General features: G+C 45.2%; 2 protein-coding genes and 1 long non-coding RNA gene across 7 annotated transcripts; 1 reads left to right on the plus strand and 2 right to left on the minus strand.

Moving 5' to 3' along the window:
• The first annotated feature begins 21314 nt into the window (after positions 1 to 21314).
• On the plus strand, positions 21315 to 121606 carry LOC110353216 (uncharacterized). 5 transcript variants are annotated; one of them, XR_011804017.1, is made up of 7 exons: positions 21315 to 21413; positions 22332 to 22449; positions 93555 to 93777; positions 93953 to 94044; positions 94625 to 94686; positions 103031 to 103161; positions 111453 to 121606. It is a non-coding gene; the product is annotated as an uncharacterized lncRNA (long non-coding RNA). The 5 variants fall into 5 exon arrangements; XR_011804018.1 differs by lacking the exons at positions 103031 to 103161; positions 111453 to 121606 and adding an exon at positions 100432 to 101176; XR_002403453.4 differs by lacking the exons at positions 103031 to 103161; positions 111453 to 121606 and adding an exon at positions 98202 to 99068.
• Positions 33712 to 47198, minus strand: TNFSF15 (TNF superfamily member 15). The gene is made up of 4 exons (XM_038165037.2): positions 47001 to 47198; positions 40550 to 40601; positions 40129 to 40176; positions 33712 to 34922 (listed from the first exon to the last, which is right to left on the minus strand). Exons 1-4 carry the CDS (start codon positions 47196 to 47198, stop codon positions 34495 to 34497), a joined length of 726 nt encoding a protein of 241 aa, XP_038020965.2. The 3' UTR covers positions 33712 to 34494.
• TNFSF8 (TNF superfamily member 8) lies at positions 73871 to 93618 on the minus strand. Its single transcript, XM_013102263.5, has 4 exons — positions 93314 to 93618; positions 87922 to 87967; positions 80174 to 80245; positions 73871 to 79802 (listed from the first exon to the last, which is right to left on the minus strand). Exons 1-4 carry the CDS (start codon positions 93506 to 93508, stop codon positions 79405 to 79407), a joined length of 711 nt encoding a protein of 236 aa, XP_012957717.1. The 5' UTR covers positions 93509 to 93618; the 3' UTR covers positions 73871 to 79404.
• Positions 121607 to 121896: the final 290 nt, after the last annotated feature.

Consider the following 121896-nt stretch of genomic DNA (forward strand, 5'->3'; position numbering starts at 1 on the left):
CAGACTCTGTGAACAAATCCACAGCCCCAGGGTTGGCAGCAGTGACATTCCCAGCTGCTGCAGTGGAGCCAGTTCCCTCCGTTTTGAACAGACATGTGGCTTACTTGGGTTTAGCTGAGGTTTAATTTAATTTACTTAAACTAAAGCAGCATAAGGCTGATTAAATTGCAGCAGGGAGCATCCAGGCCAGCTGCTGTGGCTACTTCATTCAGCTGAGCACTGCAGAGCTGGGTGGCCTGGGGCTCCGCGCCTCGTGCCGCCTGCACCCTGCTCCTGGATAACCCCGATAAAGCCCAGCGATGGCTTCCCACTCCCATCTGCACTTTCACAGATGTTAAAAGCAGACTCCCAGAACTTGTGTCACCTCTTGCTTCTTTATCAGGTCTGAAGGGGCCTTAAAAAATTCCTGTTCTCCCTCTCTGTTGCAGCCTCCTCCTTTACTCGGGAAATGCGTAGACTGGTGGAGAATTAATTAAGATGTCCTGGCAAGGAGACTTCTGCTGGGCTGTTTAAAGCTGTTTGCGTTAGCATTTATTTCACTTGAAGCATTTTGCAATCATCTCGAAGCTCAAGACCACGATTATTTCACCTGACCGATGGTAACACTCATTGCTAATTAGAACCAGGCATGATTTTTTTTTTTTTTAAATTCAGTGTTGTTTGAAATGTCAAATTTAGGTCAAACAAAACAATTTATTGAAATCTGCATTTTTGTCTTCTTTTTAAGCCAAATTGTTACATTTTAACATTTTTCAGTATAAAATTTTTCAATGTTACATTTAAAAATGAGGCTTCAGTGTTAAATTCAGATACTATTTCATTAAAAAAATGTGATATAGTTTAATTCCCATGAAAACACACAATCAGCCTTCCTCTCCCAACTTGTATTCTGTGTGTAGGAAGAAAAAATATTCATAGTGGATCTGACCTTAATTTTATATTAGATAAAAAAAATAATAAATGTGTTATTTCTGAATCACACACACAGCTTTTGGAGGCTGCAGCACTGGTGTCCATCCCAGCCTGCATCCAGCATCAGCCTCACAAGGTAGGATGCAGAGCTAGAGGGAGGAAAAGAGAGAAGAGCAATGGGATCCCCTTCTTCTTGGTAAAGAGATCTGGGAAACCATCTCAGCTGCTCCTCAGTAAGCAGCGTGTACACGCAGCCTGCAGCCCAGCTTCAAGCACAACTTGCCCAAGTTTGCTGCAGTCTCCCACTGCTTTCCACAAACTCCTTGCAATTTATGCTGTGAAATCATTGAGCATCTTTGATGTGTTTGCAGCACGCACCATGCATATGGTCTGCCAAAGCCCAGTTCTTCTAAAAGCCTTCATGGAGGCCATCCCACCGTCAAGAGACCAGAGGAAACCCCACCAGCTCTGCAGGCTAAAACATGAGAATGTGTTGGGGGAACCAGGGAGGGTTGGGTGTCCATTTGTGCCTTTACAGAGTGAATCTAGGGCAGAGACACGGGGATATCTCCAGCGTAGGTCATCTCCAACAGATACCTAGCTCTTATCAAGAGCCTTCGGAAAGAAGCCATCCAGGTGGATCCCCATCAACTGCAGAAGTTAAAAGCAGAGCAAAGCCCCGTGTGTGCTGCACCACCTGAGCTGGGAACGACAGTGGCACCAGGGACCCTGCAGGGTCTGCGCGCCTGCAGCAAGGCAGGAGCTGCTGTCCTGGCAGCTAGGAGAGGACAGGGACAGGCTGCAGGGGTGGCCTTTGCAGGGTGTGATCCAGCATATTTCCGAAGGAACTTTGTAAGTCTCAGAGCCTGCCCCAAGGAGACTTCACCCTGCCCAGGCAGTCAGTACCAACACATCCCTGTCCCCACCACCAGGATGTTTGTTAATGCCCAACAGTACTTTCTTGTTACAGTTTAACCCTGATCCTCTCTGGCATGTCCCAAGAAGCTGTGATAAACAAGGACAGAGTGCCACGGGACAGGTTTTCACTTGGTATTAATTGGCAAAATTCCCCAGAACAAGAGCAAAACATCCTCAGACCGGGGAATCACACCATAAGATCAATGGCGTGACATAGCGGAGGAGTCAGACCTGAAGGCAACTCCCATGCTTGCTGTTGTGATCTGAGCAGAATTGGGAATGAATCAAGACTGCAAAACTTGGCTTTATCTGCTGTCTCTCCCAAAGGGCGGGAAGATTTCTAGTCTGGTCCCATGCTGCTGCACTGGCAGATACCTGGCCTGGAGCTATTAGGAAAGACTTAACATTTACATGCAAATTATGGGCCAAAATAAGAGCCAACTTTCAAACTCTGCAGCTGCTCTTCATTAACTCAGTCCCTTTCCAGGTGCCTGATGAGGGGCTGAATCCCAGATCAGTGTCCTACTAAATCCTCCAGCTCAGTTTCTTCCTTCCCTTCCCTTCCCTTCCCTTCCCTTCCCTTCCCTTCCCTTTCCCCCTGCAGAGCCACAGAGCTACTCTTCCCCCTCCTTTTCCCCATCTTTCCCCACTCCTTGAATGAGTCTGGCAGTTTGATTTCCGTTGTTATTAATGTCTATAGGTTCCTTTATTCTCAGGCCTGGAACTTTGCTTTTACCAACCAAATTTATCTCCATCAGAAATATCGACAGATCAGGGGATTCATCCAGGCATCTCTTATAATTGCTTTTTCCTTTTTGCTCAGCGGCAAGCAGGAGGTCTGTTGCTCAGCAAAACAACATTGGGATCGATGGCCCAGTTGTATTTTCATTTTTTGATTATTATTAAAATCTTTTTGAAGCTATTGTATAAACATCAGGAGCAGGAGAAGGAGCTGCAGCAGCCCTCTGTTTTTCTTTGTCTACCTAAGCTATTTCAAAGATCTATGCTGGTGTAAATCAGCGAAGACACGAAATGGAGCATTGCACCAGCTGAGAGGGACGTGCCCCACGCTGAGCTGTGGGGTTGCTGGAGCATCACAGATGCCTGTGAAAAGAGTGGGATAGATGAAGACCTCCTGGTCTGCTGGGGTTCTGTGTGCTTCAGCGTTTACATCTGAGGCCAGACGGTGCCTGGGCCCTGAGAGGTGACGGAGATGACAGCCGGTACCTCCATGGCAGGTAGGGTGATGTGTGTCCTCCTCGGCCTGCCCAGCCAGCCTGCTTCTCCTGAAAGAGAAACAGGCGATTGCTCATCAAAATCTGATTCCTGAGTCTACAAGGAGCCAAAGGAGGGCTGCCAGCTGCTTGGTTTGATGTTTCCAGCCCCCAGCACCCCCTCTCTCTGCCAGGGCCATGCTGTCAGTGCTTCAGCTGCTCTGCTTGGCCTCTACTCCTCTTCCCTTTTGCAGTCCATCGAGCTGCCACGAGATCCCAGGTGAAATGAGGGTCTCCCCTGTGCGTGCACCTCTGCTGTGGGGGACATGCTGTGAGGGGAGCTGCTACTGTTCAATTCCCTTGTGCCGTGAAGAAGCTCCCAAGGAAAAAGCTGTAAGGAGATTTCAGGTTAAAGTGACTCAATCAATATGGCACAATTTGATCCTCAAGAAAAAAAGAGCAGCATTCATTCCTCTTCCTTCCCTTCCTATGTAAGTCATCTGTGGTACTGCTGCCTGGAGGGTCCAAAATGGACACATCAGTTAAACCAAGTTTTTTGTAACTACCCCACCAGGTAACTGCCCCAAACCAGCAGGATTTGCATTGCTGGTCCTTAAGAAGTTTGTTTTATAACATCTCTTCACCTAAGCAGAGGGAGCTTCTTTGAGAAGGTTTCTCAGGAACATCCCAAGGCTGTGCCTTGGGGTGGCCCCAGTGCAAGAGGGCTGCAGGGCAGCATTGCCTGCTAGGTGTGATGGGTAGCAAGGGCATTGAGACACACTTCTGACATCAACATTACACATTTTTCGTAGCTCAGCTGCAAAACCACTGTCTCAAAATACCAGACCTGTGGTTGAGCTGTGGAGCTGGGTTTACTCTGCCTTTTCCTGGCAGTTTCCTCTTGCTAGCATTGCCTCTAAGATTCAGGCCCGAACTGCTGTAACACCCAGCCTGTCCCACAGGGTTGAGGAAGTCATTTCATGTGCAGCCAAGATGACTAAAGCTATTTTTAGTAGTCTGCAGAGCATCCAGATCCATCAGCTTTTTCTTAGCCCTCGAGCAGATGGACAACCATGTCGCACCTCCTGCCTTACTTCCCCTCTGTACCAGCTCCATCCCCTTGCTGTCAGTAACAGCGAGGGCACTGCATTTCCCACACCTCGAGCACAGGCTGGATGAATCCAGCAAAACCAAGACACCTTCTGGCCTGAAAACCCCTTCAGACCCCTGGCTGCCAAGCCTTCCGGGCTGTGCTGCTCTTCATCCAAGCACCTAGCAGCATGCAGTCAATTACAGTAAGGACGTCAGCGTTCAGCTTTTCTTCTTCCTCCTCGTTCTTTGCAGCCCCTCTGAGCTTGCCCAGCGTCTGTGCTGCGGCTGGGTTCCCCTTTCCATGCCAGCTGCCTGGCAGATGCGTTCAGGAAGCGAGCAGTTCTGCTTACGAGGTTTTGCAACGCTGACTCCTGCTCCTTGCTGCCCTTTCAGTTACTTCTCCTCTTCCCTTCCTGCGGGCTGGGACAAGGTGTAGCTGCTGCAGGAGCACCAGCTGCATGCGTAGCTGGCACCAGCGGTGTCCCAGCCTTGTCCATGAATAGTGTCTAGCCCTGGAAGTTTCCCAGGCAGGATGCTGAAGGGATGGGTGCTGAAGGGACAGATGCTGAAGGGACCAATCCCTTCAAAAAAAGGGCTGCGTGAAGTCATCGTGACACATATTTGTGATGACAGGCACCGATACCCACAGTGCTACCCGCACAGCAAGCCCAGGGGTACCTCCTGGCCTCCAGCTAGCAGCCATTCCTGGTGTGACATTCCTTCTGTCACCACAAGAGGAAAGCTGTGTGACTATGTGCCTTAAGCAGCCCGGGACACTGCCAGCTCCGCTGTGAATGGAGCATGGAGCTGCCCAGGGCACCGGGCTCCTCCCAGTGTCCCCATGCTGTGAGCTGCCAGGCCAGTTACAGGGAGCAGGCTGGCAAAGCAAAGGATAAGTTGGAAACCTGGGACCTTCAAAGGTGACAGGAAAGGCATCTGGGCTCCCTAAGCACCTCTTTTTTTTTTTTTTTTATTATTCTTTTTTTTTTTTCCAGAGTTCTTTGATTTGCTTAGTCACACTGCAGCATGTGCTGCACGCTAGAGTCTTGGCCTTAAAATGCCTGGGCTTTTCTTTTGCTTTTGCAGTGGGAGCTGTCTTTGTCTTCAGCAGCAGAAAAGCAGACAACTACTCATTTGTACATACTTCATACAATGCTTTTTTTTTGTTGTGTTCTCATCTCCTGGAAGATGTCGCAATTGGGTTCGGCTAAGCAGGCGATATTGTTTCCAGCAGTAGGGACTTCACTCCTCAGTTTCCTTGAAACTCTCTGGACGTATGTAACCAAATGGTCAGGGAAGTCACTGCTTCAGAGGGCTTAAAGCAGTGGAAATGTCAGAGATGTTGTTGACATCTCAGGCAAAGCTTTGTAAACATGGCAGAGCCGTGCCTCACGAGGCCCATACCCAAGTTCAGGATGGTTCTGGAAGAGGGGAACCAAGCCTCTGCTTGTGAATGTTGAAAGAGGCCTGAGCTGCCAATGCCTCTTGGAGACGCCCATGACGGGGTCAGTGTCGCTGTCACGGGGTTCCCCAGAGCCCAGGGTGACAGGGCAGCCTCCGTGCCTGTGTGCTGTCCTTCGTGCCTCAGCAGGCCTGGGAAATTCAGCCCTTGCTTGTCCGTGGAAGCAGGCCAGATTAGATATTTTACAGATTTGCAGACTTGGGTGTCTGCTGAACGCACTCGAGTTTTTCCGGTCTGGCACTAGTTGCATGGCCTGGGTTTGCCATGCATGCAAAAACAACACCTGGAAACCTCAGCATGCTTCTGAGTCTTTTGATCTGATGCTTCCAAGGCAAGGCAAGGCAAGGTGGTGTCTCCGGTCTGAGAATGAATCACTGGAGACCTTTCTGGTCTCCTCCTGTCCCCATCCCCATGATGAAAGAGGTGACAGCCACCTGCAGCACCAAACCAGTGTTGTGTCAGGCCATAGCAATTCACCCTCTGCTTGCCCCAGGGCGTGTCATGGGCTGGATACTGCTCTGGGAACACATGTGCTGTGCAAGAACCGAGCTTGGCCAGCACAGCATCTTCTGGCACGTCTCTTCCCAGAGAGCAGGGCCTTAGCACAGACCCTGGACTTGCACAGCTGTGGACAGACATCACGGTCTGGTTTTCTCCTTCAGCTGAGGTTAAAGGTCAAGAAGCAGATGGGTAGTTTTGTAATCTTGTTACAGTAATGACCCTTTTATATAAATGATCACTTCTATTATACTGTGCTGCTTCCTTTCCAGCAATTCTTCAAGGAAACCTCTGTCATATCCAGATGCTCTGCTTGGGACATTTTGTTACTGCAGCTTCTATTACTCAGAGACGGTGCAGCAGCTGGATGCCTGTTAAACTCATCCCACCTCAACTCCAAAACCAGCCCATGGCTGGAAGGATTAACAGGAGAGCAAACAGGATCATGCCGTGACCCAGATCCACATCACAAATTCCCAACTTTGCCTCACTCTGTGGTCAGCATGGACGGATGACCTGAATGTGTCAGGAGCACAGCTACGTCTCCCAGGACTGTCCTTTTCTCTTGATAGTTCATTGGAAACCTTAGGAGTCTTTGAAAACCATACTCACACATGCATTCTGTTGCCACCAATTATTTATTCAAAGGGCTGGAGACTACGCAGTTACTTTAAGAGAAGGGGAAAGGAAGCTGGTAATATTTATTGGGATGTGCTGATTCATTGGTAGTTTACTGAAAGCTCCTCGATGGCATTTTCTTTGAGGATCACACCCAATTCACTGCTCTGGGGATCAACTGGGGAGCCTGCCTCAGACTCAGCCAGGTCTTCCCACCCCGCACAGAAATCTGACGTCCTTGTCCCTGAGGTAGGAAGGGGTTATTCTAGAGAGATGGGCCCCTCTGGACCAGCGCCACGCTGTCCTTAATCATTGTGGTTAGAAAGGCACCAATTCTGCATCATCTGTGTTTCTGTATCTCTACATCTTTGATAAGGGAACCTGGCAACAAACGGAGGCAAAGACCCTGATGACTACTGTTATCTCACCATTTCTCCATGGCAAAAACAACAAAACATACAATTTCTGACTTAATCAGATCACTTCAGAAGATATTCCATAGTGCATTACACATTGTGTGAAAAAAAAAACAACAAACAAAAACAATTAATCGGCACAGTAGAAAGCTTTCTCACTCTAAAGATTTATTTTTCCTTCAGATTTTTTCCCTGGTTGTCATATTTGGAAAGCTCAGAATATTTGTCATTGTTTATTCTCCTTATTAGTTATTCCTTTGGGCATGTCTGTTTGGTTGCCACCATCCCTTCTTAAGCAAGTCTGTTTTCCCTTATGAGCAAAAGCCTAAATACTTCCAAGAGCTTTCTCCTGCAAGCTCAACCCCAGGGATTTAAGTCACTGCTTGATTTGAAAGGAATGTGGAAATTACACTGATGGTAGGGATGTCACGGGGCAAGGTGAGGGAACTTTGGTTACAACATAGTCAGCTCTCTCACCAGCGCAGGCTTCTCAGTTCACCCTTTATGTCTTTCTTTCCTCCCTGGCCCTGTCTCCCCTTCCCCTCTGTGCCCATGTCTGGAAGGCATTTCTCGGAAGGTGGACGGGCTTCCCATCAGCCCAGGGGCACATCCTCCCTTCCTTCCCTTATCTTCTCACTGCTGGGGAAGAGCCTTGGGGGTTCAACTGATAAGGGGATTCCTGGTGCAGCTGAGCTCACGGCTCAGTTCCTCCCACAGGAGGGGACTCCAAGGAAGGATCTGTAAAGCCTTTCATCAACATCTGCTTGCACTGTAAAAAATCTTAGAGAATAATATCCGGGTAGAGCTTGGTTTCCTTTTTATTGCAGGACTAAAACAGGAACATCTGTCTTAATGACAAGTGAACTGACACAAGACACGTGCTTGGTTACTCGGGGCTTCTTTACGTTTCATTGCTGCTAAGTTCCTCAAGGAGCAATTTGACATTCTGCCCTCACCCCAAAGCAGAACTGACCTCAGGCCCATGCAGCACAGGGGCAAAGCCCTGAGGAATTGAGTCTAGGACCAGCAGTCCTCTGCCTGCTCCATCCTGGCGTGGGTGGCAGACTTCTTTTGAGTGCACTTATTTCTGTATGCAGAATTTGCTGTTGGTTGTTAAACACACTGCCTCTGTGCAAATTGCCAACGAAGAAAACCAAATTTTTTGAATTGTCTTGTAGGATCGAATTAATAAGTGTAAGATTTATAAGTAACAGAAATACATTGAAGAAAACACTTACAAATAAGCAGTTAATCTATTAGGTTTTCAAAGTCCAATAGCTTTGTAAGAGAGCATAGGCTTGGATCATCCATCTGCCATTGGAAGTCTTTATCCATTTAAAAGCACAATGCATGTCTTTAATAATGTTGGAACAAGTGAGGCTATAACATAATGCTGTGTATTTTAATGTCTCATATGTTGTAGTCCACCAAGGAGGTTATATCATATTTTAAATGTATTCAATTATAATAAACAACTTCACGAACCAAGGAAAGGCTTGAAAATCAAGCCTGGCTTTGGCACTGAGTTTAAAATCCCAAGTGTTTACAATGGAGTTTTAGATGTTAGACCCAAAGGCATACATAAATTAGAAATCCTCTGTTCCCAGAAATTGGCATTCTTTTTTGGCAATTACATTTGTAAAAAGAAAAACAAACAAAAAGAAGCCACAAAACTAGTTACTGGTGATATTGTTAACATTAAAACAAAACAAAACAACAACAATCAAACAAACAAACAAAAACACAAACAAACCAACCAGATCCTTTTGGTTTGGTTTGGAAAACCACACGTACTATTCTTCTCATGAATCTAGATGAAGACTAGATGGAAATTCTGCTGAAATGTGCACTGCTGAACTGTTGACCTATGCTGTCAAAAGTTTTTATTTCTTCAGAATGGGATTATCTGACATGTTCTGGAGTAGAATGCAAGCAGTTTTCTATGCTTGGTAAAATATATCTGAGTTGATAGAAAGTGTCTTCTACCCATCCCTCTCCCTTCTCTGGGTTTTAGTAAAGAACTTCAAGAAGGTATATTTAGGCTAGAACTAAAACCTTTGCTTCAGTGTTGCTAGAAATTTAATTATACAGAGCTTTCTGTAATTTCATCTGGAAGTCATTCAAGCTGCTGCCTCGCACATAACAGCAGTAGTGCAAGAGCCAGACCATTACTTAGTGCAGTGAACACAAGCGATGAGTAGGCACAAACTTGCTGTGAGAAATTCTTGCTTGTACAATGTAGTTTACAAATCACCACCTTGCTTAGAAATTCAAAATGGCACCAGCAAGAGCTTTCTTTATGATAGACCCTGATTTAGGATATAAGCATGAACAGAATTTGCCATTGGATCCTTGATTTGAGTCCCTGTTTCTGGTTTTCATGCCTTTGGTTTTCTTTCACAAATGAACCACTGACGAAGCTTCACTGAGAACAGCATTCAAATTTATATTCTAAGCTCAACTTCAATTTCGCAGACACTCTTGATCCAATTTCAACTGCACAGTTGCCTTTACTTTACCTTTATGGAAATGTTCTGTGTGCCTTTTTCAGTGCAGCTGGCCTGGAGGGCATTTAGGTTGCTGCAAAAAGCTGCTGGAAATATCTTCCTTGTATAAAGTTGGGGTCTAAGTTACTGAGCTAAGGTGCGTCCATCAGCCCTTCCCCCCCTTATTTTTTGAACAGGATACATAGAGCTGAGTGATATTTCAATTCAGGTTTGGTTTAGACCTCAGTCCCTGGTGTGATTCTGCACAGCAGAGTGTTGTTAGCAATCAGGCGTTTAAGGACAGGAGGCTCAGTGCAGTGGTGGAACCTTTTTCACTCCCATTACTCCCTTTCATTTGATTGCAGTTTGCTTTCTTTTGTACGAAGCCAAATCTTACTGGGACACAAGTAAAAATGCAATTTTGCATCTAGAAAAAGAAATAGGCAGTTAAGTAATACCCTTTCTATTGTAAATGCGTTGTTTTTAAAGACTTCTGGTTATGAACTGCCTTGCCTGAGAAGCATGGCATGCAGCTCCTGGCCAGGTATATCAGGATGGTGCTGCTACTTCAGCTGTGGCGTTTTGCTACTGGCCTCCTTCTAAGTCTGTATCCAAAATGGATGGATGGGCCAGAAAGTGATTTTATTTAGTGGGTAGGTTGCCATAAGGGAGACTTTTTTCTAAAAATGAATGTCAGTTCACCAATGATCTGATCGTTGTTTGTTCAGTTTCTCTTTTTCATATTATTACTCTTAAATGCTAAAAGGTCTTGCTAAATGCAAGTCAAGATGAAAATAAATCACATCGGCTTTTAAGGCAAGCCAAGGCAAATCAATCTCTTTTTGTTGTGCTCTGATCAGCTCTGCTGATTGGAGTGGGGTCAGGCTCACATTAAATTACAGCCAGCTATTTTCACCCTCTTTAGGCTGTTTGTTTTGGCCCAAACTGGAGAGGTCAAAGTCACATTAGCTGAAAACCGTAAGTCTGGTTGCTTGCAAGCTGATGAGTGTAGGCTTGAAAAGACCTACTAGGAAGATGACTCAAACTATGTCAAGAGTTCCTTGTTTGTGATGAGATGGGTAGATGCCAATAGCTCTGCCATTGGTTGTACTATTTCTGAGGTATGAGTAATTCCTATGTGGGATGCTTCTTGCAACAGGAAGGGAGAGGCTATGTAGTCTATTGACTCCAGATATTCTACTGTTGAATATTTAATTTTAAAATTTCTGTATGTAATTTGTCTGAAATTGTATATACTGACCCACAGGGCAAGGTGTACTTGCTGCTACCTACACAGCAGTATTTATAGTGGGCTCATTTGACTAAGCACTACAAATGGCACTCCAATCCTGTTTGTTTCTGAAGCAGGTAAGCATGTCTGAAATCATACATTGGTTATTTGGGACAATACTCAGTGGCAGGCAGTGCAGGCTGGCAGTTTTGAAGACACATGAGTTCTTTGAATCAGAGGGAAAGTGATAGATTTTCCTGGCATTTTAATTGGAAGTTGCATTAGGATTCTTAGTGATTACAGCCTACTATAATTCTAATGAATCAGGTATCCTATTCCCATCCAATTTTAACAGAACACTTGGGAGAAAAACAGTCTTTTCCTGGAAGTCAAGGAAGTGAAACTGGACAACATCCATCAGTCTGGCCTCTGACCAAAGATAAGAACAAACTTTACTGATCTCTTGATAGCCTCTATATGAAATGAAAAACAATTTTATATCTAAGAGGCTTTTTCTCTTTGTGTCACAGAAGACAAACTTATTTTGGTTAGCTTTCTCATGCAACCTGAACCCCATGGCCAGGAGATTCAACTCTGTCCAACCTTCATAAGACTCAGGCAGTACTGATCCAGCACTTGGCTCCTTGTAACGATTGTTCTGTCTGACATGAAGCCTCGCAAGAGAAATGGAATGACAACGGGCACATGGGCTTGTTGTACCCCTGTGCATCCCCGGGTCCCATCTGGGGCTGATTTAGGGAATTCTCGCTGCTCCTCAAGAGCAGGCACAGTGGAGTCATCTGGTTCTGGTCTGGCATCCTTCGGTTGCCTCGGTCAAAGGCTCAACCACTGCGATGTTGGGAGGCACTTCCTGGCCTCCTGGTAGGCTCAGTTTTGTTCTGGGAAGATTTTGAACTCAGCTGATGTTCAAAAGAGATAATAGGGAGTGAACCTTTCCCTTTGTTCTCTAAAGCATGGTGAGAATCCACCCTGTTTACTGCTGATCCCTGCCAAGGTAATTGCAGGCCTGCTTCATGAATTTAATGTGGTGCTATTAATTCTTCTGGAAGGGCCTTTGGAGAGATATTTTGGCCTCTCCTAGCCAAGAAAACATCTGTGCTTGTTTTCTACAGTCCTGCAGGAGAGATGTTGGTTTTGGGGTTTGTCATGTTTCCATGTGTACATTTGGTTTCCTTATTCTCTGCCTCTTTGCTCCAGGCCAGTTACTTATATTTCGCAATATTCCTGAAGTAATAAAGCTTCACAAAGCTGTTCAAAGCTGCTTGCCCTCGCTTCTCTACCAGATATTCTTGGGAGGTTTTTGCGCTGCTGTTTCATGATGGCCATCAGCTTTGGGATCAGCCTCATTGCTGAGGCTGGTGGAGTTCAGGACCAGCTGCAGAAAGGCCACACAAGGGATATTATAAAGGTTGAAGAACTGGAAAATGGCACTGGGAACTCTCCTGAAAGTTAGCAGCCCTCATTGCTAGTCCAGCTTTGATGTAGATGAATTCTGTGACCTTCTACTTCACCTCTGGTTCTCTGCTTTTTACCTTTTTGACTACTTAAGCCATGAACAAGTCACTAGAGGTTAGTGAAGGCGCTCACCAGGTTGTCTCCAGTGGTGTCTATGAGGTGTCGTGGGTCTAGCATGCAGCACTGGCAGCATCTTAAGTCCCAGGTTGGTTTTCCAAGGTCTTAAGGGCACCCTTCTCCCTGGTTTTCATTGTAGTGTGCCATGACAGTGTGTTCCTTCACCTGCCACCTGCAAGGTCTCTGCCCATGCAGGGCTAACATCCTTCTCTGCTTCCAGCCTTGGCCCTAACTTCAGCTCCCCCCGATGCAGGACTTCCCAGGTGAGTCCTGACTTCACGGCCACCCATCAGTGACTGCAGCCGTCTGCCAGGCTCCTGGCAGATGGGCACTCAGGGATGAAAACCAGCAGGGAGATGTGACAGCCCTATGCAGGGGGTGAGACCCCAGCAGCCCAGCATGCCCATCTGAGCCCAGGCTGTGGTTTGGGGTGCTTGGCTCCTTGCCTCTGTGTCATGCATGGTGACCTGAGAGCTGTCCCCGGTCTCCTCAGCACACTTTGAATCACAGAATCACAGAATTTCTAGGTTGGAAGAGACCTCAAGATCATCGAGTCCAAGCTCTGACCTAACGCTAACAGTCCCCACTAAACCATATCCCTAAGCTCTACATCTAAACGTCTTTTGAAGACTTCCAGGGATGGTGACTCCACCACCTCCCTGGGCAGCCTGTTCCAGTGCCTAACAACCCTTTCAGTAAAGAAGTTCTTCCTAACATCTAACCTAAAACTCCCCTGGCGTAACTTTAGCCCATTCCCCCTCGTCCTGTCACCAGGCACATGGGAGAACAGGCCAACCCCCACCTCGCTACAGCCTCCTTTAAGGTATCTGTAAAGAGCGATAAGGTCACCCCTGAGCCTCCTTTTCTCCAGGCTGAACAATCCCAGCTCCTTCAGCCGCTCCTCGTAGGACTCGTTCTCCAGGCCCCTCACCAGCTTCGTCGCCCTTCTCTGGACCCGCTCAAGCACCTCGATGTCCTTCTTGTAGCGAGGGGCCCAAAACTGAACACAGTACTCGAGGTGCGGCCTCACCAGAGCCAAGTACGGGGGGACGATCACCTCCCTAGCCCTGCTGGTCACGCTGTTTCTGATACAAGCCAGGATGCCGTTGGCCTTCTTGGCCACCTGAGCACACTGCTGGCTCATATTCAGCCGACTGACATACGAGCAGCTGTTGTGTCTACACCATGTCAAAATAAATTAAAAACCAACACTCCTATTTTCCTTATCTTTATGCTTTATAAATACAACATCCTGTTCCATTTCATTAATGTAATAAGCCAAGGACGGGAGTAAATAGCAAAAAACCCCAGAGTTCCCTAGTTTCCCCTACTGTCCCTCTTCCTACAGCAGTATTTCCACAGAAACCTCTCACAGCAGCAAACCAAGCAGAAAAAAGGCAGCCAGGAATAACGAAACAAGGAAAGTATCCCTTGCAAGCCAAGGGCAATGGGATTTGGTAACTTCAACATGAGCTGCGGAAAGTATTTATGTCTGCGCAGAGGTTTCAGTGCCGGGAGCAGCTTTGTCTTGCAACCTTCAGACAAAGACAGGAAGAGTCCGAGCTGGAGGTGGCATCGGGTGCTCGCTGCAGGTCAGAGGGCTGCTTTGTGGCTGGAGATGTTATTTGCTAAAGGTCGGAGAGGATAATTTGTAACGATGTTCAAAAAGTGGGGAAATGCTGTCCTGATTTTCTAGACAGGGTCAGTAAATTGCTGAGGCTGGAATCGATCCAAATGTCATCTTTGTGCATGTCTTGCTAATGCATGCCTGAGTGCTGTTATCAAAATTGTTAACTGTGATGTATTTAGAGTTGGTGGTTGGCATGTTAATGCAAAATAAGCAGAAAGAGAAAACTGGGCTGGCTTTGGGGGGGGGGGGGGCTCTCCTCTCTGCCAATTCACCAGGGCGTTTTTCCAATGTTTTGTCACACTTTTTTTTTTTTTTAAATAATCTTTTTGATGACCTTGAAGAAAAAGCTACCTTGTAAAATTCAAAAGCAACTTTGATTTTTATTTTTTATTTCCTGGTCTATTTCCCTTTTTTATTTTTCCTGCATGTCTCATTTCATTTGTATGTTAAAAGGCTCTTGGTTGTAAGCTTCTTCCTCTGAAAAATAATGTGAGTCATTTTCTGGCTTCTTGTCAGTGGCAAAAGTATGCGTAGAACTAACAAATACATACTCCAAGTGTAATGGCATTTTCTTCAAGGTCTGCAATGTTTGTTCATTGTAATTTAGTATGAAATGAGTGGCATGGTACTGAAATACCTGAAGTATATATATAAATAAATATATATATACTCTCTCTATATATATATACACTGAAATACTCCTTTTCAGAGCAATAAATCCACTATCATTCTAAACTTTATTTTTCTGTGTCATGTTAGGTGTTTCTGTGTGGTGGTTTGAAAATGTTTTTTGAAAGAAAGCCATTAAATAGGGTTCAAGACCTAAACTTGAAATTTAATTTGAATAAAGGTTGAGTATAACTAAAACAATAATCCCAATGAGACATCATGATACACCAAATTGGGTATTTTTCATGGGAATATCATGTTCTAAAGCAAAACTTCTGGTTTTAAGATAAGGAAACTTCAATGAAAAATGTCTGTAGGGGAGATGTTTTGAAACACCAACATTGGAAATGAAATGTATTTCTTTAGAAATTACAGAAGTTTTTGTTTCAGCTTCTTCAAAGAAAAAAATTCTTGGGTGGCTATATTCAGTGAACTTTTACATTTTTACTTTTCGTCCCCCTTTAAGGTAGAAAAAGCAAATGTCAGAAATTGCCCTGGGATGGAAGTTCTGGTTTCGAGTGTGGTAGACTGAGGCTTCAAGGCCACAAGTCCCTCCGTGTTCCCATCATTTAACTTGCTTAGAAAAAATCATTGTTTGTATGAATTCAACTTGTTCTTCCCTCTTTGCTTTGCTAGTTTTGCATATTTGAAGGTTAAATATTTCAAAGCTGTTAGATGTAGAGCTTAGGGATATGGTTTAGTGGGGACTGTTAGTGTTAGGTCAGAGGTTGGACTCGATGATCTTGAGGTCTCTTCCAACCTAGAAATTCTGTGATTCTGTGTGACTTTTAACTGAGGAGTAAATGCAGAAATAAGTCTTTCTTTCTTTCTTTCTTTCTTTCTTTCTTTCTTTCTTTCTTTCTTTCTTTCTTTCTTTCTTTCTTTCTTTCTTTCTTTCTTTCTTTCTTTCTTTCTTTCTTTCTTTCTTTCTTTCTTTCTTTCTTTCTTTCTTTCTTTCTTTCTTTCTTTCTTTCTTTCTTTCTTTCTTTCTTTCTTTCTTTCTTTCTTTCTTTCTTTCTTTCTTTCTTTTTCCTTTTTTCCTTTTTTTTCCCTTTTTCCTTTTTTTCCTTTTTCTTTCTTCTTTTTTCTTTTTACTTTTTTTTTCTTTTTTTCCCTCCATATCTTTCACAGTAGGGCTTGAAGGAAGGCAAGCAAACCATTCACTACAGATCGTATGGCATGGAGATGACCCCTCACATTTTCCTTTGGGGAAAGGATGTAAGATTCCCATGCTTGCCCACTGGCACAGTTAGTTTCCTGTTACCTATGGACGGCCATCACATTTTTCCAGACCTCAGCCTCTGAAATGTCAGGTTTGATCTAAAACCACCCCTGGGTATGTCAGGGAGATTCAGAGGTGACTTCCCCAGAGGAAAAGCTGTTCTGCAGCCCCCGTGGCAGAGTTCACTGGCGTCCAGCAGCTCCTGCCATTGGGGATGGGGAAACCAGAGCGAGTGATGCTCGCGTGGCTGCTCGGGGGCTCACAGGTGAGCGCAGCTCTCAGCAGCTCCCCTCGTAGGGTTTGGTCAATGGGAGATCGTGGGGCTGGGGCGTTGAACCTCTCGTGCAAGTCAGTCACAGGAAAAGAGGCGTTGAAGACATCGGGCTGCGTTTTGGAGGTCGAATGCCACGACCAGCCCCCTGCTCTTGGCAGAGCGAAGCTGTCTGTCTCAAGGCACTGAAAAGAACCAACAAAACCAACATGCCCTAAAGCAAGTATACCAAAATGAAAATCCCAGTTTGCTCAGTGGAGTTGAAGAAGTGTGAGCTCAGATCCACCTCCTGGCTGTGCTGTGGAATTTTGGAAAGTGGAATTATGTTTAATTTCCCCATGCTATGGTCTTCAAGTTTTGCTAGTCTCCTGCCCTCTGGGTGCTCTGTTGCTTTGCTCCTGGACATTTCCATGCATTTCTGTGCTGTGCTCCTCCTTCCACGTCTCCTCTTTTGCCATTGTCAACATATCACAGAATCACAGAATTTCTAGGTTAGAAGAGACCTCAAGATCATTGAATCCAACCTCTGACCTAACGCTAACAGTCCCCACTAAACCATATCCCTAAGCTCTACATCTAAACGTCTTTTGAAGACTTCCAGGGATGGTGACGCCACCACCTCCCTGGGCAGCCCGTTCCAGTGCCTAACAACACTTTCGGTAAAGAAGTTCTTCCTAACATCTAACCTAAAACTCCCCTGGCGCAACTTTAGCCCATTCCCCCTCGTCCTGTCACCAGGCACGTGGGAGAACAGGCCAACCCCCACCTCGCTACAGCCTCCTTTAAGGTATCTGTAAAGCGCAATAAGGCCGCCCCTGAGCCTCCTCTTCTCCAGGCTGAACAAGCCCAGCTCCCTCAGCCGCTCCTCGTAGGAACATATCCCTTTGCATGTTTATCTTGGCTCCAGCTTTAACAGACAAGTCCTTAATTTTGCTTAAGTAAATTTGGGAAAGGGAGAGCACTTGGTGAGGTCCTGGGTGAGAAGCCCTGGTGGCATCTACAGTGCTCAGTCCCTGGGGTAACTGCAGGGAGGCTGTCTGTCTGTCTGTGCACAGGAGACAAACAGTCAAGGTCCCAAAGTATTTTTTTTTTTTTTTGTGAGTTTGCTCAGCATACTTTGTTTATTCAGTGAGTCTAGTTGAGTAAGGGAAGAAACACCCTAGGGAGGGATCCCTAGAAATAGTGAATCCGTTCTAAAAAAATACTTGAAGGATAAAGTTGATAGTGACTAGCCATTCAAGGAGAGGGCTTGTCCAAGAACCTTGGTGCATGAACACTTGCTCAGTTCAAGTTAAAGCTCAGATGCAGCTCAGCTGTGCAGGCAGATGTTGTGCATGTGGTTTTTGGCATGGTGCAGAACAACATTTGTGCTGCGGTGCAGCCAGGCCCCTGCATTCATCCAACCTTTACTCACAGCATCTGGCAGTCTGCTCTGGTGCAACTCTTGCCAGAAAGACCTTCAGTCCAACACCCCAAACTCTCGAAAGTGCAGCGATCTACAAATCACGCACAGCATGCAGGATTTATGGCTCTGTTAAATGTTGTTCAGGAAGTCTCTGATTTCAGAGAGATTAGTCAAATAAAAGGTTATCTCCAGGGGAAAACGAGATTAGTCAAATAAAAGGTTATCTCCAAGGGAAAAAAATATTTGGACACCTAATCCCAAAGATTCCTATAGAAAAATGTACTTGGAAAATTCAGAGTCTGCGTAGAAGTCTACGTAAAAGCTTGTATACAGCTCCCTGGGGAGAGGAGGTGACTGTCCTGCTGCCAGTCAGCCTCCTCTGCGGTGATTTACCTCCTCCTCTTGCTGATGCTGCTCCAAGGAGGCCAATGCTTTCCCTGGCTGTGGAGTATGAGGAGCAGAGATGCTCCAGGGTCTCTGCGGGAGCACTGTATTTGTCAGCCAGCACAATTAAACTCGTATTTTTCTGCTTGCTTTGGCAGACTGCAGAAGTTGGGGTGCTAATTCAGTTGTCCTCTGGGATCTCTGGAGTGCAGAGTGTGACTTCACTCAGCTGGAAACATCTGCGGGAGATGATGTCTTGCTTTATGACAGCATGTTTTCTCATGAGCTGTGTCTATTTAACAGGTCCAAGGGTGCATCTCAGCCATGACTTGAGATCACACCCAGGTGTGTATCAGCAACCACTGCCCCCAAACCACAGCAATTTCCATGGGGGGGGAGAGCTGGATGCTCAGGACAGGCAGCAGCAGCTGGAGCTTGCATTTCCCACTGAGCTGGGTGAGGGGGGCTCTGGCCTCATGTGAAATTGTTTGCATTCAGTGTGGAAAAAACTTCCTCTGATGCTGGTGGGGATTGGACAGGCTCTGGGAGAGGACAGGGGCTCCTCTGCTGGGCATCAGCCTCTCCTATCGAGGTGAGGATGGCTGACATGCAGCCGCTGATGCTGCTCATGGGAATGTTATTTAGGGGACTTCACAACATTTGGTGAACAGCCCCTGGTAATTATTCTCTGGCACCTCCTTCTCCTGCTTGTTGCAGCGGTTGGTGAAGGTGTTTCATGCCAGCAGATTTCCCCTTGGAGGCCCTGCCACGGGGATCTCCTTGGCTCTGCATTACCCCTGGAAACTGGTGAGGGGTGGCCAGGAGGAAACATGGGGTGCTAACAGCAAAGCAAGCCACTTGGCTGGATAGTAAATGCTTCACAAAAGTTTATTACTTCACCACAAATCTGGAAGATGGGACAGATGTTTGTTACCCAAAGGAGCTGTGTGTTGGACCTCTCGCTGCCCCTGTGACTTCAGCAGTTTTGTGGGAGGCCGGGGAAACATCAGGGAACTGCTGAGCTCTGAAAGCTCCACACAGGCTTTGGGCAGCTGCCGGGCTGCAGGTGTGCCTGCCTGCAGCTCCTGAGCAGCACTTGTCCCTGTTGTCCCCAGCTGTCCCCAGGGCTTGGCAGGCTGCTGGCTTCCTGGCTGGTGACTCTCTGGAGTGAGACCAGGAACTGCAGTTGCTAATTAGAGGCTCTCATCTTGCAAAGGTGATAATAAGTCTGGGAATGAAAGTGGATGACCATAATCAAGGACTGGATCAATAGCTTTAGTTCAGGAGCAGAGACAGCCCTTATTAATTCAAAGTAAAACCCTCCAGGCTGGGATTAATCTGTCTTCCTTTTTTTTTTTTTTTTTTTTTTTTTTTTGGTGTCTCCAGCAGAGGTGGATGAGGACAGGAATGTTGCGTCGACATTGGCTGTGGTTTCCCGTTAAGACAGCAACAGACTGGACATGAGTGTGGGGAGACACATTGCGGGGCAAGAGGAGAGAAGCCAGCAGGCAGGGATGGATGAGGACACAGAGGTGAGCCCTTTGCCAGCCCCATAGCTGCTGAACCTGGCTGTGGGTGTTTGCATCTGTTGCAGCAGAGGTCAGAAACCTCTGCTCTGCTGCTTGCTAAGGAGCCTGATGGACACATCCAGTGTGTGCTCTGCTAGCCCGTAATAACTGTTGGCAGCTGCGTGGCTGTGGACCTTCAGCAGTTTCCTGAGTGCAGGGTATTCCCCTTGGCTGTGAGGGTTTTCCCAAGGGTATCCAGTCCAAGGCACATGTACGCTGCAGAGCCAGCCTGCCCTGGGGCCATCCTGGAGATTTTCTTCTCTGGCCCCACTGTGATTTGAGCTCTGCTCACTAAATCCTGACTTCCCTCCCCTTTCCCAGTGGGTCACCACAATGGGGGTCATCCTCTTTGTAGCCCAAGCTCCTCAGACAGGACACATCCCATAAAAATGTCACGGGGAACACAGGAACAACCCCTTTTTTTACCCAAAGAGGGTTGCATTTCCACTGTATTTCCACTCTGTATCTCCAAATATATTTCCACCCCTGACGACTGACCATCGGGGGCTCTGCACTGCCCCATGGGGAGTCTGAGCGTGGTGTTCCTGGGATCCATCACCCACCTGCTCCTGCACTCATCCAAGCCATCTCCTCGGTGGCTGCAGGCAGTGGCGGGCAGGCACAGCCCATGTCACAGCTCAGGGGACAGCAGTGGCCACCGCTGGCTCAGCCCGTGCAGGAGGGGGAGGTCTGCACCATCCCTGCCTGCCCGGCTCCACACATGGGGGCTCTCGCTGTCTCCTGACCAGCAGCTCCCACATCCAGAGCTGGGGAATGGCAAAGAGGTGAGAGGACAAGCGGCGACCTTGGGGGACCTGTCTGATTCCCTTTTCTTCCTCCCACTGCAGATTTCCTGTGTGACTGTGGACGAGTCATTTAGTGTCTCCGCAGTTCCCCATTTGCAAAAACGGACTTTCCCTATCTCACAGGAATGATATATGGATAAATACGCTAATGAGCCTCAGATACCGTCCCAATGTAGGCCAACCGAATCCTGCTAAGTGAATACCTCCGCTGAGTAAAAAACCACAAAACATCCTGATTTTCTGAGAATGCATTAGTTATTCCTAAGAAAACAAGCAATATATTTTATGACGGCATCAGAGCACACGGTGGTCTTTGGGAGACATTCTTGATAACTAATTTCATTTGGTATTTATTGAATACTGTAGTTCAGTTTCATTACAGGATGCTGCTTTCGGTTGTTGAATACAAGAAGGAAAGGCTGTAAAGACAGAGGAAACAGAGAGTATGGAGAACATAACATGTTCTCCAATGTAGACAGTAAATATTCTTGTTGAGAACATCAACAAGGAGCTTACTAGTGAAGGGAGCCATCTGTGGATGGGGATCAGGGCATCACTTGCAAGTGGGGTGCACAAGTCAGAAGAGTGGTGATGGGAACCTTGGCTTGGAGGCCAGACCCATGCAGCAGGGGAGAAGGATCCTAGAGATCTCAGAGGGCTGGAAAGCACCAAGGCAGTGCTAGAGGGTTTTGATCTGGTTTTGTCGGTTGCTGTATTTTCCTGAAGAGGGAGGTGCAGCACAGAGGGACTCACACAGAGCTTGCACTGGGTTGGAGAAGTCCTCCCAGGGCAGGTGGACTGATGGGGTGGCACTGGCTTGGGTCAAGAAGGTGTTAATGATGGCTAATTGGCTCCATTAGCCCCAACTTGCTTTGTTCCTGCAGCTGTGTGCTTGGGGAAGATGATAAATGGGTGAGTGTGAGAAGCAGGTGGTTGTGTTGTGCTGGGGTTCCTTATGCAGGGGGAGGTCTGCAGTGTGTGCCAGGGCCCAGGTGTCTGTATGCCCTCATCCCTGAAGGTATGGGGGAAAGTGAGGCGTTTATGTCTTGTCTGGGGAGGCTGGCTTCTTACGTTGTTTATTTAGCTATTTAGTCAACTCTGAAAAATAGTCTCTTTAAGAACATGAGTGGAAACTGCTCAAATAATGCAATAGTTTAGGCTAATGCTTATGTTATGTTTCCTGTTCCATGTGACTCTGAGTTAGTGCTCAGCTTCTTCAGCCGAAGGCTTTCTCTGCTCCCTATCCACAGAAGCAGTTGATAGGGATGACTACTGGGTGAGTGAGGAGATGTTATCCTGCTGTCTGAGACTGTTGGCTTGACTTTTGAAATTCCTTGTAAATCCCTGCTGTGTGAGAAGGCAGTGTTGTGGCAGATAGCAACCTTATGCTCCTCCTTAATCCCTGGAGCATGGCTCCCAAGAAGCGTGGGGTGGGCTCCTGGCTCTGTGACCATGTGCTCTGGAATCAATTGGGAAAGAAGAGGAGAAGTACTTGGGGTTTGTTGAGGAGCCATATGGGAAAGCCTAACAAGCCAGCTGATCTGTTTTCTTTCTGTCTCCCACATCAAAGACTAAGGGCATGTAAAGATGAGGGAAGGAAGGCAGGACAAAAAGGTTTATCTTCTCAGTGGTGTTTCTTATCAGAGATGGGAAGCTAGCTGGGCCTATCACCTAGTCCTGGCCTCTTTGACTAAGTTGGTCCTTACAGCTCCCTTTGACACAGGGCCCTAGTAAGGATCTCTCTGCTCAATGGAGAATGCTCTCTAATGTTGCTGTAAGCTGACTGCCCTCTGGGTTATTAGCATCTGTGCTGATTCCTGTGGCTTCACATCAGACTTGGTAGAGAGGAATGCCTACAGCTCAGATGCTGTATCCCTATGGGAGGGAAAGACTATGTGGTTGTGGCTTCTGATGAGGTTCCTCTAATGTGCTACAGGTTCCTGGATGACAATCAACAGGAAATGTGGATGTTGACACAACTGTCGTGTTCCAAAGCCTCAGCCAAGAAGGAGAGTGTCCCGGATGAGACTAATCTCATAGCTCCTGTGCTCCAGGTGAGAGGTGCTGCCCTGGCTCAAGGGCTTTTCTAATCTTCAGGCTGAAACTGATAGGAGTGTTCTGGCACAGCAGGCATGGAATTTAAGGAATCCCTCAGAGGAAACTAAGGCACAAATAATTATTACCAACTTGTTTACGGAATGACTAATCTGTTCACAAGTCTTTCTTTTAGTCATGAGTTCAATATTAAAAGGAATAGGCATGAATGTACTTTCTGAAATTATTGTTACAGTGAATGGTGATGCAATAGTACAGGAGGGAAATGCAACAAAGACAGTGATCAGACCCATGTGTTTTCCCTAAAAAGCATCTTCTACCACTGTTGTTAAAGGTCTAGCCTGATATCTTGCGATGTTTCTTGTGCTTCTATGGTCTTCAGTCTTTGCTTTAGTGGGAGAATGCTCTTGCTGCTGGGTTATTGACTGGCAGTGTGTCTCGTACACCCCAAGAGGCCTCCTGGGAGGTATGGGCTGTGTGTAGAGCACTTGGCGAGGGGAGTAAAGGTACATTCAGGGCACTGTATGAGAGCCTGGACAAGAGGAACCTGCGGCTTCTATCTTCTCCTGGTGTGTGTAATTCCTTCCATGGAAAGCAGGGGAAGGGGTGAGATGGCATTTTCCTGGGTCTGTGTGGTTTCTGGTTCTTGCCAGGTCTCTTTAGACTTGGCAATACTCTTGGGTATTGTAGCTTCTGTCATGTGAAATGCTCCAGCTGAGAAGAATCACTTTTTAGTGGCACAATCCTTGGAAGATGGGTCAAGGGCTCTGAGAGCCTTTGTGGAGCACGGCAGGGCCTTGCAGCAGGGGACCACTGGAGGACCTGCACTGTGAGGACCCTCAAGGTCTCCAAGGTTGTTAGAAATCTCATTTCTGACGTTTTTTTTTCAAGAACTTCTGTTAAAGCTGTTGTCTCCTCACAAAAACCTGTTGTGTTACCAAGTGGTGTTCTGGGAGGTGAAGGGGTGACCTTCAGACTCATACCAACAGCTTGTCCTGAGGCAGAGCTGTTTGCTCCCGTGACTTCCGAGAAGAAGGGAGTGGCAGTGTGAGTGTGATGTTAGCCTGACTGCCGGATTGATAATAAGTGTAAGAGAGGTCAAAGATGCCACTTGGATTTCTTCCCCTCCTCCTGCAGCTGCAGTATGGGACTACTCTGAAGTAGTGTAAGAGAAGCAATGAACTGACTGAAGTGTGCTGCATGCAGCTGGTACTGTATGTGTAATGGGGTAAAAGTCTGGTTTCCTTCCTCTGAGTGCTGGTAGGTTGCTTATCCAAGGCTTGGAGGAAAGCCACTGAAGGCAGAGTGTTCTCAGAAGCTGGGGGTAGTGATTCCTGAGGTCAATAAACGATGCTGGAGCCCTTCAGTGAGGACCAGGAGTGTGTTTTGTGAAGCACGAGATGAAGTTGCTGTTTGTTTGACTTCTAAGCTGTAAAAATATAAAACTAAATGTGTAACCAGGATGTGTACTGAACTGGCACTAGAGAAGTCTTAATGTAAAATAGTCTAAGCTGTATTGTCTACTGTGGGAGCAGAGGGACCTGGGAGCTTTTAGGGTTGGGGGATGAGTTTCCTTCTGAAGGGGTGGCAGGGGTGGGTAGAGACAAGCTATGTTGGGGCTGTGCACATTAAGGAAGCTATCAGTTACCTTCTTAGGCTACCAGAAGGTGGGTATAAACCCATAACTTAGGAAATAAGGATAGCTGGCTTTAGCACATGGAGTTTTTATCCTGGCAATGTATATACTAAAGGGTGGGTGACACAGCTCAGAACCGCTGGGCTTGGGAGTGTCCCAGAAACCTGCCTGGTGTCCCTTGGTGTCCCTTTTCTTCTGGCCTGGGCCTGGCTTGGGTCACAGAAGATGCAGGCAGGTAGACCACAGGCACTGCTTTGACCTTCTCTCTGCCTGCAGGAGGTCAGCCCTGAGGTCACAGCTGACTCACTGCAGCCATGCTCATAGCATGTGTGCCTTCCTCTGGGATTTTCCACAAAGTAGAGATCAGGTGCTGGTGTAGCATGATAGTCAGCTTTATCACTTAGGAGATCCACCCTGTGACACAGTGGGGCATTTCTGGGAAGAAATTTCGTGAAAATTTCTTGTGGCAACTGTGCCAGTGTGCTGCTTTGCCCAGGATCACTGCAGTAAAAATAGTGGGCTTTCCTCAGCTACCTCTTGGGAGCTGTCTATGAGAATAAACAAACTAAAACCTCCTTAAAGAACTATGGCGTCCTTGTTGCACTTACAACCTTAAAGCACAATCCCTACGGTGCCCCCCTGAAGCAAGAAAGGACTCCCACAGAAAACTATGCTTGCCAAAAAAATGGTTTGTGGTTATGTGCTTTGCTTTGATTTGTTGCATAAGCACTTTCCTGAAACTTGGACTGTAATTGAGGAGCTGGGGTAAGGAATAGCAAATGTATTCAACAGGACGTGCCAAATGAATCAGCATCCAAGTCTGGTTTACGACTGTAGAGGGGCAGCAGTAATGGGATACACAGGAGATCAGTCCCATGCTTCTAGCCAGAAATGACAACTAGATGCAGACAATGGGTAAAGAAAAAGCCTTCTTCAGTCCTCTTTGTCTCACCTCTTCTTTTAACCTCCTCCTTTAAAGTACGAAGGGATGACCTCTGAAGGAAAACTAATGAGATGTCACCATGATTAAGGTGGTGGTAACAGCCCAAGGAACTGTCTAGTTTCAGAGGACCTAGATATTTGTACAGACAGCAGTTCTCCACGCATTAATACCTACTTGCCAGATAATTCAGTAGTGAAGAGGAACAGTCCCACTGCTATAGGAAAAAAGTTGTTTCATATCTCCTTGTTTTTGTTCTAGAGATTCCCCTGATTTACATGCAGAAAAGGAAGTGGGACATCTGCAAAGAGTGAAGTCATCCAGCTGAAGGGCTGGGACATGAGCAGCACTTTCTGCTAGCCGTCTCTTTGAGAGGATGCCGTTTTCCCACCTATGCTTTTAGGAACTTATGAGAGAGGGGAAGTGTAGTGAACAAAACTATTTTGCATGATTTGACAGATAATCCTGCTCTGGCAGCTGTTTGCTTGATTAAGTTCTCTTCCACTTTCACCTTTGCATGCACAACTGCCTCTGTATCCTGCCTGCAGAGGGGAGATGGCTGCGTGCCTCTGTGGTAATCCCCTGGCTGGACCATCAGCAGGGAGCAATGGACCTCTTCCCCTCCTGTGGTACAGTGTAGGGCTCTCCTACTTTAATGAATTTATATCAGATAAAGGGGTGGAATACAAGGGAAAAGCCAGATGCCTTGCTGTAGTGTTGGTTGTTGGAGGGGAACAGCCACAGGGGCTGGTGCAGTAGCCAGCTTCAGGTCCCAGTTCTGGCAGCTGCTGAGAGGCCGCAGACCAAATGGTCGTTTTCTCAACCCAGAAATGAAGCTCAGTGTGTGATTCCTACTGCTTAACCTCAGCTGTGCTGGAATTTCTAGCTGTATGCAATTAATAGAGAAAGGGATATGTACCCAGAGCACAAGTCACCCAATCTCCCTCTGGCTGCTGAGTAAGTCAGACTAATGACAGGCTTCCGGACTGCAGGTAGGAATCACCACTAACTTTATTTGTCAGCCATGAACAAAATGTATTAATGCTTTTTTTTTTTTTTTTTTAAGATTTTTCATTGCAATTCTGGCAGAAATATTAGTTTATAAGGTTGGTCAAATGGATCGTGTTGTGAGACTTAAGAATTCAGTTCGCCCGCATAAAGTTCTTTTCTGGACTGCAGATGTAGTCCTGCTCAAATGTTATGAAATTCTATATGAATCTCAGAACATAATGAGTTTTTACTAAATATTACTGGTATTGAACAGAAAGCAGTTAAATAGGGATTTTTTTTCATACTGAAGCATGGTAGATGGTTTTCTGGATGTACTGACTCTTTGGTGTTTTTTTTTTTTTCTTTTTTGTTGCCACAGAGTTAAGCACCTTAAATGATGGTGAGATTCAGCTAGCTTTGTCTGGGGGAAGGGAAGGGGGAAGAGTAACAAGACTATAACTTTCAGTTCCCTGATATGATTGTACACTACTGGACCAAAATATTCTAATTGCAGGCGTTAAAGGCTGAAGAAAATGTCTGAAACTGGTCCTCAGATGAAGACCAGTTCCATGCTCCTGAAATACTAGGATTTATAACTTGCTGAGTGTATATTCTGTATGCAAATGTATTAATAGCTTGCATACAAAAAAATCTACACATCTGTGAAGTCATGTATTATGTGAAAAATATAGCACACTTAACCATGTTGTTATGGGTAAACAAATGTCTGCCTTTCCCAGCTGTAAATATGAGCACTTGGTAGATATTAGAATACAGACAGACTCAGGAATCAAGGTGAGTAGAAGTGCTTTTATTTTTTATTTTAAGGCATGTATTTAAAAAAAAAATTTATAAACTTGCTTGTCAAAAGACATCAAAGCCATCTGCTAAAGTAAATAGTTAAGTTTAATAGATCTCAACTTTATACCTTGTCTTTTACAATTTCTTACATATAACTGACATCTATATATACAGTACCAATAAATATGCAGTAAACATTTTCAGTGCCTTTTTGGCATTCTGATAAAACTCTACAATCAATGAAAACATAGCTTGATTTTTACAAGAATGAGAGCATCTGGAAGCTAGTTTAGTTCATAATTCAGCAAAACCACCCAAACCTTCCTATTTACGGCACTTAATAATATAGTATTTAATAATTTAAGACAATGTAATATTAAATAACTTAATGACGTACTATTTACAGTAACCTGGTGTTTATGGGTACTAGGCTCTAACTTGTGAGGCGCTCTCTTGCATGCTATTCCAAAGGACTTGCAGTAATACTTCTAAGGCAAAATGAATTTGGAACTGCTGCTATTGATAAACTTGGCTTGTTGCTTCACTTTTGAAGAGATTCCTGTCTAGCTTTGGCACCAGGTGTCAAAAAACCTGAATCAATGGATTCTTAGCTTTGAGAACATGTCTGACAGCTGCTGAGTGTGTTGGAGAAAATGGGCCCTTATTCAGCTGCCTGTCGATGAGCAGGGACTCTTGAAATAAAGTCTCTTCCTATGAGTGTTCCTTCCATTCACCCGCTTTGTCTCCTAAGCATCTTGCAGGATGGAGCACCAACTGAGACAGTCTTCTAGCCCTGCCAGAGTGAACTCAAAGCCTCTCCCAAAAGCTGGGTGTATTATAAGTGACTTTTGAACTTTTTCCCAGCCTGGAAAAGGGGTCTTCATGCAAGAACAAAGCTGGTGTGAGCAGATCTAGCTGTGGTTGGGCACCTCAAGAAGCTAAACTTCCCTACTGTCCAGGGTAAATTTAATGGAATAACAAATGCATCACATGAAAGATTCTCCCTTCAATACCCATGTCCATGGATGTAGTTGTTAACACCAAACCCTGTGAAGATTCTGCTCGGGCAGTAACTGTCTGGGCAGCTTTATCCAGCCTTCTTGGGAAGGGAGTGCAGTGTTGTGTGGGGGCTGGGGATAGCTGTCCCTTGCTGAGTGCTGCTATTGTAATCTCACTTGCATTTAGCTAGTAAAAATTTCTTTTCATACATTCTGTTGCAGCTTTGGGAGAGAAGAAGGTCTCATCTCCACCCATTCCAGGGGATGTAGCCTTTTAGAAATCTCTACCCTTGCTAGAAAGAGAACATAAAAATTCATTAAGAATATCCAACTTTTGGATGAGAAAGGTAGGGAAAATGAAGTAAAATCTTCATGTGGAGAGAAGGTACATGCCAGTGTATTTAGACCACAAAGATAGTAACTCAAGCTATTACTGCTATGCTACTGCCATTTCACTCTAAACAGAGTAAGTACAATAAACGGAGGGAATTCTGCTTAGCTCATGCTAAAGCGGGAAGTTTTTCTTAAAAAAGGAAAAAAACACTTTTTATAGTCTTCAAATCTGAGGTAGCTATTGAATTCAAAAGAAATGCCCCGTTTTGTTGTGGAATTCTTATGGGGGAAAGCCTGTTTCCTACTAATTAACTCCTGGCTGCCACCTGCCTAACAAAATATCTCAGGTATGTGAGTGGATGAAAGCCAAGGTAAACATGCTTCCTCCATCAGAGTTTCCAAGTGAAAACCTTACTTGAGTCAGAGCACGTAGCCATTAATCAGAAATCACTTCTGAATTAACTTAGAAATGCTACTTTGTGTTCAAGCCAGGAAAATGACAAGTTGTGGAGATAAGAAATATGCCTACTGGGACAATGTTTCTGAATTTTTCTAGTGGAAAAGGAAGAGTTTGTGCTCTTGGCAGCAGAGGATTGAAGCTAAAACCATCTGGGATGAGAAGTAGATATCCAATGGGTACTGCTACTACACTGAGAGTGTAAGGACAGCAAAGCTCAGTGCAGAACAGGACCAAGGGTGCCCAGAGCTCTGTTGCCTTCACTCAAGACTTGAACCCTCACTTGTCCAATGCTTCCCAGCTGTGTTACCTCTGACAGTCAATAGCAGAGAAATTGGAAATGCTGAGTTTCTAAGCTGCTAAGGCGCTCTCATGTATAGCTCTAGTCAGGGCAAACTTTTTTTTTTTGTTCGGGTGACGATTTAAAAAGCTGGCTGGAATAATGTGGTTCCCATCTCCCTTGTGTGCTCAGCTTTGGGCCCTGACTCAGGATTGACAGTATGACTGTGATGCAGTTTCTGATGAGCATTGTTTTTCCACAGGGCTTTCTTCAAAATATACTAAGAAATGGCAAGGAAAAAAAAAAAAGGAACCAGCTGTTTCCCACACTGCAAAGGGGAAAAATGAATGAAAAAGAAAATCTGGTCAGCTTTTGTTTTGCCTTTCGAAAGGGAAGCCCTATTACCTCCTGGGGCAAAGAAAAGCGTTTGAGTTTACTCAACGTGGGTGCAGGATTGCTGACTGCAATAACAATGACTAACACACAGCAGCATGGGTGTTTGGCTGTATTAGCTGATCACCCTTATGTGTGCAGTTGGGTTAGTGTCTTTGGAAGGGGACCAGGATCAGAAGCTCTCACATTAGTTAACTTGCATTTTTATTATCATAAAACTTAGAAACAAGAAACTAAGTCTGTTCTACTGGTAAAAGTGAACATCAGTACTGAAGCATAAGACAATATGCAATCACTTAATGAAAATACATTACAATAGCAAAATGCTATACTGGTGCTTAATACCCAGATTTGGGCAAAAATTCTTGACGCTGTCTGATTCTTCTAAAGAACGAATTTTTTTCCTCATTTCTCATCTGAAATGATGGGCCACCCAGGAGATTAATAAACTCAGAGCACAGTGTGGTCAGTTATACAGAGTTCAAAAAGACAATCTTTCAAAATATGGTTTATCTGTATTGAAAATCACAAGTAACACCTTAATCCATCCCACTTGGTCTGTGCTGCACTTTGATACAGACTGGTTGCATCCCTTCCTTCTGGGGGTCTGCTCAAGCTGACATCTGCTAAACTGCGATGTCCAAAATCATCTCGGCAGCCTACTGTTTGTTATTTGGGTCATGTTTTACTAAGGAACATGACTTTTAACTTTCCACCTCTAGACCCTAATCCTGCCAACATACATGTGCTGACGATGGTCTGTGAGTGCTCCTATGTTTAGGGGGTTACTCCTATAATAGTGTAGTTCACGGTAAACACAGTTAAAACATTTACATCACTTTTAATTTGATTTTACTCCTCCCATACACCAGATAGGAAAACTGAGCTCACTTTTACAATGTCACTCATCTTAAGCACATGCTTAAGACTAAGTAAAGCGTATGTTGGTAAGATTGGAGCTGTAATCCTCTGTAGCTTGATTTAAATTTACTTGGATATCTATATAGAGAGAGTTAATGCTTATTAGTTTTTAAGGCGAAAGGAAGCAGTAAGTAAGTGAACCATTATATGGATTTCGGTTATATTTAGTGTTAGCTTTTTGGAGATCAAAGAGATTGGGGAAGAACAAAAATCCAAAGAACAAAAATATTTTGACCATGCTTCATACTAAAAAATAAAATAAACATTGGAAGAAAAATGATTTTTTTTCTGTATAGTGCTTAAATATCTCTTTTACTGGAAAATGGAAGGGTCAAAATCCGAAATCACGTAATTGTTTTAGTTCACGTAGCACGAGCTGCCTACTTAAACCCTATTCCTCCAGCTTGGAGTTTTTCTTATAACTTCTAGTTTCACATCCACCCAAAACAAAACATTTTCAGTCTGACCACAAACTGAAAGGTCACTTGTTCACAAGGCCTGATTTCATCATCTTCTCATTCAAGTGAAAATGCTGATGTATATGCATTTTCACATCTCCAGAAATGATTTACATTAAAGAAATGTTCTAATTCAATAAATGTGATTTTCTGAGAACACTTCTATCCTTATTTAGCTCTGGGAAAATCAGATCACTTGCAACTTGGATTCAGTCTACTTATGATATTTCTCTTGGAGCCTGAATTGTCTTAAGCAGCTTTACCCTGAGGTTGTGCCACTGGTTTCTGTGGAATCGGAATCCCTGGGTCAGAAGCAGCCCGTGTACTTGCTATTATACTTGCTAGTCACTGTTACAGAAGCATTAGCACTGTATGTGAGGGAAGAGAAGTGAAGGGGAGAAAGGGGGAATTTCCACTGGGGTAGATGTGTGCATGTTAATATGCCTGCACCACTTTAAAACAAGTAATGCCAGATAAATTATTTTATGATATATACAAAGTGTGCTACTGTGCTAAACGTGCTAGAAGCTGGTGTAAATAATGGGGTAGGAGAGCTTGCTATGGACTAAAATAAATATTTTTGTGGTATGGCTAATGGAACAAGAGTCATATCTGCATTGTTAGAACAGCAGGTAAGTTTTTGCTTGAGAAGATTATCATCAGTGTACAGTGGACAAAAATGATGTACTTTGTTAGAGAAAGGGCTCGTTATTGCCAAAGCACTTCCTAAAACTTGTACGGAATATGCATTAACACACAAGCATGGCTATATCTGTATGTATTCCCTAGAAGTTTCTTTTGTTATATATACTGCATGCACAATCCTGTCCTCTGGAACTCATATTTATCATATTCAGTGCAACAGTCATTAAGTGATGATGACTTCAGATTCAGTTTTTATGGAAATCTGCTCTACAAACCTATCAGGATTGCCCTATGGCCTCAGAAGAATGCTACGTTATCTCACTTGTAGAAGTAAAGAGCTTTCTGAATTTCTGTAACTTAGTACAGCTAGAATTTGCATTCCAATTTTCTCCAAGGATACATCAAATTCATCCTCTATAACTTCATAAAAGCTTTCCCACGTAGTTGCTGAGAATCACCTGTCCTGGAGAGGTTGCTTAAGTCTCCTCTTTATGACATATGCCATGTTCTTTGCTATGCTAGTCACATTAAGTGCCTCCATATGGTGGTCTGCAAGACCTGCAAATATCATGTTTTCATGAATTTGGATCATATTTTGGGCACACAACGAAGGGATCAGCAGCTCAGAAGGACTTGGTGTGGGGTACTGAGAGAATGTTTGAGAAAATCTAAGAAATGGCAAGTCTTAGGGTTTCCCTAAGAACATCCTTTTCCTGAACTTGCGATCTCACCACATTTTTTGATGGTACGAAGGGAAAAAATGGGATTTCTGAGCAGTAGGAACAGCCCTGCCAAGGTGGTGAATGATGAGTTGCCCTTTCTGAGAAATAACAACTAGATTGTATGCTAGGTGCTGAGTAGATACATATGGAGTAACTCCTCTTGTCTCCAAGAGGTAGTTTTAGCATAAGAAACTGAACAGATGAAGGAAACATAGCAATAAGGGTTTAAAAATGGAAGTGAATCTAGCTAATAAAAGAATTACAGGATATTTTGGCCAAGAGCATTTGCAGCTACTAGCAGGTACACCACCTTCTCTTTCTGATGTCTTGATCTATTTTCAAATAGCAGTTTTCTGACATGATTATAAGAGAGAAGCGTGTAGAAATTTAGATTTGGGCAAAGGGGTGTATTTATACTTAATGGAGAGGGCCAAGAAAGAAGGAAGGTGCCTGAGGGAGACACGGATCAAGAGGACAGCTGGGATGTGGGTGTGGGGAAAGTGAAGACTTTGACAAGTCAAAGAAAGGATGAGAAGCTGAACTCTAAGGAAGTTTTGATGCAGCAGCAATGTCAAGGTGTCCTAGGTGGGCTATACTGCAGAGTGGACCAACATCTGATGCCTAGGCTTGAGGAGCAGGAAGCAAGAAAGACATCTGCTGAGGAAAGAAGAGCAAGGCAAGATGCCAACATCCTAGCTTTTAATACTGTGTATTTCAGTACTGTGCTTAATACTGCCTCAGTGTAGATAAAACAGTGAAGGGTGACTGAGAACCTACTATGGGACCAAGGCAAAGATCTCAAACAGATCTTTATATAGCAATAAATTGTCTCTGCTTGGAAGAGGCTTGCTGTGGCCAAAGCAGCCCACTGCTGGTCAGGCTGCAATGTCGCACGTGGTCTTTTGTAGCTGGGCTGTCTCTGCCAGAGAGCTCCTCTGCCCACTCAAGCTGTTCAGCTGCAAACCCCTGTCCCCAGTCCTGTGGGTCCCCTGGCCTTGGTGCCTGTGTGGCACTAAGAGCGTGCTTTTGGGCCCCGCCATGGCTTTGGGTGGAAACAATAGCTAGGGAATCACGCCTTGCTCTCACTTCCGCCCAAGAAGTAGAAAACAGAGGGAGCCTGATGAGGTAAGGAGAAAAAAAAAAAAAAAAAAAATAGAGCTGCAGTGAGCAAAGCCTGGCCACTGGCCAGCCCCTGCAGAACAGCTGCATGGTAGGTGCTTAGGTGTGAGACCTCCGGGCAGGTAAGAGTGTGAAGCCTGCATCTACTGGAATATGACCTGAGTCATTGTCAGTGATGTATTTATTGTGGGAGGAGAAGGAAAGCTGCGGAATTTCCCTGAGAGACAGCAAGGCCCATGAAAAACAGTAAGTGTGAGATGGGAAGTGAGTGCTCCTGAGCTCTGCACCTGGCTGTGGCTCACCATGACCTTGTCTTTAGATCCGAGAACCTTTTTTATGGGTGGCTGGTTGGCAGCCCTCGCCCAGGCAAAGGCTGGGGAGTCCTTTGAGTTTTGCAGACTGCTGTAGCAGTGGTTGCAAGGGGGAGAGCACCAAAGCAGTGATTTTTTTTTTAGTTGCACTTGCTTTCAATTAAACGGATAGGAAAACCAGCTATTGCAGAATGTTTCTCTTGAAATTTCAGTGGTTGATTTTCAATAGTACAGAAAATTTTGTTGCGTGCCTCTGCTTTGTTTTTTTTTTTTCTATTTTCCTAATGTTAGGATCTGACAGGGGGATTCCACTGTCATGCTGAAACAGAAAGCATTTCTGCGTTTTCCCTAGAAGTTTTACATAAAGGCCTAAACCTACATATTGACTTACATAACTGTAAACAATTTACTGGAAAAAAAAATAATCAGGTAGCTTCTGCAAAACGCGATATAATTTTAATCTACTTTACAGGGAAGTTGGAAGGGATTAATTAAGCAGTTAATGATTACTGTGGGTTTTATATTAGTGCAAAGTACTGATCAAATCTATTTGTAAGGAAATGATAAAAAATAATTACCTTTTAGAGCTGAGAGTCTAAAGTGAGGTAATGGAAAACTATACTGGAAGTGCCCGGGAAAGTTTAAAGTGCTTTTTTTTTTTTTTGAGATGTGGAAATTATATATTAGAAGAGGAGTTAGTAATGCAGCCTAGCTGTAGTATTCAGGATAAATAGGCCTGTCCCACACATATAACAGGTCCCTCCCAAGCAATCAAAGTTTTGAAGAGCTCTTAGCTTTTGCTTTCAAAACCTTCTATTTTCCTCTAGCCTGACTTGCATTTTTTTCTGGAGTTTTTTGCTTTGTTTCAATTCAGCCTGTGGCTTCAGCTTTCCCTACCCCATAATTTAAGGCTGCAGAGAGTGCTGCAGGTGAGTGACAGTACAAAAGGAGAACAGCACAGAGACCAGCACCCCGACGTGCCCTCACCAAACCAGAGTCCTGCAGGGCCATGTCAACCCCCACCAGCTGCTGCCAGAGACCTACAGTAAAAAGGCACCGAAGAAGGTTTTGTGCTCCTTAGTGTAATCCACCAGCTTAATGTCGCTAACGTTGACCATCAGCTTGTCTCCCACTTCTAAGGAGACCACAGCTCCCAGATAAATGGGCTGGAACCAGCTGTTCCCTTCTTCACGGAGGGTCTTGGTGCTGGTCAGCAGCTGGGTGGGCTCGGGGTAGCTGTCAGTGACTTTGGTGATGATGGCCGTGACAGAATTTGCTTTCCCTGAACTTTCAATGTGCCCTCGGAAAGTGACCTGAGCATAGACATAGTAGTCCCCAGACACAGGTATCACCAGTGAGTTGCTGAAATAGCTCAGGTTGTTCTTGGTAAAGGCCAAGCCTCGCTTGTCTTCCCACTGCAGGATTGGCAGGTGGTTTCCCACGGTGCTGGCAAAATCTTGTTTCTTCACTGTGGGACAAAGAGAGAGGGAGAAGAGATGGGTTACTTTGCATCCTGCTGAATGTGCTAACGGATCTCTACTCCAAAGGGGAATTAAAACACCAGGAGAGAAACCTTCTTATTTTACAGCTAGAAAGCTGAGACAAAGTTGGCTGCAGGCTAACTGGCAAGTGGCATTTTTGGAGCATGCCTAGCAGTGTCCAGATCTGAGCCATCAGGGGCCAAAACTGGAAAACCTCGGCCAGAGCAGGTTGCAGCAGGGCTGGGCTACAACTGGACACCCTAGGTGGTGTGACAAGGCCATCCCTCCCTAAGGCTGAATCTCACAGCACCATGGGGAAGTACAGATGGCTGAGTATAAACCTTGTCCTGAAGTGAAAGCAGTGCTGGGGAGTTGTACAGACCTGTGCTGCAATGGTTCACACCTGTACATCTTGGTTCAGGGCACTAGTAAGAGGCATTAGAGCAACGTTTTCTTGAGTTGCAGTGGGCTGAAGTTATGTTTATGCCACCATAGTGCTAATGCAGGATAACAGATGCTATTTGCTTGCAAAAGTTTCACAACAGTCAGCACGATCTGTCATCGAGCACTGAGACCCTTGAACTTTTCCTGCCAAGTTGCTTTTGGTTAGTCCTTGCACCCAGCTTTCCCTGTGGGTGTTCACGGCAAGATCTTTTGCTGTACAACTGCCTTTCATTTACTGGTGCCCTGTGATTTTACCATAAAACTAGAATACCCCAATGTGCTTTAAAAAGACCAGTTTCAAAGTAACACTTTGTATTAAAGCCCAGTTTTATCTCAGTGTTTTGAAAATGTTTTGACGGAGCAAAACACTAAGCTTGATGTTACCTTCAGCTTTATTTTGTGCTTAACTGCCAGACCATTTGTTTGTTTTTTTAACAGAACTCTAATCCAGGCCCTAGCATTGGTCTGATCCAAGCAGAGGCTGAGGATGCTCCTCAGGTTGCAGAGGCTTTTGGGAAGAATCAGGGAGCTGCTGCCCTCTTCCCTTCACCTCTCCTCTGCTGCTCTGACTTTATTCACATGACAGTCAGCAAAACAAGCCTTAGGACTTATTCCTTCTGCACAGCAGCAAAAGAGTTTTCTCTGCCCTTCACCAACTGCCACATAAAATTGTTGTGCTAAAACAGCAGCTGAGGTGGTGAAGAGCATACATACTGAGGAGATTCTGCTAGGTGCTAGAGCAAACCTGGAAAGTTGATGTTAAACAGCGAGAAAGACTGAGTCAACTGATTTCCAGGAAACCAATCCTTTTTCTTTTTCGTGAACTTAGGTTAATGTTTAAACTTGATTTTGATTCAGTGTTTGGGGAAGAGGTGTGTGCATGGGCAGGGAGGCAAGCTGAATGCAGGTAAGGGAGAGCTTTGAAGTGCTTGGCAATGACCTTTAGGTTTACCCTGGGTGACATGAGATTCAGGAAAATGAATATGCTCAGTCCCATGGCATCCTTTTTTTCTGGCAATAGATAACCAATGAGGAGACAAGCAGATGTTAGAAGTGCAATTTCTTGCATATTCTTCAAGTAGACCAACAAAATAATGGCATTTTTTTTTCTCAGCCTGCCTGTCAGCGCTGCTGAAGAATTATATCTGTCTATTTTTACCCAGGAGGCAAAGCACATGCAGAGAGTATTTCTGTATGGGAAGGCAATAGACAGGGATTGTGACAGCAAGCCAAGCCAAAATATAGAAGTATTATAAGGACTATGAGGCTTACAGCCAACAAAGCGTTGCCTGATACACAAAGAGGAGTAAAAGAAAGTGAAAGTATTTGTGGTCTGCCTTCATCCTCCTCTACCTTCATCTCATCTGCCTCGGGTGCCTGTGCAGGGACTGGGCTGCATCCTGGCAAAAACTAAAGTAGCAGCTGGGTCACGCTGATTACAACAGCTTGGGGTAAGACCTCTCAGAGTTGAGGTGGTAACAGAGGGAAGCTTGTTTGAGGTAGAGGATCAGAAAATTTCCCAAAAATGTCCTGGGCTCTTTTCCATCTTGTGAAGTTTGTGGGAAAATTGAGGAGAAGCTTCATGAGAATTTTTTTTTTGTTGTGTACAATGACGCACTTAAAATGTCAGTGACACTCAATTCTTCAATGTTTTTAAATAACTAAAAGGCATCTCGAAGTACATGATTTCATAACTTCTAGAATTAGGCAACTCTAAGTTTTGTAGCTATAACCTTCCTTTCAGGCTAGTGCTCACTGCAATGATGCTCTGTTTCCATGTTGGTTATTTTTTTTCAATGCTTTAGAGATATGCCAAGAGGAAAAAATGCATGTTCAAATGCCTTTGAATATGGTATAGCTTCTTTTCTAGCAGTATTTGTACTTCTCATTGATTTATTTCTTAAATATATGGAGCTGCACTTTCAGCAAATATACATATTATACTAATCCTCAAAGTAAATAATCTGCTTTTAGTAAGGGATTCATTGCTACAGCTCCTTCAAGTTTCCACTGCATTTTTAATTTCTGGTATCACGTGCCAGATTTCTTCTATTTTCCAAAGATCCCTTTCAGTTTAGTTTCTTGTTGGGGAATCCCCATTGCTTAGCAGCTCTTTGGTGCATTAATGGCATGTTGGTGAACTTGTGGGGTTTCTGCAATTCATGGCCCTCACTGGTGTGATGGCCGATTACTGTCAGCTGTATTATAAGAAAGATGAGGGACTGAGTCTCCTGTGGAGTACAGCTTTGTGTGGCATGTATTGCAAAGCGCAATGGCTGCAGAGTCACTGTTGCTCAAGATCATGCCCTGGGAGTTTAATTACTATTCTTAGAAGGTTCGACAACCAAGTTGAATCAGAAAGTGCTTTTCTACCCAGATTTAGTGGAGTGCTTATTATAATTAGCATCATGATAAATGCCACCCAGGTACTTGATGGGGTTTCTGCAACATGCTGCATCCAGCTGTGCTCCAGGCTGGTGACAAGGAGGAGTAGGCATCGGTCTGCATCTTTCCCTTTATGCTGATTGTGCCATTCTTTACTAGCTACAGACACCAGGGAGATGAGATGTCAGTGTCATGATAGGTTCAACATGCTTGATATGTGTTAAAAAGGCCAAGAGCAGGTGGAGAATTTTTCATAAAGGAACAGAGACCAAAACATTGAGTCATCCTGCTACTGTTAATTCAGTGGTGCATTCCCATACTAACTCCAGCTAGTTCTCATTCCCCTCACTCCTCTGTTCTCACCTTCATAATATATGTTCCTAAATCTAGAAGGAGACAGAGAGGAGCAGATAGGGATCTGGAAGAGATTTCCTGTGAGGGAGAGTACCTAGTCTACTATTTTCACTGTGCAGATGGTGCCTGATTTGGTGGAATGTAGGAAATATCTAAAGAATAATTATTCCTTTTTTGCTTTCTATGCACAAGTCAGTCACAGTTCCTCAGAAGCAAAGAGCAGGATGACACCCAAGAAGTTATTATTTAACCAGTTTAGAATAGCACAGCTTTCTGACTATGGTGCACCACTAAGTTTGGGAAGTCATTGCTTACAGGGTGTGGAGAAGCCCCAAAATATGCCAGGGCTCAACAGGCTGCCCAGAGGAGCTGTGGGTGCCCCATCCCTGGCAGTGCCCTAGGCCGGGATGGATGGAGCTGGGGGCAGCTTGGGCTGGTGGGAGGAGTTGGGTGGGTTTGGGCTTAGATGGGCTTTAAAGGTTCCTTCTAACACAAACCATTCTGAGATTCAAAAAAAAAAAAAAAAGCTTAAAGACAAGTTCATGGAAGTCTGGTTTCCTGATGGCTATGTAGCACAGCAGCCTAGGTCCCGGACCCCATTTTGCACAGAAAAGGAGTGAGAAAAACATCTCAGCTTTTTCCTTCTCATGGCTAACACTGATGGGGCTGAAACAGCAGGCTGGGGAGGACAGGCAGCGTCCCGGGGGCACTGCTTGGGAATGATGGTGAAGGAGTTCTTGCAAACGGGAGGCCTGAGGAAATTTGTAGTAAACTGTTGGGTGCTTCCCTGCGACAAGAGGACTTTTGTGCAACCCAGGGAAGTTCCTGTCAGCAGCGCAGCGCTTCGGCTGCAGCTCTGAGTCAGCCACCCCGGGAGCTTTTGGGTCTCAGTCATGTGGCAACTTGGGAAACGGGGGAACCTCTGTTAGCAGATGTGGTCCTTCTGCTCCTGCCAGCTTGCATTTACGCAAGGATGTGCTTTGAGCAAGGACAGGCCCATTTGGATGTTCTATCAACCTGCGTGAGGAAGGAGATGGGACCGAGGGTGTGCATTAGGAAGGAATTTGTGGATTAGTGAAAGTAAACAATGCCAGGGAAAAACTGAGCCCTGAAGCACTAGTTGCTTCAACCCCGTATGTAAATTTGTGTGAAGCTTCATGCAGCTTCTTGCGTGGTTCAGGTTACTATGGTGCTCCCCTGGGACAGCAGCACACAGGGTGCTGAGGAAGCCTCTGCAATGCAAATTGCCTTAGTGGACAGATGGGAGAAGCTCAGAGCAGCTGGGGGGCCCTTCAGCACTCCGTCCCATCCAGATGGGAACCTGCCGTGAACCTGTTCCCCTTCTTGTAATCCCTACATTTTCCAGGAAGGTGGAACTGGTGGGAGGGGGGAGGGCTCAGGACAGCAGCCTTGGTGTGATGAGAGCCCCAGCTCCGTGGTGAGATCACCCCCCCCTCCCATGGCAGCGCTTTGCGAGGGCGTTTTCCTGTCACGTACGGGCTCCGAGGGGTTCAGCTGGGCACAGCTCTTCCCTTGCTTGCTCCAACGTGTTAGAGATGATCACACCAAAAACAGGCAGCTATTTCATAGGAACGTAGTATGTGTGGCTTCAGTCAGGGCTTGCAAAAATAGGGGCCCTAAAACTGGACTTATTGACCTCATTTGGCTTCGAAACTGGTAGTTCTTCCTAAATCACAGCTCACTTGGGCTCCTTTCCTAAGAAAGTGGGCACTCATGCTTGGTTTCAGGGGCCTGGGTACTCACTCGGTGGCAGCAACCACCAGGAGAAGTGGCACTGGTCCCAGAGGCACTGGATGCCTCTCCTCTATGGGCCCTTTCCTACAGACACCGCTGTGTTAAATCTGCAGTGCTGAGCGAGGCAAAGCCGATGACTATTTCTCCTCTGCTTCTTACAACACCTGATCCTATCAGAGCCATATAAACTGAGGTTTTTGCACTGCAGCAGCTGTAAGGCCCGAGGGGAACGCTTTGGTATTGAACAAGCATTACCTGTCAGGTGCGCTCTTGGCTTCTCTGCACTGGGAATTGTATCTGTAACTGAAGGGAAAAGAGAAAAAAAAAGAAAAAAAGGGTTAAGTGAGTGGAGGGGGAGTGCTCCTCTGCTTGGCTGGGCACAGGGTGTCCATGGGCTCCAAATCTGCACTTTTACTCTTTGGGGGAGTTGTACTGGTCCCAGTGAGCTGCTGGGGAGGTGTGGACCCATGCTGGGATGGGGACAGAAATGCTTGTCCCTCACTACAGCCCCAGCTGTCCCCCATCTCCCTGCCTCCTGTGGCTTACTCTGCCCTGCCTTGTGTGGATCTGGGCCATGAGCGTGGGTGAGGAGGTGTCGGCACTGGGCGCAGAGGCAGCAATTGCAAAACCTCAGTAAACAAAGGTGCCGGGGATGGGAAATGGACAGCAAACTTACCAGTGGCTACTGCCCGCTGCTTCAGAAAGTGAGAGCTCCGCTCGTCTGCGACCTACGGGAGAGAAGTGCAAATGGTTACCTCCAGGGCTCCTCCACGAGGGTCCGGTTTATGTTATCCCAGAAAACGTGGGATGGTACACTGATATCTTCCACCTCAGCTACAACTTTTAAGTAAAAGGACAAGTCCCAACAGAGCTTTGCCTCATTGCAAGAGTTTTTTCTTTTTTTCTTTTTTTTTTTTTTACTGTTTGTTTGAAACCACCCACATCTTAGAAAAGGTGCCAGGGACAGGCTCCTGTGATGGCTGGGTTTCGCTCCAGCCTTGTTCATGGGCTGGATGAGCCCATGGCAGTGCTGGGGCAGAGGCCATTGCTAACTCTCCTGTGCGACCATGTGTCCACCCAGCCCTGCTGCTTGGTGACTCCCGTCTCCATGCATGCAGCAAAACCGAGCAAGCAGAGCAATGTGAGACATTCTTCCCTTCTTCCCTGCTTCACATCTCAGCAGGGCTGAGTAAATTGCATCCAAAACGCCAGCAAAGAAAGTGAGAGGTGTACTAGTGTACTAGCTACAGACCTGCTGCTTCCCCTGCATCCCTTTCTGAGTTATTTCAGCCTGTAAGTCTATCGCTTAGGTCTGCCTTGAATTCTTGGGAGCCCCAGGGCAAGGCAGGCTGTTTCATGTTCGCTTGCATCTTACATGTAAATGTTCCTCTAGCACTGAGCACCAGCATATTTATGACCCATCCCTGTGGTAACAGGGCCTGTACCAAGTGGTGCTGACATTTGGGTCAAGCAGCAAAAAAGGGGCACCCACTGGCTTCATGCCACGCGCCTCCGGGTGGCTCCCGACTAATCCTGCATGGCCCGTGGCTCCTTGCCAGGAGCAAGCCCTGCTATAGCAGCCTGAACCCAGCATGCTGCAGGGGGAAGGAAGGAGCTGCGGGATGCTGACACTGGATGTGGCCTCCCCGTGGCATGGGGAGCATCTTCCCTTGTGCTTGTGCCAGGCACAGTGCTTGGTAGGATGATGCTGGCAGTGTGGCTGCAGGTGGCTGGGGATATGCAGCCAGCTCGGGGCTGCCTGGTGAGGTGTGGTGTGTGTCAGGGATGGCTGCAATGAATTTAATGGGTACTGCAAGCTGCCACTGACTGGCTTGCAACAGACGGTGTGATGCGCACTGGTCAAAAACCAGGCTGAAATAATATCAGCATGTAGGTGCTGAAGTTGTCACCTAGTGGCTGCATCTCACACAGCTCCACGTATTGCAGGAGAAGTTGAAAATGCATAATTTACACAGGTTATGGCAAGGAGAGTATGTGAGGGGAAGAATCAGGTCATATGGGACTGCTGGCTGCTCTGGTGAGCCCGAAGATGTTTCACCAGCAGTGAGCAGCCATGTGCTGCTGCAGAAAAACATCATTTCTGAAATAATGGCTCCAGTGTGTTGGAAAAGAAATGGAGAAGGAAAAATATCTTTTTTTTTTTTTTCTTTTTCCCCTCCCTTTCTGCTGTGAACACACATACACAGAGCCCAGGCACAGGCTGCCCTGCAGGAAAGGTCATCTAGGAGAGAGGCTGGGAGAAAGATGGGTGATGGCTGAGAGCAGAATGGTGTTGAGGTGTCTGTGCCTCTCATTATCACCAATGACTTTCTCTGAGGTCCTGCCTGCTTGCTGTGGTGTCTGAATGCAACTGATGGGACACAGTCAGAGCAAGGTGACTGTCCTTCCCCTGGTGAGAAGCACAAGGTCGTGTCGAGGATTTCCCTCAAACATCCCCCTTGCTTTCTGCCGGATGTGTATATTTGCAATATTTGCAGCTTTATTTATGTGGCCCTTTCTATATATTTACCAAGTTACATATTTCCTAACAATGCTAAGTACCACAAAGAGCTATAAAACAATCACAAACCGATGTTTAATCATCTAACTTCACTGGGACTGGTTATTTAAAGCCCAACTTCTGCCGAAGTAGTTTATATACGCACAGCGTTGCAATACAAGCAGAAATGATGGGGAAGTGGGAAGGATCTCAAGAAGAATCCTGCTGCTGTATCAAAAATGCTCAATTTACTTGTTTCCAAAGAACAACGAGTGGATAGTCCTCACAGAGTGGCTGCTTTTCTACATGCTAAGGGACAGCGCATTGCATTAGATAAGCAGGGCATTACAGGGTGTGAATTATTCTTTTATGTGGCAAAGGTAGTTTTTTTTTTTTTTTCTTTTCCTGATTGTGCTGTTTGATTGGGATACAAGTCTTCTAAAGATAAACGTTCTAAACGTTCAAAGAATACTTCAGTACCAGAAAATGCTACATAATGGTATTAACAATATTTGTCCTAAAGATGTACATTGATGGTGTAGTTGAGGTGCATAAAGAGTTTTCAGGATGAAGGAAATGAGGGAGAGCCAAGCAGCATGAGACAGTACAGAAATCATTTACACAATTAGATTTTTTTCTCTGTTTTCCCTTATTGCTTAGCTGTGATTCTGAAAAGTTCAGACCATGGCCTCAGTTTTCCCTTCAGTTACTCCAGAGAGATTGTAGCCAGTGCCAAGTGACTTTGAAAATCCTACCCTACAGCTGACGTGGGGACAAAGGATTTCTCCAACAGCTCTGCTTACACTGAAGACTGCAGTATACAACACACTGCTCTATTGCTTTGATACCAAGGATGTCCAAAAGCCCCAGTGCATCTACATCCATGTCTCGCTAAAGCCAAGGAGAAGGACCGAACATCCCCTGAGCACGTGCTTTGCCTCTCGTACCTCAAGGACAGGCTGGGGTTGTCCAGGGGAACTGCCTGGGAAAAGCAGCTTGGTGCTGGAGGCAGGGGGATTAATAAGCAAAATCCCCCCCTGCCTCCCCAGGCTCCTCCACCGCTCTGTTTTTAGCACAAGATGCTAATTTACAGGCAGGTCTCTGCAGGGCATGCACGGTACCTGCACCCCCAATTTTGTTTGCTCCAGGGGTGCTGCATGGCCTGGACAAGATATGTCTGGTCCCCTGCTGCTGAAAGCTGCCCTTGGTGGGAGCTTTTTGGCTGGGCCATGGCATGTGCTGACAGCTCTGCCATCAAGCAGCACTTTCCTGATATTTGGAAGGGCAGTCCCACACACGTAGGACTGGATGCAGTGCTCCCTGCTGCTCCCCAAACACCTCCCCATCCCTAAGGATCAGGAAGCCATTTGGGGGTCTCATTCCCATTTGGACAGGCCACGAGGGCTTCTGGCTCTGCACAGGTTATAGCTCTGCCTGTCTCATCTAAGCATTGCTGCTGTATCCTTTTGTACTGCAGGAGGGACATCCAGGTGGAGCTGCTAAGACTTTAAAGTCCCTCCCATCCTGTGGCACCTCCCGTCTCCATTGCAAGGCTGGCATGGCACACGCATTCATGTGCAACCCGTAGGACTGTTTCTGGATTGAGTTTCCCATTTCACTGCTTGTGGCCCTGCCACGCGAAGGATGCCACCAACAGAAGCCCAAATACCAACATCTGCAGGTCAGGACTTGACTCTCTGCGTTATGGGGCTAGCAGAGTGAGTTGCTAAGACAGATGGAGATACTTTCCTGGCTGCTGTGTTCTTCCCCTTGGTGGATCTGTGCACTCAGGCTGAAATTCGACTTCCCTTTTACAGATTTCCTGCTAATAGCCCAAGCCATGTGTCATTGCTTAAAGATCTCTCTTTCCTCACCTCGCACTGTCTCGAAGCACGAAAGAAAGTGATTTGTACTTCCAAAAGGGAAGCTGTGTAGTGAGCCTGGAAGGTGTCCAGGGAAGCCAGCATCAAGGCATCAATTATTCATGCAAGACGCAACATACCACAAGAAAGAGAGAGCCGGTGGTTCACACATGTTGCTGTAATGACATAATTTGCCCTGCTCTTTCCTGAAAGGGGCATTTCCAGAGGAAAAAGTGAGTTTATGCCCCTTCTGAGGAGTATGTGACAGCATGTGCACCCACACAGAAGCTGAGATGAGCAAACCGTCGTACCCCACAGGCAAACTGAAGAGGCACACCCCTGTTGCACAACCCTTCTCATCCTCCTTGCTCCAGGAAGGACGGGTTCAGGGATTTACTACGTTTGCTGCTCACCTGCCTGGCTGCACCAGTGCCTCCCAGGAGGTGCTGGGGCCAAGTCCCTCCTGCTGCCCTGGGCTGGCCCAAGTGCAGGAGGAGGGGACAATCCGGCGGGTGCAGGCTGAGCTCTGGGCCTGGGGCAACAAGAGAGCTCCTCCTGTGAGCTCAATGCTGCAAGGGACAGGGAGTCAACTCGCATCTGGTGCAAACTGGGATCGGTCCACCTGCTCCCAGTATGTCCAGGACACCCACACCCAAGAGCTGTGTGCAGAGAGCTCCAACATGTATGCCTGGTCCCAGACAAGTTCTTCTGGCCCAGGATATCAAGGGTGTGTGTGAAGAAGGCATCCTTTAACCATGTGGTTCGCACTCTTCAAATGCAGATGGAAACGCAAAAAGATGTGATCCTGAGAGCCTGTACACCCAGAAACTCTCCCCTGGACTGAGCTGGGCTGTGCTGAGCTGCAAGACTGAGCGCCTGCACTCAGCCCACAGCATGGCTCTTAGGGGGATTAACAGCAAACTCCGCAGGCAGACAAATCCACCCAGCTGCGCTCTGTTGCTGGACAACACCGGTGACGCTGTCAGTGATCCTTGGAGTGAATGAAATAGGCAGCAAAGGCAGGATCCTATGGAATTGCAGCTAGGCACTCCACCCACTTGGCTTGGCACAAGCGCCGTGGGCAGGCAGCCAGCCCTGATGATTTTCCCTCCCTCAGTAGGACACGCGGCTATAACTCATCTGATCACCTCGTTACATCACTGTGGGAATACTATGCACTAACAAGTCAGTGTAGATGCACGGAAGTACATGCTCGTGTAATCCAGGCTAGAGCAAATCTAATGGTTTATATTGCGTTTTTCCTCTAAAGAAGCCAAACCTGGTCACAAGTATTTTTCTCCACTAACTCTGCCAGCAAGGTTAACAGCCAGGAACACTTTAGTCCTATCAAACAGCTAGCGTTATATTATTTCTTTTTACAATTGTTTCAAGAATGGAACTTTCTGCTTGGTGCTGGAGAACCTCAGAGGATGGGAACAGAAAGAGCAATGAGACCATCCAAAATGCCTTTTCACTCTGTGTGCACCCGCTCCAACTGGCCTAAATAATAGCGAGGACAGCGCAGCAGCATGTACTTGTGCAAGAAATCAGTAAGATTAGCAGTCTGATGTACTATGCAGGGCTGTCACACTTCCTTTCATCTGTGCCTGAAGTTACAACCGGGTAATGTGGATGGACTCAGGAGCTGGCTCTGTTTGGGTGCGAGATGCCAGCCATACAGACTTGGGGTCAAAGCAGGGCTAGTGCTGCTCTGTGCAGCCAAGCACGCACATGCGTGCAGCTACAGACACAGCTGACAGACTGTCCAAACATCTGCAGGCAAAATGTTTCCTACATCTGAAGTTTGCTCTTAAGGCCGCTTACTAACACTGTTTTCTTTTGCTGTTCCATAAGTATACATACATGACAAGCAGGCTAATTAGGTGGGGAAATTCAGACCTGAAGCTAAAATTCCTTTAAACCTTAATTCTTCAGACCCAAATGCACAACTCTTCCTCCTGGCATGGGGCAGTCCTGCTGGATTCATAGTCTGCAGTGGGTATAGACACTTGCAGGCTAACTTAAGCAGGAGTGGGGCAGCACAGGAGAGCATTAGAAGTGACCACACCAGCCAGCCTGTATTGCTAGGAGCAGAGTTTAGCTGTCTGTCAAAGAAAAAGAGCTCAGAAGTTCCCTGGATATAGAGAAAGCTTTGATGGGGAGTAAAAAAGCGGGATGCAAGCTTTAGGATCAGACTGTAGTTGTCCCAGATCTTATCTCTGCAGGAGTTTGCATTGATAGTACAGGACAGCCCCAGCTGTCTGCCCGATCATGTACACATGCACTGACCCACTGACATCAGCAGCACGCTCAGCAGATGTTTGCTGGAACAGGACATGGTAGGGGAAGTCTCAGAGCTAATCCAAAAGAAAGGTGGAAAATGAGCCGTAGTATCAAAATCTGGCTGAAATCAGTGGAGACACACAAATTTCCATCAACTAGAGCTTTCTCTTAAGCATTTTCTGCAGCACGCCAGGAAAAGTTTTAAAGGTGTACGCTGTGCTGTGACCTTAGTGAAATTACGACAAGAGGAACAGAAACCGTTAGTTAAAAAGACCGAACAATCGTAAGAGTTGTCCCTGGCAGACTGTCTCTGAGTAAGGAAGGTGGAAGGTAACGGTGAACTTCTTGCCTTCCCTTAAACACGAGAAACTCATAAAGAGAGAAGAAGAACCAGAAAAACAAATAAGCAAACGACGGGGGAAGGGGAACGCCACGCTCCCCTCCTCGCAGGGCAGCAGGTCCGATGCACGGCAGAGCCTTACCTGGCCAGAGCAGGAGGTGGGGGCTCGCAGGTTTCCAACCAGCAGGTAGGCGGTGGGCAATGCCAGCAGCAGCACAGCCAACAGGCACAGCAGCACGGCGCATCGTATCCTCCTCAAGTCCTCCTTGAGGTGCATCCTGGAGGCTTGGCCGATCACTGGAGCCTCCTCCTCCAGGGTTATCTCAGCCCCGCGGTCCATGCCGGCGCTTGACGTGTGAGCTGCCGCTGAGCCTGGCTGGGAGCTGGCAACGGCAAAATCTCCTCTGGCTTCTGCCCTGCATGGAGACCCCCATTAAATAAGAGCTGCCCCGAGTGTGGGAAGGCACCGACACACGCACACCCTCCCTCCCGAGGAATGCACCGCCTACAATAGAAACCTAGCTCAGGGAAGGGAGCACCGCGGCTCATCGAGCTCCCCGAGGTGCCTGCTGCCTGCCTCCCTCTGCCTTTTTTTCCCCTCGCGTGTAGGAGGAAGCTAGGAAAGTCCCAGTGGGTGGAACCAGGATAAACTCTGCTGCTGGGCTGGATGAGCTTGAAAGCTTTTCCGTGTGGCAAAGGGAACGTGAAACCAATGGGAGTGAAAGTGAGAAGCAAAGGGGGGGCGCGAGGGCGAGTGGCCGCAGCGCCACAGTTTCAGCGTGGCCTGAGGACAAAAGGGACTTTTAGGGAAGGTGAGCAGGCTGCAAGTGACACCCAGGAGTCTGTTTCTCTGAGATGTCACTTTGTTCCTGCATAATAGCAGGACGTGAGGCAGGCTGCACGATGAATGCCTTTTGCACCAAGCAGCCCGGGCTCAGGCCCCAGCCCGGTGTTTGGCTCCCTGGCCGATGGGGGCTTGCTCTCTGAACTCGTCATCGCCGTGCTTTCACAGGAGCCTGTTGTCATTACTTGGAAAGGGAAAAGCTGTGACTTTATTGCACTTGGAAAATTGTGAGGTCATTTTGCTTTATTGATAGCTGCTATCTGAGATTAAAAAGGGCAGCTGCCTATCAGCACCCCAGGTGCTGCAGGGCAGCAAGATTTGGGGGCGCCAGCTCGGCTGCAGCGCTTCCTGGCTGTTTGCTACAAGGGCTGCCTGTGTGCTTGCCCCATGCCACCTTGTCCCCATCCATGTACTGGCCTCAGGAGGGCCTTGCTAACAGCCTTTGATGGAGATGAGGCATTTGGAGTGATCCAGGTTTTTGAAATTGGAAGGTTTTTCCTGTGAAAACATGGTCTCATCAAAAATGAAGCTTTGATTTACACACACACACGCTGATGCATAGAAACTTCTTTTTTTTCCCTCTGTGTGGAAATGTATTTTTTTTTTTTTTAGTGAGAGAGCAACAAGTTTTGGTTCCCCCCACCTCCCACATTAGAAAAAAAAGACATTTTTGTTATTACAAAATTATACGTAAGGAGGAAAAATTTTTGTTCATATCCTAATGTCTGCCACTCCCAACCCCCCACCCCTAACCCCTCAGGGAGGACGAATAGTCAATCAAAATTCATCCAGCTGTTATCACTTGCACTTTGATAGAACTGTTAGAAATCTCCCTATTGCAATAGTCCTGTGCAGCTGGGTATATGCCAGGAAGCCAAAAGCCATGCTGTGAGCAGAAGGTGTCTTGTCGTGGGTATGGCTGGGACCACCAATACCTAGGCTGGGATCCTTACTGGGGCACAGTGTTACAGGTCAGGGAAAGTGTGAAGGTAAAGCAGGAATTATTGAAGAATGGTTTGGTTTAGGGAGGTGAGATGAAAGCTGCTAAAACACCAAAGGATGTGTGCTCTAATCTATGTGAAGCCACATAAACCGTTTGTGACCTTAGACAGGTCTCTGACTTTGTGTCCTTCTCTAGGTATTCTTCTTTCTTCATTGTTTGTGTTCATTTAGGCTGTTAAATCTCGAGGACAAACACTGTCCTCTGTTTCTTTTTCCCAGCATCTGGAACTGATTTGAGGGCATGTGTGACTCCATTTGTCTTTTTTTTTTTTTTTTTAAGAAAGGGCAGGAATGTGCTCCTAAGAGTAGTAGCAGAAAGAAAACTCATATTTCTGTGGAAGGACTGTGGGGAGATGTGATTTTCTGTTTGCTAGAATTCCAGATGTTAATTCTAGGGCACAGTGTTACAAAACGAGTACTTGTATTGTGAAGATGAGCATCAGAGTTCATTTTCTCTTCACTGTGAGTACCTCCAACTACTTAATGTATCTTCATGTTATGTGACGTAAAAGCAGGCAGCCACTGCTATCTCCACCTCCAGGCCAGCAGACCCTCTGGAGTTGATTTTTTAAAAAAATTATTTTCTAAGGAATTTGAACAGAGCCAGTTCTGAGCTAAGGCAGCTCGCACCAGTTTGTATTGGCCTGAGAGCCCATGCACTGGTATGTGACCTGTGGACCCCGGGCTGTAAGGGGATGAGCTGCTGGAGCCTTTGGGATGAGATGGGGGCAAGTTCACACCCTGCCCTTGGCATGTTAAACCAGGCTCTGTGCTCACAAAAATCTCTAGAAAGGAAGGAGATTTTTTTTTTTTTCTTGTGAGAGCTCAAGTGCACCTTTTGTTTGCCAGAGGGCAGCTCAGCAGGAGCGTCCCAAACCAAAGGCACAACTGCAGACCTCCTGCAGCCCAGCTGTGCTGCTAGGCACAGGGAGCACCAGGTTTCGCTGCCATCCCCTTGCTGCCCGGGCAGGACCAGTGACCCAGGGTACTCACGAAGTTCCCATCACTCCCTCCCGCAGTGCTGGGCTTGTGCAGGCATACTGCAAGCAGGGTCGGTCCTGCTCGGCTGTCTGTCTTTTTCTGTCAGTCCTGGTGCTCTCCAAATGCCTCATGCTGCTCCCCCTCTGCCCCCAGCTCAGCCCAGAGTTGGGTAATTTCCCCTGCTCATGTCAGGCATGTCCCCGCCTGCAATCCCTGACAAGTTTGTACTAATTAGAGAAAGTCTGCAGTGATTACCAGCCAGCTCACTTCCATGGTTTAGTGATCTAAAGCGGGGGGGGGGGGGGAAGAGATATTTTACTGTAGAGTTAGATAGGACTTAGAGATGTTTTTGAGAAGGAAAAGTACCAACGGAGTGAGGCATCCTCAAGAGGAGGAAGAACAGCTTGCCATCGGGGCTTGCCGCATGCATGCTGCTGCCTTGTGTCTTCTTTCCGCAGTGCTTTTTGTTCTTTCTGCAAGCTTGTGCATGATATGCATGAGGACATCTTGTCTGAAGTCAAATATGCTGAATCACGTATATTGTGAAATCAAGTACTACACACACAGGTGGTACTTCAGGTGCTGTTTGTCCTCTGTTTGGCAGATACTCAGCACGCAGCATCTTCATTCATTTCTTGTCTACATCAGGTAGTGGCTGCAGTTTTAGAGTTTAAACTTGCAGCAACTTTGGAGAAATATTAATTGAGCATTCAAAGATTATGTCACATATGTTCTGAGAGTGCTCTTTTTTTTTTTTTTTCACCATGTTGAGCATGGTTAATGTTTTAGCCGTGGGATTTAATCCTGTGAGGTTCCCTTTAGAAAGGCAGAGCATCCTTCAGCTGCGAGGAGAGGACCTGCATGTGATATCTCCCCCGTCAGCCTCGCCATCTCCATCTGGCTTGGTGTCTTGCGAGGAGGGATGGATGCTCATCCTGCAATGCCCAGCAGCACCTAGGAAGAGATGTGTGCCCTGCTTCGTGCACCAGGGCTGTGGGAGGGTTTGCTGTGGGCACGGGCAGGTGCGGGTGTGTGTCACGAGGGGCTTTTCACACCCGTCTTTGCTGTTACACAACCCCGCTCCCAGCCACCGATGAGCAGAGGTAGGCCACGGCCGATGGCTGTGTGGAAATGTTTCCGGTTAGACTGGGTTTGTCTCCAGAGAGGAGATGGGGACCTGCTCCTCGAGCTGCCCCTTGCCAGGGCATGACGTGAGACGGGAAGGAGTGGGAGGGCTCGGGATGGTTCCCTACCTGCAGCACCATGTCCCGGCCGTGACCTCTCATCTGCCCGCTGCTGCGCTTCCCTCCCACGCACACCGAGGAGACGATCAGCCTTTACAAACTCTCCTGCGGTGCCAGCAGCTGCAGGAGAGGGAATGTCATGGCCCGAGGGGACGCCACTCCTGTATCCTTGGCACCGGCCTTGGCTGGGGAGGAGGCAGGGGCTGCGGGATGGGAGCTGCTTCCCCAGCTGTGCCAGGGCCTCTGCGAGAGCCCTTCAGAGCAAATCCTGGTCTATCTCTGTGTGTGTCCTTTGGCAAATTGTGGTCCCTGTTGGCATGATGTAGACAACCTGAAATATCCTGAATTTAAAGCAGCTGCTCTGGGCGCCGCTCTTGTGACTGTGCTGAACTGCCTCACCCCCTGCTGCTGCTGCTGCCAGGAGATGTTCCCAGCAGCAAGACACCAGATGGGGCACAGGCAAAACAGATCTTTGGTCTTCTCTGGTGCCTAAGCAGCCTTTCTGCACCCCTGTACCTTTACTGCAAGGAGAGAAAGGCAAATAACACACAGGGTGGTCTGCACCCTACCAGACTTCTTGTATTGAGGGCACTGGGGTAAAGTGGGATGGCATAAGGGGAGGGCAAGGTCACAAGGTCTCCTAGAATAATTTTGAGGCAATAAATTGACAAAACTCTGATATGGTTCCTGTGGGGTGTAGACCCTGGAAGAAATCATCTTGCATTACCCCGCCAGGGAAACTACCTGGTTTGCCCAAAACTGGTGCCCAAGAGGGAGCGACATGCACAGCTTTTAGGTGACCAAGGGATAAGGATCATGGCATGACACAAAGAAGAGCCAACTAGACAAGGGAAGAGCACCTTGGTGTCTACCCAGTCTTTTGAAGCCAAGAGACCTCAAGTGAGGGCTCTCTAGTTCTCCTCTGATTCAGCTTTCTTCATTTACCCAGGGTGTTTTGCTTCCAGCACTTTCTTAGGAGCTCTGGCAGTTCAGCACCGCAAGGTGGTTTACTTGCTCTGAAATTCTTTTGTGGTGATCTGAGATCCTTCCACTGTCTTTGTTCCTTTCCATCCATGAGCAACTCAGCTTTTCCTTATACTTTTCCTTCTAACAAATTTTCCAGGATCAGAGAAAATAGTCAGAGATAAGGAGGAAAGGTCACGATTAATAACAGTGGAAAATGTTCTGTGAGCCAAAATGATCGTTTGTCATTTAGTTTTGCAGTAGTCCATGCATAAAAAGTCACAGAACTGAGAAAAGTATTCTTAGCCAAACTTCAAGCAAGGTTTTAAAAAAGATGCTCAGCGGCAAGTGCTCTGCTTCTGACCACATCAGTACAGATGAGTTGAAGTTGGCTCATGAAACCAGTGCACATCAGTCAAGAATGAACTGCCCTGCTGTTGTCCGTGTGAAGTTCACACAATGTACCTGTGCAAAGTCTGACCCCTGCTCATTGTCAAGACTTTTTTTTGGGAACAGACAGTGCCTGAGGGAAATAATATGATCAGGTCAGACATATAGGGTTTTTCTCCTGGGCTGAGTATAAGGTGTATGTACAGAGGTATTGTTTATCCCCGTCTGTTGCTGGAGTATTGTTTGCTCAAGTTTTGCAAGAATGCATTTGTATTGTTAGTAACAGGTTAGCTGGATGTTTTCCCACCTGTTTCAATAATTACAATTTAGCTGGCTCCATGAAGTGTTCTTCTCACGACACAGGGTTTTGTTTTCCTCCTTGCTGCTAACAGTCCCTAGCAAATGAACCAGTGAATCAGGGCTCTTGACTCCCAGGACTAACGTGCCTGTTAGTCCTACAGAAGCACACCGCAGCTACCAATTGTTGTCTTAACATAGAGTGGTTGCTGAGGATACACAAAACAGCATCACAGATGCATATTTCTGTGGTAAATGCAAACAAGTGAAGAAAATCTGATTACACAGTGAGTTCCTGGTAATTTTGTAGAATACATTATATGGCATAGATTAGCGGAAGAATGACCTTATCGTTGCCTTACTTTTATATGTCATGGCCCGTCACAGTTGAACTTTCCTTTTCCTGTTGCCTTCTCTGGGAACAATGCAGTCTGGAAAGTGTCAAGTGTGAGCAATGGGATCAGAGTATCCTGCAGCTCACTTGGTCCAGACTCCAGCTTTCGGTATGCAGGGCATTGGTGGCATACTCTCAACTCAAGGTCTCAGCATGTATGTTCCCTATGTTCCCAACGTCCCCTATGTTCTTTGTGGCTCAGGCTGCCAAGGCATGTTTGTGAGTGATGCCCATTTCACTTTTGAGACAGGGATTCAAGTTTTAGGCTGTTACCAGCATATAATGTGTGCAGGTACTGGTTTAGGCTGGGATAGGGTTAATTTCCTACATAGCATCTGGTATGATGCTATGTTTTGGATTCATGATTAAAACAGTGTTGATGAGACACGGATGTTTTAGGTGTTGCTGGGCAGCACTTACACAGTCAAGGTCTGTTCAGTTTCTCACCCTGCCCTGCCCGCCACCAGGTTGGGGCTGAGAAGGGACCCAGCCAGGACAGCTGACCCCAACTGACGTCATGTGCAGCATGGGGAAAAGAAGAGTTATACTTATTTTCCCAAATAACTATTAGATGTGATGGATCCCTGTTTTCCTGGAAATGCCTGAATGCTTGCCCACCATTGGGAAGCAGTCCTTATTTTGCTTTGCTTGTATGCACAACTTTGGCTTTATTTTTCAACTGGCTTTATCTCAAACCATGAATGTTTTCATTTTTGCCTTTCCCTATAGGGATGCCCCATGTCTCCTCAGAAAAGGTCTGTTATTTCCATAGATGACATCTGCCAAATTAGTTCCAGGTGTGCCTGAAATGTGGGATGCTGCTGTCATGCCAAGCAGCAGGGCTGTGTGCCAGCCAGGCACACGGAGCAAGAGCTCAGCAGAGCCAGGGTGCCATTGCCACCGCTGCCCTTGCTCCTGCTACCCTGAGCTGCAGAGGCATCACCAAAGCATGCAGGGATGTATTCACAGGCAAGAAAAATTAGGAAGCAAAAAGCAGATGCTTTCAGATAAAGCTCAGTGAGAAAGAGTTGTTTTGCACAACGAGTCAGGAATTTCAGGAGGTGTCTTCCAGATATGCTCTGAGAAAGTTTGTGGCACAAGGTTTGTGTCAGATCCAAACTTTTTTCACTGTATTTCTGGTTTCTGTATTTCTCCAGTGCTGAAAAGCCATTTTAGAAAGGAAAAGGTTCTGACATCAGACTTGGCTCAGCGAAGAGAGGTGTCTGTGGAGCCACAGAGAGAATAGCTTGGCAAAAGATATAGCCCCCTCGCTGACTGAGTACCGAGATGATTGAATGCAGACTCACTATGCTTTGGGAAACAGAACATTACTTGGGATCGAAAGGAAGATTGCTCTGCTTGTATCAGAGCATTGTTGTAAAACCTCATTTCAGGCATCAGGCTTGGGCCAAAGGCAGAGGCAGGAAACAGAAGTCAGTGTGGGTTAACCTTAGCATTTCTATGTCTTTGCTGTGCTACTGGCATGCACAGAAACTTAGCTTTTGTATCTGAGAGTAGTTAATGTTTCTCTATGTGCTGACAATTTCCCGGTGCTGATATGACCCTGTTTTTCTCTTGAAATGAGCTGTGTGGTATTTTCATTCCTATTTACGCACCTCCTGCCGCACTATTTTATCAAATATTTTGCTCTTCATGTGTTTATTAGCTTTAAGGCTTGCTTTGCTGGAGACTTTATGGCCCATTTCCCTTCACTACCCTAGCAGGTAAATAAACAAGCACAGGGTCAGAAACCTTCACTCACCCTTATTTCAGAGTTCTTCCCCAATGGTCCTGGACTATGCGTGAGCAGAAGAGACGCTTAACTCATAGCCACATGTTAGACATGCGCTGGAACTTTGACTCCTCAGCACACAACTTGGAGGTAGGACTTGCATTTGGCCCAGCTCAGCCATCGTTGAGCTTTGTGATGCATAGACCTGTGGTCTGTCACCATATGAAAGTTATTAATGAGCATCGTGATACAGAGAAAAGCACTTGTTTGGGTGGAGAGGATGTAATAAGTGCATGAGAAGAAACCTCAGTGAGGTCATTGCCTCTCTGGCTTTGGCAGGATGTTCAATCTTCAGCAGACCAGAATTTCAGATATTTAGAATATTGAGATATTGCTGGTGAGGACATCTACAGTTTGGTTCACACTGCGGTCTGTGAACATCTCAGGAAGTTGCATATGTACTTTACTAGCTTTCACTGCCAGGTCTTTATGTCCACCACAACCCAAACCACTTAAATTAAAGATGGGATTGGTTTGCCAGAACATAATGAAAATCCAGCAGGAGATATGTCCAAAAAGAAAAAAAAAAAAAAAGTATTTTATCCCCCTCCATATTTAAGCTGTAGACCTCCTTTTTGGAGGATAACATGGATGCTGAAAGTTGACTTGGGTTCAAGGGCTTATTAGATATGTTTACAGAAGGGAAGTTCTCTGTGGGTGGCAAATATTCAGAATTTGTGTCTGTCTCAGGAAGACTATGGACCTCCAGTTGCTGGAAGCTGGGGAAATGTTTTGCTTAGGTATTTTAAATGCTTGCCCTGTACATCTACATCTGCATCAGGGACAGAGATATTTGACGTGTTCCTGCGGAGATGCTCTGGTGGTGGATCTCCAACTGCGGGCAGCACTGGGACACATCTGGAAACATCTCCAGGGTGACTTCCTGATACTGGTGACTTATCACTGCTTCAAGGGAAGGAAATAGATGGAGTCACTGGACCAGGTCTCGAGGCTATAGCTGCAGACTGGTATGGGTACATCTTCATGACCAGCAGATGACTGGCACCCACATCAAAAGAGGCCTACGCTCAGGCTGCTTCCTTCTTTTGTATTAGTAAAATTAGACATTTCCTGAGCTGAGCCTTTCAGCCCACTTGTTTGTCTTTTCCAGAAACTTGGTCATTTGTGTAATACCTCTACAGTTTCCCCAGGTGGGTTGCGGAAGAGTATCCCCAAAGGGATTGCTGGCAGTCGTCTTGTGTGCTTGGCGTGGGAGAATCCTCGCTTGTATCGCTCCTCTCCTCCCGCCGACACACCCTTTCTGTTGGCTGCAATTCTAAAGAACCTCTTGCCCACACAAAACTCTTCCCCTGTCTCAAAGGAAATGCAGGTACTTGAGATTAAGAAATAAGTGCACTTTAATAAAGGCTGGAGAGTCAGCTTGGTTCACATGTCTGTTCCTCAGGAGCTAATCTTTGAACCATGATGTATTGTGAGAAAGTTTGGGTTTCCAGGGTGGAAATAGGATGGGAAAGTTCCTGAGACCAGTTTTACATTTCTGAATGTGTGACGGAAATACACGTTTCAGACCTGAAGTAGGCTGAAAAGGGCAGGGAGACTGTATGCAGCATTTTTTTTTCAATTTGATCATAACATTTCATCTCTTCTCTTTGAGGTCTTGTGTGAGACTGCACAATCTCATTAAAACAGAAGGGATTTTCTTCTAATGACACAGAAATTATGAACTTGCTACCAGTGTCTTTTTGTTGAATTAGAAGTAGAGACAAGCAATTGTAGATTTTTGTTATGACAGAAAAAAAGATGCGGGTATTAATATTGGTCAGGCTTGAGCTCATACGATTTACCTTGCAAGGGGGTAACTGCTGCTTATTGATTTTCCTCCAGTAAAAAATACGCTTATTGGTTAATGAAAGCAAATATTTCATGGTACTGCAGCCCAAATATTGCTTTGTAGAGATGAAAGACAGCAGACTGTTAGATGTATAAGAAAGCATGGTGAATATCCTTCTGTTTCGAAGCTTTTTGTTCAAGAGGGATTAATAAATACTGTGTTGCCAGAGACACAGAAGATGCTCAGCTCTTGGTGAGGGGAGGACAGTGAGCTCTCAGTGTCAGCCTTTGGATGTGTTTGTAGATATATGCTTGGAAGATGTAGATACGTACTGAGGATGATGTTTCTTTGTTGCAAAACTCTCAATAGATGTATATATTTTCCATACGTATATACATATATCATACACCTGTATGGCCTGGTGATATGAGACAACTTGTCAGATAGCATTAACATGTTTTCCATCTATCCATAAAAGGTTGACCTTGTTTTTCATCCCTGGAAATGTCAATGCATAAGTAGGTCTGTTGAATTATATACAGTAAAGATCTTTGTGATTCATATGGGTGTTTCAGCCTGAAATGCAAGAAAAAAAAATCAAAAATCAAAAATTAGAAAATCAAAGCAAGAGACGCTGTGGACTTCAGGACTCAGGAGCTGCTGCTGTTGGTGGACAAATATGTATGGTGAGCCAGGAAATCAATTACCTTATACGAGGATGAGTGGGACAGAAGAAAGGGAATTACAAAGAGAGAGAAGATACTATTTTTGTGTTGTACAAAATATGCTGTCATGCCTTCCAATGCAGAAGTGACACAAATGTGAATGAAGAGGGCCTGACTCAAGCCTCGTTTACTAAAGCTTTGCTATATTTAGTGATGAACAGAGTCGTGTTTCAGAGCTGAAATAAGCATCCGGAAAATCTGAATAGAAGAGCAAAACTATGTTGGTTTTACAGAATTAACAAAACAATCAGATTAGCTCTATGCATCATTTACCTTGAGTGTTTACATGGCTTCTCTCACTGTGTTCTGTCAATATTAACTTTCTGGACCTCTCAGCACCCAATAATGCAGATATCATATGAACCATTACTGAGGTCTGCTTTTCTTTGACAGGTTAGACCTGTTAAACTTGGACTAATGTTCATAAAAGTGAAACAAACTGCAGCTTCCCCAAAGACAAAGTGGTGCATTCCTGAGATGCACCATTTGAACTGGAATGAAGCCAGGGAATTACCTTGTTTTCTGAGCTGACTTTTGTGTGGAGGAAAGTCTCCTATCAGGAGAGCTATGCGTTTGCATGCATTTCTTCCAATGCAAGTGCTTTGAGTTTTTTGCTTCGAGATTCATAATTTTACTTGAGATTTTGATTTCAGATTTCTAATTTCATTGAAATTGGTCAGGGAACTGGGAATTGGTGCCCCCTTAAGATTCATTGTGGGAGTATATCCAGTGGCAAAAGTAAACCTGCAGCTTACACTGGCTCACTAGTAAGCTGAGACAATGTCCTGCTGCAACCTCTTGGTGTGTGCAGAGGGCTCACTGCCCAAATGCTGACCAGGGAGAGAATAGCTATTTGCACCAGAGCCAACTACAGGCCAACAAACTGAGTTACAGTACAACGGCACCAATAAAGAGAACCGCTCAGGTCACTCTGTCGAGGGGGTATGAACCTGGTGTAGGTAGGAACTGACATAGGAAGTGAAGTTCTGTCATGAGCAGAGCAGATGAAGGAAGTGCTTCTGGTGGACAGACTTGAACCATTGACATATCTGGCTTTGTGGATAGATGTGGCAGAAAGAGCACAGAGAGCAGTCAGGGAAGACTTGATCTGTGGAAGGCTTGATGGCTGAATCTCACGGTTAACCTGTGCAGAAGGACTTGGTGCAGGTTGGTAATTGCTTAGCCACTAGGATCTTGGTTGAGTGGACCTGAGGTGTGAAAATGAATCTACTATGTCCAAGAAATCAGGTTAGAGAAGGCTTGAATGCAACCAGATAAAGTGTGCTCCAATACTGAGCCAGTTTTGGTAAAAGTAGTGGTGTAATTAGGATGAAGCTGCACCTCTGAAGCCTACCTGTTTGGGACAGTAGAAGAGCATGAGAGGAGGGAAGATTCATCTCAGCACAAGCAAAAGCTGCTGGGGTGTGGTTATTAGGCAATTCACTGCAAGGTATTATTGCACTGTCAGCTTCCTAGGTTAAATTACCTATTGAGTGGGTGAGGAGGGAGACTTGTTGGAACAGCCCAGGTTCAGATGAAGGCTCCTGGTAGGAGTCTCTGAGGCTAACGTTTCTGGTTGCTTTCTGAGGTCAGAAGTTTGCTTCTTCTTAATTGAGCCTTTCTCAAGGGCCACGGAAGTTAATGAGTCAATTCCTGAAACTTGTGGCAGGTCGGTATCCCTTATCTGTTTTCCTGGGATCTCTTGGCAGAATCTCACCTATGGGATGCGGAGCCCTCTGCTATTTGCCCAGTCCCAGTCTGTGGGTGTGCTCTCAGTCCGTGCCCCTCCTGCAGGCCAGAGCAAGAGCTGGGACCACAGCATCCTCTGGCTGCTCGGGGATGTGCGAGTGTGGGCACGCAAATGGGGAGAAAGCCATCGTGTGCTCCAGTATGTCCATGAGCCTGGACAAATGGTGCAACAGCCCTCATCTCCCAGTCCTGCTGTGTGGGCCAACTCAGTGAGTCAGTAACCTCTGGGAAAGAGCAGAAATTATCTGTGCGGAGCATTGGAGCTGAGATTTCCGGTGGTTGAAATAATAGGGTTGCTGGTGTATAGCAGTGGCTCTTGGAAGGATCACTATCTCTTGACACAGGATGTGACTATACCACAACCAAAACTCTGACTTTTTGACTATCTGATGAGGCTGATAGGGTCTAATTAAAGTGCATTACTTTTGCGGAGCTGAACTCTCAGCTGAAGTTGCTATAGGAAGTTATTGGTTAACCTGTGCAGATACTGAGCTGCAAAAGTTCAATTTTTAATAGCTGGGATCAAGGAATTATCTGAAAAATCAAAATATGCTAACAGCTTGTTATTTTGTCACACTTGTGACCTCTCTGGCGCAGCAAAACAAAAGGACGGTAGTGGATATTAAAAGTATTATGCAGGAAAAATTCTTAGAAACAGCTGCTCAAACAAATAACATAGTCTGTGCGTTATCACAAAATTGTACCGAATTATATAATTCATATCTTTAAGTGCAACTCATTTCCCAGGTTAAACATCAGCTTGCCTTTATACTTTAGTCTAAAGTCATTGTTACTTACATATAGTTGTCATACCATAATGCTTCGCAAATGATCAGCTTTTAGAAAGCTTAATTACCCAATTTGTTGGGATTTGAACCAAACAAATTAACACACTGCCATTGGTGATCTGAACACTTTCTGAGTTTTGAGTCTTATAAGTGGAGAAAAAATGTCTTGATATGCCTAAGCTACGACATGGGTAGCATGCAGGCCTCTCAGAAAAGATGCTCCGGGATACCTGCCCCCATTCAGTTGTTAAAGGCAAATAACTTCTGTTTTTTCTTCGATCTGCAAAGTTCTGGCCGTGGTAATCTAAAAATAGAAGTGTGGTGAGACTGTAGGGAGGGTGAGAACACTGCAGGAAGTAAAAATTCTGTTAGACAAAATGATATCCTGCAGTGCAAGGGAAGAAGCATGTCAGAAGTATTCTATGTTCCTCATCCAATTTAATCTTGCGGCATATAAATGTCGTGTAACATACATACAGATAGATTAAAGTGTTCTGGTTATATCAGCCAACAGTGATGTGTCCATCCAGAAGGCACCCTGGGCCCAAGTACATCCTGCTCTCCAGGCACAGAAGTGCCTTCCCAAGGACATCTATTTCCTTGTCAGCTATGTGGTGAGCCCAGCTTTAGGACTGGGAAGGGGCCAGATGCAGGGCAGGTTGTGGAGAAGTGCAGATGGACTGTGAATGGGCCGTGGAGCTGCCATGGTAAATTAAACAAGATGTAGGCAGAAGGATTTCAGTCTCATCTCCTTATTTATTTATTTTTTCCTGCCCTTACATCTCTCTACTACCAAGCTGAAAAATGTGAACCAGGACTTTCAGAAATATCTGGAGAATTTGAGCAAATCAAGTTTAGGGGATCAATCTGAAGTACTTACAGAGAATTTGATGTTTAGGACTTATTAAACAACCTGGAATAAGAGAACTGGCACAAATCACAGTCTCTCCCTCCCTTGTGCTATACACATGTGGAACAAGTAAGATGAACCCAGCTTCCCTCTGTGCCCCACTGCTCTCCAAAATCTGCGAAATAAAAATAGCCAACGTTCTAATCTCTCTATGTCATGTATAGATTGCATGGCATCATCCATAGCTGAAGGACTAATGTCCATTTATTTGCAGTTATTATTGAAGAAAATCTCTTCTTTTGTTGCTGGCTGGTGAATTATTTTGGAAAGCTATAGCAGATCTCCATAATGGCTAATAAAGCTTTTCCTTTTGTACAAACACTATGTAAATTGCCACGTCATTCCCAGAAACATTTCCTGTAATCTAAAATTGTGAAGTATAGCAAGTTGGGAAAAACATACCAAATCAACTTGTATGCTGAGAAAAGCCAGTGACCTTAAAGTAATGAAGCTGTAGAAATCCACAGGAGGGTCATTGTAGTGACTCCTACAGCTTTTCAGCAAAACAATCTTGACAGAAATAGTCAACATGCGTTCATTTTGAGTACATGCCGAGTGAAATATCCCTTGCACTTCCTTTTTCCTGCTCCACTGAGCCTTTAGTAGAGCAGCCTTCCCAGATACACGGGAAGAAAGAAATGGGCCCAGATCACGAAGCAGTTCCCACTGAGCTGCCCAGGCTAGCAGATTCCTTTTTTTGTTTTCCAATGGACCTGTCCACCATTTTCTTGAGTCACACTGTTTCTCTTGTCTTCCCAAATTGCTCCCTTCCCTGTTCCATCCCCCTTCCTTGCCCTCTGGGTCATTCCAATAACGATTTTTTATACCACTGAATGTTCTTCCTCTATCATTTGGACCTTAGCCCCAAACTCCCAGTGTCATGTTTCATCACTGAGCCCTTTGGATTTTGCAGGAGCTACCTAAAGCCTTTGGAAATCAAGGAAAAATCTCCCTTGAGGAATTGTCTAGGACTAGTTCTTAGAACAAGTCAAGAAAGGGCATTTGGGTCAAAAGGTATCAATATGAAGAATGACCAACTATTGTCTTTAATGGAAGTTACAGACATTTGGTAGATAAAAAAGCTAGTAAGTCAATAAAGGCTTTTATTTCACCTAGGGCTGTCTTGTTCTTTCTTTCATTTTCCTCTCTCTCTATTTTTTTTTTCACAAATTGTGTTTAACACCACAGTGCAGAGGGCTTCTTGCAGGTATCAAGCTGTTCAGTTCTTTCCTCATTCATGGGTTTGACTGTGCTTGACTGCTCACAGCAGCCAGATAATATAAACAGGGCTAATAGCTCTCATTCTCATGACTGTTCTGGTGGCAGGGAAGTCGTCTTGGCCTTGGAAATCACCGCCACTTCTTGCACAGTCCCTGGCACCTACAGCACTTAAAGATGAGCCTTGATCCACCTTGTGCTGAGGTGCCAGGGGACAGCTCTACAGCAAGAGACAAGGGTGGCTCCATTGCCAACCCAACAAAGTCTTGTGCAGCCAAGGTGCACAAATCACCTCTGTGGTGAGACATGGTCCTTTGGGGGACCATCATCTTTTGGAAATCACTTTCTGAGAAGGCTAGTCAACTCTGTGTGTTTCAAAGCAGCTGAGCATTCTCAAAGAGGTTTTCTATTGAGCTCCCATGGAAAATAATACCTGAAAGAACACCATAAGGTGCTATCTTGTACTTTCCTCTAGCATCTATGTAGCAGCTTGTTCAATTAAGGTCTTCTAGGAAAACTGAGTGAGGACTACTAGAGGTACGGAGAATGTAAACAGCATGAGGCATAAACACAGATGAAGTATGTGGTTAAAAGATGGCTGCAAACTTATTTGAAAGCTACAGGTATTGCATAAAACGCCTTCAAGAGGAGGAGAAGGACAGAGCACTGACCTGCAGTTTAAAAACATTCATTCTGCACTGGCTAGTTGCTTTGCTTGTCTGGGCTTTGAATTTACACCTGGAAAATACAGGCTATGACACTGGGCTTCTTAATTGTAAAGCGCCTGGGGATTTCCATAATAAATTATTACTATTATGTGTCTTCAGCAACAGGCATTATTTACATGCTAATAACGTTTTCACCTGCAATAACAGTGTTGTCAAGATTAACCTGTTTAGGGGTGCAGCTGTAGTATGGAAGTATGTTTTATATACGTAGTATGCTTTCTATGTCTCCCCAGATCCTATAACACAAAGCGCATGCCATCTGCCACGCTGACTGTGGAGAGGGGAACTTACGCATCGTTCTTAGAGGGCTCACTTTTCTGTACTGTTATTTTATTCATTTGGGAAACCAGGTGTGGTAACGTGAGGCTGATCCTTGGTGCAAATGCAGTAACACTCATCTGGAATGGTTCTCATGTAATATATTTAGTTGCTTTTGGAAATCATTCTTGATCCCTGTCAGTGAAATAGGTGTTGAAGTGTTTTAAAAACCTGACTGCCACACAATGGCCTTTGCCACAATGCTCAACTTCAAAAATAATAATAATCACGTATTCAAAATAATAAAAATCACGTATTGCCTCTCAGCTCCATTGCAAGACAGTTTGAACAGGGGTTGTTTCATGCTGTGCATGCAATGCATGCAGCACCAATGGGTTGCACCACAGTTGGTGCAGTTTAACACAAAAGTACCAAAATGCATCTGTATGAAAAGGAGGAAGGACTGTCCGGGACAGAGAGGTGGTAGCAGCTGAAAGGAAACTTGGGCTGGCAACTCTAAGGGAAATTTGTTGTAATTTAAGACCAGTTAGCTCATGGGACTCTTCTCTTGGTCTGATGGGAAACCCCTTCACTGGAGTTAGTACAGAGGTCTGCCAGCCCCAGGCCAGCCACTTGCTGCATTTGCCATATGCTGCAATGATGAGCTCATCTGGAACCTGAGTCAAAATCATGGTATGGCAGAGAATATGAGCACCAGAGATAGCCTGGTGTTACAGGGTTCAGAGAGTATGCGATCCAAGCTGTCAGCCCCAGGGCACATCCATCCCTTGGCCCGTCAATTTGTGCCATGTTACATACGACCAGAATAATTCTGATAGAAATGTTTTTCCTCTGGAAGAAGATTTTGCTTGAATGAACTGAAAACTCTTGGAGGAATGGCACTATTTTTGTCAAGAATAGTCATTCATAGGTTTAACTATAATGATGCTCGGTTGTCCTGTTTTGATTTACTTGGACTTACTTTCATACTAATTTAAACACTTTTCCCCTCCTCCCCCCCACCTTGGCTTGGTCAAAATTGCAAAGAAGCATCTCAACTCTTATGAAATTCAACCTTACACAAATTATGAAATTCTGTTCAGGAAAAAGTTTACATTCTTTTTTATTTTGTACTAGACGAAAACAAACTCAGAAGTCTGAGCATTGCCCACAGAAAGGAAATTCCAAGTATTCTTGCAGTAACAAAACAAAACCTATGACTGTCATAGTATGCGACAGTGACCATGAGAAAGCGAGTATTTATGGTAATACAAGCTGCACTGCACAAGCACATTTCCAGTTGTTTACCATGTCTTGAGGTCACTGGCCAAAAACAGCTGTTGCATTATTTTCCTGTGCAGTAGCTTTGGTTTTGAGCTTAGAAAAAGGACTGTGCTAAAAATAGAAACAGAATTTTAAGCTATTTCATGTTAAATTTGTTATGACTGTGGTGCAATCAACAGACATTCGCAAGACGATCTCAATGTACCCGTCTGTCTACTTTCCTCTGATAGTTTTTCTATGGGTTCTAGCTTACATTTGCCAGTTTGAGCTCTTCCAAATATTCTCTGAGGCTACAAAAGAGACCAGACCCCAAGGCAAGGCCGGCTTCTGGTCATTAACCACCTCTCACCTGGCCATCCATCATCTCTGCCAGAAAAGTCTAGGCTACGAATGACTAAATGCAGAAATGCAAAGGCTTGGGTCTGGGACCAGGCTTAGGGATTCTCCAAATGTCATTTTTTGCAGAGCTGGATGGCTTCGACTTTTGATACTTCCCCTCATACCGTTTCAAGCAGATCTGCTATGTACTCATAGCAAGCAAGACTGGGGACAACCTCCTGATCCCAGGTTGAGAGCTGCACAACTTGCCACCTCGGTGCGTCTGCTTGTGCCAGTGGGTGTTGGTCTTTGCACAGTGGTCCTCAACAGGACTTCTCCTAAGAAATGTAAGAGAAAGACTATTTTTTCTGCTTGCAGTTGCCTCTCTGCTTTCACAGCTGGCATCCTGTGCAGCTCCTGAAGCAGCCCAGGAGCACTGAGACCTCTTGGTTGTGATCTTGTATCGAAGCAAGCCCTGTCTGGTCAGCCCAGCATTGAGGCTGCCAGCTTCAACGTCTGTATGGTGCTTTCAGTCTTCACCAGCCTCTCTTACAGGTACCACAAGGTGTCAATAATTTCCCCTCCCCATTCAGCACCGACCAGGGGGTTGGGTATGTCTGAGCTGAATCAGAAGTTTTAGTGCCTCAGAAATGTCCCTGCAGTGATTTTTGACCTTTAGTGGGGGGATACCTCAAGACAACCACTCACTGCATGTTTCCTGAGAGAGATGCTCTGGGGAAAAATGCAGATGAACCCAGGGCTCTAGGACTCCACCTGGCCCCTATAGAACTCAGAAGATGGTTTAAGAAAGTCAGAAGATGTTTAAGAAAGAAGTCAATATATTTTCTTTTCTTTTTTTTTCTAGTCCTGTTAGTTGAGTGGAGCCTAGGAAGGGAGGGACAGCTCTCTTTATTTCATAAAGGTCTTGAACTACGGCAGAAAAAAATCCCATTCTTTCTGCTGGGCAGGAGAGGGAAGTTCCAGAAATATGGCAAAGTATCATTTTCTTGCATTATTGTTCACATGTCTAGTTCTTTCCCACTTCCATCACTGTATATGGTTTCTGTAAAGATGCATCTAGGAAAAAAAAAAAAAAAAGAAAATCTGGGAACCTGTGCTTGTGACCACATGGGATGAAAGTCCCATAGCTCTCCTCGACACCCACTCTGAGAGATGTTTCCTCCCCACCACTGCATCCGGAAGCTGCTGAGAAGGCTGCTTCCATGCAGAGAACCTGCTCTGCATTGCCCTGGCGAATGAGGTGCCAAGGAATGATGTGGGTGTTGCAGCCGCAGGGAGCTTTGACGCTGCCAAGGGAAAAAAGGGATTTAAAAAATACTTTCCAAGTACCTGGGCTTGAGAGGGATGCAGCGAGACGTAACGTTCTCTGCAATCCCGGCTGGGTGACGCTGCTTATTTGAACGAGGGAGGGGGAAGCCCGAGTATCCTAGGAAGGAAAATTCAAATTTGTGCTCTGTGGGCATCTGGCGGCATCATCCGATTTGTGGCAAAGCCAATAAAATACGAATGTCTGATCCAGTGAAATAAGTGGAGGGTGTTCCACTGTTTTTGATGAAGTTCTGAATCAGGCCTCACTACACCAAACTGAGGCGTAGGATTGTAGGTGTGGGTGGCAAAGAAAGATAGTTTCTTTACATCATGATAAAAGTCTGGAGGAGTGTGGCCAGCAGACCAAGAGGCATTGTTAGACCCACCACTCTGTTTGGTGAGGATGAGGCCAGATCTGGAATACGGTGTCCAGTTTTGGCTCAGGAGGGATGCAGAGAACCAGATAGAAAATCATGGGGACTACAGGGATGCTCGGGGTCCTGGGCACCATGACCTACTAGGAGATGTTGAGGGAGCAGGGCTGGTTTAGTCTGACAAAGGGGAGATGAAGAGCCTTGGTAACGGGCAGATAATATATCAAAGAGCTATTCACAGCCATGAAGGGCATATTAGGAACCTGGTGATGGACAGTAAGAGGAGCTTTTTCATTCAGACAATAATAGAGCAGAGGAGCAGGCCATTGGAGAGGTGCCCGAATTCCTTCCCCAGGAAGCTGTCAAGGCTTGGCTAAAGAAAGCCATGGCCAATCTGAGCTAGTGCTGGCAGTGGTCTTCCTTTGGGCAGGAGGTTGGGCTAGAGAACCCCGAAGATCCTTTCCAGGCAGTATAAATATGATTCTTTAACTCATCAATTAAAGAGAGGAATGTATCAAGGTGCTTCTGTCTCAGATATTGTAAAAAGTGAAAACCAAGTTCTGTAGCTATATTCCTGCTATTTCCTGAGCTAGCTTCAGCTTTGCTTAGCATATCTGTAAGATACAACCAGCAAAACAATGTTTTTTCAGCACACAGTTCTGACTACTGCTTTGGGACAGGTTTGGTTATTGCTGCATACAAGTTTATATATGAGATAACTTGCTTCATCTCAGAATTTCTGGGGAGACTTCTGTGTGTCCTTAAGACACAACTGCAGTGATAACTGCTCAGTGTAAGAGAAGAGATGGCCACATGCCATTAAGAGAGCACAAGGATAAGAATGAAGCGAGTGAAGTTTCTGTGCCTTTGGCAGGGTGTGCTGAGCAGAGCTGCCAAGGGCACAGTGGGGACCTCAGCTTCTTTTTGATCTCTTTGGGGAAAGTGCATCATTTGCTTCCCCAGGGTGGTGCAGCTCCAGGGAGGCAAAGCAGGCTGCATGACAGCAATTGGACTTGCCTTCCACAAGAGCCCATGATCTTGATGAAAATATTAACGTAAAACGATGTCAAGTGGGTTGTTGGCTACTTGTCTGGACCTTTGATTAATGTGAAAACTCTTATAATTAATATTTCAAGCCCTTTGAAAAAGGGGGAAGCTCTTTCATGGCATCAGGGTTGTGGTGGAAAGCAGCAGGAGGTAGGTGCTGTATCTCAAAGGCGTGTCTAAACAGATGTAAAATAGGAACGTTCAAGATCTGCACCGCAAGGATGTCACCATGCTATTAGGAAATTACGTAGGTTGTTTTGTTCGCTTCTGAGCAAGAAGCCAGGCATATAAAGGGAGCATGGAAATGCAAGGCAAACTGCTCTGGTTTCTAGGCTTGTGATCTTCCTCATGCTCCTCATGCCCCTTCCTTTGTAATGGAGCTCCTTGCTCAGTTATGGAAAAAAGCGGTAAGGATGGTATCGTTGCCTCCTCTGTCACAGAGGCCTGAAAGGAGACAAGGCATATAACAATCCTCTTAGCAGACTGAACAGCAGTTGCTGGCTCATGTCTCATAAAATACTCTCATTCTCCCATCACTTTTTGCTTTAAGCAGTGGCACCTGGGAGCCTCAAGTGTCACTGTCTCGGAGACTGGGGGACTTTTCACTGCTTGCATTTGAATCACATCTTCCACTTGTGCAGGACTTGTGCATACCCCTCTTTCCATCATGGAGGTGATCAGAGGTTTTGAGCTGACCTCTTGGATCCTCTCCTGCATGGTGTACAAGTTGCCACCAAAGGCTGGCTGTTGAATTCAGACCAGGCTGCCCCAATGCCTGAAAAAAGAGGGTGTAAAATCACCTCCCATTGGTCTGCCTTCAGTGATTTCCTCCTGTTACTCACCCAAACGATTTGCTGCATGAATCAGAGCCTGTTATTTTTTTGTTTGTTGGTTTGCTTTGATTTTTTTTTTTTTTAATTTATTTGTTTATTTGGAAAATTACTGGGTATCTTTTACAGCCTTGCATTAGTAATACATATTTGCCATTTTATCTTGTGGCTCCATTTGTATCTGCTGACAAACAAGAAGGTCAGGCTGCCAAAAGCCCTTCCTTTCCTGATGAAGAAAGTCACAGGAGTGACAGGAAAAATACCGGCATTCCCAAAGAAATTCTCTGGGTGGTAGTATCTGGCTCACTGGGGAAAGGAACAGCCCTAGGGATTTTCCCCTCCTCACCATGGCTATGGGATGTCCAGGCCTGACTGCAACGAAAATCAGACTGTGTGACTTCATTAATGACTTGCCATAAACAAATGAGGTACTGAGCTCGTGTCGCAGCCAAGAGTCGGCTACGGGATTTGCTGTTCCAGATCTGATTGCAGCTCGGGTTGCGGTGGCTTTGCACTGCACGTAGACAGCTCTGCTGCAGGGGCGCCAACCCGGGGAGGGTGGGGACGTGGTGGGGGAAAGTGTGAAAACCAAAACGGTTCTTGGGCTGCATGCTGTGCTTGACAGCTGCTGGCTGTGAAGGGAGGAGGGCTTTTCCTTTTCAGTCATAAAAAGGAAGAGAGGGAAGGTAATGAGAGTCATGCTTGGAGTGAAACATATGAATAACTGCATAAATGTTGTTTGCAAGGTTTCGGGTATTCAGCAGCTCCAGGTTAAGCTGGTGGGAGTCTTTCCAGTGTTTATGTTTGCCTAGGACCTTTAAGTAATTTTTCTAAATATTTTCTAAAAACTGATTAAAAGAGAAAGACCTTCCACTGTACTATACAGATAATTATTTTTCTGCATAACATTATATTTTTTTTGCCCATTCCTTCCAACTCATTATAATGAGTCCAAATTTCTGATACACCATGTCAAGATTAAATTATTTTGAGTAACCTGATATATTGCAAATAGAAAATATGATTAAATAGCAACACTTTGAACAGAGGAATGGACTGCAATTTAAAATTCAGTTTAATAGCAATAGTAAACATTAGCAGAATTAAACTTTACAGCATTTTTCCTCGTGATTTGTTCCTTGGAAGACATCTCTTTACTTGTGGTTGAAGTCCTATGTGTGATGAATGATTGAAACATCTTCCAGCTATCTTCAGTCTATCTAAGCGGTCAAGTTGCTGTAGTTACTTTGTGTTTTCATATAGAATAGTTGGATCCTGACTAATGGTACTGTGGGATCTGCCTGCACCTCTTCTGTCACAGGGATTGCATGCCTGGGGGTAGTTCATGCACACCCCATAGGGAAAATCGACCTTTTAAACCCGTGTCTTCTATGGATACATTTGTCATCATCATAAGTTTCTCTGTTGGGGTCACCACTGTAATTTTGGACCGCCCGTCTCATGATGCAGAGCTAACGTATTGTTAGGCATTTTATTGTGGATCAGAAAGCATAAGACTGAGGTGGGATATGAGCCAATGTTTTCAAAAATGGTTGCTCATTTTGTGCAAGTGCTTTTGGAGGACAGTGAGGGCAAAGATGCACCTCAAGCAGTGCCTGTGAAAATGAAGACGGCCTCCAAAGGTTGCTCTTGACTTGCTGGAGCTTGCAGATGATGCATTTGCATGCTGAATGCGGTTTTCAGCAGGATCCTGACTCCAGCCTTGCTGTCCTTTTGCTGTCCCATGCTGTCAAAGCATGGTCTGAGACAAAACAGAAACAGGCACAGCATGAGACTTGGCAAGGGTTGTGAAGGAAAAGTAAGCCTTAATATAGGCCATGAACACCTCTGTCAACAGATGCCCTTGGCCAGCCTCACTGCCGGCCCCGTAGCAACATCACTGGTCCCAGCATCCTTCCCAGGATGGCACTAGCCTTGCTCCATGTGGCAGGGGTGGGACTTGACGTACCCTGACCCCCACAGGTGCCGTACCAGCAGCATCCAGCACTGCGACCAACACCATGCAAAGACAAACTCTGCCCTGAGGTCAGCGCAGGCACAGCCATACAGAGACAGTGACAGAGCTGGGAATGCATAGAAATATGAGATTGAAAAGAGCTGGTGGTCAAATGTCAGAGAGTTTCTAAGCAAGCTGTGTTCTACTCCAACTATTTTTCAACTTCTTGGAAAATCCCAGCCAAAATCCATCCTGAGGTCTGGCAAGTCAGAAGAACATTGCGTTCAACTCACAAAACTATTTTCTTTTCTCTCCTACTCCTGCCACATTTTTTTTTTCCTAAGAAGAGGAAGCAGACATTGGTGTCCCAGTGCCCTTCTGCTAATAAGTTTCTGTCTGCCTCTGTCTTCAAGACGTGGCACCTCTCAGTTGCGTGACGCTGCCCGAGAGTGCTGGAGATGAAGGTGGCAGAGACCTTAGCCAGCATGAGCAAACGGGCACAAGAGAGAGATGCACTCGAGGAAAAGGAAAGAGGAAGCACTGGTCAGTAGCTTGCACTTTCCACCTTCCTCTGTGGGAAAACAAAATAAAAAAGAAAATAGGTCCTGGCACATGTTTTCCATAGATGTCTTTGTTTTTAAGAGAGGAATGAGAGCCTGATGCCAGGAGGAGAGTGAGGCATAGCTGGAACATACATAGGAATGTGGGTGAGGGTGAGTAGTCCCAGTGCTGCTTAGTGACTGATGCTGTTCCACGCACTCTTCCAAGGGAATAATTTGCAAAATCCGTGTGGGGGATGGGAACTGCCCTCACCAAGGAGTTGCATAGGATTTTCCAGATGAGCCCAACAACTACAGTCTGTAACTGTTGAATTTGGCTCCAGGATTGCTCGTCAGTTTTGCAAGTACTGCAAACCAGAGAATGGAAACCTATTTTCTAGACCTCTGGTACATGGATAAGGCATTCAGGTTCCCTCGGGTGAAATCAGGACTACCTGCACCACCAACCCTTCCACTGGGCCCCTGCAGTGCTTTTGTCGCAGCAGTAATCCCCAGCTGGGAGGGCAGTATCTCCTCTGCTGCCGAGGACAGGGACACCCCAAAAGCATGTTATTTATCCTGCCTCTGGGGACAGCCAGGCCACCTGGATATTTTGTGCTCATGTCTTGGTCTTTCTGTGGTTTTGACCAGAAATTCCAGCCTGGTCTTAGCAACTTCTGCTGATAACTGTTTCGGTGAAACTGGTGCTTTCCAGATAAAGAGAAAAAGTGGTTTTGTTGAAAACTCATGGCTTTCACTTTCTGGGATATTGTTTTACCTTGTGGGGCTGAGCCCTGCAAACTTTGGGGAAAATAAAAAAAAAAAAAAGAGGGGAAGAAAATCAATTTCATCTTCTTTTAAGAGAACTGGCCTTCTTTTAAAGGCTGGTTGCCTTTAACTTCACCTGTAGGCAACTACTAATACAGAACTGAGAAACAAATTTTCTTCTTCTTCTTTGGATCCTGTTCTTTCAGGAAAAAAAAAAAAGGAAAGAAAGACAGAAGGAAATAGAAAGAAAGAGAGAGAGGGAAAGGAAGAAAGAAGGAAAGGAAGGAAGTGAGGGAGGGAAGAAGGAAGGAAAGAAAGAAAGGAAGAAAGAAAGGAAGAAAGAAAGGAAGGAAGAAAGAAAGAAAGAGAAAGAAAGAAAGAAAGAAAGAAAAAGGGAATGAAAAGAAGAAGAAAAAGGGAAACTTAATACAGTTTCCCATCAAGCACAGATGCACACTTGGTCTTGGAAGACTGAGAATATTTTAGAATTCTGAAGGATAAATCAACTTATTAAGCCTATTCACTTCTGAAAACAATTAAAGGATAAACTTTCTCGCTATTAGAAGCCAGAAGTTTTGCTAATGAACCAGAACAGATTTGAGTCTGATGGTTTATGCGTTGGTTTATGTGTTGTAGTTACTGTTGTTCAATGCATTCACTGTGTCCATTTGACAGGTTGTGTTGCAAAACCAAATGATTTCTACAGAAACACAGTGTGTAAAGCCAGAATAGCTGAATGATCTCAAAAATTTAGTAGGCGCTGTATGACTTGGCTTTTCTTCATTCATGTTTAACTACTCCATCTTTCATGCTTTAGCTTCCACTGCCTACACTTCAGTTAAGGATGGTTCCTCCCCACATTTACTCACTTTCGCTTGGTTTTGTGGATGGTTTAGATAGCAACAGGAGAGAGAACATGTGGGACAGACTGTAAATCCCCTAAAATCAGCTCTGACACCTCAACTGAGGGACATTTGAGTCACATCTACTTTTGGAACATAATAAGAAAAGCCAAATAACAGTGTGTCACTCTGACAGAATAGCATAACCTAAAAATGAGGAAAAAGGATTATTTTTTCCCTAAATCTCCAAAGAATTCATCCGTGGTTGCTATGCTCCATGATGATCATGAGCTATGAGATTTTAAGCTGATCTGTAAAAGCAATGGGACGTTTATATATATATAGCATGCTAAGAATGATAAATGGAAAACATGGTGTGAGAGCTGCAGGCAGTCTGTGGGGACAGGATGGTGCCGGGGCACAGGCACCATCTCGTCCTTCACCTGTTAATGGGGGCTCAATGGGGGGGGTCAGACTTCAGCTGGAAGTCTCTGATAGTTGCTGCTAGTGAAGCCTGTCCTTGACAATTAATAACGTCTTGGTGAGTCTGCCTTAATAATTCATATTTTTCTTTCATTGAAGTCCTGCCATTGGTAAATCTCAGACCTCAATAAAACAAACAAAAAAATCACCTTTTGAATTGTACATGGTGCATCCCTTGTGGTATTGATTATTTATAAAGCTATTTTCCAGTTTCTTTATCTTTTACAAGTGAGTGCCTTTGTTTGATTTGCACAGAATTTACAGTAAGAGAACTTGCAGGTTGATTCATACCTATTTCTTTTTTTTTTTTTTTTTTTATGCAAATTTAAGGTTATAATTTTCATTAACAGTTTAATTTAAAGTTTTAAAAAATCAGCTTAATAATTTTTTTTATCTTTGACTCTTCAGTTCCTGTTATCCTTTGAGTGACTTTACGTAATACCTAAACAAAATGCACACCAAAGTCCTTGGTGCTTAGTGAGTTTTACAACCTTGAAGTTGAACTGAAATTATTTTGAGCTCAAAAAAAAAAAATATATATATAAAAATTACACAGCAATGAAGGATCAAAGTCCAAGGAAAAGCTCAAGTGACTCTTCACAAATATTGGCACCAGAAAAATACACAGTAGTGAATTGTTCCTGTAATGCCATGGTCCAAAATTGCTCAAGCTTCTCATACAAAAGCACCTGAACTCTTGCACTGTGTCTCTCCCTGTTTAAAAACACTCAGGGATTTAAGTGGCTGTGTGGTTTCAGAGCCTCCTGGTTGCTATTAAACACCTGCTTGTAGGGAAGTGTACCCTGCAGTGCTCCCCTGAGCCACAGCACAAGTACTGAGAGCTTTCCAGGACTGGATTCCAAACCTTTAATTAGCACCCAAATAAATGTTTTAGCCAGTCAGTCTTCATACAGACATTTTGTTGTCAGCAGAGAAAAGCAAAAATTTGCAGAGCATTGAAGGACCCTGCTCACTTTGTGCAAATTTCTCTGCCTTTGTGAACTCACTGCCGGCTCGCAGCTTCTGTTATGTTTCCGGGGGCCAGATCCGCCTCTCAGATTACCATCGTATCACCCAGACACTGTGTTCAGGCGTTTTCCACCCAGACGTGTTTGATTAAAGACACGCTGCACTGCAATATGAATCAGACGTGTTTATTCAGGAAAACACTCCCTCCCCACCCCCAACTCAATATTTTAACTGGAATAATTAACAACATCAAAAGAAAAAACTTACGTCATTTTACATGATACAATTATTTTGACATTTCATGTGTCTATTGCTAAAGCTCCCAATGCACTGTCTCACAACACAGTCAGGTTTATACATGAAAAAATACCCTTTAAATATAAAGGCTCTGATATTCTGCACACAATCTGCTTGCCAAAGGCAGAAGTTCTACTCTTCTACCACTGTCAAGCTTGAGGAACTCCTTGAAGCCCCTGGAATTTACATTCATATAAAGTATTAAAAAACTGCATATTCTCATTTTTAAGCATTAAACTTATTATTCCTCTTAAGCGTAAGCTTTAGAAATACCTATTTTTAAACTGTTGCATATGCCAACACACACTCACATCCTCAAAGTTAGAGTATCAATAGACCTCATTTAACTGTTCAATCAGTTTTTTTCCCAACTCTTCATGTTTCGGTGGTTTCCTTCCTTTTTCCTCCTTTACATTCTAATTTTTTTTTCCCATCCATTTTTATGAGAATGAAAAATAGAATCAAAAAGGGGAAGAAGCAGAAAAACAGAAAAACACGGAAAGGAGGAATTTTCAAAATTTCTCCGTCACTTCAGTTCCTTCAGCAGGTTTGAAAAAACAACAACAACAACAACAAAAAACACTTAATAAACAGTTTTAAGTGAACAAATGCTCCCTTCAAAACTTAAATACTTAATTGGTGCCTAATTCCAAAATGTTGCTCCCCCCATCAGTTCTGGACAAGTCCAAGCAACATGCACTAGTGGTAGTGAAATGGCCTAAGTGGGAGAGACTTATTCTTTTTTGCACTCATACACCTGACAACTTACTCAGTTGGCACTGGCGTTTTATCTTACAAACGTGCTCTGCAGGAGAGCCGCGGGCTTTCCAGGAATCTCACCCAGCCTCACAGCACAGGTAGTGCTCTGCTCAGAGCTGTAGAAAGTGCCATGAATTATCAGGCCACAGATTAAATGATCGTTTATCATCTCATCTTGAATGGAGCTGTTGAGAGCCAGGGCTTGGTGGACTGAGTAAAGATTAAGTCACCAGCTGACAGTGTGTAAAATAGGCAGCTAATTTGGGTACTCTGACTCACCGCCTGGACATTCTTGCTTCAAGACAGCTATACAGGGAAACAGGGATCCTAAATTTAGATGGTGTGGACATGACTGAAGGGAAATGGTGTGCCAATATCTGCAGGATATGGCATCTGAGGAAAAACTGATCTTACTCATGGTCTACGACATTCTTGTCTTGCAGCAGAGGAGGGTGGTTGCTGCGTACAAGCAGCCCAGAGGTGATGGTGAGTGTGGAGGGGCTGAAGGCTCTGGCTGTGATGCAAAGGTCTCACAGCAGAGCCTGCATGCTGGGAGCTCTGGAGCTTCACTCTCCTTAAGGCATCTGAATTTTGGAATGCGCTGTGCCAGGCTTCTTTGGTCTCTGCCCTTTTCAACTCCAAATCTTCAAGCTCATGGGACCATTTCTGAAAACAGAAATCAGGGGGTCCTAAACCTGAGCTCCCCAAAACATTTTTCCAAGACTCCATATCCTCACAGCCCATCATGTTTTCTTGCAGTTGAGCCTATTACAACCATAAAAAGCTGTAGCTGGAAGAGGTTTTGAAGGTCACTCAGTGCAACTCCTGCTGTCGCAAGTGTTGCTTGTAAGAATTTGCGTCGTTACAGCTGTTCCTCCTACGGAGGATGCCTTTGCTTTCCCTTATTCTTCATACTGAACACACATTGTATCACTTCCACTTTGGAAAGACCTGCCAGCAGACGCAGTTAGAGGTCCCCAAGATCAAAGGCTTCTTATTTATTTTGCTTTTTGGTTGGGTATTTGTGCTGGTTAGTCCCTTTCTTACTTTAATTGCATGATAGGGTACTTGAAAAAACATAGACCTGCTTGCGCTTTTCATATCTAATACTGAATTATGCAGAACAACTTTCAGAAGAAAAACATACTAAGAGCATGAGCTAGTGGCTGAGGCTTCTGCAGAATGTTGTTTGCTCTCCAAAGGAATTTGGGTACGTAAGAGGCATGCGGAGTCAGGCAGTTAGTTGGCAGAAGGCCAGCGCGGCATTGATCCAGGTGAGGTTTTTCAAACAGGACCATTAATTTTTGGGTAATACACAGCCCCTTGTCTGGCCCATGGCACAGTAAGGAATTTCTCTCTAAGTGACTAAGATTTCCTCCTTGTGGGAAGTGTGGAAAAACATAAAATAAAACAAAACCAGAAGTGAAGCGAATGCAAAACTCCAACTCCATCCATCAGCACTTGTTCAGCCTAACTAGTGCATGTGTGTCAGATAAGCCGTGACCTCATTTTTGGATCTGCACTTTGAGGAGCTTGGGTTCAGGCCAATTTCATGGGAGGTGTCAATGAGCCCTGTGCAGTGTAATTACAAGCCTGAATTAAAAGCCTCTGCAGCTTTGGGGAAATTTGGATCCAACTATGTAATCTCTGATATTAAGCTTGATTTGATTTTGATTTGCTGCCCCCGGGTGAGCTTGGATGGAAGTGTATTGCATTGACTTAACTTCATTTAAGTTCCTACAAACATTTCCTACAGCAATTAACAATGGCCAGAATTAAACCAGTAATACACACTTTTTCTATTAACCAGGATTACAAATAACGGCATGTATTAACTCCTGTAGATACTTCTTCCTCAAGCAGAACACGGTTTAAGAGAGCAATTTCTTCAGTGTCTGAGAAGGGCCAAGAAACCTCATCAGAGCAGACTTCCTTGTGAGATTGCTGCAGTTTCCTGTTTCTGGTCAGGTTAGCAATAGAGCATATGCACAGAAAGCCACAGGTTTGCCACATCTGACGACCAGGGGAGGAATTTTCAAAATTTCTCCGTCACTTCAGTGCCTTCAGCAGTTGCCCTTTGCCATGGACTGAGGGCTGTGGTGGGGCACCAGAGCAGGTTCTGCTGCTGCTTGGGAGCTCCAGCGCTTGGGGAAGGGCAGGTCTGGGCGAGGACCCCAGAAGCAAACGGCTCTGCTGCCAGCAGGGAAGCTGACACCACGGGAACAAGTTCTTCCCCAAAGAATTGCTGTTGCTGAAAAGATGTGGTGGTGTGTAGGATCCGCTTGGATTTTTTTTTTTATTTAAGTATTGTTGTCAAAAATAATCTGCCTCAAAGAACTAGGAAATAAAAGAAGGAAAGTGATGAAAGAGTGAAGTGACGTGGAGTCTGCCAGAAAGTAAGGAGTCTGTGCTGCTTGGCTCGTGGCCCTGTTTCAGTGAAAGCTATTTAACATTTTTATAACTGATGGCAAAATTGCACGCTATTAATGGGCCCTCTTTATGGCTCTAATTTATTCTTATTTCTCAGAGGCAATGAAGTAGAGGCCAGATTGCTTTATCCTGCGGTATTAAAAAACCTGGGGCTGAGAAGCTTAGCACTGCTTTGTCAGGATTTTCTCCATCTGGCAAAATAATAGAATAAAATCATCCTATGCAGAGAGCTGCTTTTTTTTTTTTTTTTTTTTTTTTTTTTTTTAAATAATGGGCTTTCTCCTTCAATTCAAAGCCTTCAGGGAAAGGCAGTAGTGGAGGGAGTAAATGCATATTTTCATTCATTAGCTGCCTTTTCGATATTCAGGAGCTATGATTCCTAACTGCCAGACTATCTTAAACTTCTCTGAGTATTAGTGGTGTGTATCGAGGTGGAGGCAGACAGAGGTTAAAAACCCTGTTCCAAGATGGGATAGATTTACAGGGGCCAGGCAGGTAATGTGATCCGAGTGGAGGTTACAATGTCATAGGCAAGGCAAGGGAATTCTTATAAAAATAATTTTCCTTTCTTTAAGGGGGAAAGAGAAAAAGAAAACATGAATTTAGTTTTTTTTTTTTTCTTTTTTCTTTCCCCCAGCTATAGTTAGCAAAGGAATTTTTGCTTTCATCAGTATCTGTCAAAGCAGAAAGCAGGTATCCCTAACAGTGAATGAGCTTGACTGTTCATGATCCTCTGAAAGGTTTTTGTGTATTTTGAAATCACCTGGTCAATGGATTGAAACCTCAAGTATGTACCAGGAGTTTCCAGTGAAATAACACAAGTAGGAAATTAGTTCCATGAGGAGTAATTTGAGTGTGCTCACACAAACCGTTCATCAGATAAGCCTGAATAATAAAAGACTTCCTGGGTTTCTGATGCCAGAAACTGATTTTTTAACCAAACTCATGACTAAAAGGTTTGGTGAAAACTGTTCACCCAGCTTAACTATGTATAAGGAAGAATGCAGAGGTACCCAGGGCTGAGTTCCAAATAAAACAGGCTTTAGTAGAACCTCGGTGATGAAGAGAAAAAGGAAAGCACGAGCCCTTTGTAACTTTTCAATCCCTCCCCTCACTTTAAGAATTACATAGAAAGTAAAAGTCTGTGTTACTGAAATTCACAGAATAAGAGGGCCTGAGATTATTTTAAGTATACTTAATTATCTAAACTTCTAATTCAAAGAATATCAAATGACCTATGTCCACTGGGCTGTCTGAAATCATCTTTGGGGAAGTCTGAACCTCAGATCTAAATCTCGGATTTTCCAGGAGTGCAGTCTTTGGGTGTGTTTTCTCACCGGCATGCCATCGTGTCACTCAGGAAACTGCCAAACAAGCAGAACAGGATTTGAGGAAAATACATCGTAACAAACTTCTTTGTTATGTGGCACAAGATTGTTATTTTAATACTCTTTATGGAAAAGTCTGAAAGCCCTGGGTGAAAACAGAGGCTAAGCATTGTGCATATACGAAGTCTCTGCTCCAAAGAGCTTAATATTAAATAGAAAAAATGGATAAATAGTGAAAAGGAAGACACTTGGAACTAAATTGCATAAAGTCCATAGCAGAATGCAGCCTGGAAATGTCTGGTGAGTCCCAGGTCTCCTACATCCTGTCCCAGAGTTTTAGCTACCAGCCTAGGAGTCAGTAATTTCCTCATCTTTACTCTCTATGTTCTATCCATAAACCTGCTCCAGAGTTGTGGTTGCATGCTCTACTTGAAAAAAAAAAAAAAAAAAGCCTTAATTACAAGCTTTGACTGTTAGTTATTTTTTTTTAATGACCTTGCCAATGACTAGACCATAAAATTTAGACAAAAGGATTTCTCCATCTCCTGAGCACAGGCACCTTGCCAGCAGCGCATTAGCCAAAAAGCCTTGATATTGTGTACTCTTCCCATAATGTGGTTGCATTTTGGCCTGTATTTGCACAGCATTGTTTTGAGGAACCACTGGCACGTCTGTGGATTGTGTGCTGGATAGTCCAACACCAGTCCTACCCTGAGCCAAAGCAGAGCAACCCTACATCTGCCAGATGTGGGTCTTGTAGCTTTAGATTTCATTCTGGGACACAAAGTTCCTTGTTTACCCTAACAATGAGGTAAGATAGGAAACATGAAACAAGGTGTAGCCTAGTAAAAGCAGGCTGCTGTCATTCAGAGAAAGACAGAGAAAGTCTGGGCAGCAGTGGGAAGTCAGAGGACTTCTCACATTTCATCACTGTACCTCAAGACCCCAAGAACATTATCATTGGGAAGGGAAATTTCATTCAATAATTTAGGATGATTAAGTGTTACTGATATCCGGTCCTCCACGTTCAGGTACGTCAAATGCAACTGGAACAAGGTCTTAAAAGTCTTTTCTTGGCACGTGTCTGATGCGCACCATGTGGATAATGTTTGCCGGTTGACTTTGCCGTTTACAAGGAACTCTATCTTGAGGTCCGTGGGGCTGTTTGAACAGTTGGCAAAATGAAAGTTCAGGTGGCAGTAGATCAAGTAGAGGCCTTGTTGCCGTATCACCAGCTCTTCGCTCTTGCACTGGATGTTTTCACATATGCCCTTCCCAACCAAGCTCAGTTTTGAACCATTTACTGGACTTGACACTAGAAAGAAAAGCAAGGAAATTGTAAAATGAGCTGACGAACTGAGCTAAATTCAAATGTATGGGACGTGCAGCAAGGTATTTTCTAGTAAATAGAGACACCTGCTCTGAGGTTGTCCCACAGGAAACTCCCAGAGAGAGCCCCAGCAGGGTGGCTGTGAGCTCACAGATGGAATTGGGGTGCTGAAAAGTCGCACGGACTGTGCAGCCCTTTGGGAAAGCCGAGACAGGGAGATGTGGTTTAAAATGGCCTTCTGCAATATTTAAGGGAAGTGGAGATGCATATTTGTGTGTTTGTGTGGGGAAGGCATCTATTATGCCTTTTGAAGTTAGAGAAAATATTAATGGGATCAGACAGGGCACCTCACTGACCTCTCATGTACGCAGCGGCTCCCTTGGTCGGGACATTCTGTAGAATTCTTAAAAAGTCTTCGGAGGTGTTCCCTGAAGGAAACAACACGTTAGGTGACCAATCCTGATTTCTTTGTACTGTAAGACACACCGTCAGTGTTCGGCACCTCTCCTGTTGCACCCGGGCTCTGAACAAACCGCACAGCAGCAGCCACAGGCGTGCGTGCTTGGGAGCTGGTTCCTGCACCTTGGCTGGGAACACCTACCCTGCACGGGGCTGCCATAGCGCCGTAGCTCCCTCAGTAAACCCTTAACACCTTACAGCGCCTGTAGGACGCGGTTCTCGCTCCCAAACGCCGGCTCCCCGCGGGCCGGGGCTGTTCGTGCGCTGGGTGCGCGGGGCCGGCTCCCTCCCGCGGCCGCGCCCGGCACTGCCGGCGGCTCCGGGGCGCCCGCAGCGCAGCCCGGTGCCACAGCCCGGCCCTGCAGCCCAGATCCTGCAGCCCGGTGCCACGTCCCAACACCACATCCCTGCACCACATCCTGGCCCTGCATCCCAGCTCCTGCATCCCAGCTCCTATATACCAGCTCCTGCATCCCGTCTCCTGCATCTCACCTCCTGCCTCCCAGCTCCTACCTGCCCCTATCCCCTTCCCCTCCTGCTGCTTCCTTTCCCATTTCACCTCCCTTTCAGCCACCTTTCACTTCCTCATCTACTTTTCCTAAGCCTCTCCTCCTTACTGAGCGCTGAATGCGTGGCATTGATTATTCCTCTTTTATTCTGCGATTATAAAGAGCAGAGTTAGTACAGCTCCGTGTAGCCCCCATGCCTGTGGATTCATAGATGAGATGTACATTCAGGAAAAGAGAGTATCCCCCATGGGGCAACCAGGCAGGTTGGTGGTTGTTCCTCATTGCACTGACCTCTCCTTATTTACATCTCCTGGCCCTGCTGATGCTGGGGAAAGAGCAGCTCGGATGGGAGATTGGGAATTCCCTGTGTTTTATTCCACAGCTGAATACAAGGAATGCAATATGAAGAAATTTCAGGAAAGCCCAACCAAATTATACAACCCTGTCCCAGGGAACACAAATCATCTCTATTTTCCTGTGACTTCATTTACAAAATCGGTATGAGTCATCCACCCAGAAGGGTCCCTAAGGTACCAGTTAATACGCAGAATTAGATACCCAAGACATCAGATGACATATATCTCATTCCTTACATGAAAAGTATAGAAGTTTACTAAATACAGAGTGAGTCAAGAATCTTAACTTCCACAGAATTCCTGAAACTAAAGGTACAAGAAAGCACTTCAATCTCCAGACGCTTACAGTGTCTGCTTAGCCTGATTTTTCAGAGATGCTTGGTCAGGAGGATAGATAAATGAGGGAAAAGCGGGTCCCATACACAGGTCCCACTGGTTTGTAACAGTATCCCCTTTGCACTCATCCTGTTGGAGGAGGCTATGTATGTCTTGAAAGAACTGTAATCTCTCTCTGACTCCATTAGCTGAAACACTTTTGAGGGGAGCAGGTGTTCCCTGCTCTCCAAGAATGAGTAAATTGTGTATCAAAGTCCCTTTTCTGTGCTGGAAATCCCCAGAGAAAAACCAAAGCCTGCTTTTCTGATGTTAGTCATATCAACACAGAGTTTTAATGAGTCTTAATGAGAAATAAGGAGATGGAGAATAGAAGAAAACTCTTCTGACCCTTATTTCAGGCTAATGCTGATACAGTGATATCGAGAGTCTCTTCTCTGGCAATGCACGGCCAGCATCCTCAGCCCACTTGCGTTACTGATGTCCTTCAGGAAAGAAGAGTAGTTTTAGAGAAACTCAGTGCCATTTCGGGGCTTTACCCTACAGAGCAGAAAATCCCCTGCTGCTCAAGCAGACCTTGGAAGCTGCAGCCCCACAACTTCTGCTAGGCAAGCAGAAGTGTTGTACCCGCATGCAAGCACCTTGATGTTGCCAGGAGCCCCATCAGCCCTGAGCTATCTCAGAATTTTCATGGCATCACTCAAAACCTACCCCTCACTCATATGGCTGTGCTTGCACTTTCAAAGCTGTACTTACACCCATTGATGTCAGCAAGTTTTGTACATGTGTGTTTAAGCCATTTGTTTGGTGACATCAGCTGTGTTTCTGAGAAGGCAAGTTATGGAAAAAAACGTATAGAGACATTTCCTGCCCTCGCTCCGCTGAGACAGCTTGTAACCTTTTTCTAGTTTTATTTCTCAAGTTACTTCTTTTATCTAAAACATTTCAGCACAAGCCGGCAAAGACTGAAATTACTAGAGCTTCAGGACTGATCAATGGATATGTTCAATCACATCGCCTAATTGGCTTTTCTCTAGTAGCAGTGTAAATCAGAAGTAATCCCACAGAAGTCAATAGGATTATATCAGTTTAAAAACACTGTGAGAAGGAGAAATAAAGCCACAACTGGGTCTAAGTACCAAGGAGCCCACACTGGTTTCATGTCTGCTGTGATGCACGGACACTGCAGATCAGGTTGCTTGAAAGAAACCTGCCTATAAGGAAGGCTTCGTAGCAGGAAGCCATTTAGGTTATTTTGTCCTAAGGAAGCCCTTAGGAGACAATGCACTTTTGTCTTCCTGACCCCTTTTACCACAGGATAAGCATCCAGAGGGGGGCAGCCCTGAAGGAAAGGACCAAGCAATTTTTGTGTGCGTTACGAAGCTTTTCCCCACCGAGCCAAAGGGGCTGTGAAATGGCTCAGTGGAGCTGCAGCATCACTGCCACCTCCACGATTTCCACCTGCAAAATGGAAAGAGCCTTGCATTGAAACAGCAGGACCTATAGAGGCTGTGTCTGCCTGCCAGGAGGAACCTGAGGCTGCAGGACACATGGTTGTGTCTGAGCCAGGTTTGAGGAGATGTGGCTCCACCTGGGGAACATTCCTCACCACTTGCTGCCTCAGTTTCCCCACCTGTGAGATAGCTATAACAGGAGCAGAGGCACAGGGCAGTGGTATCAAGAGCCAAAAGTGGCATGACAGATCAAAGCATTGCTACCCGGGAAGGAAAAGCCCCTTAGATGTTTTGTTTGTTCGTTTTTGAGGCTCCTCCTAGTACCAACCACCCATGTGTTACGGTGAGGTCATACAGCATTAGGGTTGGCTGGGAGCTGAGTGAGGACAGACAAACAGATCAAAAACCTATCTTATCTTAAGGATAAATTAAATAAGAAAAAAATCCTTAAAGGTAAAGAAGGCAAGAAACAGCTTTCAATCCTTTCTTACACTCTACCGATTTAAATGCTGACAAAATTAGGCAAAGTGACTTCATATGTTTCTGTCAGAGTGCTGGAGGCAGCAGATCTTGCTGTGCTTTATTTCTTTATGACACCCCACAGCTCTCTCTGACCTCCCCCCTTCCAGTTTCAGTGTTCTGCAAGCAGCTACTGGCCAGCACTGGTGGAGAGCCCCAGCTGCGTGGTGCTGTGACAAGTGCCAGCTGGGTGATGTCCTCTCCTGGGCTCCACCTGTGGCTGCGCTTGTTGTGCATGCACTGGGTGTCTTTGGTTCTTGGGAGCCCAAGGACAACCACACTGGTCCTGGGCATGCAAAGAGGCAAGAACTCAGCTGGCAGTTTTGCCTCCTTCCAAAAAATGGAGGCTTCAGGAGCATCCCTTTCTTTCCTTCGGATTTGGGAGTAGCATCTTAGGAACTCCTCATCACAACAAACCTGACTACTGCAGGGTTTTTTTGCACAGAATTTAAGGCCAAAACTCTTCAAGGCTTTCACCTGCTTGCCAGTATGGCGTGGTTCACATAATTTCATGGAGCTGTTTGTATATGTGTATATATGTTCATCTATAACTTGCATTTTTAGTATTGTAGAGGCAGAGGATCTAACATTTAGCATTTTGGCAATACTAATCATCTCATTACTAGCTAAATAAGCCCCTCTTATGGCTAACTGGAATCAGGCTAGCAGCAGTTTCCGCTGGATGCTTGCCAAGGAGCATGCCTCTGCACTCCTTCTAGCATTTGCAAGCCCAGGCTTGACAAAATTTTCTGAACCGAGAAACACAGCTCATCTGCCCTGACCTTTCTGAGAGCAGACAGACCCTCACACAGTTTTACATATATTTGCACAAACATGCATGTGTATTGTAGCTGATAAAGCAAAAAAAAAAACAACACTGGTGTAAACATCAAGTGTCCATTTCTGAAGAACCTGTTTGCACTCAGATATTTTACTGCAGTTCTGGAAAGACTGTTTGCTTCGCCAGCTTCAGCCTGATTTACCCTAGGGTAGAAAATAATGTATAGGTGAATGTCACCTGTATTACCTTTAATTCCTGGGACCAGATTTTCTATTTGGGAAGCTATTTCCCCTTGCAACTGTGAATGGAGTGCTGAATTTCCTTTGAATTATCTTTATATGTATGAGTAGTGCACGTGTACCTATGTATCTGCAGGTTTTTCATTTTGTGAATGAGAGCGGATTTGGTTTCATGTCTCTGTAGTCCCAAATAAAAAGTAAAGCCACCAGTCCAGTTTTATAGCATTTCAAGGGAAATGAGGCTTGGTGAGGACAACGAGGAGAGGATGAGGACTGAACATCTCCAGATGCCGGCAGATCATAAATTTCTCTGTGCCTTGTTTTTTTTTTTTTTTTTTTTTCCACCAAAATGAATCTATCAATCATGCCCTTCTGGCCTGTATTAATATTTATGGCAACCTGTGATTCCATATTTATGAACGTGGATGAGTTTCTGCAGAGAAATATTTCCCCAGAAACAACATTTCACAAACATTTACCTCACGATGAATTTAATGCCTTCCCCTGTTGCTTCAGCAACGATGGCACAGGGGTTTTCAGGAAATTGCTATCGTTTTTCACACAAACATTTAATTAGCTGACGTTGCATCTCAGCTACTGCTTGCACATTTCTGGAAACCCATCCATTGAGGACAGACAGCTGAGTCAGGAACACAAAACTCCTATAGATCTGCTTTAGTGCCCACTGGTGTATAGCTAATAATAGAACACAATCTCCTTGGAAATCTAAATGCAAATCACAGTGTTTTTCCTGCCTTGAGATCACTAAATTAATTCAGGGAAGTAGCCACGTCTGGACCACTTTCCCATCGTAGTGCAATGCATTCTGCCCGAGTGAGGCGCAGACGTTCCCACCTGCACACTCCTGCATCCCTTGTTAGCATCTCCGAGAGGCTTTGCACAAGTTGGCCCCTTCCGCCTCCCCATTTCTACAGACACAGGGTTGGAGCAAGGCTGAGCACCCAACTGGCAACTCAGCAATGCTCAATTTGCTTTCTCGGCCTCCTTTCAACTCAGGGCTTCCAAGTCCCTTTGTGAAGCAGGGGGTGCAACAGCCTCCAAATTACATTATCAACACAGGGGCTGTCCGAGGGGCAGGCACAGATGCAAACCTAAATCCACAGCCACTCCAGCCTCACCACCATCCTGCAATATTTCTTATGCTTCTAGTCTTGCTCTGCAGCTGCAGGATGGGCCTTGCAACAGCCGCCGAGGCTCCCTGCTTAGAAGTCAGCAAGCGATGCCTGGCAGCGGACGACAGAGCTCCGTGCCGAGGGGCCCGCTGTAAATTACCCACTGGGATCTATTAATCAATTAGCCCTGCTTTATGCATTTTAAGAGAAAAATAAAAGGCCATTGTAATTTGCTCACACTTTAATGCTCCATTACCCCATCAGAGCTGTGCAATAGAGCCTGACAGGCGGGGAGGTGTAGGCTGATCGAGCACCTGCACACACTGCAGACAGCTTTCGGCAGCCCTTCCTGCCTTGTGGCATTTTGCTATGCCCTCCTTTGTCTTACACTAATGGCATCACTGCAGATTTAACAGCAGAATTTAGAGCAACAGGATTCCTGTAATTGATATTGACCCAAAGGCAAAATGTTTTCTAGCTAAGGAAACACATCTTGTAAATTCCTGGAGAGAACATGCTCCTGCTGCCTGGCACCTGCCAGGTGTTGATGAGGAGAAAGAACAATTGGCACAGATTGTGAGATTTGAAAATAAATAAATAAAATTGCAATGCAACTTTTTTTAATTTTAATTTTTATTTTAATTTTTATTTTTTTTTCTCAATGTGAGACCTCTCCTTCCTACCCTGGGAATGCCAGTATTGCTTGTGTTTTGCTTTTACATAACCCTGACCTACGATAGGGGCTCAGTGGCTCCTCCTGTGTCAATCACTAGACACCTCTCCGACAGCTTTCACTACCTCTTTCTAATCGGTGGTAAAACTCAGCCATGAAAACCAGCGCCGTTCTGGTGATTTCTCTGAGGTTGGGCTGGCTTGTGAGGCAGAGGCTCTGCTCTGGGGCTGCACCGCTCCACAGCCACTGGGGACTTGCTGCCACCATGGGGGATGTGGGCAGCCAGGCTGAGGCTTTGCAACCACTTAGGTTTGCAAAGCTCCTTTCTGGGCACTTTTGGGGATGCACTGGAATGAGGCTGTGATAAGGCTGCCCAAACTCCCTTATTCAAACCTGCCCTGCATGTTAAGACCCTGCTTTATTTCTGAGGATCTTCAAGTACGAGCTAAAGTACCAGAAAGCCATAGAAAAACTTAAGGAGATATATAGAAGATACACAGAGATAAAAAAATGCAACTAGGGGACATCCTGAGGGGAGAAGAAAATCCCTCCTGTTTTACAGGAGTTTGAAAACACACAAAAATGATGGTGAGGTTGATGCAAAGTTCTCAGGAAGGGCAGTGGGACATGCAGGGACAACTTCGTGTGGTATGAAAAAAGCCCAATACAGAAGAGTCCTGGATTCAAAAATTCTGCTAGTTAGAGTGTATGTTGCCCAAATGCTGCATTATGTCACCTGTGCACAAAAACAGAGGTGCAGAAAATATAGTTATGTAAGGAAGGTTTTCTGGACCTTGATTTTTCAGATTCCTGTTGTGCCAACACCTCTAGATGATCACTGTGCTTCAGTTTTCCCATCTGAGGAGTGGGAGGTGATGCTATCTCATATCTTCTGGGACTAACTAGGAACTCGTATTTGCAAGTCAAAATACTTGGTGCTAAGGATCAAAGAAACAGGAAGGCAATAGAAATTAAATAAACAGTGCTTCTCTGATTTATGCTAAGGGAAAACAGAATCTTGGTAGGCTGTCTCTGCTAGTCTAGTTTGAAAGGTTTCTCCAATTTTGGGTTCCCTATGTCCGTACTCTGCTTGTTTAAATTCCCTGCTCCTTGCCTTTTGCTGCTGTTTTCCAGATGCCTCTCCTCGACCTACCCCTTCCCTCCTTCATTTTTCCTGCAAGCCAGTAAAAAACACGTAACTACTCCAGACCAGAGGAGTTCAAGAGGAGCTCCTGTTGTTTTGAAATATGTGCTAACACATTTACACCCTGTCCCAGGACAGGGACCAGGGACATTATGTCCCCATGTGCAAGAGCCAGCCCTTAAAATAAGACCTAATAGAATGATGTTCACATCCTCTGGCAAAAATGCTTTCTTGCAAAGACACCTCAGGGCAGATTCAGAAATGCTTGTTATTTCCTCAGCTATGCCCTGGTTTCCGGAGGTACCGAGTAATTTGAAAGTTTTGTTCTTCTTCTTCTCTCTCTCTCTTTTTTTTTTTTTTTTTTTCCACTTGGCTTTTGGCTTTTCACCAAGAAGTGACTTTATGTGAAATGTTGAGATGTGCATAATTGCCTTACTCACAATCCTGGGCAATATTTGCATTACAAGTGAAACACAGCACAGGCTGTCAATTTAGGTGTCTTACCTTTGCGGATGCGTTCTGTGATGCCCTCTGTGGCAGGATCAGCTGCCTGGAAAAGAAATGAGAGTGGGGAGGTTATTCTGGGGGCAGTGCACACCTGTGTTGAAGTGGGACTCGTCGATATTAAAAGTTTCCATTGCATCCCAGGAAGGCACTGCAGAGCTGGGAGTTACACAGCATGTGGCTCCTACAGAGCACCCCAGCATCCCAGTGAGGGAGAGCTGTGGAGCACAGCCCTTCAGCGACTCTGCACTTAGAAAATTCATCCTCAGTCATTCCTTATCACAGCTTTTTTGTTTGTTTGTTTGTTTGTTTGTTTGTTTCCCTGAAAGTAGTAGAAATCTACATTTCTGACACAGCAGATTTCCCAGTGCTGTAAGAAATGTGTGTGGCTTTTGTTGGGGTTGTTTTGGAAGCAGAAGCCCTGAAGCTCTCCCTGTGGCTTGCAAAGCTTGGGGGGAGTAGGACAGAGTAGGACTGGACACCCTTCAGAGCCAGTGTTTGGCCCTGGGAAGCCTGGCTGGATGAAAATAAAAGCTGCAGAGCCCCAGCACGGGTCTGGGAGCAGAAGTGTTGTCCTGCCTCACCTCTTCTCCTACTTCTTGCTTCTTGACCCAAAGGTCAAAAAGGAATGGGGAATTGTCCTCTGTCAGCATGGCCTGAAAACTTCTCAGGAAACATGCTCCAAGTGTGAAAGGTGGTAGGCTTCCTCTGTGGTCTAGCCTCTGTTTTGGCATACCTCTCTGCTTTCCAAACATGAATTCCTCGGGCTTGTGCCTGCTTGTGTATCTACTTCCATGCAGGTTAGAGCTCTAACAGCTCATAACTGTACATCAGTGCCCCCAGGGAGCAAACAAATTTTCCTGACAGCTGTGGAAAGAAACTGTGAGTGCCTCAGCACTTGAAACTCTGTGTCATGTCCCTTCGCTCACACACAGTGCTAATTTCAGTATCAGGGAGTGGTTTCTATTCCCTTCCAGGCTATCCTAAACTGACTCTTTTATTCTCAAAGCTAATGACCTGGGCTAATTGTGCTGTGTAACCTGGCCAGGCCCAATTCAGCGTGTCCAAGGATTAGAAAGTTGGGAATCTGGTACTAGCTTTGGCAGAACATCTGTTATCTCCTGGGAAAAGCAAGGCAGCCTATACATGTGGCAGGAGACACCATCATCCGCAGTGGTCTGGAGATCTCAAGGGTCTTAAAATATGAGCACTTTATTTCTAGGTGTAAATAGAATAATGTGTGGCATGAGGAGAAAGAAGATGCTTGGACAGTAAGAGAAGTCACACTGTGTCTGTTTCTGGTACTTAATGTTGTGGCCTTAGATGTTTAAGAATACATTTAATTTTGACTTTGGCCTAAAGTGACCATGCTTTCAACTACAGCTGAAATGTAGAGAAATGTCTGTTCCAGGCAAGCTGAAATTATCCTTTGGTCTAATAGCAAGATATCGCATCCTGCAGATAGAGATTGTATAGGTGCTTTGTGATTTGGGAACCTACAATATCTGAGTCGTTCATTTTCTCTTCCCACACCCATGTAAGACAGGGAGAAAGATGCTATCTCCCCAGCAAGATTACGCTCAATGAGATCAGAAAGAAAAGCCATGGCTGCCTACAGAGAGGCTGGTAAAGTAACCGAGATGTTACTATCAGTGAGGTGCTCGCCTCTCAGCCCTCCCTCAGAGACAGCATGCAGGATGAGGCTGATGGCACACAGCATGCTTTGTAGCCAGGGCAACAGAAAAAGAATTAAAATGAATTAACATATTGTGTCCTCACTTGGGAAGTCTCCCAGTGGGTGAAAACATGAGATATTAATTCAATTTATTTTAGTGGCAAGTGACTAGGTATTCAAATAACACTTCAGATCTTGCTTTGAAATATTACTAGCATTGCTGTTTTCTCTTGTGACAGCCAGCACATTGCGTGTAATAGTGTAATTTGGAATGCACAGGGACACATGCTAGGAGCTCAGAGAGGTTTAACAGAGCACTGGCTCGGGAACAATTCGGTACAATGAATTCACCCTGTCTGCAGTGATCTGGGTGCTGCTGATGAAGGATCTTAGACATGGCAAGCAGAAGAATTTGAGCTTGCTTCATTAGAGAAAATGATAATCAGGTGCCAGTGAAAGTCCTGTCTTTCTTCCTTCCCTTAATTACTTTACAAGAAAGTTTCCCAAGCTGAGACAGACCGATGCTGTTATAGTAGTCACTGAACCACAGAATGGCCCGAGTTGGAAGGGACCCACAGGGACCATTGCATCCAGGCCCTGGCTCCGTTCAGAACCACCCAAAAAACAGACCCTATGTCTGAGAGCATTGTCTAAATGCTCCTTGAGCTCTGGCAGCTCAGTGCCATGCCCACATCCCTAGGGAGCCTGTCCCAGTGCCTGACCACCTCTGTGTGCAGAACCTCTCCCTAACACCCAGCCTGAGCCTCCCCTGTCACAGCTCCACGCCGTTCCCTTGGGTCACTCTAACACCCGGGCTCAGAGCTGAGTATTTGTTTAACCAGAAGTCTCCAAAATGCATGCCCACCTCTACAAAGCCCAAGACAACGCACCCCAAAACACAGTGCCCCAGAAACGAGCCTGAGATCAGCTTCATGAGGCCCAGGGCTTTCGCAAGAGTGCGTCCCGCAGGTCCCAGCAACAGAAGCTGAGGACATTAATTAATCTCCGGGCCTCAGACCTTCGTTACCCGTGGCTGGCTGAGCCGGGGGGCAAAGCAGACGTACTTTGGTGTTCAACGAGTGGGAAATTGCTGGCAGGGGCTATTTTCATTTCCTTTTTCCTTCGTTTTTGTCAGGGTTGTCCACCAGAGGGGGCCAGCAGGCTCCGATGGGCCTGCTCTCGGCAAGGCTCCTTACAGACCTGTAAGCAGCCATAAATCAGCCATAGGCAGCGCAGGGACGTGGCTCCTGCAGCCCCACTGCTAACGGGGTTTGTAGGGTAACTAGCGGCAGGACAAGAGGGAACGGCCTCACGTTGCACCAGGGGAGGTGCAGGTTGGAAATGAGGAGACATTTCTGCTCAGAAAGAGTGGCCAGATGTTGGAATGGGTTGCCCAGGGAGGTGGTAGATTCACCATCCCTGGGGACGTTCAAGGAGAGGCTGGACGTGGTGCCTGGGGACAGGGTTTAGTGGTGACAGTGGTGGTAGGGTGATGGATGGACCAGATGATCTTGGAGGGCTTTTCCAACCCTAATGATTCCATGATCGACTCCAGTGGCCTGAGGAGGAGACCAGCAAACACAAAGACCAGCACTGACTCCTAGCAGTCAGCTGGTGCCTGAGCCACACTGAGAGGACTTGCCCATGCCGCTTAGAGGGTAACCATATGGCCCCTACAAAATGCAGAGCAGTGACAGACTGTCCCAGACTTCACCCAGAATCTGTTCATAGTGCTACACCTCATGGCCTAGGTGTCTAATACAGCGTACCTTGCAGTACAGTCCAAGGTGTCCTGGGCTTTATGTGTCCTAATTACAGTTCTCTATTCCTTTCTTACCTCTTCCACTGATTTTCTCTCTCTCCATATATATAGACATCTACATAGGTGTGTGTGTGTTTATCTATATCTACCATCTATATCTATCTATATATCTAGCAGCAGTGAACCGCAGCAGGCAGAAGCACGGAGGCCTCATGGCCCTTCTAACAGTGTTAAGAGGGAAAATGTAGGCAAAGGTCCACTATGCAGCAACTGCTCTTGTCTGTGAGGAAAAACAAAAATCACTTCTAAAAGATGTAGGTAAGTGAATGGGCCAATACAAAGTGTTTCTGCAGGTGAAAGCTGGGAACTGAACTGACTTCAGCTCTGAATGTAGTTCCAAAAAATGACACTTCCCAGGTCTGACACTGTGCTGTATCGCCTTTCTTGAAAACAAAGTGTAAAGGAAATTTCTTAGGGTGTTGGAAAATGTGGGGGGATGAATAATGTTTCCAAATCTAACACTGTTTCCGAAGCAGCTGCAGTAATGTCATTACTCTTTTAAATGAAAACCTTGACTCTTTCAGTAATATTGTTCCTCTGGCAACTGGTGTAACTGCATTTATCCTGATGGAGAAGTAATTTAATGCTTACTTTCATAATAAGTACAAATGAAAGCCTCATTATATAGGAAAACTGTGGCAATTCTGTAATTACCCAGGCTGTTATTTTAAAGATCTCCCTTAATGTCCCACTATTTATCACTTGAAAATCCCCATGTCTCATTCTAACTGTCTCCAAACTGCTTCTCTTTTGGAAGAACGCTGATTTCAGGTAAATGACTCCTTGCTGGTACAACTTAAAGAAGTATCAGTCAAGCTTTAATGGTTTAATTTCTGGGTAATGAGCATACACAGATACATAAATTGTACAGGATCAATTTAGTAAGAGAAAATATTGTGCTGAATGAACATATTTTGTTTTCCATGGCCAGCATCATTCAGCAGCTCCATGCTGGTGCTTTCATTCTATGAATCATAGCAGAGATGCTTCAGCACTTAGATTTTTGCACTAAGATTTCAAAGGCTATAAAACTTCCAACGTGATATTATACTCTGGTAAAATTCGTAGCAACATTCCTGGTAGGATCAGAAATGCACCTTTTGTATTCACAAACCTGTACCTCTGTCCTGGCTGGACCTGTCTCACTGATTCCCCATTCAGTCCCAGATCCTCTTTATTTTAAGAAGGGGGAAATGTCTTTAGGCAGAAGGAAGAGTTCTTTTTCTCAGACCTTGTCTCACTTACATCCTTCAGCTATCCTTGCTATAACTATTTTTTCATTAAAAAATCACTCCCAAGAGCAAGACTGACAAAAATGTTGAGGCATCACGAGGTTCCTTGCCACATCCACTGCTCAGGGTCGTTCAGGGGAGCTCTGCTTCACTGCCTCTCATGGCATCCTAGCAGACAGCACCACACAGCGTCACACAGCCAGATGGCTTGTACTATGTCCATCCCTAACAGACACTGCCAGACCAGGCAAGACCAGACCAGCCTATCTTGGACAGCGGTTGCTCTCCAGAGAAGTGGCAGGGGATACATATAAGCCAGGCAGCAGACACTGAGGCACTGATATGTCTTCATTCCACTTCTGCTCCTAACTAGACTGGACATAGTGTGGATTGACTCTTGGATTATGAGCTTCCCACTTCCATTCATAGAGAAGAAATTGCATGCTAGAAATAATGTTGCCCATGGAGCAATGATTTCTTTTTTTGAAGGTTCTTTTCTCTCCCTCTTTGTTTTGTCCCCTATCTTGTGTGTGTACTCATTACAGGTGGCAGAGATTAATCTGCTAGCTACATAATATTATTTGGAGAGAGGGAGGTTACATTAGAAAATAAAGAAAAAAGAACAAAAGAAAAAGGCAATGAATTAAGTGAGAAATTGCTTACCGTCCTCTGAATGACTAAGACCATGATGGTGGCTAGTGCAAAGACGAGTAATGTGGCGAGGGTAGCGATGATGAAATACAAACATGTTTTGTTAGTGGCTCCAAGCCTCCTTGAAACGGTGTCTTCACTCACATGCATGGCTGATTCATGAGAGTCCTTCACCTGAAAAAGTGTTTGCTCTTGTGCCGAGCACATTCTTATATAGCTCTCAGGGTACTGCTCTGTATCTCCCCTTGATCAGGTTCAGGTCGCAGCCCATCTCTGTTCCTGGCAGGATTTTCCCCCTTCATCCTGGCTCATGTGATCTGGAAAAAAAACTTCATCACTTGTGGTACGAAGAAAGAAGGACCTGGGGGCGTGATGCAGGTTGCAGCTGTGAAGAGGGGAAGGAGCTTCATGTTCTTGATCAGGGATTTCGCGACAGCCGTCTTGTATGCTGCATTGGAGGTTTCTGATGTCAGAAGGTGAATAGTTACCAAGATCAGTCCCCCCCCTCCCTGCCGCTGGCTTTCTGTGAAACAGAGAGCTATGCAAATTTTGTTTCATTTTATACTCAGTGCAGCTACAGCTCGGTACAGTACCTCACCCCAGAGCGCTGCCTTCCTGTTGCACAGAGTAATTTCTTGTGATTCTCCGCAGCGTCCCAGCGCCGTGATCGCCGGCGCTCTGCATTGACCTGGGCTTTGTGTCTGGTGGCTGCTGCTCCTGCCTCTGAAGTCTGCAGATGCTGGGTGAGATTATGCTTGAACATTTCTCAGAAATTGTCAGGAAGATGTCTCTGATGCAGGACACAAATTCTAGGCAAAGGCATAGACAGAAAGTGGTCACACCAAAGTAACTGAAAGCATGATGTCAGGATGTGCCCGCAGAGCATGTCTGTATTTGCCTCCATGCCTTGACAGCAGCTGCTGAATTTATCCTGGTTTATCCCTTGCCCACAAGGATCTCTGTTCCAGACTTGGTCTAGCACCCAGCCATGAGGTTTCTCACCAAACCCAATCGAGACTTCTCTAACTGGAAGCATCCCCACTCCTTTCCAGCGTGGAATCATCAGTAATACCTAACCCTGCATTTTTTGTGTGAGATGACTGCTTTCTGGCTAGCCCAACTCGAAAGACATTTTGGTGTTCTGAAAATTTTCACAGTTAGATGCATGTCCTCTTTTGATTCATAACTATGGAAACCAAATAACTTGTGTAACAAATCAGGATGACTAGGATTATTATTTATTTTAGCTATTCCCAGTTCACTGATGTACGGTCATCAGAATGAACAAACAGGATCTTACCAATGGTCCATCTATCTCAACAGCTTACCTTCTGTAGAGCACAACAGGAGATGCCTCGGGAAAGATATCAGAACAGAAAAAGCAGGTAAAGTTATTTATTGAGTGTAATTATCCAGGTTCCTCTGATTTTGGCTTATGGGACTCCCAAAGCAGACATGGTACCTTTCTATTTTAATCCAGTTCTGCTTTATACCCCTGACATTAAGGTGTCCTGGCACCTTACTGTTATTAATACTTAGCTTTAAAAAATATCATCAGAGCACAGCAGTACAAAAGCTTGTATAGATTTCCAAACAGTGTTTTTCAGAGCATCGCTTATCACTGTGGAAACAGGCAGTCTATTTTAATCAGGAGACAAAGGGAAGAAACCTCCTCTCCTGAAAGATGAGATGATAGAGTAAGATGCTTGGTCAGGGCTTCCTCAGGAAGTCTGTGACTCAAGCCTGGGAGGTGGGATGAGGTGGATCTTCACCCTCTCAGTCCTGCCTCATGGCAGCAAACATTTTGGACAGCACCTGGAAGCAGTGGTTCTCAATCACCCTGCTATGCACTGGAAATTAGTCTTGATTTGCAAGAAAAAGAACTGCACATTCCTGAAGGCTCTTTTGATCCCTTCCAGCAGCCAGTCCTGCAGAGCTTCAAACCTATCCTTGGGAAAGCAGAGCGTGGAGGCATTTCCAAAGAGCATCATTGCTCCATAGCAATGTGACAATTGTGAAATGCAGGAAGATCCAAACTGCAAAGATCTTGCAGTGACTGACGGCATCTATTATACTTTAAAAGATATTAAGCATCTCTTGCTCATGGTGGAGCAGATACATACCTCAGCAAGGAAGATGACTTGCAAGAGAGTAATGGTGTTGTAGTTTTAAGAATGTCCCAGCATCCTCAGTGTCATGAGGAGAGCACCGTCCTCTGTGAGCTTGTAGGTGTTTGTGGCTGTACAGAGATGTGCATGGTCAGCTCTACCTGCAAATGTCAAATACTTGTGCTAGCCTTACGTATAAGTAGACAACCAGATACTGCAGTGGTGATAATGATAAAATGAGATCAATGAAGGCCATTAGAGGAAAATGGGAAAAGTTCAGCCCCTGTGCAAGCAGGTGCAAACCAGATTAAATTTGGCTTGTTACTTTCTAGACTAAATTCAGTCAACCCACTAGCATGGCACTTGAATGCTGCAGCGTTTAGTGAGCCAGCAATGCTGAAGTCTGCTCAGAAGGTCACATATAAAATATATGGCAGGCACAGAGCATCTGCTTGTGCAATGATATCATGCAGTACAGATTTCCAAGACAGCAAACACCTAAGAATGCCCCAGGTAACAGCAGGATCAATGGATGATTCCCCTTCTTTCACCGAGGAGGGTGAAATGCCTTGAATTGTCGAAGGGAAATACTGCTCAGCTGAGCCAGATGTACAGCTAAGGCAGCCAGTAGTTTTGCAGCAGGATAACATGACAGGTTGACTGGATGCTTCTGCTCCTGTAGCTTTGTCTTAGGCAGTAGATAAACCACCTCACCTCCCTGTGAAATAGCTGCTCTTGGGGTACAGTGGCTGTATACCCTGGCTTGAGGGTGGTGATGCACTTTAAGACATAACTTTAATGCAATGCTCTGTTACCCTTTATGTCCAACAACCTCACCCTACAAAACCTATCATGCCAGCTGCCTGATTATGCCTGATTTCCAGAGCCCAGTTCACTGTTTTCATGCCTTCTGAGCAATGTTGTATCCATTCTCACAAGCTCCAGTTGAGAGGCTAAATAGCAGGTGCTTGCCCTGTATTTGCATTGACTCTTCAATATGAGGCGCCTGCTGCATCCTCTGCAGCAAAGAGCTTTGCTTAAAAGGACAAAGAGGGAGAAAACAAGTGAACCACAAAATCAGCAGTTCTAATGATTTCTTGGTAGAGTTTTCAAGTGAGTGTCTTTAGAAGAAAAATATGAAATATCCCAGCCCCCTTTTTAATATTTATTTATCTACTCCTCCACTGAAAGGAACCAAATAAACTTACTGAGAACTGAAAACCCATCCATGTGGTCAATGGAAATTCACCTTTGACTGAAGTTTGTGAGAACTGAAAACTTTTCTGAAAGACATTAAAAGCCAATTCTTCAGAGACATATATGTGCCCAGCTGCCACTAAAATCCAGAGGCGTGAAGAGTGCAAATGCCTTTAGCAGTTTCTGTTTTGATCCTCAGTGGGAACTGGGTCCGTTTCTCATCAAAACCATCATTCATGTTTATGCTCATATAGTTTACTGCCAGAGCTTTGTCTTTAGATTTCCACGATCTAAGAGAGCTTAGAATATGTACCATGATGTATCTTTTATTATCGTGTATGATTCCTCACCTCATCCCCCTAATTAAGGGTTTTAGATAGCAAATATGCTTTTGGGCTCTTACCTTCAAAGAGAACCTCTTAAAGAAAGAGCTCTTTGACTTCAGCTAAATTGTAAATCACTTGAAATGGAAATGCAACATCAGTAAACTGAGGTTACTGCAAAACATCATTAGTACTCAAGGTATGAATCACAGGATTTTAAGTTTCCTCCGATGAATCATTCTCTTGTATTGTGCTTCGGTGTTATGTATGTACTCTGCATCTCAGCCTGAGCTGAGGGAGATGGATGCCTGGGCCAGGGTCCTTCTGCTTGAGCACTCCTCACTCCTGAAAAATGCTTCAGTAATTGATCCTGCAGGAGTAGCACATGCACTCATAACCATGGATCAGCAGAGGTCTGGTCCACCTTGCCTTTCGTTTACTGAGACATGGTAAAGTACGTTACCTGCTAGATGGGCAGGTTATTGTGGGCATCTCCAGAACAGTTCTGCCCCCCACCAACTTCCACCAGGGGGAGGAACTAAGAGGATATTCAAAATCCCAGTGATGCCTAATTTCCATTGAAAGTCAGCAATTCAAGGATTGAGAAAGATCTTTTAAAATGGTATTTATTAAAAACTGTACCTATTTGTGTGATCCTGATCCAAGGCTGGTCACAGAAGGAAGTAAATGACATTCCAGTATCACACTAACACTGCTGTGATGATATTTTTGGCAGTTACCATAAAAGAGTCTTCTGAGGGAGATGCTGCATATCTCATCCAGGCCTTCTTCTGCTCTTGCAACACATTGGAAGGATTCCAAGAAAAGCAATGTTCTTTTCTCATTTTGTTTCTCCAGTAAAATTACTGAATAAAAATAGACATCAGACAGTAGGAAAATAAGAGAAAATAAAAAAGGTTAGAACTGCCGTTGCACAGTATTATCTCCTCGGGAAGCTACGTAGTGTTTATTTGTGCTGTGCGACTGTCTTTGTTGTTCAAAAGAATTATATCACTCAGCCTTGTAAGGCAATAGAAACACAGGTATATTAAATTAGCTGAAAATTGGCTATAGGGGGAAAAACATCTTTTTATACTGGGGGTGATATGCACCATCCATCTCTCTAGAAGTACAGGTAGAAAGCAGAGGTGTTAAGATAGATAATAAAATGCAGTAATAAAGCAGTATAAATGGAACAGTTATAAAAGTACAATAACTTCCACAGATTTGTCAGAGAGTGCATTTGCTCAGTAGGAGTTTTTCTCTTCCCAGACAGTACCAGTTCTGCCCATGTAGCATCCTTCCCAAAGAAAGGAGCTGCCTACTCTCCTGGAAAATCTTTGGTATTTTTCAGCAACATTTGCTGTCAAGAGTCAATCAAAACAGAAATGTTCTTTTCGGAGCACTAATCCCCTCTGCATTCTGATGAATGGATTGGGAGTAACAGGAAGGAGGTAATGCATGAATCACCAAGCTGTAAGAAATAGGAAGATTAAAAACATACCTTAAATCAAAAGTGCAGAGTTCTTTAGAATGTGATTTTTTCAAGCATGTCTGGAGTTTTCAGGTACCTCAAATTCCAATTATTCAGTGAAAAAACACTGGAAGAATTCATGCCCAGCATGGTGTTCATCACTTCCTGAACACCAGGCCATTTCTGAGTGATTCGAGCAGCGTAATCAAAAATGGAGCCACCCAGAGCTATACTCAGGCTCTGGTGCCTACTCTGGATTCTACATTTAAAAGAAGAAGGAGGCATGCATCACTTTGCATGGCAGGAAGAAATAGCTGTAAGCACTGAAAGTTGCAGAACCGAAGGACTTTTGGAAGAGGTCTGCAGAGACCGTGCTTTGACCCTCTGCTGTGAGGGAAGGCAGGACTGCAACCCACCACATCCAGACATCCCAGGGCTGGCAGAGAGATGCAGCACTGTGACCAGGGCATCTTAGAAAAGGATCTTACAGTCAACATACATAATAGATTCCTAGCTTTTAAGTCAGGAAGGGGCTATTAGATCACATAATTTGGCATGCTACTCAGGTAAAGGCCATACAATATTACTCAGTCATTCTCAGATCGGCCAAAAACCTTGTTGGTCATTTTGCTTGTTTATTTGTTTTCAGGAAAAAAAAAAAAGAATCAGGTTGATGAGCCATGCAAAGAAACATCAAGTGAGGGCTGAGTTGTGAGACAGGCAGATTTTTGTTTTGCTTGAGTTGTGAGACTCAAACAGATTTTTGCAGCTGTGTATGGCCATCCCACCCAAAATAAAGAAGGGTGAGGCACATAGACACCTGGGGCTGCAGGTGAGCAATGGGTTTGGTAATGACAACAATGCCGCTTAGGTGGAAAGGGGAACTGAGGTGTCTTTGAAGACATCAACATAAGTGCCTAGGGGGAGGAAATGCCCTAGGAGGGGCATTGCTCTGGAAAGTTGAGTCTGCAAGAACAGGAATTTTCCTGTGTATGAATATGAACATGAATATGAAACTTGGTAACTGGTAAGAAATTGAATCCTGAACTAACAACTAGTTGATATGAGTTAAGTCAAAAACTATTATTTGTGTTCCTTGCATGAGAAGAGTGTATCGAAAACATTTGATTGAGGAGCGATGAGTAATTTGGAGATCAGGTGAAAAACAGTGAAACATTCCAGGGGATCAAATCATCTCTGGTTAAACTTCACTAGAAGGGCAGAATTACATGACACCTGAATTTAGCTGACAGTGTAACATACACAGATCAGAAATAAAGGCCACATGAAAGCTGGTCTTTATTTGATGGCTAATAAATCTCCCTGTGTCTTATAAAAAGGGAAATATACATAACTTACTCGGTGTGGCATCTGTACATTAAACCCTATCGGGAAATAATATGTGAACCAGGGAAAAGTCAGTCACATCTAGCTTGAAGCACAGTTCATATATCACAGCAGGAGCATAACTGCATTGTGAAAACATATTTATAATTCTGGAAAGGTGAAAGACTTCTGTAGTTCATCCTCCTCAAAATAGTAAAATACCATCACTCATCTTCTCAAAGAGGAGCCTGGGAAGTTGTTTATTTTTTCCCAGTCCCTATAATGTGAGGAGGAAAAGAGTTTGCAAAAGCTGCTATGCCACTGTAGGCATATTGTGGAGTACATGCTACTGTATACATACTGTACATACATGTGTAGTGGGTTTACGTGGCAAGGTTTTGGTAGCAGGGGGCCATAGGGGTGGTTTCTGTGAGAAGGATCTAGAAGCTGCCCCATGTTTGGGAAGGGCCCCACTGCTGACCAGAGCCGAGCCAATAAGCGATGTTGTTTTGCGCCTCTGTGAGAGCATATTTAAGACAGGGAAAAAAACGCTGCGCCACACAGCAGCTGGGAGAGTGAGAGGAGTGAGGAACGGCATCAAGGTCAGTGTAGAAGGAGGGGGAGAGGTGCTCCAGGCGCCGGAGCAGAAGTCCCCTGCGGCCTGTGGTGAGGCCCATGGTGAAGCAGGCTGTGCCCCTGCAGCCCATGGAGCACCACGGTGGAGCAGGGTTCCACGCTGCAGCCCGTGGAGGAGACCACGGTGGAGCAGGTGGCCCTGCACCGACGGAGGCTGCCGCCTGTGGAAGACCCCTGCCGGAGCAGATTCCGGGCCGGACCTGTAGCTCATGGAGCGGAGATCACGCAGGAGCAGGTGACCTGGCAGGAGCTGCTGCCCGTGGGGGAGCCAGGTTGGAGCAGTTTTCTCCTGAGGGATGGACCCCGTGGTATGGACCCATATCTGGAGCAGTTCTGGAAGAGCTGCTGCCTGTGGGAAGCCCACGCCGGATCAGTTCGTCAAGGACTGCATCCCGTGGGTGGGACCCCACAGCACAGGGGACGGGAGTGACCGAGAAGGAGCGGCAGAGAAGAAGTGCTGTAGACTGACCATAACCCCCATTCCCCCGTTCCCCTGCGCCACTCAGGGGGAGGAGGTGGAAGAGGGTGGATGGGGGGGGTAAGATTCTTTTGGTTTCTTTCCTTTGTTTCTCACTTCTCTAGCTTGTTAGTAATAAGCAATAAATCTTACTATCTCCCTATGCCGAGTCGGTTTTGCCCATTACAATAATTACTGTGTGATCTTCTCGTCCTTATCTCAACCTTTGAGCCCTTTTCATCATATTTTCTCCCCATTCCTATTTGAGGAGGGGGAGTGAGAGAGTGGCTGTGGTGGAGCTCGGCGGCCCACTCGAGCGGAACCACGACAACATGCTACTTCACTCCCCCCCCCCCAAAAAAAAAAAAGTAAACAATAAAATAAACAAATAAAAAACAAATAAAATAAAGTAAAAAAAAAAAGTCATAAAAAAGGAAATAAACACTTTACCTGCTCAGACAGTGACCTAACCACCAGGCCATGGTTTTCCTCAGGATGTGGAACTGTAGAAATATTAAGAATGGGGCAAGAAAATTGTTTCAGTAATCATTAAATGATGAAATATGGCGCTTTTTATTTGTGGCTTACTCAACGAGGTCAGGTAGAAGCCACTGGCAGCTTTTGGTTACTATCAGGCAGTAGCTGCTTTCTAGTGGCCCACAGATAAAGGTGAAAATCACCATAACAAGAAGAACACGTTCCCTCCTTGGAGCCATGTGGCCCTTGGATGCAATCAGCACCTCTAAATGGAGATGTTCAGAGTCAAGCCCTACTTATTTACAATTACACTGATTTAAAGTTGTGTTCATTTACATCTCCAGATGAGCATTGCTTTTGCAGTGAATTTTCAGAGTTGTTTAGCATCAGGCAAACTTGGTTCTCACAAGCTCTGCTTTTTGACAAGGGGCAAGATTTTCAGAAACCCATTGGACAAAAATGCATCTGGGCTCACCGGGTCAATCCCAAAGACAGGTGTCAGCGTGAGCTAGACTGTGCTTCCTTGGTGTTTCACCCCAGCCAAAAATAGTTGAGTTAATATGGGGTGAATCATTTTGGTAGTGCTTGTGTTCCGAACCAATGGCATGGAGAGATTGTGGAAACAGCCTAGACAAGTTGTTCGGTCTAAGTACCTGTCAGATTTCTAACTCTAGGGAAAATGACTGGGTGATCTTGTGATGTAGGATCATAAGCCCAATGAGCAGGCAGTAGATGAGAGTCTAATTACCAGAATTATTGTGAAAAATCACACCCACTATGTGGGAGAAACACCACCTTTCTGAGAAGGAAGCCCAATTAAAGATAACACACCACGTTTGGGAATGAAATAATAAAAGGCCATTATCAAGCAGGAATGAAGTAGGGATCGAGAGCTACCTCGGCTAGGTGCATCCAGGGTGGAGCGGTACCAGGAGGATGCAGAAATCATGGCATCACTGCGTCACAAGGCAGCCAGGACTGCCCTGGAACTGCCAGGGTGTAATTGCCTCTGGAAAAACTACTTGTTCATTTACTTAAGCCAGAGAAAATGTATGAGTCATTGGACGATGAAAAGGCAAAATTAAAAAGACTGTAGCCTTGAGCTACAGTCCTTTTTTGTGCGTAAGAAGGTAAATATCAGGCAAAGTAATGCATCTGACAGTATTTTCACCAGACCCTAAAAATGTCCAAAGCTTTTATCAAAGCTGTATTTCTTATCCACAAGAAGGACATCTCCAACATGGATCCGGTTCTGTCTGCCCTCCCTGGAATTAAATTTGGTGTTTCTGTCTTTGATTTCAGTCACTGCATACAAAAGCTCTGTACATTTCCATTGATATTCAGAGCATTTCTACTTCAGCTTCCTTTGAATTAATGTAACCCAGGAACCTCAGCAATGTCAGTCTCAATTTATGCAGGCTTAGGCTGAAAATTTTAATCTTGTCTGTTCTTGATTTTTTTTCACCAAATTCTTTTTTTCTTTCTTTCTTTGATGCCTTTATGCAAATATCTCAGTGCCTCAATGGGTCTACAGCACTCCATTGTTGTTTTTTTTTTTTGTTTTTTTGTTTTTTTTTTTTTTTTGATGGAAAAGCAGTTTTTTCATCCTGTCCAGAAGAGCTAGACACTGAGATGTTCCAAGGACAATCAAGAAAACTCATCAGCATGAACAACTGTACCAAACAGCAAGTGGTTTTCTGTCAATGCTACTTCTCCATACTTTTTCCCCAGACTTTTACACAACGGAGGCATGCCGGCCAACACAACGGTATCCAGCTGATTAGAACAAAACAGATGGAATTCTGCAAGAGGAGGCTCAGCCATGCCTTTGAAGGTGCTACCTTGAAAGCAGCAGAACACAGGTACAATTCACAAGTAGCCAGAGAGTCATGGAGTCCACCAAACACCAGCCATGGTTCAATGAGTCAGCAGCAAACACAACGCAGAGCAACTCAAAGTGCTGCTGAGCTCAGTTAGCAAACCTGACCTGCGGTTTCATACAAACCCTTTTTCCTTCTTTTAGACTACATGGGTTCATGCCCCCTGAATTTCGCTCTCAGTTTCAGGTATGAATGAATTCAAAATCTTTAGGTAAAATTCAGTGAGAAGAAACTACCTAGTTTTGACGGGTTTCAGTACAAACCCAAGCAAAACCACAAAATTGCTCATGGTTTCCAGAGCAAACCATATATTTCACCTAGTTTTTTGGGGGTTTCATTATGAAATTTTCATGGAGTCAGAAAAAAAATAAGCATGCAGCTTAATGTCCCCAAAGCACTTTGAACTGCTATCTACACTTCTGTTTTCTGAGAATAAAATATTTGAAAGTGTATATCTTTTCTATCAGCCAACGGCAAGATAACTGATTGCAAAGAGATGGTTCTCTGCACCGTGTGAACCCCCAGTTTGCTTTAAGTGCAAATAGATTGGCTTACTGACCCTCCTTGACTCCTGGGCTTTGGATTTGATTTTGGTCCTTGTGTTGGGCTTGTTAGTGTAGCTTCAGCCTTGAGTACATGCCTGGAAGAGAAAAATAAATAATTCTCCTTCTCAAGGTGGGAAATCTATGGATGCTGCAGGCACAGCATAGGCAAGTCTGAATCTTTTACACTTTCTAGAGTAAAGAATATCTCTGGGTTTAAAGAGACTTGGAAAATACTGAGACTCCAATGGTGTTCTTTCTTATTGCTTAATAGTGGTTTCTTCCAGCAGAGAATAAAGCTTGTATCATTTTTAAGTCAGGTCAGGAAATTCGTCAAGCATTTGGTAGCTACAGCTACTCATACATGTGTAAGTGTAGTGCAACAGGGGCTGTGCATACTAACATAGCTTCGGACTCGAACTCATGATAGTCAAGCAGCAGACAAAATAAAATAGCAGTGAGGTGAAGACACTGAGAGACATATATTTTACTACAGAAAATTTGTCACGAGATATAATGCATTTTCTGTGATACATAAGCAATTTTTTTTTTTTCCTGGACACATTTCTGAAGGCTGTGTCTCACCTACTGAACCAATTCTGTCATCTAGAATACATCAGTACTAATTCTCTTGCTGAATTCCATAGGAACTAGCTTATTGAGCACAACTGAACCAGGAAACTCAACTAGACTAGAAGATTTCATTTTAAAAGACATTTAGCTTTCTTTTCAAAGACTTCAAGCCATGATGGAGTTGCCATTTCTTTCAAGGAGTCATGCCAGTATTTAAGTAACCTCAGCTTCATGGATTTGTTTTTCTCTCCTATGGAGTTGACAGAGGCAGGCAGACAGGAAGATAGAAAAGAGGAAAGCCCTGGGGTTTGTTCACCTCATCGGTCATTAACCCTCACTTCCAGTGGTCCAAACTTTCCTTTTCCCAGTTAAATTCACATGGACCCAGCATCAAATTTTCTTCATTCCTCAGTTTGATTAAATAAGTAGACCAAATTGCTTACATTTCTCTAAGTAAAGGCATTTTCTAGACCCTTGATCATATACTCATGCATACCATTATAACTATTTAGCAGGGAAAACTTGTAACAGAGGATTTTTCTCAGAACATGCAGGATGGGAAACTGCAACTTCAAATAGTGCTTCGAATGAAAAAAAGAACACACAGCAAATAATTGAAAGTTAGAGACACCCACTCAGATGCAAAAATATCCCATACCTCTGTGGCAAATGTAAATGTAATTAGGCAGTTTCAGGATGTGTCTTGACAAGCTGTTTTGTTTTGTTTTGTTTTGTTTTAGATGTTTTCTGGAGGGGTATGGCCTATTGGTAAAACTCAGACTGAAAGGAAATCTGGTTTCACATCCGGGCTGCACCACAGCCTTGCTGTGTGACCAGTGCCATGTCACTCCCTGTGTCCCCTTCCCTGGCAGCACAGGGAGGGAAGCAGCACGCTTCCCAAGGCCAACATACGGCTTTGCTGTCTGGCAGCATCCCTTGAAAGAGCAAATTGTTTTAGGTGAGGTGGTGGTGACTTTGCCTTAGTTTCATAGGCCAAAAGCAGAAGGGAAGAAGGATGGGAGGTGAGGGAATGAGCGCTCTGCAAGGAAAGGCAGCCATGCACTCTCTGAACTTGTCTGCTTGTTCTGCAAGGAGACAGGTTTGAACCCAGCAGTGAGCAGGATGCACTAATGCCTTCGGGTATATAAGTGTGCCTGTCTCCGGCATTTTCATCCCCAGAACTCTTATCTTTTTACAAGAAAGATCTAGGTGATTTCTGCCACTTTACAGACAGAAAAACTGAGGCAGCGGCTGGAGAAGTGACTAATGCAGCAGGGACATCACACGTCCTTCTGAAGCCTTTGCCAGATGCTTTTTGAAAACGAGATCCTTGGGGCTTCTACTGTGAACTCAGCCAGCCTGCAGAAATGGCATTGGGGCCAAGGTTCCACGTGCCCACGGGCAGTCCCTAGCAGCCAGGCAAGCCAAGGAATGAGGGAAGGAGTCTGGTGAAGATTATGAGAAAGAGGAGGAGGTGGTGTAGGTTGTGAGAGAAGATGAAACAGCTTTGACACAAGCAAAGGAAACTTCAAGTTTGGAATTTCAAAAAATCGACTCAACATTTCTGTCGTAGCAGATAAACATCTATCTGCTTTATTACTGGGAATCATTTTTTTTTTTCTGATTATAAATAGAAACAGAATGCTACTTCGTTATTTCCTCTGGGTTTTTTGGGGGTAGGTACATGTGGGTGGTAAACAGCTTGCAAAGAGGTTGTTGTTATTATTATTAGTCAATATGAAGAACCAGAGGGTAGCGCCTAAGGCTGCGACACACTGGGTATGGGATAGCCACAAACCAAATATAGGTCATTCACTCAAGCACATCTATGACGAAGGGGAGAGAGCACAGCCGAACCACTAATCTGTAGCTGTGATTATTGTTGCTTTGCGATACTATCTGTATCGCTATACACATTTTTTGTGTGTGCCAAAAGGCAAGCAGAGACACAAAAAACCTCAAGGGCTTAAACTAACAATGAGACATAAAACCATCAATAAGCAGCTGAACAGAGCTATCAGTGTGCTTGTTTAAGAAAACTTTTTAGCCTCAACAAAGCCCCGCTTGTGTCGTGGTAACAGCTAGCAGTGGAAACGTGCGGTATTGGTTGCTGTACAAACATATTACAAGACGCTTTTGTGAATCTGCAGTCTAAACAGGCGATATAAGGTCTGATAGGAAGACAAGCACTGAGCTCAGGTTATCGCATTATATCAGGCCGTTATGGTGCCATCTTCCAGCCTGAAGTGCATGAACTGCCCTTGCTTTCTTGGAGCATCCCCAGTGATGGGCAGCAAAGCACATCGGGGCTGGGGATGAAGGACTGTCCCGTGAGGCACCGGTCTGGCTTTGGGGAGAGAGAAAGGTAGGGATGACCTGGGTGGGGATTCTGGGGATGGAGCTTCTGGGGCACCCACAGGCATGTGGGCTCCAGGCAGGGTGGGGAGTCCCAGCAAGTGATAGCTGGTAGGTACATGCCAGTAGGTTCACCAAACACAACAGGAAACTCCATCCCATGGGAGAGCCCTGGGTGCCATGCTCCATATGTGGCTATTGTGGATCTATCAGGCCAGTACAGGCTTTAGAGTGGCCTTCAGGGCAGCCCTGATTACCAGTGTGGCTCTGTCCTGAAAGATGTGACCTCGGACAGTCAGCTGGTCTGTGCCAGCTCCCACACTGGGACAGGTCTTCTGAGTCCTGGTCCAAAACGGGTGCAACCAGCTGTGAAGGATTCAGTAGATTCCCCATCACTAAACAATGCTGTTTTGTTGAAAGCTAAACCCCTTATCAGAAAGATGGCCATTCTGATAACACAGGTTGGAAAATTTAAGAAAATAATAAATTAACAAATTTGAAAGAAACCATTTCAGCATTTTGAGAACTGAATGATTTCATTTTTCTAAAAAAATAATGTTTTGTTTTGGAACATTTTGCTTGATACTATTTTATTTATTCAATGTATTTATTCAGCTCGAAACTCTGGGAAACAATCAAGCCCTTTGATCTCCAGTTGCTACACTTTTGTGGTGGAGAAAGGGACTTTTGCTTTGTGACACATTTCGACACCTCAGTGTAATAAGGACCAGATGACGTTGCACAAAGACACGGGGCGAGGGGTCAGGGACCAGCAGACAGGCAAGGCAGGTGGGACATGGGAAGAGCTGCGGGAGAAGCAAGGAGCAATAACAATTGGAGAGGGGTTGTGAGACTGAAAGATTAAATCCCTGGGTCCACAGGAATAGGGCTCCCTACCTCTGCCACCACTCAATCTCATTTGGGAGCATTGTAATGCACTGGGCCTCACTGGGAAGTAAGCGTAGGGCTACCAAAAGGGGGTGTCTATTCACAGCATAGCCATACACCCCACAGAGGAACTGTGGTGCTGTTGGTGACTATATCAAAGCAAGATGAGATGGGGCTACCTTCTAAGCAAGAGCACATCTTCTTCCCTGCTCGCTGCAGCACTTGAGAGTGGCAGAGAGCTGGAGGAGGGAGCTGGGGCGAGGGGGTGCCTGGGGTGAGCCTCAAGGTGGGGGCAAGACAAGAGTGGAGAGATTGTGAGGCTCTGCTCTGCTCCACACACCTCCAAACTGGAGAAGGGATGGAGATGGCCGAGGGGAGGGCACAGCACAACCGGGCTTTGCTGGAGGAGCAGGTGCCTGTCCTCATGGGTGACCACAGGGATGGGGGCAACTGCTCCTGCGGGGCAGCAGACGGCCACTGGTGACCACACTTCATGTGTGGGGGGAATTATTGGCTTGGGAATCATTTCTTCCGAATAAAACCAGCGGCTGTGACAGCTCCTCCACACAAAGGGGAAATTTCTGTAGGGCACAGAGGAGATTTTTTTCTTCCCTTTCTATATGGTGTCAAAATCTAAATATTTAGCCTGACCTACAGCTGACTGCGTGACATAATGGAAAGGAAACCAGCCAGGCAGAAAGCAAAATGACAGCTCATGGGATGGGCCTGCAAATCAAAGCTCATCTCAATCATAAGGAGACTGCAAAGGCTGATAAGTTTAACCCTGGAAAATAGTGAGCTGAGTAGCTGGATGGTAATAAACGTGTTAGGTTAGTTGAAAGAAGAGGAGGAGGTACCACAAATGTTCAGGTTACCACAGAAGATACTCCTAGATGGCTGCTCTAGATGGGTTGCGCTTTCAACACTCCTACGGTGGAATTGGTTGTGATAGTCATCTCTCCAAGCAAAAAGCCAGCTTCCATCAAACGCTGCAGCTCGAAAGCTAGGAGAAAATGGCTCAATGAATCATCAGTTCATTGGAATAGGCACTTTCGGGCTGGTCAAGCCAGTTCATGAATGTGAGTTGAATTTTGCTGAATGGTTGTGGCAAAACCACATAATGCTGAAAAGTTCTGGAAGTACTGAAATACTGGAATTAAGCAAGATTAAACAGTGTTCTAGGCAGATCCAAGCTGAATTGTTTTGATACTTCTGGCAGGTTTGTTTCTTGCCAAAACTTGAGGTAAGCGATAGAAACCTTGTTCCTCTTTCATTAACTGGCTGATGAAGATACTAATGCACACTGTAATAACCGTAGATATGATCTCCTTCTCTGACTAATTCAGAGCACAGATTTGAGCAATGCTCTCCCATCCTCACAAAATTATTATTAAATAGTATTCACAAATCAGAATACCATTAGCAGAATGAAAGAGTAGGAAAATATCTACTAATAATTTCCTGAAAACTGCATGTTAAAATCCCCTCCCTGGGACTCACTTTAATAGGATGAGTAACTATTAAATAAGTGTGAATTCAGCCATTCATGACCCAGACCTTGCAGGAGATCAACAGTATTAGTTTTCAGCATTAGTTGGATAGGGAGAGAGCTGTAATTTTATCTTTACCCCAGAAACAGCAGCAATAGGCACTGGAAAGGTGTGACCCATATATACGTAAAACCATTGTGGAGCAAGCAGATGCAGATTGTCAAGGGACACTTAACAAAGCATTAAAAGAGGTCACCACCCACAGTCATTGGCCACTGGAGTGAGTCAGAGCACTGTTCTGAGTCAGACCAAATACTCATTTAGCTCAATACACCATCTGCAAGCACAGTCATCAGATGCTTTGGGAGAAAGTATAAGCAATAGACAAAATATAGCAGTCATTCACCTGAATTATTTAATTTCTATTTTAGTTCAGATACACACTGTGACAATGAGATCCATAACTGAATTGTGCTACGTAAAAAACAAATTTTCCTTTCATTTATTTTTATGTTTTGAAGGGCTTGCTTTCCTGGAATACTTATTTGACATGACTGCAGGGGGTTCAAAGGAGTGCCATGAAGATGATGAAAGGGCTGTAGTACCTGGCCTGTTAGAAAAAGGCTGAAGGAGTTGGGTCATTCCACTCTGGAGAAGAGAAGGCTCAGGGTGGGGACCTCACCATAATATTCTAGTACTTAAAGGATGGCTACAAAGAGGATAGAAGCTCTCCCTTCACAAGGAACCACATGGAGAAGACAAGGGGAAACGAATACAAGTTGCACTGGAACAGATCTTGTCTTGATATAAGAAATTTTCTATAGTGAGACCAACAGGAACAACCTCCACAGGGATGTGGCAGGACCCCCGTCACTGGAGATTTTCAAGATGTGGTTGGGCAGGGTGCTAGATAAGCTCACCTACTCTCCCTTTCCCACAAAGGGAAAGACCTGATGATCTTTCAAGGGCCCTTCCAAACTGGGCTCTTCAATGATTCCGTGACAAGGGGGGATTCACCCCTGGCTCACTGCATCCATGACGTTTGAATCTGTTGCATCCTCTAATGCTTTGTGCTGTCCCCTCTGCCCGCTCCCCTCCCACCCATCCCACTCCATCAGGGCTGAGCATCAGCAGACATCTGTGGCAGGATTTCTCTGCATATTGCACTCCACTTTGTAATCAAGAGCGTGAAATAGGCACTTTTCAGAAGCTTTTGCCTACCTCATGCTATGTACCTGTTTTGGGGTACTTTGTGCCCTAGAAGCTGCTGGCTCTTGTCCGTGACTCAGCTGCTGTCGTTTGTGCTATGAGGGGGCTCCATCCCTGGCACACTGGGACAGAGAGCCCGGCCGTGTGGAGGTGCAGCCACCTGAAGTCCCAGACCATGGGAAAGAATAAGGACTGCCCAAAAGCAAGGTGTGTTCCCCAGCATGAATCCTACAGGGCAGCAAGACCAGAAGGGGAGCGTCCCCCAGCAGCAGTTGCTGGTGATACCCAGGGGACAACGAGGGCCAGGAGTCTGTGCCTGTGTCTGCACTTGGAGGAGGAGGTGCAAAAGGTATAAAAGTGGCAGGGGACTGCGTTGGCATGGGTCCTTGGGAGGAAGCCCAGGACCCCCACATATTCCCCCCAGGCTGCCCCGTGCACCAGGCAGGGACAAGCTGAGCTGCCAGGCTGCAGCTTGGGAGCTCCTTTACCACCAGCTTTATCCAAGAGCAGAAAACCCTAAACTTGCAAAGAAAAATTGAAAAAACAAACAATATTTACACTGTAAAGTATCTGAAGCAGTTTCTTACGTTTGTTTTTGTTTCAGCTGAGGCCAGGTCAGTTTTTCTTTTGATCTATAGTTGTCCCCCCATCCCTTGCGAGGCACAGTGTGAACACACTTTAGACTAGCTGACAGATTTCTGGTGTGGTTTTGTATGGTTTCCTGCGAATCAGGGGCCATTTGTTGTTTTGCAATTTTTCAGAAACCCACAAGTATGCCTAAGTGCTACGAAGACCTAATAAACAGGTAGGTGTTGTGAGAGGTTAAAAAGGGGCAAAAAACCTGCAGCACTGCCATGGCCAGTGCATCGCCTGGCCCCTCGCCCCTCGCTGCTGTCGGCAGAGCCGTGCTGAGGTTGCCGGCAGCAGCAGTGAGCACGCCGCGCTGAGGGATTTCGCCATACCGATGAGGCAGAGGGTTGTGGAGCTGCAAGAAAAATGCGGTTAGATTTTACTAGCACCTGTGGCAAATTCCTCTCAGAGGTCCTCCCACAAGGCAGAGTACGAGCTGCACATGCCAACGCAGACAGAGCAGGAGGAGGGAGGTGATGGTGTCATATGTTCCCCTCGGGCTCGCTATTTTATTTCTGAAAAAAAAAAAAAAAAAAAAAAAAGCTTTAGATTTCTTTGTTTTTTCTTCTTTTCTTTCTATTCACAGAGGACATTCAGTGGAAACTATTATAATGGCACTGTAGGAAAGAGCCTTGCACCCTCTGTCTGTGTGCTGAACTCATCCTGATCCCTGTGCCTACAGGAGGAGAGCGCCAAGGAGGAGAGGAAATGCTTGCATGGTTAAAGCAAGGGGATGGCAGTCGAGGGAGAAGGGTTATGCTTCTGGCTCTGGCATTTGTATGGATCAAACCCAGCATTTACTGCCTCAGTGCTTGGGTTTTGACACAGATAAAATGCAAATCCCTGTTTGGAGCAGCAGGGCTACTATCCCTTGGCGTGTCCGAGGGGTTCCAGTAGGAAGTGCTTTCCATCGAATTTCTCTGAGAAGAAACATTTAAGAAGAAGAAAGATTAGGAAAATATTTAAAATAGAGAGTGGCAGTAAGTAGCTCTTATTTTGTACTTGTGCCCATGCCCACATGCCCCTGGAAAACACACATTGGTGGCCATGCTTTTTTGCAATTATACAAGCAATGACAGAAGGGTAGCCTTCTCCCATAAGTGTTCATATAAGAAGAAAGCAAGAAAATTATAGTATCTTTAGACAATAGATGATTTATGAACCAAACCATCTTTCTCTCCCCAACCACAGCACCACACAACGGGTTTTCACTTTCTCCCAATGGCCCTGAAAACATCCTCAGCTCTAGGAGCCGACTGTTTCGGCTAACGTTTCTGTACCTCAAGCTATGAAAACAGGCTGCGGCTCTCACTAGGGAAGGCACTCCAGTGTAATTGCTGATATACCTCTTTCTTGGTTGGTGGGTAAGAAGAATTAAACCACTATCCTGTCTCTTACTCTAGAACATACAAACCAGCTCTTGAAAGGACAATGACATGAAAATCCTGTGGCTCTTACAAGGACTAACTATGTATCCTTTGGCTTAAAACAGAAAAAGCATCAGGACCATTTATTGCTGTACACTCAGCTAGAACCAACATAAGCAGGGAAATATGCTTCCGATGTGAAAACTGGCTTTTTAGCCAGTGATCAGATTGGACAATAGCTCCACATATCAAGCTTTTTGATGTCCACCTTGATGAACTTTTTACTGATTTGCTGAGTATCTTCAGACCCATAGGCAGTCAAAGGGAAGGTCCTGCAGCTGAAGAAAGAAGCCTCCAAACCTGGCCACATGGGAATAGAGTGCCCCCAGCATCACAGGTGACTTCCAAAGAGTGGTCAGCCTGCCTGAAGTGAGAGCTCTTTCTGCCTGGCTTAGACCTCCACAGGCTGTAGGCTTCAAGCTGTCAACAGCTTTAAACCATAAAGAAAGAGTCTACCAGGGAAACGTGTTGGAGTGATGCCCAGACTGCACTCATGGCTGCTTGGAGCTATCAACAGGTGGTTTAAAGTGATGCATCACTGCAGTAACTCCACTGAAATAAGCTGTGGTAATTCAGGGGAGGAATTTTCCTTGCTGATGAAGTCCATCCGGCAGCTTACACGCAAGTGGGCAAACACAGCACTGTCTTTGGGGCTGTGGTGCCAACTCACAACACTGCTAAAATGCAAAGCTTTGTTAGAGATAGCTGAGTGGGGTGGCATTTTCTTTGAAGAGGGTTTGCTTTCTGTGCTTTATTTTTTTTTTCCAGGAAGAGATAGCTGAATCTCAGAACTGATGTGCTCCAAAGTCTTAAATGCTGGCACGGCTTATTAGTTGTTTGTGCAGTGAAGAATATTCTTCCTTATATAGGCCTTACAGAAACTAGGTCAGAGGATTAACGTGAGTACTGGTTGCTAAAAATCCTCTTTGACAGCCTGCCTGCCTTTATTATTTTCTCGCCTTGCCATACAGAAGCCAGCACCCTCCAGCTTCCCTATTGATTCCTGCTGGGGCAAGCTGCGATGGGCGCCGCACTCCCTGCTGCCCTGCAAAAACCTTGCCTGTGTTTGTTAGCCCCTGACATGAGATGTCATCCCAGGAAGGGGATGGTGTTTTTCAAAGAAATGTGGCAGTGCCACGTTCAGTTGATTTGTCAGTGGAAAAATATCTACATGCAGTTGCCTGCAGGGTCTAAGGGGTGGCACATTCAGGATGCCCAACCTTTGTTTTCTGAAGGCGCTGTACTGAGAAGAGGGCAGCTGGGCTGAATGCCAGGTGGGGTGCTGGGTGCTTGTACGATGCTCCCCTTAAAAGATATCTCTTCCATCAGGGCTTCTAGGAAATAGTACATTGCAAATAACGATAATAATAATAGAAGCCTTCTGCGAAATGTTTGCACTGAAACATAAAATGCCATGGAATATTCTTGCTTTTAGACACTGTTGTTAACTCCGAAGGATCAGTCACCATACATTTGAGCTGATGGGTTATTTCTTGCCAAGTTATTTACAGGAGATGACATCTTTCTGTGGGATACACATATATAGATAATACACGTACCCACTCATATTCACACATGCACATCACCGATAGAAAACTTAAACACTATCATTATACACCTACTTGCCTAAAATAAAGTGATTTCCTAGCAGGAATGACACAAACTATTAGAAAGATTCAAGGTACATACATATATTCTTAAACTGATTCCTAATCTGTATGCACATACGTACTTATCTCAACACTGAAGTGTCACAAAACAAGACTCTCAGAGCAGATTTTTACATCTCTGGATGCTCACTTAGTAAAGTGCGCCTATTTCCAGAAAAGCCAGGTGCACAACAGCCCCTGCCGAAATCTGCTGTACATTCAACACTGTGGAAATGTGATCACCTGGGAGGGAGCAAGGTCCCAACAATGGGTTCTCCTCCTGCAGCTTATCTCGCAGCCTTCCACTTGAAACTAAAGCAGCTGAGGTTTCTTTGGCCAGTAATGTATGCAGAGCTCAGTTCTCTTTGCTACAGAAGCCCTAGGCTTGATCGCGTGTTCAGTTTGATTTTTCAGTTGGAATCAAAGTCACTTGTCAGCCAAGCTTTATCCTTCCTGCTTTCTTCCCCAGACCCATCATCAAATCAAGTGTGCGCACAACATATCCAATTTAATGTGGGCACTGACTGTTCTGACAGCTGAGCGTGCCCATGTTTTGCTTTCTGCCTGCTTGCTAGCTCCAGACTGCCCATTAGCTGCAGCTGCCTTTGGTTTTCTTGCCTTTGTGATAGAACCGATGGGATATTCTCTTTTTTACTGCCTCCCATTCAAATGTAAAGCTGGTTTCTTGTCTCAGAGATGCCATGTGTCTCCATTTCTGCTATACTGTAGGGTTCCCTGGGTAGCCACATAGGTAACGTGATCTGGTGGTGTTTACTCAGAGTTCAGCTATGATGAAGAAAACAGACTTCTCCAGAACTGAGTGTGCTACAAAGCCTCCCAAATCCTTGCTTTATTGAGATGAGAACTGATGAGAATTGCCAAACTGTAGTAAGGAGAGAAGCTCTGAAGTTACTGAATGTTAAATCCTTCCCTGAGAGAAGCAAAACCTGAGGAGCATTAAACAAAGCTACGATTACACAATTACTGTGCTTATTTGATTATGTTCCCCACCTGCTTGGGCCTTAGGCTCATGAAGCAAGCTTTGGTCTGGGACAGATCCTTCCCAGGACAGAGACACCTCTCTGGTTCATCCTTTCCTTTCTTCTTCTGTAATGTACTTATACATATAAACAAGTGAATTAAATATAAGCATATACATAAGTGAATGAAGTGAATCACAGAATCATCTAGGTTGGAAGAGACCTCCAAGATCACCTAGTCCAACCTCTGACCTAACACTGACAAGTCCTCCACTAAACCATATCACTAAGCTAAGTGATTGCTACAGAAGTCATAAAATTCCCACTCATAAACACACTATAACAATAATAAAATCTATAATAATAAAAGAAATGTGATTTTATCACACACTAACAGTAGAGTGAAATGAAGTATCCAAACGTGACTGCTTTAGAGTATTGGCGATTTCTGTTTGCTGGAAGTGTGGGGCTGCAGGGACGTTGCAGCCACAAGCAGCTGCTAGCTGAGGGCCAATACTGAGCTCGTGTATCAGAAGGCAGCAGGAACAAAAGGGTTTCTGCTCCTTTTATACGTTGCAAGAAGTGCTGAAATTTATGCTGAGCTGGTAGCACTTTCTGGTCTTTATACCCATGACGCTGAGCACGTACCAACCTTGCAATGATTACATAAGTAAATATATATGTGTGTGTGCACACATTTTTACATACAGGTACATGTTGTCCGTGTGTATGTACACACACTCCAGTGAACAATGACACACTAGTGGAGCTGCATTTGTGGGCAAGTGCATATCCAGACAGATAATTCCTGAATATGCATAGATAAACACACGTGCATACATACAACACATATACACATACACACTGGCTGTTTAAATGCAGCTGCCTTGAGGCTGAAACTGTTTGGCAGCTCACGGCAGAGTTCCCCCGCACTTGGGGCATCATCCAAGCTGTGGAGGGAGGAAGGTTGCCTGGGTGCAGGATTCTAACCCAGTCTGGGCAGCTGCTGGGAAAAACATTTGCCCAGGCAGAAGCACAGCCCAAAGGCCTTGACAAAGCCACAACAGCCCACACCAGCCTGTGCAAGGCAAACAGGAAAGAAAACGCAAACGGGACAGTACCCGTAGCACTGCATTGCGGGGTGGTGCAGAAGTGACCAGGGATGTGTCACCTAAAGTGACTTATTACATCCTCCAGCACTTGGGGTTTTACCAGGGGAGTTTCCTGCCTGAATTCTTGCACTGGTCTGATGGCACGATGGCAGTCATATGTACGGCAGCGCAGCTAACAGGCGCGCACACTTCCGTCTGCACTCGCATACGTGAGCGTTGCAATCTGTACGAGGAGCAATCCCGGTCCCCTTGCAGCTGAGAGCTGCTCTGAGAGCAGCACTTCATGGAAGAGATCCTGGTCAAGGGTCTGGGACAGGGGTAGAAAGAGGGCTTAGAAATGAGGCTTTGCTCAGAAGCCCTGAAATTTTGGCAGCTGAGAAACTAGCTTGTTTCAATGAGAAGGGTTCAGAGCAGTGGCTGGCACTGCGATCGCTTGGAAACACTTTTGGAAAGGAAAGTCAGGCTGGTCGGATGCACTCACGCACATGAACCTGGGGAATTCCCTCCCAAGGATCCGTGTATCCAGGTACAGCCACAGCTGGAAGCTATTCACTCAGAGCTTCAGAGGTGTCTCCTGGCCTCTTGGCTACTGGGTGGCTGCCAAAACAGCGAGGTGCCTCCTGTGTTACTTGTTCTGATGAGCTTCTTAGTAAAAACGCACCTGCAATTAATCTGACTGATGTACCAGCACTGCAGTGTGGTGCCTTTTTTTTTTTTTTTCCAGGCAGTCTGTCCTGGAAACTATAAGGCAGAGGATGCACACAGCCTGTACTTAGAACATTAAAAATGATATATCTGGGGTTGAAGCTCATTTTTACCATTTATTTGCTATGGAAAGTTCAAATGGTTCAGGGTATAGACATACTCAGAATACGATGGATTTTTATTTTTTTTTTCACTTTATCTCAGCCAGTTACACTTCATGGATCTGTCATAATGGGCTAGAAATTAGGGAAGATAGCATGGTGTTTTTTTTTGTTTTTTGTTTTTTGGCAAAGTGCCTTCCTTGCAAGCAGCACCCTGTTTGCAGGAAACCTGCAACATCTTATTAATAAAAAAGTCCCAGCTCTTCCCAAAGCTCAAGTCCTTTACACCCGGATTGCTGAAAAAGTGGAAATTATCTGCAAGGATAAATCTGGGTAGTTCTGCTCTCTAGTGACATAGCTGGGAATTTTTTCTTCCACGTGGACTGAAGAGCCTATTTCATGTTGCTTCTCCTCTCTCTTTGCCAGTTACAGAAATAGAAGGGCAAAGCAGTAAGTAAAGTAAAAGTAGAGGCAGAGGAAGGGCGGGGAGGAAACGAGCACTTTCAGTCCTGAAAGTAGTTTCAGTTTAAGCAGTGGACAAACTTTCAGGTTCGCTGTTTTTAACCCCTTCTGCACAACCAGAAAGCAGGGGGATGCCTTCGGCAAAGGGAGCCGCAAAAGTGGCAGTGAAAGGGATTGTCTGTATTGAAACCACCCTTGTGTTGGTTGTTGGGGTTTTGTTTTGTTTTGTTTTTTCCCCAATCTGTCTGTCTGTCTGTCTTGCTCTCTCTTTCCTCTTCACAGCATATAATTTACAGTAAAAACACAGGAAGCTGAATGATTTCCTCTGAGGAAAGTACCTGACAAAGAGGTGAACGAGTAAAATCAGCGTGCCTTTTGACTTCATCAGTACCCGTGTATCCTCGAGGGTTCGCAGATGCTACCTCATAGCGCAGGCCTTTCAAGTGGTTTTGCCCAAGCAGGCCGGCCTGGTGGCACACCAGGCATCAGCCTTTCCCCGCAGCAAGCCAAGCAGACCTTGCTTTCAATTTGGGAATGCCAGCAGCTATTAGTGGCACTGCCTGTTGTATACCAGCAAACCTCTGAACCATTACTGCCTCGGTCACTACTGCTCATTCTGCAAATGGTGCTTTGGAAGCTCATCTTCGTATCCAGAGGCTGCAAAGCGAGGCTGCCAGGCTGGCTCCTGGGAGCTGCAGCAGGAATACGGGGCAGGAGGAGGCAGGTTGTGAGCTCCTTGCTGCGCAGCATCGCCATAGTTGCTATTTCAGGTCTGTCCCCTCTATTCCCCTCTGCAATCTTCTGGAAGTCAAGCTTGGGAAGCAGCTGTGACTTGAACCTCCTACATCACAAGGCCCCATTGAAAAGCTAAGCTTGAAATGTTGCAATTTCAGAGATCCTGAAGCGGGACTTTACCCTAAAAAAAAAATAGCCTCAATGTCACCCAAAAGGGCACAAATGAGTAACTTTTCAGATACCATCTCAGTGAGGTCTCAAGTTCCCCATACTTTAAAAGTGACTACAATGAAGTGGGTATTTTAGTGTGCATGTATCGAAATGTAGGAGTAGAAGGGATGAAAGATAGAGATTATACACTTGGGTAGATCAGTTACTCTGCTTAACTACAGTGCAACATCTTCCTCTATCTTTCTTTTCCATCTCCTACTAGCTCCATAAAACCATCCTTCAAATTACAGAGGTGTTGAAATGCTTGCAGGTGGTTTTATTTTCCTGTCCTGTCCTCCACTTTGGATGTCATTTCTACTGCGGAATGAAATAGGCCTGATTCATCTTGCAGAAGGAACATGATTGATACAAGTCCGGATGGAGACTCATTCTCAACCCTGTGGAAATTCCTCACCAAGGTTGCTAGTCAAGTGAAAACCTCTTCAATGTACAATCATCAGGGTTGTGTTACTGTTCCTAAGCTGCTTGGGCTGGAGCCAGGGAGAGTTTGTGAGCATCTGAGGATAAGCCAGAGCTGTTCTTACATTGTCTATTTTTTTTTTTTCTTCCTGAGAATTGTCTTTCTCTCTCACCTAAACCAACTTCTTCTTTACCGCAGAGAGGTCATGTTATTGTCTAGATTGAAGGTCTGATTAAGATGTGTTTTTTTACAGTGAGGCTGTCAGCCTTCCAAGAACAATCATCATATGTGCAGCTTTTGCTGATATTTGCTTGCAGTCTCTTGGTTACAACCACTCCTTGTTTATCAGGACAAACATATGTTGTGCCCACACAAAGCTGCTATGGCACTACGGGCTGAGATTTCTTTACCTGTTGAGGTTGCTGGGGAAATACCCAAGAAGGAGGCATATGAACAAAGACTAAAGACAAGAGGGTTTCTAAGCAGACTTTTTTCAAAGAAAATGGTAAGGAAATCCTGAACAAGGGGTATCCCCACCTGGAACGCTAGTGCTGCTGAGGGGTTTGTGTCTTCTTTCCTTTCGTTTACACGAACCATTGTTTCCCCCACTTCCCATAAAATACATTTAATTATTTTGTCTGATAGATAACTCATAGAAGATCTTAAATCTGTAATGTTATATGGTGATGTCTGCTGTCTGCTCACTGTTTCCCGTCTGTCTGTAGCTCCTGACCAAGTGCAGAGAAGCAGCAGCAAGCAGCCAAGCACTGTCTCAGCACTCCCAGCTGTGCTCCAGAGGCCTGTGTCACCTGGGAGGCAGAAGTATAGCAAGGTACCTATGAGGCTGATGCCACAAGAGCAGATATTTCATACCCAGGGGCTCAGAGCAGGCCCTTCCTCCTCCAGTGCTCTGCCCTAAGCAGACAGTGCAGCTCCTTACCATTTTCTGGGTGGAAGACCAAGCTGCAGGTGACACCTAAACATTTCTATTCAGCTCACATTTCTACTCATCGGGGTCTGACTGAAAAGTTTCATTACGTTAAGCACACAGAATGTTAAAAAAAAAAAAAAAAAGAAAAGAAATGAAAAGAAATCAAAAAAGTACTGCTCCTGCAGAGTTTAACAGCCCTCAGAGTTAATGCAGCAGCCGCAAGAAGGTTTTTGACAGCTGCAGTTTCGGATTCGGGTAGTGAAAATTGAGGCCAAAGGGGTAGCTGGGACAGCCACTGGACCGCTCTATACTCGACTGATAGTTTTATGTGCTCTTCAAGCCCTGGTTATACCCAAGTGCTCTTAAAGTAAAGCAAGTCAAAAATGTAATTTCGAATGAAGTGACCTTGTACAGGAAAGATGGGAAGCAGAAGGTGCCTTCTGTTGCAGGTCACTGCAACAGTTTGGGCTACTTGTTCACTAATGCAGGCTCAGAGAAGATGCCCAGGTTTTGTGGTTACATTTAGCCCAGCAATAGATGCAATTAATGCCCTTGATTAACAAAGAAGATGAAATAGTCAGGAAGAGAGATAAAGAGCTCCACCTAGAGATGGTGTAGCTGAAGAGGGTGATGTCCTGGGGTCAAACTGAGCTGGCCTTAAGGTCCTGCTCTGGTTCAGGCAAACAGAAGAATTAAAAGTTTCATCATCTCCCACATCACAAAGGAGGGCTCTAGCCACTCTGTCAGTGTGGCTGCACCCTCATGCTTGGTACAGAAAAAGCAGCATTTAGTAGTGTGAGTCCCACTGCAAGCCAGAGGCTTTAGTAATCTAAAAGCTGCCATCAGCTCCATCCTCAGTTCCCCAGAATGCCCTATCCAGCTGTCTTCTGCCCAAAGCTTCAGCTCACCCAAGCTTGAGTAAGAAATCCAAGTCTGAGATTGGGGCTGTAGTATAAGAAAGGGTTTCTGGGCATGCACCTGGACTGAAGGAGGGAGGTTAAGTCCAGTGGAGCTGAAAAAGATGCTTTGCCACCTAAGTGTCTCAAAAATACCCCTTATGGACACTGGCCTAACCCCATGAATCCCATTCACTTCCCAAAATATCTCCTTCCATACCTCTGAGACCTTAAGTCTAGCTGCCCATACATTTTTGAAACCCTTCCCCTCCCGCCCCCCTGAGGCTCCCACACTGCTTTGTCATATAAGTGATGTTTTCTTTAATCTGACAAACTAACCAGACAGGCATTTGGTGTGCCCTTGGCAGGTTTATAAATTAATTTCAAGATTGTGTGTGTTTTTAAGCTATTCTTGAAAGTTAAAATCAGGAAAGGAGCAGAGAGAAAAACCTGAAAGCAAATAAATGTTAAAATAGCCATGGCTGAGCTGCTTGGTACCAAATCAAGCTTGTGTCAGCTCTGAAGGGTGTTTTGGCATGTGCTGCTTCAAGGGTTTGCCAGTTTCTCTCTCACAGTAGTAATCAAGAAAAATATCAAGCAGGGCATCTGACAGTGAGTAATTACAGGAAATATCATCTTTCTTCTGTGCAGCGAGTGCATGTCACTGCTGGAGCAAGGTACAAATCTCAGCCCATCTCCAGCAGTCCTGCTTGGCTCTGCCAAGCTACAAGACATCACAGTCAGATACAGGCAGCTTTGTGATGTTACCAGAAGCAAGGAAATAGTTTTATAGATGTCTATTCTTCCCTTGAATGTCTGCAAACACACTGCAAGAGCTCTCAAACCCCCAGTTATACAGATTTAGTGCAATTTTCCAGTAACAGAAAGAACATCTTCAAAAGGGAGCATGTTTCTTCGTTACTGGGTTTGCTTTCTTTTATAGTGCCAATCACTTGCTCCAACAAACAGCAAAGAGGGGCTGTTAATTATAGAGAATGGATTTAATATGGTGCTGCAGGTCAGCCCCTTGGCAGCGTTCTGGAAGGATGAAGGAGATTGTGCTCCCTGTGCGAAACAAACAACATGCACTTGTACAAATTCACACTTGGGGGGGGGGCGGGGGCGGTGAATGTGTTCAAAGTATGTGGAATAATATTAATGAAGAAAGTAAACAGGAGTTCCTCTTTGTCATGTGCTTTTGCTGGGACCTAGCTCCTGCTCCTGCTCACCCCCCCAAAAACAACAAAGAAAAAAAAAAAAAAACACCTTTTCTCATGGGTTTCCTTGCAAAGTTCCTGCTGCGTGGCCACAGGGCAATGCTTTACTACATGTAATTATTTTTTCTAACAAAGACCTCGGCTGCAGAGACAACACAAGCAGCTGGGAGGCTCTGCGTAGTGC

Source organism: Anas platyrhynchos, chromosome 18, assembly GCF_047663525.1.
Source record: "Anas platyrhynchos isolate ZD024472 breed Pekin duck chromosome 18, IASCAAS_PekinDuck_T2T, whole genome shotgun sequence".
NCBI classification, from domain to species: domain Eukaryota; kingdom Metazoa; phylum Chordata; class Aves; order Anseriformes; family Anatidae; genus Anas; species Anas platyrhynchos.

Bases quoted from the DNA above. Each gene is read 5' to 3' on its own strand.
- TNFSF8 (XM_013102263.5), bottom strand. From the start codon at position 93,508: ATGTGCTCGGCACAAGAGCAAACACTTTTTCAGGTGAAGGACTCTCAT. The intron at 80,246-87,921 runs GTAAGACACCTA...TGTTTCCTTCAG, and splicing joins CACAGAACGCATCCGCAAAG to GGAACACCTCCGAAGACTTT. The intron at 79,803-80,173 runs GTCAGTGAGGTG...TTTTCTTTCTAG, and splicing joins AGCCGCTGCGTACATGAGAG to TGTCAAGTCCAGTAAATGGT.
- TNFSF15 (XM_038165037.2), bottom strand. From the start codon at position 47,198: ATGGACCGCGGGGCTGAGATAACCCTGGAGGAGGAGGCTCCAGTGATC. The intron at 40,602-47,000 runs GTAAGGCTCTGC...TCTCTCCCGTAG, and splicing joins CCACCTCCTGCTCTGGCCAG to GTCGCAGACGAGCGGAGCTC. The intron at 34,923-40,128 runs GTAATGCTTGTT...TTTGTCCCACAG, and splicing joins GCCAAGAGCGCACCTGACAG to TGAAGAAACAAGATTTTGCC.